Raw genomic sequence first — 144,179 nt, forward strand, 5'->3', positions numbered from 1 at the left:
CCATATGGTCTACATAGCCTAAAATATTTACTATTTGGTCCTTACAGAAAAAGTTTGCCAACTCTCACCACACACATTTCTCCTGCTTTTGAACCCCTTTCCACCTTGATTCATATATCACGTCTCTATCGCTTACCAGTTGGTCATCATGGGTATGTTTCTTAATTTTTCTCAGCTTTATTTAGCTTATCTGTATGTAACTTAAAAAAAAAAAGCTAGATCATTTTTCATGGACGCTCTTAGCACCATGAAAAGTGCAAAATAACTCAAATACAGTGCCTAAAAAAATTTGAAAGGAAATTTAAACCTCTAATGAACTCTCTCAAGGTTGTACCAGTGAATCATTTTGTTGTTTACCACACATCAAAAACATTTTTTCCATTCCTTCAATCATACACAAGAATGCTCACTTTAACTCCTCAAAAGTCTTAACTATCCTCTCTTTCCCCATATTTCTCTCAGAGGAACTTTTAGTAGTGACTTTGTGTTTCACTGACCCAATTCCTATTCTTCTTTTCCTTCCAGGCTCCCTATTCTATTCTCTGCACAATGAACAGTGCTGTGTTTATATGTGTAATAACAAATCAATATTTTCTTCCAATTTATTTTAGTTCCACAGTCTTATCAATTAAGCAAATCCAGACAACTCAGATGGGAGGAAGATTCTCCATATTTATATGAAAAATATTTTGTTCTTGTCATCCATTTCTCCTGGTAAAATCTTCTCATTTCTCCTATGATGGATATATTTAAATCCTAGCCAAAGCCTTTCTTCTTTTCCAACGAACTGATCCCTCTAAGATGTCCTGGATAGTATTTTTATTTTAGCCTGTGTGCATAGTGTCTAGCAATATTTCAAGTGTTTTGGAATTTGGTACTATTCTGGAAGCAAAATTAGAAATGATAGGATTCATTTCTCAAGACTCTGTAAGATAATAAAGCTAATGCTTTTACTAAATTCTTTTCCTCATGATGTCAAACCTCAATGAAACTGAAAGACAACATAAGATACCTCTATTGACTGAAGACCTCCCCAAAAGTTCATTAAAATAAACTGGTGATCAAGAAAAGCCAAATTTCATCATTCTCAATGGTGAAAAACTGAAAGCATTTCCTCTAAGATCTATTGACCAACACTATTTACAATAGCCAGGTCATGGAAGCAACCTAAATGCCCATCGACAGACGAATGCATAAAGAAGATGTGGTACATATATACAATGGAATATTACTCAGCCATACAAAGGAACAAAATCCGTTCATTTGTAGAGACGTGGATGGATCTAGAGACTGTCATACAGAGTGAAGTAACTCAGAAAGAGAAAAACAAATATCATATATTAACACATATATGTGGAATATAGAAAAATGGTACAGATGAACCAGTTTGTAGGGAAGAAATAGAGACACAGATGTAGAGAACAAACGTATGGACACTAAGGGGGGAAAGTGGTCATGGGGTGGTGGTGGTGGTGGGATGAATTGGGATATTGGAATTGACATATATACACTAATATGTATAAAAGAGATGACTAATAAGAACCTGCTGTATAAAAAATAAATAAAATAAAATTCAAAAATAAAAGAAAGAAAACCCAAATTTATTGATTACTGCAGCAAAGAAGACCACTACCTTAACAAAATATTAGTAGTCTCTGAATTTGTAGGTCAAGGTAAGTGGAATATTTATAAGATTCTGTGGGTCTGGGATTCAATGAGATGGCCTGATTGGAATGAGGCAAAGTTTGTTACACAATAGTATAGGTTTGGTGGACACACAAGGAGAGAGATTGAAGCAAATAGCATTTAATAAACCCAGCTGAGCAATCTATTGTGAGAAGGACAGTATTGTTTTGTGGGTTAATTGAGAAATCTGTTTTTCACATAAATAATATTCAGTAAGTTCCTGAGATAAATTTTTTTTAAGTTATTTGCAGCTTCATCTCCCTGGATTTGGTAGGCCAAATTGTAAAGAAGTTCCTCCAAGAATTTTGTTCCCTGATAGTCAATCAAACATTAATCTAAGTACTTTGTGAAGGCATTTTGCAGAATTTGAACAAGGTTATGAACATTAAAATGAGGGGTGGTGAAGATTATCTGGCTGGGCACAATATAACTACATGAGCCCTTAAAAACAGAAATTTCTCCAGCTTGAGTCAGAAGGATGTGGTGGGGTAAGATAGAGGAGAGATAAAACCGAAGGGAAGGCCAGATAAGTTTAACGCATGAGAAGGTCTTGCACCGTCATCGCTGGCTTTAAAGATGGAGGAAGGACGAGGCCTATAAACCATGGAATGTGAGCTTCCTCTGGATGCTGAGAAAGAACCAGCAAGAAAACAGTGGGGACCTCAGTCGTACAGCTGCATGGTGTTAAATTCTGACAACAACATAAATGAACCCAGAAATGCAATCTCCTCTAGAGTCTCCAGAAAGAAAAGCAACCCTCTTGGACACCTGGATTCAGCTTTGTCAGACTCTAAACAGAAAAACAAGTTAAGCCATAGCATACCTGGATTTTTGGTCTATAGCAGGAGAGCTAATGAATTGGTGCTGTGTTAAGCCACTAACTGTGTGGTAACTTGTTACAGCAGCAGTGGAAACTAATACCATGGGAAAAACTGTCTAAAATACTAAACTCATATTAATGCAGACTGCATACCATCAAATGATTAGGCCATATTAAGGTAAATAGATTTAGTTCTCAATCCTAGTAACTGTGTGTCTACAGGTAGTTTCATTTTGGTTCTTATCTCTAATGTAAAAATCCTTGCTTATCATCAATTTATACATCATATATATTCTAAGTCTGTCAGGCAATAGGAAACTTAATTCCACACTTATCTGTGAAAGCTAAATAAGGACAGAGTCTTCGATCAGAACTCTGAGGTTCTCATAATAGAATGTGAGGAATTCCCTGATTTGCACGTACAAGAATGTTGCTTGTCAAAGATCTGACTTCAAGACATGAAGACTTAATCTAGGTTACCTCCAGCTCCCCTAATCCACCCTGATATTTTGACTACATACTGTTTGGTCTTAGTTTCTTTCTATCAATTTCTGGACCCTAAGTGTTTTTCCTAATACTAGAGTTCAGAAATTTCTTGGATTTGAAATGACAGCTAAATTCTTCCCTCAGCTTTTGTCTGTAATTGCTACCATATTGATCGGATGATAGGATTCAGAAGTAACTAAGCCTCCACATTACTCATCACCATTCCCAAATAGCCATCCTCAGGAAGCCCCAAATCTACACCCACACATGGAAAATATTTTCCTTGTGGCATTTTGTTATGCACTCAACATATATTTACTCCAATAGCTAACTACTTATCAAATTACATATTCAATCTATGGTTGCTAGGCATTTTTTTAATAGAACAAAGATATTTGGTAACTGTAAGTATGCAAAATATATTTTCAATGGGAGCCTTCAAAGACTCCCTCAATTTCCAGCATTTTTGTGCCCCTAAAATTTGCTACCTCCTTTTTTTTTTTTTTTTTTTGGCGATACGCAGGCCTCTCACCGCTGTGGCCTCTCCCGTCCTAGAGCACAGGCCCCGGACGCGCAGGCTCAGCGACCACGGCTCACGGGCCCAGCCGCTCCGCGGCACGTGGGATCCTCCCGGACCGGGGCATGAACCCGCGTCCCCCGCATCGGCAGGCAGACTCTCAACCACTGCGCCACCAGGAAAGCCCCAAATTTGCTACCTCTTGCATTTCAGTAGAAAATTCTATTCACATCTCGAAGAGATTTTCCCCATCTCTGGTACAGCACTTTTTAAGAGCTTGCACTTTCGTAATGGAACATGTAGCTTCTACAAATTTCAAAGCAACAATTTTCAAAGCTGTTGGTTTTTGTCTCACTGAGGCATCCCAGTATCCAGTAGAGATTATCTCTCCTAGTAATCAAGGCAAAGTCCCTGAATAAACGCACTCCTGTCTTCCTTTGAGTTCTTTTCCCTTTCCAGAGATTACAAATTATCAGGAATTAGAAGGCAGGGAAAAAACATAAACTTGCATTTTAATGAAGAATTTTATTACTTCTTTAACTTTGTGAATTCATAGGTTTATATCTATTACATCCACTAGCCTCTAAGATGATAACTCTATGATGGAGCCGTGTAGACAATTTCTAATTTGCAATAATATTTTAAAGACAATCAAAAAAAAAATGGTCATGAAGAACCTAGAGGCAAGACGGGAATAAAGACGCAGAGCTACTAGAGAATGGACTTGAGGACACGGGGAGGGGGAAGGATAAGCTGGGACAAAGTGAGAGAGTGGCATGGACATATATACACTACCAAATGTAAAATAGATAGCTAGTGGGAAGCAGCCGCATAGCACAGGGAGATCAGCTCAGTGGTTTGTGACCAGCTAGAGGGGTGGGATAGGGAGGGTGGGAGGTAGGGAGATGCAAGAGGGAAGAGATATGGGAACATGTGTATATGTATAACGGATTCACTTTTTTACAAAGCAGAAACTAACACACCACTGTAAAGCAATTATACTCCAATTAAAACGTTAAAAAAAAAAGAACTCATGTTCTGTCAAATCCCACTTTCTCAAAACATAATTTAAGAATTATTTACAATGTTGCATTCTTAACTAATCATTTATTTTTGACAAGAGTGACGATTTAAAATAAAAGTTGCTCCCCCAATGTAACCAACATATGGAAGTTCATCTCAGCATTGTATTATATTTAAAAAAAAAATACCAAGCCCCTATTTACCTACCTTCCCACACCCAAATAGACATGGAAAGAAACAAATAAATGTTGAATTCCCTTAATTAAAAATACCCAAATTATATTCTTTACTCAACTAATATTATTTATTTAAAGCTTCAGGGTAGATACTCAAAATTTCTCTCACTCTTTTTCTTTCTGTCTGTCTGTCTCTCCCTCTCTTAGTCTCCATTCCTTAACTCTATGCCATGCTATTTTATAATCTCACTTACCCCTTCTTTTCATTCTTCCTGGAGGGGATACCATTCTGTTTCATATGAAATGTAAAAAATAATATCTACCTTAAAATAATGTTTTGAGGATTATATAAGATGATAATTATAAAACACCCAGCACTCTGCCTATTATTTAGAGTTACATAAATCTTATTTTTCATTAGAAATATGTATATATGTATATAATATCACTCATTTAAAAAACCATGTATAGCGTTCAAATTCAATTAAATTTATATTTTAATTAAATATTCTTACATCACAGAAAAACAAAATTGATTATATAATCAATAGGTTTATGGATAGAATAAATAATAATTGAATATATCTCAATATTTCAATTACAAAAGAGAAAATTCATTTCTCTTTCAATCTACAATACTTATGGTATACCTGTTATACACTAAGCACGATGTTGGATAGTGTACATAAATGAAAAAGTACCTGCCAACATGGGGCTTACAGTCCACTGCGTAAAATAAATGATAAAATTTAGATAATAAGTAACTGCAAGGTGATAGGAAGGAAATATAAGTTGTTCTGTGATAGGGAATATGAATTTAGAATGTTCCCAGAAGGCCCACTAAAGAGACAATGTTAAAGTTGAGAACCAAAAATGGGAAAGAGCAGGGCAAACCAAAAAAAAGTTAAAAATCACAATAGCATAATAGATCTTGTTAAATTATTGCATATTTTCCAAGGGTTAATGTGATACAATTTATTGTAGTAGAAATTATAGTGTAAACCAACACTACCATTAATCTAATGGCCTTAGACACTTTTTTTTTTTTTTTTTTTTTGCGGTGCGCAGACCTCTCACTGTTGTGACCTCTCCCATTGCGGAGCACAGGCTCCGGACGCGCAGGCTCAGTGGCCATGGCTCACGGGCCCAGCCGCTCCGCGGCATGTGGGATCTTCCCGTACCGGGGCACGAACCCGCGTCCCCTGCATCGGCAGGCAGACTCTCAACCACTGCGCCACCAGGGAAGCCCCTAGACACTTTTTAAAATGAAATTAAACTATTATTCATAACTTGCGTTCACATAATACCTTTAATCACCAAGCTCTAAATTTGATTCATAGCACTAATGTAACCTACATATCAATTTTACTATACTACATATGTGGTGTATAGAATTATACTATATACAATATGTGTTTATATAATATACATACCAACATTACCAAACCCTATGTAGTAGTAATTGGGGGGGTAAACATCTTCCTCAAAGTTATGGAGATTTTGAGGAAATTGTAATGATAAATAGTGAGATGGGGCAGGTGCTGTATTAAAATAAGATTTCTTAACACTTTAATATTTCATATATGTTTACTTTTCCTTAATAAATGAGCTGCCAAAAGTTGTTTTATTCCTGAACTCACAATTTTTCTGTTTTCCTAGATAGCTTAAGATCAGTGAATAGTGGTTCATAAAATGCACAACTTTTGGAAATCTCTGTTTGACACATTTCCAGCCATTTCTTCAAGAACCAGCAGCTTTGATTAGATTTAATCACAAGAAAATTTAAAGTTAATAAGTATAAACATGTCCTGAACAGAAACTGGTAAATATTTTAGGTATAGACAAATATTGTTTCTTTTCAACTTCAAATAAACTTTAAAAAATTGATTCATGTATATCTATCATTTTTTTCTAAGTGTTTTAGCTCAACAGTCAATAATAAAGCAGATTAAGACAACAATAACCCAGGAACTCTCTGGATACTTAAATAACAGCAGTTTTGTTTCTGTCATCCATTTCTCCTAATAAAAATCTGCTCTTTCTTCCATTAATAGATTCATCCAATTCCCAGCTAAACCCATCTTTCTTCTCCAACTAGTTTGATTAAAAAGTAACAGAGATTCTATGGCTGCCAGATATTAAGGGAATGAAACCAGATCTTTAAATTCCTATAACACATATTTGACTTGTTTGGGGATATCAGAAATATTTGTTACCCCAGTTTCCTTTCTTTGAAAAACCAGATAGGATAAACTACATGTGTAAGATACAAATTCTAATATTTCTGTAAAATGCAGCTGTAGATGTCATCATGAGTAGGGACTTTTATAGTGTCATAAAAATTCAGTATCACTATAAATTTATGCTGCTGAAAATGTCGACATTTATGGCAACTTCTACAAGGACATATTTTAAAATGATACTAAAACTTGATGCAGCAACTTTTATTTAGTTAAAAAGTAAGATTATAGAATAAAAACATTTACTCTAATTTTTGAAACTATCAATATGGATGATTAATTTTTTAAATTCTCAAATCATTTCATGGTTTGGTGGGTATTTAAAAATCAGATCACTCAAAATTAAAAAGCATGAAAGCATGTTCATGTATTATTCAAATTAACAGTTAATTGCTGCATATAATTAATATTCATTTACAATGCATTTTGTAAGACTTTTAATACCTGATAAAATTATTAATGATGCAAGCATGTGATGATACTTATTTAAGTATTAGAGATAATCACAGAATTATATAAGAAATCTATTTTCATTCATTTCATATTGGACGGCAAGCAAAATTACTATTTTAATTAATAAAAAAATTATTCATAATAGAATTATCCAAGTCCACATAACTGTTGATGGACATTTAGGTTGCTTCTGTGTCCTACCTACTGTAAATAGTGCTTCAGTGGACACTGGGGTGCATGTATCTTTTCAAATTATGGTTTTCTCCGGTTATATGCCCAGGAATGGGATTGCTGGATCATACGGTAACTCTGTTTTTACTTTTTTAAGGAACCTCCATACTATTCTCCATAGTGGCTCTACCAGTGTACATTCCCACCAACAGTGTAGGAGGGTTCCATTTTCTCCACACCCTCTCCAGCATTTATCATTTGTAGACTTTTTGATGATGGCCATTCTGACCAGTGTGAGGTGATACCTAATTGTATACGCCAATAAAAATTTTTTTTTAATGTAAAACATATTTTTGGACTCTCAGTTTTGTTCCATTGGTTTGTATGTATATTGTTATCCTAGTACAACATACAATTGTATGGATATACCATATGTTTCCATGTGTCTTTTGATGGACATTTAAATTGCTTCCACTTTTTGGTTATAACAAATAACGATGCTATGGACATTCATATGCAAGTCTTAGTGTGGATGTGTGTTTTTATTTCTCTTCTGTATATACCTAGGAGTGGAATTGCTGGATCAAATGGTTACACCATTTACTCTTTGAAGGAACTGGCAGACTATTTTCCAAAGTGGCTACATAATTTTATACCGCTACCAGCAATGTATGAGGGTTTCAATTTCCCCATATCCTTGCCAACTCTTGTTATTATTTGTGTTTTTCATAATAGCCAATACAGTGGGTATAAAGAGGCATCTCATAGTGGTGTTACTTTTCATTTCCCTAATGGACTAGTTGAGCATTTTTTCATATGCTTATTAGACATTCGTGTATCCATTTTTGTTAAATGCTTATTCAAATTTTCACTTAAAAAATATATACATTTCCAAATGTAAAATAGATAGCTAGTGGGAAATAGCGAATAGCACAGGGAGATCAGCTCGGTGCTTTGTGACCGCCTAGAGGGGTGGGATAGGGAGAGTGGGATGGAGACGCAAAAGGGAGGAGATATGGGGATATATGTATATGTACAGCTGATTCACTTTGTTATAAAGCAGAAACTATCACACCATTGTAAAACAATTGTACTCCGATAAAGATATTAAAAAATTTTTGATTTGGGGCTTCCCTGGTGGCGCAGTGGTTGTGAGTCCGCCTGCCGATGCAGGGGACGCCGGTTTGTGCCCCGGTCCGGGAAGATCTCACATGCGGCGGAGCCGCTGGGCCCGTGAGCCACGGACGCTAAGCCTGCGCGTCCGGAGCCTGTTCTCTGCAACGGGAGAGGCCACAACAGTGAGAGGCCCGCGTACCGCGAAAAAAAAAAAAAATTTTTGATTTGTTTGCCTTCTTGTTGTGGAGTTTTACGTGTTCTTTATAACTTCTACATAGAAGTCCTTTATTAGATATAATGATTTGCAAATATATTCTCCAAGATTACAGCTTGTCTTTTGCTTTTATATATTTTCTTCGAAGCATACAGGTTTTTAACTTTAAGTAGAGATGATCATTTTTTCTCTTTTATGTATAATAATTTTGGTGTTGTATCTAAGAAATCTGCCTCACCCAAGATCATGAAGATGTCCTAAGTTTTATTCTAAAAGTTGAAAAACTGTAGATTTTACATTTATGTCTATGACCCATTATAAGTTAATCTTTGTAGATATTCTAAATTGAGTCTAAATTTACATTTTTATGTCTACACATCCAATTATACCAGCATTATTTTTGGATAAATCTGTCTTTTCCCATGGAGTTACCTTGACATCTTTGTAAAATATCATCCAATCATCAGTGTAAAGGCTTATTTTAGGGGTCTCAATTCTGTTCCTTTGGTCTGAATGCCCATTGCTGTCTTAGTACAACATTATCTTGATACACCATTTTAAAACCAGGAAATGTAGTCCTCCATTTTTTTCTTCTTATTGGAAATTGTTTTTGCTATTTTAGGTACTTTGCAGGATTAGCTTTTCAATTTCTGTCAAAGGGCTTGCTGAGATTTTGATAGGGATTGCATTAAATCTATAAGTCAATTTGAAGCGAACTGTCATCTTATAAATACTGAGTCTTCTAATCCATAAAATATATTGTCTCTCCTTTTGCCTAAATCTTCTTTGATATCACTCAAAAATATACTGAAATTTTTGGTGTGCAATTGTTGAACTTACTTTGTTAAATTTATTCCTGAGTATTTCATTCTTTTTTCATTTTACTCTGAGAGACTTAACTGGTAAAGAACTTCAAAAATTTATGAAATGCCTTTGAAAATGACAAAGCTAAACTAATAATTAGAATTAAAATTCATAACGCTGGATTACTGTATTGGACCTACACCCATTTGTTCATAGTCTAAAATAATAGTTTGGAAAGAGTAGGAAAGTAGCCCAAACTTGTGTTTGAAATATTTTAAAGAGGTGACAAATGTCACTTTTATGTCATAGGATGGTAATAGTTTAACTTATCAAACCAGACTATATGACAGACTTACATATGCAGATAGAAAATACTCATTATTATAACGCTGGAAAGTGTAATATATCGAAAATGGCCAAGAGGCAAAAAGCCTCAATCCTCTTGGAAGCTGGCACAGAAATATCTTTCTAAATAGTGTAAATACACACACACACACACACACACACACACACACACACACATCTGTAAATAAAGTATAATAAAAAAAACTAAAGGCAAATTAGAATATAAAAGACCTGAAAATATGTGCAAAATTCAGACAGAAATATTGAAAGTAAGAAAGGAAAATATTGCATAAGCAAAATGGAAAAGAAGAAAAAGTATAAGCAGAAAAGCTACTACTTTCCACCTAAAAGACATGGTTCCCAGGTGACTTGGAAGGGGTGAGAAAGCCAAGATCTGTGCCTTGGATCATGTTTTCTTTATCCTGGCTCCAGCCATTTGTAGTATAATCTACACTTTGCATTTAACAGAGCAAGACTAAACAAGCAGGGGTTCCCCACGGCAGGGTTCAGAAGCAGGGATGGAGAGCCCAGGGAACTGGCATTAAAGACCCAAGCTTCCCTAAGCAGGGATATATCATGAACACTGCCTGGTCTTCAGCTAAACAAGTGCTTCCACCCAGTGATTAGATGTTCTGGGGAGATTTATTAAAGATGGACTCTCTGTTTTCCATTTAGCAACCACTGAGGCAGCAGGTACTGTTAGCTCAGATACAAGCTGTAGAACTGGACAGAACTGAGTACTAGTATTATACACTTAAACAGATATATGGCCTTAGATGAGTTACAGTCACTTGTTAAGTCTTTTTCTTGAAAAAAAATTTTTTATTGGAGTATATGATTTACAACGTTGTGTTAGTTTCAGGTGTACAGCAAATTGAATCAGTTATACATATACATATATCCACCCTTTTTTTAAAAAAAATATTCTTTTCCTATATAGGCCATTACAGAGTACTAAGTAGAGTTCCCTGTGCTATACTGCAGGTTCTTATTAGTTATCTATTTTATATACAGTACTGTGTATATGTCAATCCCAGTTTCTCAATTTATCCCTCCCCTGCTACCCCTGCTTATCCCCTGGTAACCAAAAGTTTGTTTTCTACATCCATGACTCTATTTTTGCTTTGTAAATAAGTTCATTTGTACCCTTTTTTTTTTTTTTTAGATTCCACATATAAGTGGTATCATATGATATTTGTCTTTCTGTGTCTTACCTCACTCAGTATGGCAATCTCTAGGCCAATCCATGCTGCTGCAAAAGACATTATTTTGTTCTTTTTTATGGCTAAGTAACATTTCATTGTATATATGCACCACATCTTTTTTCCTCTGTTGATGGACATTTAGATTACTTCTGTGTCCTGGCTGCAATGACATTGGGGTGCATGTGTCTTTTCAAATTATTGTTTTCACTGGGTATATGCCCAGGATTGGGATTGCTGGGTCATATAGTAGTTCTATTTTTAGTTTTTTAAGGAACCTCCATACTCTTCTCCATATTGGCTGTACCAATTTACATTCCCACCAATAGTGTAGAAGGGTTCCCTTTTCTCCACACTGTCTCCAGCATTTATTGTTTGTAGATTTTTTTTTTAAAGACCCTGAATAGCCAAAGCAATCTTGAGAAAGAAAAACAGAGCTGGAGGAATAAGGCTTCCTGACTTCAGACTATACTCCAAAGCTACAGTAATGAAAACAGTATGATACTGGAACAAAAACAGAACTATAGAACAATGGAAGAGGATAGAAACTCCAGAGATTAAACCCATGCATCTATGGTCACCTAATCTATGACAAAGGAGGCAAGAATATACAGTGTAGAAAAGACAGTCTCTTCAATAAGTCGTGCTGGGAAAACTGGACAGCTGCATGTAAAAGAATGAAATTAGAACACTCCTTAATACCATACACAAATATAAACTCAAAATGGATCAAAGACCTAAATGTAAGGCTGGACACTATAAAACTCTTAGAGGAAAACATAGGAAGAACACTCCTTGACATAAATCACAACAATATCTTTTTGGATCCACCTCGTAGAGTAATGAAAATTAAAACAAAAAGAAACAAATGGGATCTAATTCAACTTAAAAGATTTTTCACAACCAAGGAAACCATAAGCAAAACAAAAAGACAACCCTCAGAATGGGAGAAAGTATTTGCAAACAAAGCAACTGACAAGGGATTAATCTCCAAAAATACAAACAGCTCTTGCAGCAGTTTGTCAAGCCTTTTGCATTTTTATTATTTTTAAAATTAATTTTATTTATTTTTCGCTGCGTTGGGTCTTCATTGCTGCACAGGGGCTTTCTCTAGTTGAGGCGAGTGGGGGCTACTCTTCTTTGCAGTGCATGAGCTTTTCATTGAGGTGGCTTCTCTTGTTGAGGAGCACAGGATCTACGCACATGGCCTCAGTAGTTGTGGCACATGGGCTTAGTTGCTCCACGGCATGTGGGATCTTCCCATACCAGGCTCTAATCAGTGTCCCCTGCATTGGCAGGTGGATTCTTAACCACTGCACCACCAAGGGAGTCCCAAGCCTTTTGCATTTTAAAATACTTTCCCCATATCTTCAGTTTTCACATAATCACTACCACTCCCCCAAGTAACACTTATTTAATATATTTTAAGTATGTCATTGGATATGTATATAAACATGTGAAATAAATAGCCTTATGTCCTGTATGTGTATGTACTTATTTAATTTACAAAGATTATATTTGTTGTAAAGCACATGCTGCTTTTTTTTTTTTCACTCAACACTGAATTTTAAAGATAACTGCTGCTTCTAAATGTTTTCTAGTTTTTTTTCTTTCTCAGAAAATTTGAAACATGATTAAGGTCTTTGCACAAAGTCATATTCTCCACTTATCTCAGTTTAAAGTCAGTTTTACCTTAAAAAGTTCTAGAAGTAAAGTCAGACTTTTAACACTTTAGTAACATTGTCTCAATGCCAGTTAGCTAATTAACTAGGGATTGCCCTGCAAATTATGAATCTTAAAATGATTAAGTTTTGATAAATATTTGATCCAAATATTTGCCCATTTTACCCAGCCTGGTAATATGCAAATAAATTTCTCTAATGCATCAGTTTCTACATAATTTACCAGTAAAAATTATATGTCTTAATTAAACATGTTTGATGTCTATTTGGACTTTGGAGACTTCTGCTGAAATTGGAGAAACATTTATGAGTGTCTGTCTCCATGTAATATTGTTTTCTTTGAAGTCAATTAAGTTATAGAAACCACAGTGTCTTAACACATACTTTATTTGCTTTAAGGAGAAATATTAATGCACACAATTCAAAACAATGTTTTAAAACAACTAACGTGATAACATATAGACTAGTGTAGGCAGTAAACTTTAATTTTTTCTTAAAGGTAGTTTCCTTTCTTCATTTATATACACTATGTATTACTTATGTGAAAATTTAGCATAGAGAGCCTGTTTGCATTTTACAGTGTAACATAAACTGGATTTTTATTAGCATTACTAATAATGGAACATGGAATCATGTTCCATTATTATTACTAATTATTAATCCATTATTACTAATAATGGACATGGAATCATCCTACGTGTCCATCTACAGATAAATGGATAAAGAGGAGTTGGCACATGTATACAATAAAGAAGATGTGGCACTTAAAAAGAAATGAAATTGAGTTATTTGTAGTGAGATGGATGGACCTAGAGTCTGTCATACAGAGTGAAGTAAGTCAGAAAGAGAAAAACAAATACCTTATGCTAACACATATGTATATGGAATCGAAATTTAAAAAAATATATATGGTTCTGAAGAATCTAGAGGCAGGACAGGAATAAAGATGCAGACGTAGAGAATTCACTTGTGGACATGGAGAGGGGGAAGGGTAAGCTGGGACGAAGTGAGAGAGTAGCATTGACATATATACACTACCAATTGTAAGACAGATAGCTAGAGGGGAGCAGCTGCATCACACGAGGAGATCAACTCTGTGCTGTGACCACCTAAAGGGGTGGGATAGGGAGGATGGGAAGAAGACACAAGAGGCAGGAGATATGGGGATATATGTATACATATAGCTGATTCACTTTGTTATACAGCAGAAACTAACACAACATTTTAAAGCAATTATACTCCAAAAAAGATGTTAAAAATAAGTAAATAAATAAAAAATAGGAATGCACATAAATAAAAAAATGAAAAGAAAAATGTAAGACTGATGGCAAGTGTCTCAGGTTTGAATCTTCAAAGGAAAATAATCCTAATCCTGTATTTTGACCAAAAATCAGTAGATGGATTATTTAGATCCTTGGCTAGTTTGATTTGGTATTCTTTTATCTTGACTTCTAGTAAGAATATTTCAAGGATTTAATAAAGGATACAACTTATATTACTAGAACCAGAAAAGATACTAAAATAAAGCTATAAACAAAATTATGAATAAAAAATATATAATGAAGACACATACTTCCATGATGTTTATATGTAAATTATTCATTTTAAATCTTTTTGTATTGGTTTTGCAATATTTTTTTGTTATTTATGATGTTAGAAACGTTAAAAAATCATCCAGAATAAAAAAATTGTATTCAACTTAAAAAAAAAAAAAAGAAAATAGGTGAGAAAACAAAGTAGACCAATAATATGGTCCTAATAGGACTGCAGAGGTTATAACAATGTCAACACATAGTATAAGCAGAGCAAACTAATAATAAGTATTGTTAAAATTGTGAAGAATATATGGATATGCACTTTAAAATGTGCAAATACTGTGCTTATTATTTTCCTTTGTCTTTTTACACTGAATGAGAGAGATTATGGTCAATGTAAGACTAAAACCTTCCTCAGTTTTCCTTTTACCTCACTCACATATAAGAAACTGCATTCAACTAATTCCTAATTTCCTATTACAACTTTTGACCATTTAGGATTTTTAACTTTAAAGTACATATAAAGAAAACTCTTTCCAATATTTTGAAATTATAAGTTAATTGTCCAATCATTTTACAACCTAAAAGTTTATGTTAATCTGAGTCAAATGATGAGATTAAAGAAGAATCATAACTTGAAATTATCCCAGATAGAAAACTAATAATTTTCCAAATATTGTAATTACAATTAAGGCCTCATCTCTGTAACTCTTATTTTTATTAATATTTTATTTATAAAGTGGACATTACTCTGAAAAGAATATTATTCCAGATTTAACAGGGGATGAAATTTGTAAGAAGTAGGATATGCCAAAGATCAAATTACACTAATTTATGTCCACAGCATCATGTGAGTCAGACATAAAAACCCACAAATTCTGCTGTTTCTATTACACACAAGAAGCTGTGGCCACATGTGTAATTATGTAGGACTGGCAGAGAAATATTCCCTAACATCAATGAATGAGAGTCTGCAACACTTATCTCAGAGCTGTCATTACCTGAGAGAGGGTATTTTCCTCATCAGAACTTGGTAGTGACACATAATAGAAATTTCCAAGCAGAGAATTTTATATCTGTTAAAATTACTTAAAACATTTAAACAAACTTTCTAATAAAAGTACTTAATTAGCCACAGTACCTTACCTCTCATCTAGGACTCAAATGAGTCAAACATTTTTACCAGAATTGACCAGAAATTCAAAAAGCGTACATATTCTCTCTCTTTTTAATAATGGGTCATAGGCTCTACTTCTACCAATGGTGGGTTCCACATCAACCTTTCCACTGAGAATAATAAAATTTGCCAAATTTTATATATTTATGTAAGTGTATGTGCATATATATGTATATGTGTATGTATATGTATGTGCATATGTACATATATATATATATATATATATGTTGGAAACTTACATGTATATATTTGAAGGCATCAGAGAACTATCCGAGTGGCAATGATTTTCAGGCAAAGAAAATTCTAGAAATAAGGGAAGTCCAGTAAGGAGAGCCGGACATTAGCACCACTGTTTCTGTAATGTTTTTTGCTGATTTCAAAACTGTAGTTAAGCAATTGAAAATCTTTTGACAGTTTCATGGAGTTAGAGGTGCAAAAACTGAAGTCCAAGATTCACCAAGGAGTGGGGCCCTGGTAAATTCTGTGGACTTTAGAATGGGATTCTGAAGGGTTACTTTGGAAGAGAAGAGTAAACAGGATACAGACTTGTCCTCACAAGGACCGAAGTTACTTTTTAAATCAGTTTGATAGATAAAAGTGATGTGCTCCCAACTTGACTTCCTGCTAAAATCAAAAGTTGACCTTCTGTAAAAAAAGATAGCCTTATATGATTCCTAAAAACTTCATTTTCAATGGCCAGCATTCAATAAAAATACAACCAGGTATACATAAAACTAAGAGTAAAACCAACAATAGATTTAAAAGACTAAAATTATTAAGGACATATATAAAAATGTGATTACTATATTCAAGAGACTGCAGAAGTTTTGCAGATAATTCAAAACAATTAAAAATAGAAATTCTATGAAAAATACAGCTGAAATTCAGAACTCAGTAGATATAATAGCCATTATGGACAGCTGATAAGAGAATTAAATATTAAAACAAATTGTCCAGATTGAAGTATGAAGGAACAAGAGAAAGTACAATGCAGAAAAGCCTGCAAAAGACATATCATGCACTTTGGAGGGATAAAAAGTTGTATGTAACTGGTGTCTCAGAAGGAAAGTAGAGAAAAAAAATGGAAGAAATATTTAAAGAAAAAAGGACCAACATTTTGTAAATTGATGAAATATATTAAGCACAGATTCAAGAAACTCTAAGAAGATGAAGAGTACCACTTGAAGGTACATCACACAAAACTGATATTTAAAAGATGACACATAGTTTTGAAAGCAGCCAAAAAACAGGGAGTATATTGGCTCTGTATTTCCAACAATAATGTTCTCAAAAGAAAGATTTAAAGCCAAAGAACACCAGAATATTATCTGAAAAATGCTGGGGAAAAAATTGCCAATGTATAATTCTGTACCAAGCAAAAATGTTCTTCACAATGAAGGCAAAAAATAAACATACTTCCAGAGAAACGATGTGTTATTTGGGGCCTTTTTTCCCTAGTCTGGCTAAAATTTGCTGGATATTAATAATTACAGATCAATCCCAGGATACAAGTTTCTGCTGTTCAAAAAATATGAAAATATTTATTCACTGGAAAATTGAAATAACAAGTGCTCTAATTTCCATCTTTGAAGCACTGTCACAGAATGACACCAGAGAACATTGCTATGGAAAAGAAAATCTCCTTTCTTTTAAGTCTTTGATTCAGCATTAAACATTTTCCCTCTCTACTCAGCTAGAGCCTGTTTCAGATTAGTACTCCATTAGTAGAGGAGTATTCCTTGGTTTCTTCTCCAGTTTTCCACCTTGAACTTCTTTTTATAACCCTGCCCCTCCCCCATGCACTGCTTTACTAACCAGTTTGGAATACTTGAAGGATCAGAGAAAAAAAAAAAAGTAGAAATGATAAGGACAAAGGAAAAGCTTTTCAACTGGATTGTGCCCTGTGAGCTGTACCTGTTTCCCTGAACCTGGCTGAAGTTTAAATCCGACTCTTCCTTTCCAAGCTTTCTTTAATAAATTCTCTGAGGTTCTGTGATCCTCTCCCTTGAATAGCCCTTCTGTAAGCTGAGGACTCCTTTCTCATTTGCTAGAATATCTCGTCCATTTCTTCTAGGTCTTTCTGCCCTCTCGATAGCCCTTTTAGATAGAATCTAAGTCAACTCTCCCTCTTGTGTGGCTCACATTTGGTGCATGGGAATACTTGCATTCTCATTCAAACAAATTCAGAGTGCCGTCCTATACTACTGTAGTAGCAGTCTCCTGACTCTGACAGTGTAAGACTTAATCTCTTGTTTCTACATTTCTCAGGCAGGAGTCACACCCTAATCTTCAATGTGCACCAAATGTAGGCTGGGATACTTCCTGAAAACATCACATTCCAATAGCCTGGGTGAAGTTTTCTCACAGACCACCTTTCTTAAAAGATAAGCTCCTCACAAAAATATTCTATTTTCTCTGTACCCTGACCCTTTTTTCAGTCTTTTGTATGGCTGAGAATTTCAAGAGTTCTGAAATTTCCTGTGAAAGTTGGCATATTTATTTCTTTTTTACTCAGTTTGGAACTCAACTCTCAGGTTTTGGTGCCTTTCAATTTTGATATCCTATTTCCACTGGCTCTTTCAATATATTTTTGAATGGTTGGATGAATAATTATTTTAATTTTGATACAAGGATTTCTAAACACTTGCTTTCTATATTAAATACAGATAATTAGTAGTATATATAAAATCTGAAACCATGCAGTATGATCAATGTAATTACATTTAAGTATGGTAAGATGCTTACTTGAAGACTCAGAAAAGAAAGAGGTATGGCCTTTAATTTCACTTACATCTAAATTAAATATTATTCCTACTTCAAAATAAGAGTCAAGGAATAGTGAAAAAGCCTGGAAAGAAAAATAGAATTCCAGGTCCTGTCAGTATTAATGGAAATTGTGTCTAAGACACTATACTTGAGAGAAAAAGGAATTTGATGAAGTTACAAAGGCCAGACATGTCTCCCAAATTGTGATGCTTAGCCAAAGTAAGGCTATTTTGAGTTTTGTCTATTATTATAGTCAGGTAATTGTGACATAGTCTCTCCAGTAAAGAGCAGTTTTGAGTACAGTAAACCTATTTTACACATCAGTGCTTTAAAGTGCATATATCTATAAAATATGATTGTCATTGTATCAGTGGAAAAGAGTGGAGAAAGCCATAAAGGAAACTTTACTGAGCGTATCACAATAGGTGGGGAAGGGGAAAACCTTTCCTACAACTGAAGGTATATCCTATATCTACATGTTCAGACCTTACCTTGTGATCACTTTATCAACTTACCTCATACAATTCTGTTTAACCAACTAATCTGAAGCAAACAAATGAACCTCCCAAGAAGTCCCTGCAATTCTGTGGTGTATATACTGACATTGACAACTATTAGAGAGCTTTGTAACCTGGGGTTACCTGAGAGGCTGATAAAGCAATGCTTTATACATTTACTGACTCTCTTAAAAGCTAGAAATTGAATGTCCTTACAGTACATACTCACTGAAGTTTGTACTTTTAGAATTGAATTTCCTTTTCTTCTGAATCCCCTATCCCCAGCCCAACATTTCTCTGAAGGAATGAGACGTATATGAAACATTTGACATTAAAAAGATTCCCTTGTAATTTTCAGGTCATATGCTTTGACCTGAAAATGCATTATGCATTTTGATAAGGATATCAAAGGATATCAGTGTGCATTATGATAAGGATACTTTGCACAATGAGGCAAAGCTTTTAAACAAGATAGTTTTGTGTATAAGGCATTGTTCCATTTTTTGAAAGCTTAGCTCTACCTTAGTTACACAAAATACAAGATTTAGAAGCATGTAAACCAATAATAGTTATTCAATTCAAGCTGTAAGGGTAACTTACTATGGGCCCTGGAGGTTAAGATGGGATATTGTATTTGCGTACATACACTATATGGAAAACTATTCTACCATTTTATGGAACAGCAGTCATATTTAGTTTAATGTCTTCTGAGTCCCATAAAAATGATATTACGAAATTTTGCTATTTGTATGGTGAGCAATCAAAGCTGTAGTGTTAACTCAGCCTAACACTACTAGTTTGACTCTTCAGGCTTCATTAAACTGGGGATATAAATATACCAGATCAACCAGATGAAATTAGAATGCTTCAATTTCGGGGTTTAGAGTAAGCTGAATGAGCTTGGTACCTTTTTTATATTTGTGGTTAGGTACTATACTTGCCCACTTTGTGATGGCAAGGCCATTTCAACAAGAATCAAGATTGATGTGTATCAGTAATTCTCAACTTTGTACCATGACTCTCTTGAGTATCCTGTAAAATAGGCATCCCCCAAATCATTTCTTTCACCAATTTTCTCATCCTTTTTCTCTTGTGCACCTAACACAAGCCCAAAATCTGTTTTGTGGGTATTTCAAGTACTAACATTTTCCAGCTAAACTGTGGCAGCACTGTGGGGAACTCTGAAAAGGCTTCAGAAAAACAATATGTCAAATCATCCAATTCTTACCATCTATATTTTGTCAACTGAATATTTGGAGTTCATAAGTTCTATCTCTGCCAATTCTCTTAGACCTCACTAATTGGCCCTCAAAATAAAGAATAGAGGAGGAGCTTCAAGATGGCAGAAGAGTAAGACGTGGAGATCACCCTCCTCCCCACAAATACATCAGAAATAAATCTATATGTGGAACAACTCTTACAGAACATCTACTAAATGCTGGCAGAAGATCTCAGACTTCCCAGAAGGCAAGAAACTCCCCACGTACCTGGGTAGGGCAAAAAAAAAAAAAAAAACCAGAGCCAAAAGAATAGGGACGGGACCTGCACCAGTGGGAGGGAGCTGTGAAGGACGAGAGGTTTCCACAGACTAGGAAGCCCCTTCGCGGGCGGAGACAGGGGGTGGAGAGAGGGAAGCTTCAGAGCCACGGAGGAGAGCACAGCAACAGGGGTGCGGAGGGCAAAGCGGAGAGATTCCCGCACAGAGGACCGGTGCCGACCGGCACTCACCAGCCTGAGAGGCTTGTCTGCTTACCTGCCCGGGCAGGCGGGTCTGGGAGCTGAGACTTGGCTTCGGAGGTCGGATCCCAGGGAGAGGGCTGGTGTTGGCGGCGTGAACACAGCCTGCAGGGGGTTAATGCACCACGGCTAGCCAGGAGGGAGTCCGGGAAAGTCTGGAGATGCCGAAAAGGCAAGGGACTTTTTCTTGCCTCTTTGTTTCCTGGTGCAAGGAGAGGAGATTAAGAGCGCTGCTTAAAGGAGCTCCAGAGACGGGCGTGAGCCGTGGCTAAAAGCGCGGACCCCAGAGACGGGCATGAGACGCTAAGGCCGCTGCTGCCGCCACCAAGAAGCCTCTGTGCGAGCACAGGTCACTATGCACACCCCCCTTCCGGGGAGCCTGTGCAGCCCGCCACTGCCAGGGTCCCGGGATCCAGGGACAACTTCCCCGGGAGAACGCACGGCGCGCCTCAGGCTGGTGCAACGTCACGCCGGCGTCTGCCGCCGCAGGCTCGCCCCGCCCTCCGTGCCCCTCCCTCCCCCACGGCCTGAGTGAGCCAGAGGCCCCTAATCAGCTATTCCTTTAACCCCGTCCTGTCTGAGCGAAGAACAGAGGCCCTCAGGTGACTTACACGCAGAGGCGGGTCCTAATCCAAAGCTGAACCCCAGGAGTTGTGCAAACAAACAAGAGAAAGGGAAATCTCTCCCAGCAGCCTCTGGAGCAGCAGATTAAATCTACGCAATCAATTTGAAGTACCTGCATCTGTGGAATACCTGAATCGACAACGAAACATCCCCAATTGAGGTGGTGGATGTTGGGAGCAATGATATATATATTTTGTTCCCTTTTTCTTTTCTTGTGAGTCTATATATGTATGCTTCTGTGTGTGGTTTTGTCTTTATAGCTTTGCTATTACCATTTACCCTAGGGCTCTGCCTGTCTGGATTTTTTTTTTTTTCTTAGTATAGTTTTTTAGCAATTCTTATCATTGGTGGATTTGTTTTTTGGTTTGGTTGATCTCTTCTCTCTTTTTTTTTTTATTAATTCAAAAAATATTTTTTAATAATTATTTTTTATTTTAACTTTATTTTACTTTATTTTATTTTATCTTCTTTCTTTCTTTCTTCCTTTCTTTCTTTCTTTTCTCACTTTTATTCTGAGCCATGTGGATGACAGGCTCCTGTTGCTACAGCCAGGCATCAGGGCAGTGCCTCTGAGGTGGGAGAGCCAAGTTCAGGACACTGGTCCACAAGAGACCTCCCGGATTCAAGTAATATCAAATGGCGAAAATCTCCCGGAGATCTCCATCTCAATGCCAAGACCCAGGTCCACTAAACGACCAGCAAGCTACAGTGCAGGACACCCTATGCCAAACAACTGGCAAGACAGGAATACAACCCCATCCATAGCAGAGAGGCTGCCCAAAATCATAAGCCCACAGACACCCCAAAACACACCACCAGATGTGGACCTGTCCACCAGAGAGACAAGATCCAGCCTCATCCACAAGAACACAGGCACTAGTCCCCTCCACCAGGAAGCCTACACAACCCACTGAACCAACCATAGCCACTGGGGACAGACACCAAAAACAACGGAAACTATGAACCTGCAGCCTGTGAAAAGGAGACCCCAAACACAGTAAAGCTGAGCAAAATGAGAGACAGAGAAACACACAGCAGATGAGGGAGCAAGGCAAAAACCCACCAGACCAAACAAATGAAGAGGAAATAGGCAGTCTACCTGAAAAAGAATTCAGAATAATGATAGTAATGATGATCCAAAATCTTGGAAATAGAATGGAGAAAATACAAGGAATGTTTAACAAGGACCTAGAAGACCTAAAGAGCAAACAAACAGTGATGAACAACACAATAAATGAAATTAAAAATTCTCTAGAAGGCATCAATTGCAGAATACCTGAGGCAGAAGAACGGATAAGTGACCTGGAAGAAAAAATAGTGGAAATAACTACTGGAGAGCAGAAAAAAGAATGAAAAGAATTGAGGACAATCTCAGAGACCTCTGGGACAACATTAAATGAACCAACATTCGAATTATAGGGGTCCCAGAAGAAGAAGAGAAAAAGAAAGAGACTGAGAAAATATTTGAAGAGATTATAGTTGAAAACTTCCCTAATATGGGAAAGGAAATAGTTAATCAAGTCCAGGAAGCACAGAGAGTACCATACAGGATAAATTCAAGGGGAAGCATGCTAAGACACATATTAAAGTATCAAAAATTAAATGGAAAGAAAAAACATTAAAAGCAACAAGGGAAAAACAACAAATAACACACAAGAGAATCCCCATAAGGTTAACAGCTGATCTTTCAGCAGAAACTCTGCAAGCCAGAGGGAGTGGCAAGACATATTTACACTGATGAAGGAGAAAAATCTACAACCAAGATTACTCTACCCAGCAAGGATCTCATTCAGATTTGATGGAGAAATTAAAACTTTTACAGACAAGCAAAAGTAGAGAGAATTCAGCAACACCAAACCAGCTTTACAGCAAATGCTAAAGGAAATTCTCTAAGCAGGAAACACGAGAAGGAAAAGACCTACAATAACAAACCCAAAACAATTAAGAAAATGGTAAGAGGAACATACATATCAATAACTACCTTAAATGTAAATGGATTAAATGCTCCCACCAAAAGACATAGACCGGCTGAATGGATACAAAAACAAGACCTGTATATATACTGTCTACAAGAGACCCACTTCAGACCTAGGGACACATACACACTGAAAGTGAGGGGATGGAAAAAGATATTCCATGCAAATGGAAATCAAAAGAAAGCTGGAGTAGCAATTCTCATATCAGAAAAAATAGACTTTAAAACAAAGATGGTTACAAGAGACAAAGAAGGACACTACATAATGATCAAGGGATCAATCCAAGAAGGAGATATAACAATTGTAAACATTTATGCACCCAACACAGGAGCACCCCAATACATAAGGCAAATACTAACAGCCATAAAAGGGAAATCAACAGTAACACAATCATAGTAAGGAACTTTAACACAACACTTTCACCAATGGACATATCATCCAAAATGAAAATAAATAAGGAAACAAAAGCTTTAAATGATATTAAACAAGATGGACTTAATTGATATTGATAGGACATTCCATCAAAAAACAACAGAATACACATTCTTCTCAAGTGCTCAAGGAACATTTTCCAGGATGGATCATATCTTGGGTCACAAAACAAGCCTTGGTAAATTTAAGAAAATTGAAATTGTATTAAGTATCTTTTCCGACCACAATGCTATGAGACTATATATCAATTACAGGAAAAAATCTGTAAAAAATACAAACACATGGAGGCTAAACAATACACTGCTTAATAACCAAGAGATCACTGAAGAATCAAAGAGGAAATCAAAAAATACCCAGAGACAAATGACAATGAAAACACAATGACCCAAAACCTATGAGATGCAGCAAAAGCAGTTCTAAGAGGGAAGTTCATAGCAATACAATCCTACCTTAAGAATCAAGAAACATCTCAAACAACCTAACTTTACACCTAAAGCAATTAGAGAAAGAGGAAGAAAAAAATCCCAAAATTAGCAGAAGGAAAGAAATCGTAAATATCATATCACAAATAAATGAAAAAGAAAAGAAGGAAATGATAGCAAAGATCAATAAAACTAAAAGCTGGTTCTTTGAGAAGATAAACAAAATTGATAAACCATTAGCCAGATTCATCAAGAAAAAAAGGGAGAAGACTCAAATCAATAGAATTAGAAATGAAAAAGAAGAAGTAACAACTGACACTGTAGAAAAACAAAGGATCATGAGAGATTACTACAAGGAACTATATGCCAATAAAATGGACAACCTGGAAGAAATGGACAAATTTTTCGAAATGCACAACTTCTGAGACTGAACCAGGAAGAAATAGAAAATATGAACAGACAAATCACAAGCACTGAAATTGAAACTGTGATTAAAAATCTTCCAACAAGCAAAAGCCCAGGACCAGATGGCTTCACAGGCGAATTCTATCAAACATTTAGAGAAGAGCTAACACCTATCCTTCTCAAACTCTTCCAAAATATAGCAGAGGTAGGAACTCTCCCAAACGCATTCTACAAGGTCACCATCACCCTGATACCAAAACCAAAGATGTCACAAAAAAAGAAAATACAGGCCAATATCACTGGTGAACATAGATGCAAAAATTCTCAAATAAATACTAGCAAACAGAATCCAATAGCACATTAAAATGATTATACAAATGATCAAGTGGGGTTTATCCCAGGATTGCAAGGATTCTTCAGTATACACAAGTCAATCAATGTGATGCACCATATTAACAAATTGAAGGAGAAAAACCATATGATCATCTCAATAGAGGCAGAGATAGCTTTTGACAAAATTCAACAGCCATTTATGATAAAAAACCCTGTAGAAAGTAGGCACAGAGGGAACTTTCCTCAACATAATAAAGACCATATATGACAAACCCACAGCCAACATCGTCCTCAATGGTGAAAAACTGAAAGCATTTCCACTAAGAACAGGAAAAAGACAAGGCTGCGCACTCTCACTTATTCTCTTATTCAATATAGTTTTGGAAGTTTTAGCCACAGCAATCAGAGAAGAAAAAGAAATAAAAGGAATCCAAATCAGAAAAGAAGAAGTAAAGCTGTCACTGTTTGCAGGTGACATGATACTATACATAGAGAATCCTAAAGATGCTACCAGAAAATTACTAGAGCTGATCAATGAATTTGGTAAAGTAGCAGGATACAAAATTAATGCACAGAAATCTCTTGCATTCCTATACACTAATGATGAAAAATCTGAAAGTGAAAGTAAGAAAACACACCCCTTTACCATTGCAACAAAAAGAATGGAATACCTAGGAATAAACCTACCTAAGGAGGGAAAAGACCTGTATGCAGAAAACTATAAGGCACTGATGAAAGAAATTAAAGATGATACAAATAGATGGAGAGATATACCATGTTCTTTGATTGGAAGAATCAACATTGTGAAAATGACTCTAGTATCCAAAGCAATCTACAGATTTAATGCAATCCCTATCAAACTACCACTGGCATTTTTCACAGGAGTAAAACAAAAAATTTCACAATTTGTATGGAAACACAAAAGACCCCGAATAGCAAAAGTAATCTTGTGAAAGAAAAATGGAGCTGGAGGAATCAGGCTCCCTGACTTCAGACTATACTACAAAGCTACAGTAATCAAGACAGTATGGTACTGGCACAAAATCAAAAACATAGATCAATGGTACAGGATAGAAAGCCCAGAGATAAACCCATGCACATATGGTCACCTTATCTTTGATAAAGGAGGCAAGAATATACAGTGGAGAAAAGACAACCTCTTCAAATGTGGTGCTGGGAAAACTGGACATCTACTTGTAAAAGAGTGAAATTAGAACACTCCCTAACACCATACACAAAAATAAATTCAAAATGGATTAAAGACCTAAATGTAAGGCCAGACACTATCAAACTCTTAGAGGAAAACATAGGCAGAACACTCTATGAAATGAATCACGGCAAGATCCTTTTTGACCTACCTCCTAGAGAAATGGAAATAAAAACAAAAATAAACAAATGGGACCTAATGAAACTTCAAAGCTTTTGCACAACAAAGGAAGCCATAAACAAGATGAAAAGGCCACCCTCAGAATGGGAGAAAATATTTGCAAATGAAGCAACAGACAGAGGATTAATTTCCAAAATTTACAAGCAGCTCATGCAGCTCAATATGAAAAAGACAAACAACCCAATCCAAAAATGGGCAGAAGACCTAAATAGACATTTCTCCAAAGAAGATATACAGATTGCCAGCAAACACATGAAAGGATGCTCAACATCATTAATCATTAGAGAAATGCAAATCAAAACTACAATGAGATGTCATCTCACACCGTTCAGAATGGCCATGATCAAAAAATCTACAAACAATGAATGCTGGAGAGGGTGTGGAGAAAAGGGAACCCTCTTGCACTGTTTGTGGGAATGTAAATTTATACAGCCACTATGGGGAACCATATGGATCTTCCTTAAAAAACTAAAAATAGCGCTACCATATGATCCAGCAATCCCACCACTGGGCATATAACCTGAGGAAACCATAATTCAAAAACAGTCATGTACCAAAATGTTCATTGCAACCCTTTGTACAATAGCCAGGACATGGAAGCAACCTAAGTGTCCATCAACAGATGAATGGATAAAGAAGATGTGGCACGTGTATACAATGAAATATTATTCAGCCATAAAAGGAAATGAAATTGAGTTATTTGTGATGAGGTGGATGGACCCATAGTCTACCATACAGAGTGAAGTAAGTCAGAAAGAGAAAATCAAATACCATATGCTAACACATATATGTGGAACCAAAAAAAAAAAAAGAAGAGCCTAAGGGTAAGACGGGAATAAAGACACAGACCTACTAGAGAATGGACTTGGGGATACGGGGAGGGGGAATGGTAAGCTGGGACAAAGTGAGAGAGTGGCATGGACATATGTACACTACCAAACATAAAATAGATAGCTAGTGGGAAACAGCCGCATAGCACAGGGAGATCGGCTCAGTGCTTTGTGACTGATAGGGAGGTTGGGAGGGAAGGAGACACAAGAGGGAAGAGATATGGGGTCTTACATATATGTATAACTGATTCACTTTGTTATAAAGCAGAAACTAACACACTACTGTAAAGCAATTGTACTCCAATAAAGATATTTTAAAAATGTGTTAAAAAGAATAGAAAGCTACAATGAAGTTCAAAGTACTTAAACAATTTAAACACACAGACCAGAAGCAAAGCAAATTTTCTTTTGTAATTTTTAATTGGTTTAAAAAATACTTCTCAAATGTTATAAAAATGGTCAAAATTTCTACAGTATTATGGGGCTTATATATAATTTTTATTTTAATTTTCTTTCTTTCCTTTTTTTCTTTTTCTTTTTTCTTTCTTGTTTTAGGTAAGAATTGGATTTATTTAGAAAGAAACACACTCCACAGAGTGTAGACCATCTCAGAGGGCGAGAGGCCTTAATTTTCTATATTTACCTGTGACAGGGGAAAACAAAAGTGATTTGATATTATAATTCTTCCATTTTTTAAAATTATTTATATATATAGTGAATTGAAATTTTTGTCTTATTTTGTCCTAACAGAGAAATCCCTTAAAGGGAACTACATGACTTATACCTGACCCCTATATATTTAAAACTAAGGGCATTACGACTCTTCTTGCTTGTTTTAGGCATCTGTGAAATAATATGAAAAACATAAGTGACCATGAAATGTAAATCCTTATTCACTGCTACGAATGTTGAATGAAATTCATATGATCCTTGAATCCAAAAAGGAAACGTACACAACATTAAAAATAAACAAACAAATAAATACATAAGTAAAGGTCACTAATATTATAGTTGCAATACATACATTGTCTCATACTATACATACATTTTCTCACAGTAACATTTACTACTACATTTTTATTATAAATATATACTTGATCAATTTTATACTAAAAAAATAGGCAATCTAGCCTAGAAACCTAACCAATATTTGTAAAATTATTCAATGAAAAATTGTATTCTGAGTTCTAAGTAATACACTTATAAATGCCAATTTGAAACATAATCCATTTATAGATTGGTGATCCGCTCCATTCAACACATGGGCACAGTAATCCAGATTGATCTAAGTAAATTGTTTTTATGCTCTTAAAATATTTCCAAACATTTATTAATGTCAAGTTGCAGGCAAAGCATACTGACTCTACCATTGAATAATAGCTGTATGACAGAATTTTTTTTTTCTGGTTCTCTACAAATATTTTGAGTTATTTTCAAAGTAATATAATTAAGAAAAATAGACACCAGATGAGAAAATAAATGGCCAAATACTTTGTTTTGTAGAAAACCAACAATAATTAAAATTTATGAATAAAAATATATTAGCTTAATTCACTGAAAAATTTGAACAATTCCTGGATTATTTTAAATTATGACCTAAATTTCTCAGAATACAAAGTTTATTTTCAGCTTGCATGATTCAGATTAGGATTAGCTGTCAACTTGCTGCTTCACTTTTTAAATTAAAATTTATTTCAATATAAATGATTCAAAGTTATATGCAATTTCTGAGAAATAAAAATAAACTACCGTAATTTAATATCAGGTTAGACTTTTTATCAGATTATTTCTTTTATAGATAAGTATAAGACATACCACCTCTTCCTTCAATGTATAGGGAGTTCAAAACCATATATTGTTAGAAAATATATTTTACCCTTATTTGTTTACTGGGATCATTTTTAGAAGATGCTTTTCACAGTTCGGATCCATTGTGTCCTGCAGTGTCTACTGAAAGTTGTTTACTTGGTTTCCAGTAGAGAGTTAGTTATTGTGTATGTCTGCACTATTCTCATTGTGAGGGACAATCATAGACTATTCTGCTGAATACCACCCCTGTCATTGTTGGTGTTTGCTATTTGACAATTTTGTCTTTTTTCACCTTACTCTTTACAAGTGGATAGAAAAATCTAGTAAATCCTCAGAAGAAATACAGAGTTAACTCAGCTTTCAAAACCCTGCTTACTATCACTTTCTATAGTTAAGATTTTTACCTGAAGCATTGAATGTCTCACCCTGACATCAGACTGCACTAATTAATCATTAAACAGTGATTGAGGCAGTGGACCCCAGAAAATATCTCCATACACTACCATATGCTGGAGCCAGCTGCAAGCTAGTACTTAGAGAGAAGCAGCACAGAGGAGACAGTGCCTGACAGTTCCCTGCTGTGAAGTCCACATACAGTGCGCTTCTAACTAAGGGCCAAAAACAGAACGCTTGCTTGTGTTGACCTTCAGTACCTGACACTGTTTAAAAGACAAAATGTCAGTGTTAATGTCTTGGAAGTTTAAACATTTAATCACATTCTAATGAGTATACCAGCATTTTCACACTTTAACATTTATTATTTTTCTTCATTTTGTTTCCTAAACAACAATAACAAATCACTTTAGCAACACATACCTCTTCTCAAAAAAAGGAAATTTAAAACTGGCCACTCATTAGTAAACCAAATAAAACAAATCTAATATATTTAATTATTTTTAATTAAGGAATAACTAGAGGGTGACAAGGATGTTGGCTTCAAATATTTAAAGGGCTAGTTGTAGAAAGCAAAGTAAATCTGCTGTCTGTTTCTCCACAAGCAGTTAATAGAACTTGTGAATGCAAGTTATTAAAAGATATACTTGAATTCAATTTAAGGTTGAATTTATTAACAGTTAAAACTGTCTAATAATGTCACAGCCTCTGTCATGAATTAATGAGCTTCCTATCACATACAGGGACTCACATTTGATAAAAATGTAGTGAGGATGTAAAAAGAATCCCTTGAGTGTGTGGGTTGCTAGATCACACAATTATGTCAAAATTCAAGTTTATAAGCAATGTTGACCAACTACTATATATTTATCATTGCTCTAGATATTTTATGAATTTGTTCAATTTTAAAATATGTCCAAAATTTAAAAATCAACCTTTCTTGTTTATTGAGTATAGAGGAATACTCTTGTTTGCAATACAAATTTTATTTTACTTATTTTTTATTTGTTCTGAAATGAAAACAAAAAATTTACTGTTTGCATTAGGTAAGTTTTATATATTGTCTCTATTCTTATAACATTACTTAGATGAAACAATTCACATAGCAGAATGGTTAAATAATGGCTCCCAATGTAGTGGATAGAATGTCTCAGTATAGAGTTGAAATATTTGACCATAAGAAATTTCACAGACTTATGAAATTTTGCTGCCAGCTATTTTAGTTATTGTCATATAGAGGTCAAGCTTTGCTCTTCCCAGATAAGAACACATACATAGATCAGGGATAAGGAGTAAGTATATTTGCAAAAAGAAAGGAGTTTTAAAATGTTTTGGATCATCTTTACTGTCATTACTCTGAATTCTTTTTCAGGTAGACTGCTTATTTCCTCTTCATTTGTTTGATCTGGTGGGTTTTTACCTTGCTCCTTCATCTGTTGCATATTTGTCTGTCTTCTCATTTTGCTTAACTTACTGTGTTTGGAGTCTCCTTTTCGCAGGCTGCAGGTTCATAGTTCCCATTGTTTTTGGTGTCTGCCCCCAGTGGCTAAGTTTGGTTCAGTGGGTTGTGTAGGCTTCCTGGTGGAGGGGGTTAGTGCCTGTGTTCTGGTGGATGGGCCTGGATCTTGTTTTTCTGGTGGGCAGGTCCGAATTTGGTGGTGTGTTTTGCAGTGTCTGTGACCTTATTATTATTTTAGGCAGCCTCTCTCTTAATGGGTGAGGTTGTGTTCCTGTCTGCTAGTTGTTTGGCATAGGGTGTCCAGCACTGTAGCTTGCTGGTTGTTGAGTGGAGCTGCATCTTAGCGTTGAGATGGAGATCTCTGGGAGAGCATTCACTGTTTGATATTACATGGAGCCGGGAGGTCTCTGGTGGAGCAATGTCCTGAACTTGGCTCTCCCACCTCAGAGGCACAGGCCTGACACCAGCCGGAGCGCCAAGATCCTGTCAGCCACACGACTCAGAAGAAAAGGGAGAAAAAAAGAAAGAAAGAAAGAAAAAAAGTAAAATAAAAAGAAATTAAGTTACCAAAATAAAAATTTTAAAATATTATTAAAAATAAAAAAAATTAAAAAGTAATTTAAAAAAGGAAAGAAAGGAAGAGAGCAACCAAACCAAAAAACAAATCCACCAATGAAAATAAGTGCTAAAAACTATACTAAAAAAACAAACAGAAAAAACAGACAGACAGAACCCTAGGACAAATGGTAAAAGCAAAACTATACAGACAAAATCACACAAAGAAGCATACACATACACACTTACAAAAAGAAAAAAGGAAATATATATATATATATTTAAAAAAAAGAAAAGGAAGAGAGCAACCAAATCAATAAACAAATCTACCAATGATAATAAACTCTAAATACTAAACTAAGAGAAACCTAAAACCAGAAACCAGTCAGTCGCATACAGAAAACCCCAAGTCTACAGATGCTCCCAAAGTCCACCGCCTCATTTTTGGGATGATTCGTTGTCTATTCAGGTATTCCACAGATGCAGTGTACATCGAGTTGATTGTGGAGATTTAATCTGCTACTCCTGAGGCTGCTGGGAGAGATTTCCCTTTCTCTTCTTTGTTTGCACAACTCCTGGGGTTCAGCTTTGGATTTGGACCTGTCTCTGAGTGTAGGTCGCCTGAGGGCATCTTTTCTTCGCTCAGACAGGACGGGGTTAAAGGAGCAGCAGCTTCGGGGACTCTGGCTCACTCAGGCCGGGGGGAGGGAAGGGCATGGAGTGCGGGGTGAGCCAGCGGCCGCAGAGGCCAGCATGACGTTGCACCAGCCTGAGGCGCGCCGTGCGTTCTCCCGAGGAAGTTGTCCCTGGTTCACGGGACCCTGGCAGTGGCGGGCTGCACAGGCGACCTGAAGGAGAGGTGTGGATAGTGACCTGTGCTTGCACAGAGGCTTCTTGGTGGCGGCAGCAGCGGCCTTAGCGTCTCATGCCCGTCTCTGGGGTTCGCGCTGGTAGCCGCGGCTCGTGCCCATCTCTGGAGTTCGTTTAGGCGGTGCTCTGTATCCCCTCTCCTCGTGCACCCGGAAACAACAGTCTCTTGCTTCTTCAGCAGCTCCAGACTTTTTCCCGGACTCCCTCCCGGCTAGCTGTGGAGCACTAGCCCCCTTCAGGCTGTGTTCACGCAGCCAACTCCAGTCCTCTCCCCGGGATCCGACCTCCGAAGCCGGAACCTCAGCTCCCAACCCCCACCAGCCCCAGTGGGTGAGTAGACAAGTCTCTCGGGCTGGTGAGTGCTGGTCGACACTGATCCTCCGTGCGGGAATCTCTCCGCTTTGCCCTCCGCACCACTGTGGTTGCGCTCTCCTCCATGGCTCCGAAGCTTCCCCTCCCAACCCTCGTTTCCACCAGTTGAGGGGCTTCCTAGTGTGTGGAAACTTTTCCTCCTTCACAGCTCCCTCCCCGAGGTGCAGTCCCGTCCCTATTCTTTTGTCTCTGTTTTTTCTTTTTTCTTTTGCCCCACCCAGGTACGTGGGGAAGTTCTTGCCTTTTGGGAGGTCTGAGGTCTTTTGCCAGCGTTCCATAGGTGTTCTGTAGGAGTTGTTCCACATGTAGATGTATTTCTGATGTATTTTTGGGGAGGAAGGTGATCTCCTTGTCTTACTCCTCTGCCATCTTGAAGGTCTCCCCATATTTCAATTATTCCAGGTTCGTGTGTTTTTCCTACATTCTATGACACAACAGTTTTGGATCTCAACTTTTCAGGCCCATTGACAGAAAGAAAATCTCCCCCACCCATGAAAACAACAACAATATTAATAACAAACTTTGTTAAGATCACTTTAGTTATGCCTAATGTGATACTTGAATATGCAAAATTGAATCCTAGACTTTTTTGTCAAAGCTAAGGCTGGATTAATGCTGCCCAGCTGTCAACTGTTTTTCTACAGCATTAGATCCTCAGATAACTAGAGCAGGCTAATTTCACTCACCAATAACATCTCTTCATTAATTATAGTTTTAGAATATTTTCTTGTCCTTTATTGAGAGATGCTATAAGAACTAGTCATATGTAGAATGCTTTTGTTTTATAAATGTTTTTGAATAGAGAAGTTTATTGAGGTATCTCAGTTTATCAGAATAGATTCTAGAAGTTAACAGTGCATTATGGATCAAAGAAAAAACAAGCTAAAACATTTTCCTAGGTTTAGGTAAAAACAAGATTTAAAAAAAAGGATGTAAACCAGTCTCAGAATTAGACCTAGAATCTAAGCATTATTGTAAGAATTTTTGAAAAACCTTTATTAGTAAACTAATGAAAAAGGATTTGGACTTAATATCATAATACTTAACATATCACATTTTTAATTAAATTACTTAAATCACACAAAAAATTATATCTAATGTTGTTTGACTCTCAAGAGATCGTTTTTTTGTCTTTTTAAATGCTCATGTTATAAAATGAGTTCGAGTATCTTTAAAATAGATCCATAAACTTCAGTGGACTTTAGTAATATAAGTCACTGTACTGATGCTCTAGAAAGAACAAGCCCAGATTAGGCATAAGACTTACTTAATCAATGGTCTAACATAGATCAAGCTATTTCAGTCAACTTTACATAAATATGACATTGATTTGCAGATTTACTAATTACAGTTTCTCATTTGGAACATGTCTGAGGCCCTTTTTACAAATTAAATTTGCTCCATTTGATACTATAATTCGATTATTTTGTTATCAATATAAATAGGAATAAAGTAATAAAGTAATAAAATAATGATTTTTGTGAAGGAGCAATTTGCTTAATGCCTGTAGAGAAGGAAAGATGATGAGGGCAATGCAAAACAACTCACCAATTCATTTTATTGACTATAAGTAGTTGTGGTCATGGAAAAGTAGAAAATAAAAAAGGAAATAAAGATAATATTATACTGAGGAAAGAATTAAATTTAAAAAGTAGAGAGACAGAATATGGTGCATATTGGGGATATTACATCACTTTCCCTAAAACAAGCCTTGCTGATTTCAAAGATGTCATTTTCTTCCTTGCCTTTTCTTAGACATCATAAAGAGTGACAAACTGTCTGAAAGATTTTGTTTGCAACTAAATGTGTATAAAATTCTTCCTTTTGATCGATCAGGTGGCAATATACAAACTCACCAATGACCAACTCAGCCAATTACAGGATTACCCCTTGTCTCTGAAACATTTTCTCAATCAAGTTTTATTTTAATTAATAAAGAATAATCTTTCTTCTTTTGTACTGTCTTATTCTTTGGAATCAATAAAAATCATGTTTCTTTTCTTTCTTGCTCACTTTTAAAATTTTCTGTTCCTTATTTTCTTGGTAGAGGATATAGCTGAACCCTTTAATATCTTTCATGATTTCTATGTGGAAGCTACTACTTGTTAAGCTTTAATTACCTTTGCCAGCTATTTCCCTCTTCAATGCTATGTTTATTTATTTTCAAATTATTGTGGTCTTTTATTATTTAGTGTCTGTCATTTTCCCATTATTATGTCATATATCTGAGGTAAGACGTGTTGTCCCAAAGTTTACCACAGTACCAATCTCACAGTAGATGCTCAATAAATATTTGTTGAGTAAGTTAATTAAGTAATAGTGAAGATAAAAACCAACTTAAAGATTTGGTAGTACAATGATTACTGTTAGAATATGGGCAATATTAATAATTTTTAGAATGTCTGACATTGGTGCAAACAGTCTTTGACATGTATATTCTTGCCAAACTGTTGACCAGAAACTCAACTCATATCAAAATTACAAAAGCGACTTTCAGACACTCAGCCTGGAGGTATTTCCTGTTGGTCCTTTTATCTACTTAGCTCCTCCTATTAGAAAAAGAAGTAGAAGTAGCACATCAACAGTGGATGTAACTGATTGGGCTGTCCCTGTTTTATTTTATTTATTTATTTATTTATTGGGCTGTCCCTGTTTTATTTATTTTCCATTTTTAGGGTTGAAAATTATCCAAACGATCACCTGACCTTATTTTTTTACATGGAGAACTGAGGCCTCTGAGGTCCTTAAGAAAATAAGAGGCAGTGCTGGGCTTAAACAAGCTTCTGTGTAAAAAAATGAGATCATCTGACCTCATTTTTTTACTGGAGAGCTGAGGCCTCTGAGGTCCTTAAGAAAATAGGAGGCAGTGCTGGGCTTAAACAAGCTTCTGTGTAATTCCAATGCTACTACATTGTTGAACAATGGTTTTCCATTTGAGCATAAAAGATATTAAAATATCTGGAAACAATGGAAATTGAGAAGTTTACATCTTTATTTTCATATAAATCATATATCTTTGAAAAGAGTATCTACCAAAGAATTATGGAATGTAAAGACTTGTTTAAAAACACAAAGCATTTTGACACATTTGAGAGAGGAAAGAAGGAAGCAGAAGATATTCATCACATAATAAAATGCAGCATATTTTTGTAACATAATGAAACAAAAATTATAATATTTTAAATAATATAAATAAAAGTGCAAACATAAGCAGTAATCAAAAACCTCCCAACAAAGAAAAGCTTAGGCTTCACTGGTGAAATCTACCAAACATTTAAAGAAGAATTAATTCAAATCCTTCTTAAACTCTTCCAAAATTATAGGAAAGGGAACACTTCCAAACTCATTTTATGAGACCATCATTACACTGACACCAAAGTCACACAAGGACACTACAAGGAAGAAAAACTACAGCCAATAATTCTGATGATCATAGATGCAAAAATTCTCAACAAAATGCTAGCAAAGTGAATTCAACAGCACATTAAAAAATCATAAACTATGATTAAGTGAGCTCCATCCTAGGGATGCAAAGATGGTTCAACACACAGAAATGATACACCAAATTAACGGGATGCAGGGCAAAACCCACATGATCATCTCAAAATATGCAGAAACAGCATTAGACAAAATTCAACATCCTTTCACAATAGAAAATCTCAACAAACTATTTATAGGAGAAATTTATCTCAATGTAATAAAAGCCAGCTATAAAAATCCCACAACTAGCATTATACTCAATGGTGAAAAACTGACAGTTTTCCTCTAAGATCCAGTATAAGATAAGGATCCCCATTCTTGCTACTTTATTCAACATAGTACTGGAAGTCCTTGCCAAAGAAATTAAACAAGAAAAAGAAATAAATGCTGTCCAAATCAGAAGGAGGAAGTAAAATTTATCTCTATTTGCCTATGACATGATCGTATATATAGGAAATCATAAAGCCTCCATAGAAAACTGCTAATTATCAACAAGTTCAGTAAAGCCACATGATACAAAATCAACATACAAAAATCAGTTGCCTTTCTATACAGGGATAATGAACTAATGTAAAAGGAAATTAAAAAACAACAACAACAACAATCCCATCTACAAGGATATCAAAATGAATGACAAACTTAGGAACAAACTTAACCAAAGTTGTGAAATACTTGTATACTGAAAGCAACAAATCATTGATAAAGGAAATTAGAGAAGGCACACACACACACAAAATAACATTTTATGTTCATGAATTGGAAGAATTAATATTGTTAAAACATCCATATTATTCAAAATGATATACAGATTCAATGTAATCCCTAACAAAATCACATGGCAATTTTAACAAAAATAGAAAAAAAAAAATCCTAAAATTCATATTGAACCACAAGAGATCCCAAATAACCAAAGCAATCCTGGGAAAGAAGAAAAAAGCTGGAGGCATCAAACTTTCTGATTTCAAAACATACTGCAAAGCTATAGCAATTAAATCAGTATGGTACTGGCATAAAACTAGACATACATCAATGAAACAGAATAGAGAGCCCAAAACTAAACTCAAGACTATAGAGTAAACTGGTCTTCAATAAGGGTGACAAGAATACACAAGGGGAAAGGGCAATCTCTTCAACAAATAATGCTGTGATGCTGGGAAAACTGGATATCCACATGCAATAGAATGAAATTGGACCCCAATCTTAAACCATACACAAATAGCAACTCGAAATGGATTAAACATTTAAATGTAAGATTTTTAGAAGAAAACATAGGGGAAAAGCTTCATGTTATAGGGCTTGGCAATGATTTCTTGGATATGACACCAAAAGTCCAAACAACAAAATCAAAATTTTACAAGTGGATTTGCATCAAATTTAAAAGCTTCTGCACAGCAAAGAAAACCATCACCAGGGTGAAGAAAAGCAACTTATGAAAGGGAGAAAATGTTTGCAAGCCATATATCTGATAAAAAATTAATATCTGAAATATATTAGGAAGTCCTACAACTCAATAACAAAAAACTAACAAACAAAAAAACCTATAACCCAAATTAAAAATGAGACAAAGGAATTTAATATATATTTCTCCAAACAAGACATATAAATGGCCAACAAGTATATAAAAAGATGCTCTACATCACTAAACATCTAGGAAATGCAACTCAAAACCACAATAATATAGCACTTCATACCTGTTAGAATAGCTATTGTTATTAAAAAGTAAGAGACAACGTGTTGACAAGGACGTGATGAAATTAGAACCCTTATGCACTGTTGGTGAGAATGCAAAATGGTGTAGCCACTATGGAAAACAATATTGTGGTTCATCAAAATATTTAAAATAAAGCTTATCATATGATCTGGCCATCTTGCTTCTTACTTTATATCTAAAAGAACTGAAATCAGGATCTCCAAGAGGTATAGGAACTGCCATGTTCATTGCAGCACTATTCACAATAGACAAAATATGGAAAAAATCTAAATGTCTATTGACAGATGAATGGATAAAGAAAATGTGTGTATATATATATATATATACACACACATATATGTACATAGACACATGCACACACTGTGGGATATTATTCAAACAACAAAAAAAAGAAAATCATACCATATGTGACAGCATGATTAAACCTGGAAGACATAAAGAAAATGTGTGTGTATATATATATATATATATATATATATATACACACACATATATGTACATAGACACATGCACACACTGTGGGATATTATTCAAACAACAAAAAAAAGAAAATCATACCATATGTGACAGCATGACTAAACCTGGAAGACATAAGAGAAATAAGCCAGCCAACAGAAGGACTGATGCTGCCTGATTCCACCTATAAGAGGTATCTAATGTAGTCAAATTCTGAGAAGCAGATAACGTTGGTTGTCAGGGGCTGCGGGGAGAGGGACATGGGGAGTTGCTGTTCAAAGGGTATCAGGTTTCAGTTTTTCAAGAGTTCTAGAGATCTGCTGTACAGCATTGTACCTATGGTTTACAATACTGTATGGTGTACTTAAAATTTTAAGAGGGTAGACTTCATGTTATGTGTTCTTACCACAATAAAATGTAAAAATAAATTAATAAAAAGGATGAAAAGGCAATCTAGATAGAAGGGAGAGGCTTAGAAAGGCACAAAGAAGTGAAAATGTGTGGCATGTGGAGGACCCCAGAAATAGTTGCTTATGATGAAAGCCTGGGTTGTAAGGCACAAATACAGCACCAGGGTGGCAAAGAAAGACAACAAAAGTTGCCATTCGAGCAATTAAAATATTCTTTCACTAACATCAAATGTAATTTTCTAACCTTTAAGCTCTGGGAGGAAGATTTTGTTTGAAAGATTCTCAGTGCTTGGAATACTGAGAAGCAGGTAATTGTTATTCAGTAAGCCTTCTTGAATTCATATATGAATACATGGATTAATTGATGAATACACACACACACAAATATATAAAGAGAGACAGAAGTTAAACTCCTTCACTCTTGCTGTAGGTTACTTTAAAAACTCTTAGAGTGTAAGAAGGGTCCATGTTTGAAAGAGCAGGGTAAAAGAGAAATCCTATGAGTGAGAGTATGTGAAAACCATATAAGCAGTGTATTATCTTTAATAGGACAAATGTTTAAATATATTTTAGTAGTTAATAACTCACTATTGATTTTAAGGTGTACTAAAAGCTATAAGGAAACTATAAGTACTGACAATGCTGAAGGAGCCGTTGAATAAAACCCATCTTCTAGAATGGCTGATACTGATTTGTGAATTGAGCTGCTGTGTTCAAGCAGGATTTGAGATTTTCTTACTGTGTCTGAACTCTGCTGAAGACATAGGGTGCCAATGGAGAATTAATCATATGCTCTGATACATAACATTGAAACTTTTATTTTTTTAATTAAAATTCAAGTTGCTAAAAGTGGATACAGTAGACAGTTGGACAGCCTATTTGGCAGAGCTATGTTTGAATGAAAAAAAAAAGAGAATCAATTTCTTTACATGACTGCTTTGGAGCTCTCTTCTCTCAGCCCTTCTTGGTGCATGAAGTAAAACTTTACCCCAAAGACATACTATTTGGAAACAGAAAAAGCTTTTTTGGTTGAAGGGTACAATGGAAAACGCATAAATCAACCTTCCGGATTCGGATGACTTTGGTAATTTGCATTCATCTGTTTAAAGAGAGATGTCTTTGGAGACTTCCTATTTTTACATAAAAATTATGCTCAGCATCTCCCAGCCTCTTTTGTTCACTAAAATTAGATTTGCTCACTTATACAATTCAGAGGGACTAATTTGTTAAGAGGGAAGTTACAAGCTATTTACAGCATGCATGTAAATATATACATATTTATATATTTATATCTTCTCACCTACCTCTTTCCAAAAAATATATATATATATAGATATAGATATATATATATAGACCGCAGCCCCTCTTCCACAGAAGTGTACATGCTCTAGTGACACATGGAGTGCACTCCCGTGGGTGAAAGGTCACCTCTCTATACAAACCGGAAAGAAAAATTGGCAAAAAGTAAGATTTGCAAGTATCATGGGATTTTGCAAACGTAATTACCCTGGCCTTCAGTATTAACGAGCAGTTAGAGGACCATCCATGAAGCAGTCCACTGAACCTGTAGCTTCAACAGTTCTAGTCCTGCGGCTTTGCCAATAATGGAGTCCTAACTCTATGCTGATCCTAGGAAGCTCTGAGATTGCTGTGGTTATTATGGCTGTATTGCAGTCTTCTTCCCATTGGATGTGTAATCCCACTCTAATTGGGAAACCTATTAGCAGGACAGTTGCAGAGAGAAGCGAACTATATAGTAACAGGAAGGGGATATTTTATGAGATGATGAAAAATAAAGAGCACATAAACATCTAAATATAAATTTTAAATGGTGTGTATAATATTGCCCTTGTGCTCTGTAAGACTAAACAAATCACAAAGAGCTAGGGAGAAACTGTCATACAGAGTGAAGTAAGTCAGAAAGAGAAAAATATTGTATATTAATGCATGTATGTGGAATCTAGAAAAATGGTACAGATGAACCTGTTTGCAAGGCAGAAATAGAGACAGATGTAGAGAATAAATGAATGGACACCAATGGTGGAAAGTGGAGGTGGGATGAATTGGGAGATTGGGATTGACATATATATACTAATATGTATAAAATAGATAACTATGAGAGTCTGCTGTATAGCACAGGGAACTTTACTCAGTGCTCTGTGGTGATCTAAATGGTAGGGAAATCCAAAAGTGAGGGGATGTGTGTGTACATATAGCCGATTCACTTCGCTGTACAGTAGAAACTAACATAACATTGTAAAAAAACTATACCCCAATAAAAAAAAATAAAATTCAAAAATATAAAGCCATATATATGTATAATCCATCTTTGTCTTTTGCAAGGTATGTACCCTTGGGCAAACCAGTTAAACCTTTCTAAGCCTCCGTTTTCTAATTGTGGAATAGGGATTATAGTATGTAGCATTTCTGAGAGCACCAATGTCCAATTAGCAAGGCCAACTTCACGGACACATAGGCATTTACAAAGGACCCTGTGTTCAGAAACGCCCACAGTTGGTTTAATGCTCTGCCATTGCCATCGTGAATTTCTTAATTTTTAACTAGGCGCCCCTTATTTTCCTTTTGTACTAGATCCCACTAATTACGCAGTTTGTACTGCAAATTAATGAATCATCCAGCCCAATGATTGCCGTATGTTAGGTGCTCACTATGTATTTGTCTCCTCTTGTCCTCCTCCTTCTCCTAAAAATGCAGAGTAAAGGGCTGTCAGAGTATCTACGGCTTCCCACTGGCTTCCCACATAACACTCTCAGGCACTAGAGACCAGCACATTTCATTTCAGTGGCTGCCTTTCAGTGGTCGCATTCCAGTACTGGTTACACATTAACTAACAGTTCCCTAGTTCCATGTGCCACCTCTCCCTTGCATGTCATATATAGCCTTAGGAAATAATTACTTGATCCCTTTTCATGGTAAGGAATTGGCCCCAATTACTAGATTAAAACAGAAGGATGAGGAAATGGTTAACAGTGCATTGAAATAAAGTTTGCTTTTGGTGTTCAGCTCAAAGCTGTGGCTTTGGCTTTGGGTGTCAGGTCCAGGCCTTGGAGGACCAAATCACAGAATGTCTACTTAATGTCAGTTCTAGCCTCTATGAACTGCGTTTCATCTCTGACCTTGTAATTTCATGGGTTCCTTCATACCCAATCAGTGTAATGGTGTCAGTAACACTACAAGCTTAGCATTTGAATATATAGTTAATATCTGAATATGCATGCTGAAATACAGGCAAGCAATCCAGATGCAATTTGGGGTAAAACTATCTCTGAGGTGCTTTATATGTTGAAATTCTAACTCTTAGTGACTTTAAATATTTATTATTTATCCTAAGGGGAAAAATGCTGCAACAATTCAACATTGTGAAAGTTCTTAACTGTATGTTCATAATGAAGTTTTGAATAGATAATAAATAGTGAAATGGATCTGGAGTTAATATGAATTTTAAGAAAGTGAATTATACTAAAATCATTGGAAATCTATATCCTTTTGAGTCAAATGTTTATATAATTTAAATAATAATTCAAAAATAATAAAGATTAGATTATCTCATAATTTTTATTATTATATAGCTAGTTGGTGTGATAAAATTCTTAACTTTAAACAAAATGTGAACTCTATATACATTTTAGTTATTTATACTTAGAGCATGAGTCTAAGAAAACATAATTGACATTTTTTTTCCTGCAAATTGTTATGATAAAAAGCATAGATGATTCTTCCAAGCTTAAAATTTCTCATTAGGAAGAAAATCATGCCAAGTTATCTTTGAATAAGATATAATAAAGAATATATAGAATATGAAGAAAAAAGAAAGTGATATAGAACAATTAGATACCCCAAATAGATATTTCTCTCCCTGTCAATCCTTGAAACAACAGATTTCATAAGAATGCATTATCATCAACATTTTAGAAGTAGAATAAAACTGCTTAATTCAGTGGGAGTCTGAAAAAGTCTAGCAGTTCTCCTGGTTTACTTATTTAACTTATTATTTTTTAATAATGTGATTGCAAAAACCATTACACAATACTTTGAAGTCTGCTCTGTCTGAAATTAATATAGCTACTCCTGCTGTCTTTTATTAATGTTCGCAAAGTATCTTTTTCGCCTTCCATTTATATTTTTCCCACCATGTTAACCATTTTAAAGTGTACAATTTATTAGTTTTTAGTATATTCATAATGTTGTACAGTGGTCACCACTACCTAATTTCAGAGCACTTCCATCACCCCAAAAATAAACATTCATCTCCGAGTTCTCCCTTCCTGCTTTGCCCTGGCAACCACTAATCTACTTCCTATTTCTATGGATTTGCCTGTTCTGGACATTTCACATAAATGGAATCACATAATGCATGGACTTTTGTGTTTGGCTTCTTTTACTTCTTGCCGTGTTTTCAAGGTTCATTCATATTGTAGCATGGATCACTACTTCACTGTTTTTTATGACTAAATAATTGTCCATTGTATGGGTATTGTGAATTGTGCTACTTGAACGATTTGTGTAGAAGTGTGTGATCATATGTTTTCAGTTCTCTTGGGTATATAACTAGAAGTGGAACTGATGGGTCATAAAATAAACTCTATGTTTAACTTTTTGAGGAACTGACAAACTGTTTTCCAACAAATTTAACTTCTGATTTGAATTATTTTCTTGATAATAAGAATAATTTTTCAGTATGCCTTTACGGTATGTTTGTTAACCAATACCAAATAAATAAGATTCTGAAAGCAGTTCTCTATATGTAATTAATGTAAAGGTCTAACTTATTCTTAGATATTGTAAATATGTCCTTTCTCCTGAAATTAATGTAAAGTGCATGTAACTTTTATCACATTCTAATGTTGTTTGATAATTTTAGATTTATTTTTATTGAGGTAACATTGCTTTATAACATTATATAAGTTTCATGTGTACATTTTATTTCTACTTCTATATACCCTACAGAGTGCTCACCACCAAAAATTTAGTTTCCATTTGTCAATATACAGTTGATCCCCTTTACCCATTTTGCAACCAATCTCTTCCCCTCTGGTAACCGCTATTCTGTTCCCTGTATCTACATATTATTTTTGGTTTGGTTTGGTTTGTACGTTTATTTAACTTTGTTTGTTTTTTATATTCTACATATGAATGAAATCATACGGTAATTGTCTTTCCCCATCTGACTTATTTTACTTACCATAATGCCCTCAAGGTTCATCCATGTTATTGCAAATGACAAGATTTCATCTTTTTTATGGCTAAGTATTCCATTGTGTGTATATATATATATATATATATATATATATATATATATATATATACACACATCTTCCTTATCTATTCAACCACAGATGGGCACTTAGATTGTTTCTATATTCAGGCTATCTTAAATAATACTGAAATGAACACAGGGGTATGTATATCTTTTCAAATTAGTGCTTTCATTTTCTTTGGATAAATACCAAAAGTGAAATATCTGGATCATATGGTAGTTCTATTCTTAACTGTTTGAAGGATTTCCATACTGTTTTCCATAGTGCCTACACCAATTTATATTCCCATCAACAGTGTATAGGGTTCCTTTTCTCTACTTCCTCACCAACATGTTTCTTTTGCCAGTTTGATAATAGCCATTCTAAAAGGCATGAGATGATATCTCATTGTGGTTTTGACTTGCATTTCCCTAGTAATTAGTGATGTTGAACATCTTTCCATGTGCTTTTTGGCCATCTGTATAACTTCTCTGGAAAAATGTCTGTTCAGTTCCTCCACCTATTTTTTAATTGAGTTGTTTCTTTTTTGTTGTTGAGTTGTATAAGTTCTTTATATATTTTGGATAGTAAACCTTTATCAAATATACCATTTGAAAATATCTGCTCCCATTTTATAGGTTGTCTTTTATTTTTGTTGATGGTTTATTTTGCTGTGTAGAAGCACTTTAGTTTGGTGTAGTCCTGATTTAAAAATGGAAATTTTTGCATCTATAGTCATCAGAGACATTAGCCTGTAATTTTCTTTTGTCGTAGTGTCTTTGGTTTTTGTATCAGGGTAATGGTAGCCTCATAGAATGAACTATGGAGTGTTCCCTCCTCTTCAATTTTTTGGTATAGTTTGAGAAGGATGGGTATTAGCTCTTCTTTATACATTTTGTAGAACTCCCCTGTGAAGCTATCTGGTCCTGGACTTTGTTTGCAGGGAGTTGTTTTGTTTTTTTTTTTTCATTGCAAATTCAATTTTACTACTAGTGATTAGTCTGCTCAGATTGTCTTGTTATTCCTGATTCATTCTTGGTAGGTTGTGTATTTCTAGAAATTAGTCCATTTCTTGTAGGTTCTCCAATTAGTTGGCATATAACTGTTGGTAGTATTTTCTTTTGATCTTTTGTATCTCTGATATTGGTTGTTATTTCTCCTCTTTCATTTATTATTTTGTTAATTTGGGTCCTCTCTCTTTTCTTCTTGATGAGCCTGGCTAAAAGCTACCTATTTTGTTTATCTTTTCAAAAAAAGCTTTGCTTTCATTGATTTTTCTATTGTTTTTTTGGTCTCTATTTATTTCCTCTCTGATCTTTATTATTTCCTTCCTTTTTCTGACTTTGGGCTTTGTTTGTTCTTTTTCTGATTCCTTTAGACAGTAGTGTAGGTTTTTTATTTGAGATTTTTCTTATTTCTTGAAGATGGCCTTTATTGCTGTAAACTTTCCTCTTAGAAACACACTGCTAACAACCCACTGGTGAAAGAAGAAATCAAATGAGAAATCAAAAAGTATCTTGAAATATATATTAAAAAAAGAAACACAGCATACCCAAACCTATAGGATACAGCTAAAGTAGTTGTAAGAGGGATGTTCATAGCAATAATTGCCTACATTAAGAAAAAAAATAAAGATTCAAATGAATAACCTACCATAGAAACTACCAAGACTGCATCATGAATTAAACACTTCAATAATGAACAAGGAGATTGAAACAGTAATCAAAAAGTTAAAAAAAAAAAAACCCAGAAAACAAACCTGGACATTTATGGCTTTCCTGGTGAATTCCACCATATATTTAAAGAAGAATTAATACCAATCCTTCTTAAGTTCTTCCAAAATATTGAAGAGAAAGGAATACTCCCAAATTTGTCTTATAAGACCAGCATTATCCTGATACCAAAGCCAGAAAAGGACACTACAAGAAAAGAAAATTATAGGCCAATAATTCAGATGAACACATATGCAAAAGTTTTCAAAAAATACTACCAAACCTAATTCAACATTTCATTAAAATGGTCATACACCGTAATCAAGTGAGATTTATCCCTGGAATGCAGGATGTTTCAATATACACAAATCAATAAGTGTGACACACCACATTAACAGAATGAAAGGTACAAATTATACGATCATCTAAATTGATGCAGGAAAAGCATTAGACAAAACTCAACATCTTTTCATTATAAAATCTTTCAATAAGTTGGGCATAGAAGGAATGTGCCTCAACATAATAAAGGCCATATATGACAAGCACACAGCTAACATCATACTTAACAGTGAAAGGTTAAAAGCTTTTCCCCTAAGATCAGGAATAAAACAAAAGTGCACACTCTCATCACTCCTATTCAACATAGTACTGATGCCTTGCTGGAGAAATTAGTCAAGAAAAATAAATAAAAGGCATCAAAATCATAAAAGAAGAAGTAAAATTGTCTCTGTTTTCAGATGACATGATCTTGTATATAGAAAACCCTAAAGACTCCATGAAAAAAGTTAAAACTAATTGAGTTCAGTAAAGTTGTAGGATACAAGATAAATGTACAAAAATCAGAGGTGTTTCTATACACTAACAAAAAACTATAGAAAAGAGAGATTAAGAAAACAATCACATTTATAATAGCTCAAAAATAATAAAATACTTAGGAATAAAATTAACTGAGGTGATGAAAACCCTATAGACTGAAAAGTGTAAGGCACTGATGAAAGAAATTGAGGAGAACACAATTAAATTGAAAGATATTCCATGTTCACAAATTGGAAGAATTAATATTGTTTAAATATCCGTATTACTCAAAGTGATGTACACGTTCAATGCAATCCCTATAAAAATTCCATTAGTATATTTTACAGGTAGAAAAAAACAATCCTAAAATTCATATGGAACCACAAAATATCCCAAATAGGGAAAGCAAATTTGAGCAATAAGAACAGTTGTAGGCATCAACTTCCTGATTTCAAACTGTATTACAAAGCTATAGTAATCAAAACATTATGGTACTGTCATAAAAACAGGCACATTGACCAAAAATAAACCCATGCGTATACTGTCAACTAATTTTGACAAGGGCATCAAGAACACACAATTGGGAAAGGATAGTGTCTTCAATAAATGGTACTTAGAAAACTGGATGTCCACATGCAAAAGAATGAAAATGGACTCCTATCTTACATCATTTCCAAAAATTAACTCAAACTGGATTACAGACTTAAATGTAAAACCTAAAACTGTAAAGCTCCTAGAAGAAAATGTAGGATGTAAGATCTTTGACATTGATTTTGAATCTTGGCAATATTATTTTTGGATACGACACCAAAAAATGCAGGCAACAAAAGGAAATTTTATAAGTGGGACTATGTTGAGCTAAAAAGCTTCTTCACAGCAAAGAAAATAGAAAAAATGAGAAAAACAATCATCAGAGTGGGAGAAAATATTTGCAAACTATTTATCTCATAGGGGTTTAATGTTAAAAAAATATAAGAAACTTATACAGCTTAGTACAATAAAAATCCAAGTAAACCAATTTGAAAAATCAGCAAATAACTTGAATAGATATATTTTCAAAGGAGACATACAAATGGCCAACATATACATCAAAAGATGCTCAACAGCAGTAATTATCTTGGAACAACAAATCAAAATCACAATGAGACATAACCTCACACCCGTTAGATTCACTTTAATTTAAAAGACAAAAGATAACAAGTGTTGGTGAAGATGTAGAGACAGGCATCTTTGTACACTGATGGTGGGAGTGTAAATTGGTACAATTATGGAAAACATTATGGAATTTTCTGAAAAATCAAAAAATAGAATTACTATATGATCCAGAATTTCCTCTTATGAGTATATACCCAAAAAGAAAATAAATCAGTATTTTGAAGAGATATCTGCACTCACATGTTTATTGCAACATTATTCACAATAGCCAAGGTATGGAAACAACTTAGGTATCCATTGATGAAGAAGGGGATAAAGAAGATATGACACATTCATATATATATATATATAATATATATATATTATATATATATGAATATTATTTAGTCATGAGAAAGAAGGAAATCCTGTATTTGGAACAACATGGATGAACCCAGAGGACACTATTATGAGTGAAATAAGCCTGATAGAGAATGAAATACTGTATGATCTCACTTATATGTGGAATCTGAAAAAGAAAAGTCAAATTCATAGAAACAGTGAGTAGAATGGTGGTTACCAGGAGTGGGGCAGGGAGGGGAATGGAAGATATCGGTCAATGAGTACAAGCCTTCAGTTATAAGATGAAGAAGTTCTGAGGTTTTAATGTACAGCATGGTGACTATAGTTAATCATACTGTATTGTATACTTGAAGCCCCCATTGATGTGACCTTCCCCATACTGTGTTTCAAACAAAGTAAGCTTCTTTGGGGATATCTTTGAAAGTCTCTATTCATGTGGACCACTTCTCCTTCTGGGCAAAATCTCTGAACCATTGCTCCAGAACTGGGAACTTGTCAAATGATGTGCCTCTGTTGGATGGATAGCTCTGGTAATGAGCAAAGTTCAGAGTGAGGACAACAACCTCTGCTTTTCTAAACTTACTTCTCTCAGAGTGAAACCTGTGTGTCATGAGTGAGCTGGTACAAGGGCAATGCAGGCCATGCCTAGAGTTGAGCATCTGTTCTATGAGCGGAATTTGGGTGTATGAAGTAAGCACCCAATTTCTTGGCTGCATTTGCAGGAATTTATTTTTTTGAACTTGGAACTGGTGGGAACAAGAAACGCTTCTGGCTTGCCTTTCTCAGTAGGAAACATATCCCATGACTAGAAGGAGGCCCGTTTTTGAGGCCATATCCAACCAGATTTGAGCATCTAAGCACTGAGATGGAGAAAAACAAAGGAGGGAGCAAACTGCAGCTGAAATGCCACAGATTTTCTATTCTTACCCAGATTTGGTAGATTATCTTGCATATGTGTTTCTTCATTTGCAGTATGACCTTAGGACAATTTCTACAGGTTTTAAATGGTTGAGGTTTTGTTGTGGTGGTTGTTTATAAAATTTTCTCTTATTATTTTATTTTTAAACTTCTTTTACTGTCATGATTTTTAATTGAGGCATAATTGACAATAACATTACATAATTTTCAGTTGTACAACATACTGATTCAACATTTGTATACATTGCAAAATGATCGCAGTAAGTCTAGTTACCATCTGTCACTACAACGTTACAATTTTTTCCCTTATGATGAGAACTGTTCAGATTTAACTTCTTAGCAACTTCCAAATTTGCAGTATGACATTATTGACTATAGTCACCATACACAATAGCTGTGCATCGCATCCCCATGTCTTATTTATTTTATGTCTGGAAGTTTGTTCCTCTTGATCACCTTCAACTTAAATGGTTGAATTTTTAAAAATAATTTTCAAGATTTATAGCAGTTTTCTGGGGAGCAGGTTCATGAGACTCCTCATAATGCCATTATATGTCTCTTAATGTTTTTTAATATGGATTTGGGCAAGTTTGGGAAAGAATTTGAAATGGCTTTTTTGAATTGCAAGATTGCTACCAAAACTAAGGTTCCAGATTTTCAATCATAGAATATATACTTCAGAGTGTCTAAGACCATTAGAAAATCAACTAATAGACAGGAAACATCATATCTATTACTCTAAATGTATCTACGTAGGTTGAGACTATTCAAATTGTGTCTGTTTTTAGTTGCTGATATTGAATAATTATAATAATGATGTGAAAAACAAATTTTTTCAGAGATCACTTTGGATTAGACAAGAAAAAATATGGGAATGGAATTTAGAGATGAAAGAGGAAATAAATATGTTATACCAATAAGTATTATTATTGGATAAATTTTAGCATTGCATAGTAAAGAAATACACACTCTTAATACTAAATTCAAATTATGTAAGTTATAACCTAACTTTCTACTGTTTCAAGCTATACAATTGTAAATGATCGTGTTACAGCATAGAGTATTTTGCAGATGATATACTATTGTTAATGACCCATGTGACACCACACTACAGAATCATTTTTATCTTCACTTGCTAGAAAGTTGACCTTTACTATCATAAAGAATGCTAACTGAATTTATTTTCTTTTATTTAAACATGTGATACTTTTGTCTTTTGATTTTGTCAAACTCTTTTACCTCTCAAGCAGAGACATCAATACTTCTTAATTTATAAACCTACTCATTAACTAGAATTTTCCTATACTCTACACTGCCAAACAGTTAAACTAGATAATAAACCATAAATAATGCCTTTATGTCACCCCATCTATTTAACTCAACTATCTTTGAACTGAAAAAGAATCAATTATGTTCTAAATGCTGGAAAAGCTGAACTAACTAATGGTTAAAAACACTGTTTTTGTAACATGATGCTCAAACTGATTATTTTTCAAATGAGGCATGAAATGCCCTATGTCAGATTAAATTTTAAAAATGAATGACATCATTTGCTTGATAATGACTTATCATTTGCCAAAGTTTATATGTAAAATTAAGCACAGCTAGCTGCTATTCTAGGATATGTAAGAGTTGGAATGAGGAAGGTATGTCAAAATACAAATCCTACAGCAAAAGTACATCTATTTCTGTCTACAGGCTGTGATTCTTTTTCAATAAAGAATGTTTGAACAACTTTCACTGGTGGCGTGCTGTTGCTCTCTGTTCGAGGATTAATTAAAACATGTTCCAATAAAAACCTCCAGCATGAATACATGGAACCAGAGCATGTTCTGTGTGCTGCACCTTCTTGTGTGATAAGCCATACTTTCCTTCAATGGATGCACATTGCTTACGTTTTTAGAGCTATTAAACTGGGATAATTATGGAACAATCTAGGCAATGTTCAATAGCCCATGCAGATGCCTGACAGGGCATGTTGTCTCTTAATTAGGAATTTGAATGCCTAACGCTTGTATATTAACTGAAATAATTGAATAGATGTTTTACATTTCTTTCATTTTCACTGACATCAAAGCCAGACTAGCTAGAGTCATGTGTTTTAAAAAGAAAAAAATATTTTTCTATGTTATATAAGAACTAAAGATATTGTTCAATATTCTATTTAGCAGATATTGTTTTAATAATTTTGTTTGCATATTTTAGCTCAATATTCAATATGGTATTTTATAGATTCTGTTACAGTCTGTATCACCGTCTATTACTACTGGAATTGAAGTTAAATGTTTCCCTTTTTTTCCTACATATCTGTTCTAATTAGGTTGTGTAAACTCTCTGCATTTGTACAAGAAGTGTGTCACTAATATAGTATAAACATATGTATTGCTTATATTTAAAATGCTTGATAACAGTGTTTATTCACAACTACTCATACAAAAGCTGTTTTTAAACATAATGAATTGCTCTCTATTAGGAATACACATAAAGACTTATTTCCATAAACATTTTTAGTAAGAAATATCTTGATGTGCAAAACCCTGCAGACATTTCATGGAAATTAGACAACATTGTGCAGAAGTACATCAGAGCCATATTGTTTTTGCTTAATATTCTGAGAGGTGGATTATTTTTGCTTGATATATAATGCAAATAAAGGACCCTATATAGAGGTGAAACAAGCCTTTGTATGTTTCAATATATTTCTCCCTTTGTTTTGCTCATGCACCTGGTTTATCTGAAAGATTTTATGCATAAAACAAAAAAGATATTATTTGGGAACTATGTGCTCTGTGTGCTCTCAGATGCACAATCATACTAATGTTGATAATATACAGCAAGAAGAATTGCCTTCATGCGCTCAAAGACTCTTAAGAGGTATGTTTTGGTAAAAAAGAAATATTTAGCAATCAAAATGGCCTATATTATTTAACTCAATTTGTTGAAGAAAAAATATGAAGTTTGTCTTACACTAGAGAGTTGTGGGATTTAGAAATGTTTAATGTCAAACAAAGGTATGCATATCAGCTTTTCTCCTAAACAATACGAATTATTTCACATTAGATAAATGAGATAGTCATGTAAAAGCATAGGGAGTAGAGCTGTGTGGAAAAACAAAGCTATAATTCAGAAGAAGATGAACTCTCCTCGCAAGAAAAGAGTTGAAAATCATAAACTATCCTAATTTTGTGTTATAATTCAGAAATGCAGACACTCTCCATTTTTAAGCAGCCATTCAGCATCTCCTATTTTCGCATTTTATTTTGACATTTTAAAATCAGAGAACCCATATTAATGTATTAGGTTGACTTAAATAATATATCAACTCTTCTCTTGTCATTTCTGTTAGAATATATATAATAAATAATAAACGTATCAGCCCATATTTGATAGGAAAAGATATATACCATAAGAAAAAATAACAGCAAAATTATTAATAGAGCAGGAAATGCTCAATACCCAACAGTCATTCCCTCTAAATAACAACAACAAACTGGGTCACATTAATGTATTCAACACCATGGTGACATATCAGATGCCGTCTGTCATTACATGACGTTATTATGTTGCTGGAATAAAATTATGAGGTTTTGCTGACAATTACTGCAGAACATAGTATGTCACATTCTTCTTTTTTTGGGAGGGGGCGGTTGTATTTCATTTCTACTTAGTCTACAGCCTAAAGAAAAAAATATATATGAATCAAATCAAGATTGAACTAAGAAATCACATTCTGTGACTTGTTAGGTACATAACTAGAAATAGAAACAGTCTCTTCTTTGATCCTTTTCTCTTCTTTTCACTATTGTCTTTTTGTTGGATATGATTTTATTTATACAAATTTAGGAAAATATATTTTTAATTCAAAATGTCCTTTGTTTCCAAGCAATAGATCCTTTGGAGTGGAAATTTACAGAAAGAATTATTTACAGGAATCAACTATAATTACATATAATTCATGCTGCAGCTGTTTATAATTGTAGTTTTCCCCAGGACCTTTCCCTACTTATAATTACCTGAGAATTGCTTCTTTCTAAATGGTTAATCGGAATAATAATTTTTCTATAGCTAGATGCAATGGTATTAAACGATTAGTGAGAAACTTTTTTTTCCCTATAATCAGATGAAAGAAAATTTGGTTTGACAGAAAAAAATTTGATTAATGCCTACTATGTGTAGAAAATTGACCAAGGTGATGCAAGTTAAGATGCAGGATAAACAGAAATTATAGTCTCTACCTGAGAAGAATTTAAAATCTTGTCTGAGAATTACAAACATAATCATACATAAAAACAATGTGAAAATATTTGTAATGGATAACATTGAGGAAGTGCAAAATATAGAATTACCTTGTTCTTGTTTTCCTATGTACAAGACCCATTTCTTTCATTGAAAAGTAAAGTGAAAAACATCTTCAAAGAAACTTACTTAAGAGTCAAATGTAATGCTGGATCTTTGCTGTGTATACTTATGCTGTTGGAGTTCCAAAGATCACGTAACCCAGTGAAAATATATGAAGTTTGGAATGAATCAGAATGAAATTCACTATCCTGCACTAACACTTTGTGATTAGACAAAGTAAACTTATTTGAGGCAAGTTATTTAAACTTTCTGAGGTTTACCCTAACTAAAAAGGATAAATATCTACCTCTAATTCTTAGAAAGATTGATTCAGATACTGTTCATGAAAGCCCAACTTGTAGCATATCCAGGAAAACATAGGCTACCACAATGGCAGAATCCCATAAGAGCACTGTGGATAGTGCTTTGTTGCCTTTTAAGCACCAGAAACTTTTATTGTAACAATAATCATGGAATTAATATTCTCTATTTATATGCAATACCTAGAGGTGCACTTGATTCAGGAATTCATGAAGAAAACAAAAGTATTTCTCAAGAGAGATTGAACCCACATTATACATTAAAATCTATGTATATTCTAACATATACATGTATATAGTATATATTTGTTTTTATATAACAAATATGAAAGGTTATTCAAAGAAATCTGAAAAAGATGTAAGTTCCTGTCTTTAGAAAAACAGTAATACCTTTAGAATCTATTCAGACTGTCCATCTTCTGTGTGTCTGTTAGAGAATTCTTAAGGTTTCTGAATGTATTCAAAGTACACACTATATGTTTGGAGTCTCTCAATAAACTATGCCTCTTGGTGTTCACATCCTATGTAGTTCCCATCTCTTTGAATATGGCCGAGCCCTATGACTCATTTTGAACAACAGAATGCAATGAAGTGACTCCATGAGACTTCCAAGGATAGGTTATAAAAAAAAAAAAAAAATCTTTATAGTTTCCTCTTGGGTCTCAAGAAAATCTTGCTCTGGGAGTGGCTGGACAACCATGTAAGGGATCCAACTACCTTGGGACAAATAAAGATATCCCAGATGTGACACTGATTGTCAAGGAGAGACTTCCATGCCTGCTTCGTTACTGGATTGGATTCATGAAATTTCTCGCTTTTCCAGCAGTTGCCTAGAAGGTTCTGACATCCATTTCTTATGGGCAGCAAAGTTAAGATCCCATGAGTCTTATATTGACAAATAAGAGACAGGAAACAGTAAGAACAGCAGATAAACTGTTAGCTCTTCTTTCCTCTTGATGGGATGTTCCAAGATGCTGCAATTTCACACTGCCTCCAGGAATATATCCCAAGAAACTCAGAAACTAGCTATATTTATGGAGAAAGTATGGCTCACTCAGTAATTAACCGTGTGTTACTCTTCCTGCCTACTACGATTTTCTCACTTCTCTTTTTCAATCACTTTTATTTCTCATGTGCAAGCTTTTGCCACCGCCCCTATTTCCTAGAGAATCCAGGTATGACAACCAGGGAAGGAAAATTATAAAATACTCAAACTGACCTGTGTAAGGATATATTAGAGTAGAACCGACTGAAATCTCAGGTATTAGGTGACTTTAAAAATTCCTTTTGGAAATTTTATGTTTCCCCAAATATTTTGGAAGTCTAAGATTTGCTAAGTTTAAATGTTTTAGCTTTGTTATTTAGTAGCCACCAGGCCCCTGTTCTGCCACGTGAATATAACTGTTGTCTACTCTTGGTTTGAGTTAAAGTACAAGAGGCAAAATAGTTTTTATTGTAAGTATGCTCCATTTCAATCCTGCTTTCATTTTAAGATGAATTCAAATTTAAATGTTAGTAGTATTAAACCAATGTAAAAAAAAAAGTGGATATATGTAATGTATAACTGATTCACTTTTGCTGTACAGCAGAAACTAACACAACATAGTAAATTAGCTACACTCCAATAAAAATTACTAAACAATAAAGCAATGCAAGTTTTCATATGAAAACGACTGTGGACCTTATAATGAGTTTTACGACCTATACTAAAGGGAATGTGATATTGCATAAGAGAGGTCACTCTCCTCTGTAAAAGTAAACATTTTAAGAGGCAGGAAAAGTGCTGCTACAGTCTGTTACCTCAGCATATCCAAGACCAGGGCTGAAAGTCAGGAGAATTAGCTGTAGGTGCTTAGGGTTTAGAAAGTGCTGAAGGGACGAAAGGCCGGTGTGTTGGCTCCAGGTTAGTTCTTATGATCAACTATTCTTTTTATCTTCCCCTAAGACCACCTCTCTCGTTTGCTGCAGAGGATGGGAGGGATAAGAGGAGGGGGCCAAGGAGTTAGAATGTTTAATTTCAAATAGGAAATAGAATTCCTCAGATGATGGCCCTGTAGCAATGAGAAAAGGCACGTTAGCTTAAGTAGACTGGGGACTGCAGCAGCGGGGAGGGGCACTAGAATTATTCACATAATTTAAAGCATTAAAAGTAAATCAAGACAATGGCCTATTCAGTGGTTAGACCTGTGCGATTTCTGGCCCCCTTTCCGCACATTTTTCTTTTGTTTATCTCCTGAGAGATGCCCACATGTGTACGATACAAAGAACTGAGTCATAAAAGCAGAGGCCTGTTAGCCTCCCTGAGGACCAATTAATGATCCTCCAAATCTTGTGGGCAGGCAGATAAAAAGGATAGAGAGAGCGAAGGGGAAGAGGATGAATACTCAACTAGAGTAGGCCAGGATTTCTTTTTTCAGATGTTGGAAGGGACTTCTTTAGCTATTCTTATCTAACTTCTTTGGGGTTTATGGGTGTTTTTTTCTTATTTTTTTCTCTCTCCACTGCTTCTGTAGTCCTGCTACTTGTAATGTGAACAGAGAGAAGAGTAGTACTTCAAAATACCAATTAGGCTTTCATCCGAACTGATGACAGCACGAGCCTGGTTGGCAAAAAAAAAAAAAAAAAAAATTAAAAAGGCCATTTAGAATGTTTCTGTTCCCCCTTTCATATATTGGCAGTTTTATTGATAGGTGCTTGAGTTTGTATTACCATTTGTATCTCCAAGCTGGATATTACTGTGAATGCAAGGTGCTTTGTAGTTCAACCTTTAACTCCGATCTCACCCCCTACGAGTCCACAGGCCTTTGAACAGCCACGTAGTGATACTTTGAAATCAGGAGTTGAAAGTGTTTGACATGGAAAGGGGAGCTTGAAAGTCTTGCTCTTTGAACCTTTTCTTTTCAAAGTCCCACAGAAAGTACAGGCAGGACAATAATAGACAGTCTGGGGGCTCTCTGGTTGGAGAGGGGATGTGTGGTAATGAGGTTTTAAGTGTTTCCCTAGCTCCATCCTGCTCTGTTTCCTCCGTGTGAAGGAATGAAAGCTGTCTTAAGATAACACAGTCGCCTTTTGGTGGCAGTGGTTGGAATTGTTTAAAAACATGTTAATTTATTGCTTAATGACATTGTGAGAAAAATCCAGCCAGCCAGTGAAGGCTAGAAAGTAGACATCAGAATTCTGTCTAGCCCAGGGAAGTTGGAAGAAGGTAGCATGATGTTCTAAAACTTTCCACTGATCAGGAAGAGATTGTAATAGGGAAGAACAAATCTGACACCATATTGGATCTGTTTCTTTTACTTTAACCTTTGTATTCTATTGCTTTTGCTACAAGTTAAGAATGTTGCCTCTAGCCTGAAATATACAGGATAGCCCATTTTCAAGGTTCTGTCCTTGAAAGGTATAACACATTTCCATTCACATAAGCTATAAAAAGTTGCAGAACAGAGAATAACATTTGTCCTGTTGGAGGTTTATAGGAACATTGTGATCTGACCTATCTGGACAGCTGCAAGAACAAAGGATTCTGACACCAAGAAGTCTGCAACAACCAACCACACCTCCTCCCCTTTTAGTGTAAAAGAAGCCTGAATTCTAACTCAGGTAAGATGGGCTTGAAAACAAGGTGATTTCTGAAGCTAATCTACTGAGGGGAAAATGTGTCACTTAGCTTTACTTGGAAAGGGACTTGGTCATTACTGTGGCATTTCCTCTGCTTGACCAAGAACTGGATTAAATTCTAAATCCACCATTTATTTTAAAACCAAATTCAGATCATTGATGAGTATGGTGAGGTAAGATTATACCTTAACTTTTGGACAATTTAACTCAATGTCAACAGAATGAAAAGGCGAAGTTGCAAGGAAAACAGCTCTACATGTATTTTCTATTTTGTTAGCCATCCTTTGGGGATGAAGATGCTTCCCACTCACTGCCAGCATAGCCAGCACAGAAGTCTTTAAAATGTTTTCAGTACAGATACATCCGATCTCTCATGAAGTCCTTTTTTTGACCAGTGCATACTCTCTCTGTACCAAATCCATTACGGTGATGGAATGCAGGAAGCAAAACAGATTGCAAAGCAAGGAAATGGATGACATTAAATTTGATGCTTTAAAAATATTAATTTATAAGTGCTTTTGGTGTGGTGGCTAAGATAATTAACAGTCATATCATATGGAAATTTAAAAATGTGATCATTACCTTTTTGGGGGTATATCAATGTTAAATTGATAAAGGAAAAATCAACCAGAATATTTATTAAGCACCTATTATGTGACAGACACAGTATGTTACAATATGCTTTACAGATGTTTTCCTATTAATCTTCTTTATAACCCAGAGATAGATATGGTTATCCCTATTTTATAGATGACCTTGAGAGTTAAAGAAGTTAAGTAACTAAAACATGACCACAATGCTAAAAATAGTGAAATTATTCAGATTTCAAAATCCATGATTTTTGAACTGTATGGTAAATGGGTATCAGGAGTTAATTCATAATAAAGACATATTTAGAGTAAATTAAGTCATCAGTATGTATCTAGATCATTTCCTATACCAATGACTACTAATACCATTGTGATATCAGCAGATTGCATTCTTAAATAAGGAGAAATTTAACTCATCTAGTGTAGTTTTAAGGATCCAGGGGATTAAGAGTATATCCCAATTCCTAAGTGCAAACCCTTTCCAAACATTCTGATTAATCAACAATAACAAATAATTTAGTTGTTGAGAATGATTGAAATGCACAGGATCTGGAAATAGCTACCTAAATCCTTTATATAGATAACTTTTAACCATAAATGATCGCTGCAAAAACAAGTATTCATTAGATCATGACATTCTGTTGTGCTCCAAAACCAAAGTAATTTGTCCCATTTTTGTGGCCATTTCCTGAAGGATGAAAAAAATTTGGACTGAAAGAGCAGAACTCTCTGGGTTGCTACGGCTTATTAATTGGATTAAGAGTACTTTTTTCCTTGAGCTTTGAAATTCAAAAACACACATTTATTTCCTATCATGAAATGGTGTTTTGTTTGCATAACTAACATTCACTATACTGTGACTACATAACAGTGGGTTAAAAATAATGATAGTTACTCTAATAAGCATAGATCCTTGTGAAATCCCTTCTGGCAGTAGAATGTTTTATTCCCTCCACAGGTTTCTTGGATAACTAATTTGTGGCTCAGTGTTGTCTATGTTCTGAACTATTTGAAATAAAAATGCTTGTTATGGTAAAAATATTTTTATTATTTAGTTTAAGCACAAATATTTACAAACATATATACATAAATAGATTGCACAATACTTCTTAATATATATACATACATATGCAGCATATTAAAATAGGAAGGGTCTTGCAGACAGACTGGCTGGACACTGGGTCTTGGCTCAGATATTTCTTAACTATGCAACTTTGGGCAAGTTACTTACATTCTCTGTGTCTCTCTTTACTTGATTACAAAATGATGGTAATTAGTATAACAAATTCATAGGAAAGTTGTGAGGATAAATGAGAAAACAAACATAGTGCCAGTGAAACTTAGTTACTATTGTTATTAAAGGTACCATGTCTTTATTAAGTGTTCTAGTGACCTAGTAACCATAGATACCAAAAGTTTAAATATAGCTATAAATGACATGAATGTCTTACATTTCAATTTCTTTTCTCCTGGAAGCACTGAATAATTGTAATTATGCTATTTTTAACCCATTATTATCATTATCATTGTTACTACTGGTAAACTAAGTAACTAAGACAAAAAGTTTAAATAGCACAAGGGCAATTATACAAGCTTAATATTATTAGAACATATATTTTCTAACTAAATTTTATTTTACTACAATACTGATGAAAAGAAAAACAAGCAATAATAATTGGACCAATTCTGGGATGGGTAGGCAACATCTCAAGAAGCCTCTTGATTAGGATTCTGCTTTGCAATATAACTTTAAAAGTTGTGTGTGTGCGTGTGTGTGTGTGTGCGCGCGCGCGTGAGTTTATTCAATATAATCAAGTCTAGATTAGAAATATACAGCGTATTTACCAAAAAAAAAAAAAATCAAGTGTTTTTTCTTCCCAAATGGTGACATTTGCATAATAATGTGTTAAAGCAGAGTTGCAAGTTTGTAAAACAGAGCAAGGAAAACTGTAATAAGAAGTCCATGTGGGTGAATATGTCAAAATAACTCCTAGGGAAATTTTTTTTTAATTAACTAAAAATCAGTATGTGTCTCTTTATAACAAGGTTATTTCAGTTTATTCGAAGTCCTAGAAGACTAATAATAGTCCATTAATTTCTTTATTTGCCATTAAGTCATAACAACTATATGTGCTGACAGTGGCAATTCTTTACACATAATTCCCTTGTCTAAATTCTAGACACAAAATGCTTTACACAGTCACTACTCAATCAAAATTTCTTCTTAAGATCTTTTTGCCATTTTTATGTGGCATTAAATCACTTATTTTATAAGATAGCCAATTCTGATAGAGGTTGGAAAGTTTATGACATTTTAAAATATTTAATTCAAAAATTCAAAATCTTCATCACTGTTTTTACCATTTTTCTATTACTGAAGGGTTTCATACTTTTCCTAAATTCAAAAGCTAATTATATAACCTAGTATATTTTGCACATATAAAATAGATATAGATACAAATGTTAATATAGGTATTGGTATGCATTTTGATTCTGGGATGTTTCTTTTCCTGATAGACCTTCTGGACTACTTAATTGATAACTATGTTTCTTCCTGATGTTTTATTTTAACATTGTAGTTTCAAGATAAACAATAATTTTTCTTACAAGCCAATCAGCCACCTTTATAACAAAAACTGAGGCATACTTCTTATAAACAAAAAGGATTAAAAGTTATTTAGAAAACAGCACACAAAATTCACATCATATGCAAATTTCCTTCCCCATATTTAATTATTTTTAAGACCACCTAATAAGAAAAATCTAAGTAACTAAATGGATTGATTGAACTCCATCTGCCAGACTTAATTGTTTCAGAGGGAGCCGGTAAGTCTGAGTTTGACTTTCACAGGGTCTCAATTTTTACATAGGTAAGATGAGTCTTCCTAAAATTTTTATGTTTTAAAAAGTGCTTTTGAAATTTATGAAGCAAAGTAAGCATGGGTGTTTAACATGATTCCTAGATTTTCAAAATGTGTTATTGTTGTTGCTGTCATACAGATTAGCACTTCACAACAGCCATCATTACCATGCTCAGCAGCAATTGCAAGGCATCATAACCCAAAAGATTAATAGCAACTGTTCTGAAGGTAGGCTTCTTAGTTTCAAATCCTGGCTCTACTTCAGAATTGCTCTGTGACTTTGGGTAAGTTGAATCACTGATTTCTAGTTTGAAAATATCAGTATAATAATATTATCTACCTCATAGAATTGTGGCAAGGATCACATGGAATAACACATATGAAGTTCATATTTTATTGTTTGGCACAAAAAATATTCAATAAATATTAGCAATGATGATTACTATTATATTTATGAAATGAGTCACATTAAAGAAACCTCAAAACAAAACTGAAATACATTCTATGACACAACTGAATACCAAATATATTTGTTCTTTCACTGAAAAAGTATTGCTACAGAAAAGCCTATCTTCTCTGTTGTCCCAAGAGTACCTTACATTAGCATTTCATTATAATTATTAAAAATAGTTTTGTGTATTTTTTCTCATTTAGACTTTGTTATCAAAAGTATGCATACTACTAATTTGAAGAATCACTTGTTACAAAAACAGCAGTTCCATACCCCTTTTGCTGGCTAATAGTACAATTCCTAGAGGGAATAATTTTCAACTATAGGCTGTCCACATAGAGCATGGCAGTGCTGGGCAATAAAAAAGACTGTGCAAGGTGGAATTATTCAAAGTTATCTTCATGAGCAGTGGGAAAATGATGATTCTTCTGTGGTCTTTAAAACTACTGGTTCAAACACTGAAGACTTACTGTCAGTTATAACTATATAGGAAAATGGAAAAAAGTAAAATTAATATTTAATTACATTGTAATTTAAAACATTAGATACATTGAAAACAGAATTTTGTTTAAACTCATCAACAGTTTTTTGAACAGTGCTTGCTGTCTCCTTGTAAAACATATGATACAGAGCAAGCATCTTTTCAATGCCTTTCTGAATTGTCATTCTAGTTTCTAAACTTGGTCAGCTTTGAACAGTTCACTCTTTGTACTTTGTATATTGTGAAATATCTCCAAGAGTTCCTTTACTGTGAAATTTTTACCAGCATCACTTCCTCTGAGTGATCCTTTCTATCACTACCACATTCCTGTTTATGTCAATAAATTGTCTTTGGCTAAGTTTCTATGGCTGCAAATCTTGAGTCTCTTAAACAACAGCACTCTCAGCATTCACACTGTCCGCTATTTTTTCTTTAATTCATTTATGTTGATTCAAAGTTCACTTCCAGCCTCATCACCTTCTGTTCATTTGTGCACTTTCATCTTGGTTAGCCAATTACCTGTTTGCTTATTTATTCTTGTAAAATGTCACATGGGTTTGTCATTGGAAGACAAGGAGGTAAAGCAACTCCACTCTTTTGTGTGTATAACAGGTGTGCAGTGACCAATCACCACCAGAGTTTGAAAATTGTGATATGATTGGTCACTGATCATGGCGCACATCTAATATTTACATTATTGCTTGTGTACTGAAGAGCAAGCAGTGGAGTTTTTATATCATGCAGTTACAATTAGTATACCATGATAACAAATTTGAACCACATCTCAGAGAACCAGTGTCATTAAACTGTGCTTACTGAAATTTGTGTGTTAGAAACCTGCAAAGTGAGAACACATATTCAATATTTTGACTAGATCTTTTGGAACTTACTTCCATGCATCTAAATAACATGGTTATATTTGTACTTTTTTGTTTTGTTTTCAACCATTTTCTTTTGATTTTCCACTATGGAAGAGGATATATAACTTTCTGTTACCACCATTTCAATGTTGTTCCCATGCATACCCATGCATACATGTGTGTACATATACACAAACACACACATATTCTGTCCCCACATTTTCCTGTTACATATACATCATATTTTGGGTTTGTCAGTTACATTAGGCTAGAGTATGCAACAATAATAAACAACCCCAATATCTTCATGGCTTAAAAGATTTCATTTTTTTGTTCTAGCAAACCTAATGCTGGTCCAGGACACTCTGCAGGACCATTGTCATGAAGGCAATATCTCAACAATTAAGCCTGAAGGAGGCTCCATAATTCAATGTTGTATCCTTTGGAAAGTGTGTCCTCTTCAGCCAATTCAGCAGGGAAAGAGTGTGCTAAAGGGACTCACATAGGAAATTAAAGTCTTCAGACCAGAAGTGACATTGGTTACTTGTTTCCACAGCCCACTAGCTAGAACTTATGATAAGGCTTTGCTTAACTACAAGGAGACAAGGTAATGTAATTCCCCTTTATACCCAGAGGAAGAGGAAAACTGGTTACAGCTGAACAACAGAAGCCTCTACTAGTTAGGCAGCAGTGTTCATTTTATTTGAACTCTGTAAACACTATTCTTACCAGAGAAAAGCACTATGCTATAATACATTTTCTCTCCCAAAGAGTTTTTCCCCGCACTTCAGAGTTAAATTGTCTTTTCCCCCCTTATTTTTCTAGGTATTTTCATTAATTCAATGCTTCATACATTTTAATTGTCTAAATCTCAGTACATTAATACTCAGCAGCTATTCTTTTTTTTTTTTTCCCTCCCACCCTCCCTATCCCACGCCTCTAGGTGATCACAAAGCACTGAGCTGATCTCCCTGTACTATGCAGCTATTCTTGAAACATCATCCCATTTGTGAAATTTCTCCCAGATGTGTCTGAACTGCTCTTATCTGTACCGATCCTGTTTTACATGTGTTGCACCATTCCCCGTTATGGAATCTTCCTACTTCATCTTCCATATTATTATTTTAATTTCTCTCTTGAGTTGTGCATCTGTTTTCTGTATCCTATGTTTTTTTTTTTTTTTTTTTTGTTTTGTTTTGTTTGTTTTTTTTTTTTTTTTTCGGTACGCGGGCCTCTCACTGTTGTGGCCTCTCCCATTGCGGAGCACAGGCTCCGGACGCGCAGGCTCAGCGGCCATGGCTCACGGGCCCAGCCGCTCCGCGGCATGTGGGATCTTCCCGGACCGGGGCACGAACCCGTGTCCCCTGCATCGGCAGGTGGACTCTCAACCACTGCGCCACCAGGGAAGCCCTGTATCCTATGTTTTTACTCTTTGTTTATACTGTCTTACTTAGGTAAAGCACATTCTTTGCTTGCTTGCAGAGAAAGGAAATCTGGAAAAGTTGGGTTAGTTTTTGGTTTTTGAGAACTGGAATGTTTGAAAAATCTTAATTTTACCTCATATTTGATTGAGGTTTTTACTTTAAAAATTCAGAAGTAGAAGCCATTTTTTCCTCACAGTTGTGAAGACATTGTCCTACTATCATTTTCATTGCTGCTGTTGAGTAGCCATTATGGGATTTTTTTTTAATATTATAGTTGCTTTACAATGTTGTGTTAATTTCTGCTGTCCAGCAAAGTGATTCAGTTTATATATATATATATATATATATATATATATATATATATATATATATATATATTCTTTTTCATATTATTTTCCATTATGGTTTATCACAGGATATTGAATATAGTTCCCTGTGCTATACAGTAGGACTTTTTGTTTATCCATCCTATATATACTAGTTTTCATCTGCTAATCCCAAAATCCCAATCCTTCCCTTCCCCAGCCCCCATCCCCCTTGGCAACAACCAGTCTGTCCTTTATGTCTGTGAGTCTGTCTCTGTTTTGTAGATATGTTTGTGTTGTATTTTAGATTCCACATATAAGTGATATCTTATGGTATTTGTCTTTCTCTTTCTGACTTACTTCACTTAGTATGATAATCTCTAGGTCCAGTCATGTTGCTGCAAATGGCATTATTTCATTCTCTTTTATGGCTGAGTAATATTCCATCATATGTATATATACCACATCTTCTTTATCCATTCATCTATCAATGAACATTTAGGTTGTTTTCATGTCTTGGCTATTGTGAATAGTGCTGCTATAAACATAGGGGTGCATGTATCTTTTCAAATTATAGTTTTGTCTGGATATATGTCCAGAAGTGGGATTGCTGGATCATATGGTAACTCTATTTTTAGTCTTTTTGAGGAATCTCCATACTGTTTTCCAATTTACATTTACATTCCCACCAACAGTTTAAGTGGGTTCCTTTTTCTCCACACCTTCCCCAACATTTATTATTTGTAGACTTTTTAACAACAGCCATTTTGACTGGTATGAAGTGGTACCTCATTGTAGTTTTGATTTGCATTTCTCTAATAATTAGTGATGTTGAGCATCTTTTCATGTGCTTATTGGTCATCTGTATGTCTTCTTTGGAGAAATATCTATTTAGGTCTTTTACCCATTTTTTGATTGGGTTGTTTGTTTTTTGTTATCGAGTTGTAGGAACTGTTTTTATATTTTGGAAATTAAGCCCTTGTCAGTTGCAACATCTGCAAATATTTTCTCCCAGTCTGTAAGTTGTCTTTTCAATGTCTGTTTTGTTTATGGTTTCCTTGTTATGCAAAACTTATAAGTTTGATGTTTTCCCTGTGTTCTCTTCTAGGAGTTTTATGGTGTCATGTCTTATATTTAAGTCTTTAAGCCATTTTGAGTTTATTTTTGTGCGTGGTGTGAAGGTGTGTTCTAACTTCATTGTTTTACATAGGGCTGTCCAGCTTACCCAACACCACTTGCTGTAGAGACTCTGTTTTCTCCACTGTATATTCTTGCCTCCTTCGTCAAAGATTAATTTTCCATGGGTGTGTGAGTTAATGCTTTGATGTGAGATTTTTTTGTAATCATAGCATCTTATCTTTCCTCCCAGTGTTATGAAATTCTGCAATAATATTTTCCTTGGAATTGGCCAATTTTCAACCATTGTTCTGGGCCTCTAGTAGGCCCTTTTAATTTAGAAACTTAAGTTTCTGATTCTACTGAAATTTTTTAAAGTCTCATTAATTTCCTCCCCTCCAATATTTTTCTTTTTTTTCCCCTTGAATTGCAATTATTGAAATATTGGATGCTTTTAACAGTTCTCTTAATGTTTCTTTCTCTGATTTAACTCTAAATTATGAGACATTTACTCAAAGTCTTCTACCAAATTTCCTATTGCATTTTTCACAGCTGCTACTATGTTTTTAATTTCAAAAAGAGGGAAGAGATATGGGAACATATGTATATGTATAACTGATTCACTTTGTTATAAAGCAGAAACTAACACACCATTGTAAAGCAATTATACTCCAATAAAGATGTTAAAAAATCCTTTATCTCCTAAATCATTGTAAATACATATAATATTAACTGAGTTATATGATAATATTAATGTTATTTTTAAGAATTTTATTATTGTGTAGTAACTATTCTCTAAATGGTAATTCATTCTGTTTCTCAGGGGCTTCCTCAGGTGTTTTGTGATCCTTGGTCTCTATAAAGATGACTGGAAGCTCTGAGAATGTAAGATAATGTTTTGGTTGTGGGCTTTTTGTTCGATACCCAGCTGCACATTTCTCTGGTGGAAACCATCAGTCTTAATACCTTCTGGTTTTTCTTGTAGCTGGATATATTCAACAAGGGAAAAATCCTCAAATGTCCTGCCTGGAGAATAAAATTCTGGTGGCCAGCTTTGGGGGAACAAAGTAGGGTAAGAGTAAGGTCTAAAATTTAGTATATAAATATGAATTTACTCATTTGATTTCTGCTTGGGACTCTTGCCCTTGTGTCTCCTGTGCTCCACTGATGATCCTTCTGTTTCACCCTATTAAGTAATTGAGACTCTGGCCTTCTAAGAGAAGGAAGTGACTAGAAAATCTAACTTCTTCAACAGATTCTAAGAAATCTTCTTCATTCAGCTTAGTTTTCACCTCTCTTTCCAGTGGTGGCTAATGTTACCAGTATTTAAGCCTCTGTGCATTCTGTGGTATAATCAGATCCGTGCTCAGTTTTCTGCTCTGCCTGCTTATAATTTAGCTTTCATGGGTCTGTTAAAGTTGTTTCCTTCAAACACTTGCTTTTAATAACCAAAATTTTATTTTTTCTCACATTCCTCACATTGTCCTTATTAGTTAATGTCTTTGAAACTGGCCCTTACTGTCATTTTAATGACATTTTAATAGACTTTTAGTAGACAAAAAATACATGTGTATTATTTCAATGTCTATTTTCAATTTGTCACCTTCATCTAGAAGCTTCTTTATGATTTTTTAAATCAAAATAAACTAAAAATCAGCAATTTTCTAAGATATTTTAACCCCCTTGGTCTAAATTCCTGAAAATCCTTTTGGTGGATGTGTGTAACAACCCTGAACTTTAACCTTCCAGTCAGGTAAAAGTGGCCCTCAACCACTTTTTAGAAGAGAATATCCTTCTATCACCTGGAGACCATCCACTCGAGTTGGATGCATCAAAGAAATGATGATTTTTCTTCCTCATGATCTATCCCACCTATCCTCATTAACTGTAGACAAGTGGCTCTTAGGAAAGTAGACCTGTATCAGCAGCAGCAGCATTATCTGGGAACTGGTTAGAAATAAAGACTTAGACCTACAGAATCAGAAATTCTGTAAGGAGCCACCAATCTGTTTTATCAAGTCCTGCAGGTGATTCTGATTCAGGCTAAAGTCCCAGAAACATTACTAGGGTCAGATCTTAGCATAACACCAGTGCAAAATTACAGTTCCAAGCTATAGAAAACAATAGCTTATTCATCACAAGGACTGCAAAATATTTCGATATATATTGGTGGCAAGATGGGATGGGTCTTAAGAGTATTAGAAGGAAGGCAGAATTTAAGGTTGGAGAAGGAAGAGTTCATTGAAATAGGGGCACTCAGGATCTAACAACTGGCAAGAGCACCTAGAGTGAGTCCTAATAAGCTAGGTCTTTGAAGGATGGGCATGGCAATGAAGTGGGGATGCTATATTGCCTTGACAAAGTATTGAGGAAGAGTTCACAAGGGCATTACAAGTGGGCATGTTAGAATGGATTTATGATGTGAGAACACTCTATCTGACACTATTACCCAAGAGGGCTTAAAAGGCCCTCTATTCATGCAAGTAAAATAATTGACTTATGAGATGAGGAACAGCATCATTAAATAAACAAACAAATAAATAAATAACCCTCAATTGTGGCTATCTTTTCAAGCAAATATTCATGGAAGAAGTTGCTGCCTTGCAATTAGACTCTCTAGTGTCAATGCAGATCATAGGATTCCAGGGTAACAGAGGTCATATGGTGGCAATTAACTATTAGAGTCAAAGTGAAAATAATTACTGTATTAACTTCTAAGCTTGAATGATAACCAGAGAACATTTTTCCACAGACATTTCTGATGATGGAACTAACAGATCGAAGTATTTGTAGGGGCAAGAAAACTGAGCAGCCAAGTGTGGTATTGTTTGCCTTACATAACCAGAAAGATCAAGAGGTGTGAGATGAAGGTTGATGTCAGCTACCACTATGTAAAATTGTGATACTTTCTTCAGTTTCCAGATCTAAGGTAATTCTTAATTTTAGATCCTATTAACTGAATGGGAGGATAGATCCATTTGAAGAAGAATTCCACAAAACCTTTACCCAAATTTTATATAATACATGTATATGTATGTGTGTGTGTACCTATAATATTCTCCCCAATCATCTCCCAAAGGGATCCTTAACCATTTCCCAGAGTTTATTGACACTGAGGAAAGGAAAATTGATCTTTTGAGAGCTGTTAGTAAAGGGTCTGAGATACAGTATTATTATAATGAGGTTCACAAAGCCATGTGGCTGCTGTGTTACAGGTATATAAATGGAGTACTGGACAAAGTCTGTTTCACAGTGGTTCCAATTACTCTGCAGAAAGATTCTTTGGTCCTTGTTCTTATGTACTTATTTTTTCCTTGATCTTTTGCGTGATCAACATTATTTGAGGAAAGGCCAAGTAGAAGTACTTGATCTTCTCTATTCTGGCAATATAGTAAATTAATAACAAAATTGTATACATCCTGGGTGATTAGAAGAGATTAACACCATACTTAAAGACTTAAATATGGAGGGTGGTGAATCTCATCACATTCCCATTCAAATTACTGGTAGGGTCCCTACCAAAAAAAAAATTCCAAAATATAGATGAATCATAGGAAATAACTGTTCACTACCATAGACATAATTAAGTCATAATCCCAATTTCAACTGTTGTGTTGAATATGTTAAATTTACTAGCACAATTCAGCACAGCCTCTGCCAATTGTGTTAATATTGATCTGGTGAATATTTTCAGTCTTCATTAAGAAAGAAGATTAATATTATTTTGTATTTACATGGAAAGGGTAGCAGTACATTCATTTTTATTTTTCTTTTCCCAGAGCTACATAAAATATCCTGATAATTGAATGTTTGTGTTCCTGTAATGATCCTTTAGTTTTCTACTTTATTTTATCCAATTTTCAACTCTATATTTTTATCTTTCTTTGTGAGAATTTTCTCAACTTTCTAATAAAAATTATTTATTTCATTGATTATTTTGATAATTATGTTCAGTATGCTAGGCTCTTCCTCCTACTCCATTTTTCTCTTTAAATTGTATTTTATAATACTTTATGTATTTTGGAATTTTTATTTTGCTCATGACATATTTATTTCCCTTAAGTTGCTATGTTTTGCTTATTTGCTTGTGAATCATCCTAGCTACTTATTCATATTTAAGGGACACACATTAAGCAGTATTAGAGTTGTGTTGTGACTTTTTATGGTGTTGTGTATCATTGGCGAATTCCAAAATTTTAATACCTGTATTTTTTTTTTCTCTTTGTTAATCTTCTGAAGAGAAGAAACCTTCTGGAAGCTAAGATAGGAAAGGGCAACAAGGGTCTTACTTTCACTGATTTCCTTTTTTTTTTCAGAGGTCCCCTATCTTTATTTGTAGAGTTGTGCCTCATCTTCTGAAGTGCTTGTTGTCCCCAAAGTCAAGGTCTGCTTTTCTTCAACTTCTTTAGTGAATAAATGTACACCTCCAACATGGGTATTAGAATATTAGTAGTCACCTGAAACTGAATGTGAAGTTGGGGATATGAAGGTCTATCTTTCATTATATAGTCTTTCATCTAGTCCACCTGTTTTCATTCTTCTGAGGTATTTGATACTCCAATCAGCATTAGTTAAAACAATCAAAACAATGGTGTACCAAGTAGAAAAATTAAAAGAAAGAAAAAGTAAGCAAGCAATATTTTCTTTGTGGAATTAACTTTAGTGAGTTTTTTTTTCTATTTAGGAGTGATATAGAAAATTAGATTAGATAGATAGATAATATACAGAGATAGAAAAGTAGATAGGTATAGATAGATGACATAGGTAATTATAAATATAATCACTCATGAATAATGGTTGAGTGACTCTACAGTTAGGTTCCTATAGAGAATATGCTATAGCACTCAGCAGCAAACAAAAAGAAGTTTAAAATACATAAATATAGCAGCAAAAAAAATAAAAACTTAAAAGCCAAATTTTGAAAATACAGTTACAATTTTATGGAATATATGAAAAGAGTGTGAGTATCAAATCAGTATGTTTGGCCTTATCTTCATGGTATATATATTTTTTTCATTCATACTTCATCTAATTTGATCTTTTGGACTTAATAGATTTAAATATCTGTCTTCAGCAAATATACAAAATTTTTCTTCCCCCAGGCATAAATTTTAACAAAGAAAAGGAATAGGTAATCCTAAAATCACAGACTGTTTAAATAAATAAAATATTCATAATAATATGACTTCTTATTATATGAAAACTCATTTTTACATGTTACAAAACTGAGGCCTAGAGAAGTTCTATATGACAAAAAGTCATACATCAATTACTAGACACAAACAGATGGAAAGATATACCATGTTCTTGGATTGGAAGAATCAATGTTGTGAAAATGACTATACTACCCAAAGCAATCCACAGATTCAATGCAATCCCTATCAAATTACCAATGGCATTTTTTACAGAACTAGAACAAAAAAGTTCACAATTTGTATGGAAGCACAAAGACCCCGAATAGCCAAAGCAATCTTAAGAAAGAAAAACGGAGCTGGAGGAATCAAGCTCCCTGACTTCAGACTATATTACAAAGCTACAGTAATCAAGACAGTATGGTACTGGCCTAAAAACAGAAATATAGATCAATGGAACAGGATAGAAAGCCCAGAGATAAACCCACACACCTATGGTCAACTAATCTATGACAAAGAAGACAAGAATATACAATGGAGGAAAGACAGTCTCTTCAATAAGTGGTGCTGGGAAAACTGGAGAGCTACATGTAAAAGAATGAAATTAAAACACTCCCTAATGCCATACACAAAAATAAACTCAAAATGGATTAAAGACCTAAATGTAAGACCGGACACTATAAAACTCTTAGAGGAAAACATACGAAGAACACTCTTTGACATAAATCACAGCAAGATCTTTTTTGACCCACCTCCTAGAGTAATTGAAATAAAAACAAAAATAAACAAATGGGACCTAATGAAACTTAAAAGATTTGCACAGCAAAGGAAACTATAAACAAGATGAAAAGACAAACCTCAGAATGGGAGAAAATATTTGTAAATGAATCAATGGACAAAGAATTAATCACCAAAATATATAAACAGCTCATGCAGCTCAATATTAAAAAAACAGACAACCCAATCCAAAAATGGGCAGAGGATCTAAATAGACATTTCTCCCAAGAAGACATGCAAATAGCCAAGAAGCACATGAAAAGCTGCTCAATATCACTAATTATTAGAGAAATGCAAATCAAAACTACAATGAGGTATCACCTCACACCGGTTAGAATGGGCATCATCAGAAATATACAAACAACAAATGCTGGAGAGGGTGTGGAGAAAAGGGAACCCTCATACACTGTTGGTGGGAATGTAAATTGACACAACGACTATGGAGAACAGTATGGAGGTTCCTTAAAAAACTAAAAATAGAATTACCATATGACCCAGCAATCCCACTACTGGGCATATACCCAGAGCAAACCATAATTCAAAAAGACACATGCACCCCAATGTTCACTGCAGCACTGTTTACAATAGCCAGGTCATGGAAGCAACCTAAATGCCCATCAACAGACGAATGGATAAAGAAGATGTGGTACATATATACAGTAGAATATTACTCAGCCATAAAAAGGAACGACATTGGGTCATTTGTAGACACGTAGATGGATCTAGAGACTGTCATACAGAGTGAAATAAGTCAGAAAGAGAAAAACAAATATCATATATTAATGCACATATATGGAATCTAGAAAAATGGTACAGATGAATCCGTTTGCACAGCAGAAATAGAGACACAGGTGTAGAGAACAAACGTATGGACACCAAGGGGGGAATGCGGGGTGGGGTGGGGTGGGGGTGGGATTAATTGGGAGATTAAGATTGACATGTATACACTGATGTGTATAAAATTGATGACTAATAAGAACCTACTGTATAAATAAATAAATAAAATCCAAAAGTCAAAAACACAAAAGAAATTACTAGAGCTTCTGTTCTATCAATATAAACAGTGTGCTATAGTGTCTCTGAAATGTTATTTTTACAACCAATTATTGCTGTTCATTATGTAAATCAACACATTTCCTAGATATGTGATTATCTCTAAAGGCTTCACACAAATTTCTCAAAGCTTATTGCAATTCATTCTTTGTCCTTCAACAGATATTTCCTAAGCATTATGTGTGTTTGCACTATGTTAGCAATATCATTAATAGGCAAAAAATATCAATTGGATACTCTGCACTAATATTTGATTTATTTTAATAAGAAACAGGGAGATGTACCGCTAAGAATCTTTCAAAATTTAATGTCTGCCTCTATCTTTTTGTTCTGCCTAAGAATATCCAAGAGCTCCAGCTTCCTCCGCTCATGGGAAATTTATCATCACGCAGCCTAGACAGAGTAATGTAAATGCTATAATCAACAACATGTCCCATAAGGAATGCAGTATTCACTATAGGTTCAATAGCGAAAGTTTTAATATTTAATACTTCCTAGAACAATGGAAATTTTCAACACCAAGATAAGATTCTAGGTGATATAAGGGAACCACAGCAGCATCCTATGTCCCCTGGGAAGAACCCTGCAGCAGACCATCCCTTTGTTTATCACAAGCACCACCTAGAATAACAATATCACATATCAAATATCAAATACAGGTAGAGTTTTCAAGGGCCACAAAAATGTTAGTGCAGCACATTTTCAGATGATCTGTATAGAAAGGGCATACTTAAAACAACTCCAGTACAAATTATGCTTAAAATATTCATCATTACATAGCGAGATTATATAGGGAAGTAAGAAGAAAAAGCCTCAACTAACAACTAAATTGTAACTTTGAAGAGACACTCAAGTGTTGGATGAAAATTGCTCTAAATAGATTTTTATGTAAACATCATCAGTTTATTGGAATTTATGCTCAGAACACATAAAAATATGAAAAATGGGTTAATGTTTGAGGTTCAAACTTCATTTTGGATTCACTTCACAAATGCAATTTTAAAATAAGAATACATTTGTTCAGTTCAAAAACAAAAACTGTCATTTCATTGATCCCCTATCTTGTGTCAACATCTTACTAGATACTGTGTGGAAGAGATAAATGAGAAACAATGTGAAAACTAAAAATAGAACTACCATATGATCCAGCAATCCCATTCCTGGGCATATAGCTGGAGAAAGCCATAGTAAAAAAAAGAAACATGCACCCCAATGTTCATTGCAGCACTGTTTACAACAGCCAGGTCATGGAAGCAACCTAAATGTCCATTGACAGATGAATGAATATAGAAGATGTGGTACAATGGAATATTATATAATGGAATATTACAATATACAATGGAATATTACTCAGCAATAAACAAGAACAAAATAATGCCATTTATAGCAACATGGATGGACTTAGAGATTGTTGTACTGAGTGAAGTAAGTCAGACACGGAAAGATAAATATCACATGATATTGCTTATATGTGGAATCCAAAAAGAGGGGGTACAAACGGACTTATTTACAAAACAGAAGTAGAGTTACGGATGTAGAAAACAAGCTTATGGTTACGAGGGGTTAAGTGGGGGAGGGATAAATTGGGAGACTGGGGCTGACATATACACACTACTATATATAAAATAAGTAACTAATAAGAACCTGCTGAATAGCACAGGGAACTCTACTCAATACTCTGTAACGGCCTGTATGGGAAAAGAATCTAAAAAAAAAGAGTGGATATATGTATATGTATAACTAATTCACTTTGCTGTACACCTGAAACTGACACATTGTAAATCTACTGTACTCCAATAAAAATTTTCAAAAAAGAAAGAAACGATGTGGACATTAAAGGTGTTTGTATTCCAATAGAGGTACAAACACATATATAATTTTAATATAATCTGGTAAATAGAATATAAATTAAAATGTCAGGTTAAAACAGATAAAGAAGACCTAAATCAATCTATGTATCTAGGAAAAGACCTTCTGGAGGAAGTGCCCGCTAAGTTGAGTGGTGAAGAATGAAATTCAAGTTAAGAAAGGTAGGTAGTTAGAACAATTGAAGTAGAGGTGAAAATACAGTGTGTCATAAAAGAAGAAAACTTGCCAGTATATTGACAATTCAAATCTAAAGTAGGAAGCAGTTTTATTCTAACTAATAAAAGCCCAGTAAATAAAAACTGCATCTCTGTCATGTCATGTAGGACTTGGCCAAATGAAATTAAATCTCACCAAAGGAACTAAGCTGAAGATAATTTTTAGTTATTCTTAAAGTTGTTTTGTATCTTTCAGATCATAATGTCAGATTAGATTGCTTACATAGACGTGAAAAAATATTAAGTGTTTAGCAGGTTCTTTGAAAGTGGCACATATTTTAATAACTAAAGACCTTTCCTTTTATACTCTCTCCTATATTTTTCTACATTTCAAAATGAAGTACATTTTAATGAGCTTTAATGTATTTTTTAACATTTACTTCAGATTCTTAGATCCTACTGTTAACTTAGCATAGAGAGTGTATCTCCATATCTAAAATATAAACATTTTAGTCACTTTTTCACTAAGATAACTTTAGTAGGAATTAGGTGGATTAATAAATCTTCTTTAACCCTACCATTATATTCATTCTCACAATGCCCAGCAAAGAGTCTCTCTTTAGCAATATTAAATACAACTTCACCTATATTGAGGCCCTCTTCTAACTACTTGTAATAATTCATGCAATACTCACCACAACTCCAATAAACATATGTTAGTATTGTCTTCATTTAAAAAAAAAGAGAATCAGAATCATAAGTTAAACAGTTTGCCCAAGTTCACATCAGTAGTAAGTAACTCTAAACCCTTGGATTTTAAACACTGAGTTTTGCTGCCTCTGAGCATCCAATATAATTTTATAAAGAGAAAAAATTAATGCAGAATAAAAAAAGAGTTTTATAAGTATTTCCTAATTTTTTTCAGGACCATTCTCGGACTAAGCTTAATAGATTTGTTATATATTTGAACCTCATTACATTATCTAGAAGGTTTCTGAGGACTAATTACTGTTTATCAAGGAAATAACACCAGCTCATTGCATTCAATGACCAAACAACAGGATACTTTTCTAGATGTTTTTCACATGTTCAGAAGAGTTGAAGGCAAGCAGAATTACCACATTGGGTTGTGTGCGAAGGATGTGTTTTTATTTCACTTATACTCCCCTAAATATGTGACTTTCATTCAGAGGACTCTAGTCAGCACATGAATTTACCCAAGGGTATAACAGTGGCTCATTTTTATAACAGAGGAGAAATCATAAGTCAATTCAGCCCAAAAGACCATCATTTAAAAATGAATGATGATAGCCGATGAATCAATCCTGCCTATTATCATGTTATAGTAATAAGAGAGGAAAAGCATACTCAGAGTTGAAGGGCAGTAAATATAGAGCAAATAAACTAAAATGGTATAACAAAGTGCACAATCATCTATGGAATATACTACTACAGAATGTAATATCATTGAATAATGTGATTCTTCAAACATTCAGGCAATTTTATGACCACAGACCACATTTACCTCCATATAAATTAAAAAGATGGTAATCAAGTCTCATGCTTTTGGAAAGAAAGTGATTGCTTATTAGACATTATTTTGGATAATGTTTTTACTTGTTTTTTTCTGAATTATTGGCTGATGTAGGGAGGATATTAACTTTCTTTTTATTCTTTTGTATTTCTTGTTTGTCCCACTTTGGGAAATTTATCTCATATTGCTGTATTGCAATTATTATTTGTGCACATATCTAAGTCATTTAAATCCTTAAATTGTAACTCCTTAATGGGAATAACTACATTTATTCAACTGCTATTTTCCAACTAGCTAATGAAGCAAATCATATATGATAAGGAATTAAGCAGTATATGCTATGCGTTCTTTCTTAGGGAAAGAGTGAGCTATTGGAAAGGTTCAAAAGATCGTTTTAACATTCTTCTGAAATGTTACTTAGTAAAAGAGAATATGTCCTCCATAGATATTAGTTTTACGTAATATCCTATTGCCCACATAACACCTCACCTAAAACATTTTATTGATATTTCAAACTTAATATGACCCAAACTCCTGATATGTCATCCCAGACCTCCTTTACCCAATTCTCATAGTTTTATTAAATAGCAATTCCATATTGTCTTTTGCTCAGACCTAAAAACTTGGATTAACCATCATTTTCTTATTCTCTCACACACTACATGAAATTCATTAGCAAATTCTTGCAGTATCTCTTTCAAAATTAGTCTGGAATCTGACCTCACCTACACTTGGACAAATCACCAGCCCAGAACAATCCCCATCATCCATCACCTGAATCACTACAGTAACCTGCTAACTGGTATCCCTGTCTCCCCACTTCTCACGTGTCTCATTTTAGCATCCAGAGTTATCATTTTATAATTAAACAGACTCCAGCCTTTCACTTCTTATATCATTTACAGTGAAATCCAAAACTATATTTTTCAGGACCCTACATGATCTGATGTCTGATTACATTTCAGCTTTAGGCCTATCACACATTTCCTCTCTTTCTTGGACCCAGCTATGTTGCTCTCCCTGCTACCCTGCAAAACCACCTAGGATGCTCGCTTTTAACGTTCTTGTCTGCGATATTCACAAGGCTGCATATTTCATTCTCTTCAAAATGTCACCTCCTCAAAGAAGTCTTGCATGATTATCCCTCTGTAACAGAGGAACCCCAGTCACAGTGATTCCATTTATTACTACTGACATTATATTTTATATAGATTTTTTCCTTTTTTAGTATTAATACTTTCATTTAATTCAGGAAAATCTGAGTATGTTTACAATGTTTAAGGAAATCTGTCAGTTAGTCCTAATTTTTTGAAAGATGTAGAAGAATTTGACTCAATGTGGAAACTACATTGAATGTTATAAGATTTTGAGAGCAATTTTGATTTGTTCTTTGAGCTCCTCGCCAGAATGTAATATCCTTGAGCACAGAAACTCAGTCCACTGTAATATCCCTAAATACTAAGAATAATAACTGTCATATAGTGGGTACTCTGTAAGTATTGGATGAATTAATGGTTATTACATTTGTTTATATTTATGTAAAATATGTTGAAACAATAAATATATTGCTTGCTTAACTCAGTTCAATTTGAATGCATGCACATACATACAGGTGCTCCTAATTTGCTAGAAGTTTAATTAGATAAGTGGCAGTTTAATTGGGAGGAAAAAGCAATATAACAGGGTAATGATAAGATGGAGATGTAAATGCCTGAGAGAAGAGAACTTCAAGGAAAACATGGAAGGAAAGAAAGCAAATGACAATAAGGCATAACAGAAAATAAGGAGTAACAGAAAAGGTAGTGTATGTGGGATCCATGAGTAAAACAGGAGAAATTTGTGAAGAAAGTAAGTTTTTGTATTAACAGAGTGTATATATGTTATATCAATGTGCAAAATGGAACTGGTAGTCAGCCTAGACTGCGTGATGCTAGTTAAGATGTATTCTTTAAAGTGGCTTTCTTCTGGGCCGCCTGCTTCATCAAGACATCCTTCCTGAAACAAATGAGAGCAGGATTACTAGCGATGTTAAATGACTCTGGCTCCTTTTCTCCCCCCAGATTCTTAACAACGATAGTTTTTCAGCTCTGGAAGTCGAATCATGACATCTCTTTAAACTCATACATAGTATTTCCCTGGTGCCAGAAGTTGATGTGTCATGGAAAGATGGCCTACAGCTATGCCTTATAAAGCTGAAAAAAATAAAGCACGCCGTGTTCCTCCTGTTGCCAAGCTTTCTCCTTATAACGAAACCGGGTTGTCCCCCTTCATTCTGTTTGTTCTGACAAGTTTGCGTGTCAGGCCATTTATTCCCTTTCAGAGTGTTCTGTTGATAAAGTGCTTGGTCATAGTAAAAGTCCTGGAGAGCTCATCAGTGCAAGATTTTCACTGAACCAGCTGCTTATACAGTTTTTCATGGCAAGTCAGCAAAGCTTAAGTGCACAGCCATTGCCAGAGAGCAGCTGAAAGGACTGACCCAGGCAGTTGTTTTGTGGGCTGTTTGTAACATATATTATATCAAATATGCTCAGCGTTTTGACATAATTATAAAAGGACCACTTGAATCCTAGGAAAAACTCTGAAATCACTTTTTTTTGCTATTTAGAAAAAGATCATCATGACAATTAATTCCAATTTTTGAAATTCATTAGAAGCTTGATGTTATCAAGACAATTCTCTGGGAAAGTCCTTTCCATGCAGTCTCAGTAGAAGAGTTGAAAAAAGTACAACTGGCTAATGACGCTGTGCTCCTGAATATCAGCCTGAATGTTCGTGATTCACCCACCCCAGCAAAATTACTATGTATTTTAGGCTATGGACCTCTGATCTCCTGGAAATACTCAAATCTGAGAATGGTACCCCTTGAAGATAAAGGTTCTACAATACAGCCACCTTATGTATAACTCAGTCCTTCTTGTTTCCTCGAACCGTATGCAATGTCCTAAGCTAAACTAAGAGAAGTGGAAACCAGTTATCAATTTAAAAAAATGGTGAAAAGTAAAGTATTCTATTTTAGGTAAATATAGCACAAAATCAAATAAAGACTTGGAAATTATTCAACACGGGAATTATTTGATGAATTTCACTATTGTAGGTGACATAAGAAATTGATTTGGTTAACCATATCAATTTGTATTCAATTCTCTGAGTTATAAATGGTTCATAATTAAAGTTTTGTTCCAAAATTATTTAAATAATTTGGTTTCAGAAAACTGGACTAAAATGTATTTATGTGTACACTAAATGAAACCTCAAGATGATTTTTAGATTAAAATTCATTGAGTTATGTGGTCATATGTTTTAAAGACCTAAGGTTATGCAGATTAATAATTGAAACTTTTGATAATTTCCAGGGAATTTTGAGAAGATAATTAGATTAGCCATTGGTTCTATCTTCTAGTAAGAAAGATAAATAATCTGGAAATTTTTATCTTGCAAAAAAGTTATTTTAAAACACTGAAAATATAAAATATTGGTTGTTCATATAATCCAAAACTACCAATTAGAAACCATCTATCACTCTAATTTTGCTTATTTATAACCAACTGTTGGGAGAATGGAAAAATACATATCTCTTAAAACTGCTTAAATAAATACAAAATAGTTGAGTTTAAGACTCTAAATAAAAATATCCCCTCAATGTTTCCTCTCCTGACTAATGTAACTTTATGGGAATCAGAGGGGTTGTTGAGAGATTCATTAGCTGTACAATCAGCAATACACAGTTCATAGATCTCAGAGATTATGTAAGGTTGGCATTCCAATATTAGAAGTTTTTTATCATTTCTTTTTATAAGACAGATCACTATGTATGTCTAAAATTAGATGGTAATTAGATAACAGTAATACATAAACCAATATTATACTTGTAGGGAAAATATTAAATTTAATAGCATTCATTGCAACTGAAGAAAAGTATCAGATCCAATTTCCTATGAGATGTAGACCCACTTAATCTTTGGCAGTGGGGAGAAAATGTCATACATCTTATTCATTCAGCTTTTCAGTAAATACTTCTATGGTCAGATGACCTAGATGTCAAACATGACATGACCCCTATAGCAATGACATGACTTTGAACAAGTCATTTTATGTCTATGATCCTCTATTTTCTTATAAGTAAAAAAAAAAGAAAAAAATGGGCAAAGTAATAGTAATGATTTTATAGGATTTTTTTTAGGGTTAAATGAGTTAATTCATGTAAAGCACTTCGCAGGGCTCCTGACACTCAGAAAACATTTAATAGTTCTTACTAATGTTTCTAAAATTATTTTGTCATGTGCCATAACTGGTAAGAAACTGATGTTATAAAAATATGTGATAAAGACATAATTTCTACCATTACGTAGATTAAAAGCTTGTGGTTAAGATAGACAATAGCTAAATAAACACGCACACCATGTAAAATTGTGATTGTTCTGAGTGATATAAAGAGGTGCTAGCTTCTACGAGAGCTTTAATAGACACATTTGTCATAGTGAGAATGAATAGAGTTGTTTTATTTTTTGTTTTTTTAATGACGAAGGGAGGAGAATGGGCCATGTGCATTTAACAGGAGAAGCGTATTTAGTATAAGAAGGATACTTATTACGCAAAAGACAGCAACTACAAGTGCAGAAATTTTCCATTTTTCTGTTCGAGGGAGATATTTGAACTAAAGCTAGTAGGAGAATGTTAAAACACTTTCTGCCTTCATGAAGAAATTATCATCCTACCAGATGAATGTAGTCCCAGCACACAGCACTTAAATAAAAGACTCTGGGAGCTGCAGTGTATGCAGCATTTCCCAATATTAAGGAAAAGTTTAGCCTTCTACGGAAGCCAGTTTAACCATTCTAAAGACATTGGAATTGTGCAGTGAACTTGGGTGAATGTGAGGGGCATCCATTTGTGCAGGCTGAAACCCACAGGGTCAGCAGATATATGACTTCTGGTAAGAGTCACGGTGCTCCTCGTATTCCTCCAACGTAGGAGCAGGACATAGCATCTCACCAATTTTACATACAATGTTGCTATTGCCAAACTAGAAAGAAGGATTGGATAGGGCATTTAGCTACTGGGTATGATAAAAACAAAACTGCATGAAGGAAAAGGCCTCAGACTCTACAAACTGTTCCCTTAGCCGGTATTTTTCAAACTTTTTAAAGATAAATATTGCCTGATGCACTTGATAAATATATAGTTTTCCAGATGCCTACCCTGAAGATTCTAATTCACTGAATCTGTAGTGGGACAATTTTAAAAAGTACCCCTACTAAATCTTATCATAAGGGGAAAACTGCATTGAATCACACTATGTTTAGTGGAAAGAAAAGTGAGATTGATATCTAAACTCAGGCACTATCATAGTTTGTTTAATAAATACACGTGAGTGAAATGTAGAAAATTCTCATTACACAATGATTCATAAAGTTGCAAGTTCAAGAACTCTAGGATACTCATAGAGAGACCACAATAGGGAAGACATATCTTCAAAGTGGTAGTACCTAGAATGAACATCACTGTTTATAAATATGAAGTGTTTTTCCTCTATTTTTAATTCAATAAGGCTATCCATTGAGCAGATACAATTTTTTTCTTATTTATGTCAAACATACATGTATGTCATAGATTTTTATTCATTGTCTTCATGCTTCTTATTTTTGCTCCATTATAGCAATGTTTACTACAGTTATTCTGGCCTAAAACTTTGAGTTACTTCAGCCATCTTTTATCTTTCCTTCCCCGACACCTATATCTGAGAATCCTAGAGACTGGTCAGTATGACTAAGCATAAATGAACCATGCACTTGTCCCTGAAGTAATCTCCTATGTCTTTCAGTCCCTTGGTTCATTAATATTCTTTTTCTTAAAACTGAAAATCCTGAAAATCTATTGGAGACTATTTCTAGAGTTTTACAAGATTTAGAATGTATGCCTGTCTCTCAATATAGTGATTTATGTTATCAAATTCTCCCAGATACCTTCAAACTCATGTCTGTTGCAACCTTTACAACAACGTATGTGTATACTGTGTGTTCCCATTTCTCTCTTCCATTTCAGTCTGTAAACTCAGTACATACATACAGTAGGTGTTTCTATGTCCATTACAGCAAACCACACACTGCAATGTTTTGTTATTAAGATGCTTTTATTTGTTTAATCTTTGTTATTTTTAAAAATTTATGTAGACCAAGTAGATATGAATGAAGCAAGTAAATAAAACCCTCCTTTCTCACAATGTTTTAGCATTTTCATTCCATATCTCTTCAAAGAATTTGGCCTAATTTGAGTTAGGTTTCCATCTCTGTAGGTTGGTCCACCTATACTAATTCAAGTTTGCCTTAAGTAGCATAGATATCAAAAGTATTTCCTGCTGCTTAAGTATATTGCACTCTTCATTAAGGACTGAGGGATATAGGTGCAAGGTAATGAGTACCCATGTGAGTTTCACACGGATCATGAAAATGACTTGTTTTTCCATGTCTGTTCATTGTATGCCAATTTCAAAGCCTCTGCCTCAGATTTTTAGTAAAATTTTCACTCTTCAGGTGAGGGCAATGTATTTAAATGTTAGATACCTCAAAGAGGAATTTTATATTAATTACATGTAACGTAATAAATTTAGTTTGGAAAAACTTTTCTAAGGAGTTTTATTCCATGGATTCCTGCAAGTATGTAGGAACTTCAGTTATCTCAACTACCCTTATGTAGCAAAAAGATTTTGAAATTTACAAAAATAAGTGAAATGACAGTTTGGGCCATGTTTTTTCTTTAGATGATACAATATAAACCTATGGAGAAAAATTTTCAAGTTTAGCCTTCTTGAATCACTACATCAGGCAACATTTGTGTGTGTGTGTTCCCAACATTCAATCATATTTACAGCAAAATGATTTTAACAAATTCCAAGCCACTTTTCTATGGAAAAATAAAGCAAAATATGTATCACATAAAATAAACTATGTGTTCCATTATTTACTGATTACATTTCTATACAGTAAAAAGTCAATAGGTATTTATAGCACAACTTGGTTTATCTAAATTTGTTGTTCATGATTATTATCCTTTAGAATCTTTTTATGTTAATGTATATCCTGTAGATTTATTTATAAAGTATATGCAGTCACATAGTAAAAAAAATAAATTACTGTATATGCAAAAACCTTTTGTCTTTTTAAATTCTATTTTGCATATATGTTTCATGTATCCTATTTCATTAAAATAAATTTCTTTAGTATTAGTATGCCATCTAGCTTTTTAATTAGTCCCTAAACACGTTAGGACTATTTTGAATATTATGCGAGAGATGCTGTAATCTATGTAGTGGCTGTAACATCGCAGAACTTTCTGTACAAAAAAATAAATAAATTGGAGGGGTTTGCTTGCCAATTTCCTTGCATATAAGAGCTAGAGTATTAAATCCTAAGCCAAAGTTGGTCTGAATGAGAAATAGTAGGGTGATATTTGCTTTTTTCTAGCTCCTTTAGTGTCTGGTAGCATCAAGACAGTGAGATCCCCTAATTCAAGCTCTGCTCACTTGCATCCTTGTTCACAAAGGCAGAATGTACCCATCAAAAGTTTTTCTAATTGTTCCTTTTATAAGTAATTCAAGTTTTTATTTTGTACTCGTTTCTAAAGAAGCAAAACAAAATAAGCAAAAACAAAACAAAACCCCACAAAATAACAAAGAAACCTCTACAACTTTGTAACTTACCAGTTACAAGCAGCCTTGCAGTTACATTGCTGCTGCCACCTAGTGGCTACTCAGTGGAACTCTATCAGCTAGTTCTGGAGAATAAACAGAAGCTTCTCAAACCACTGCGTGGTCAAGTTGGTTTCTCTTATTGTGTTAGTCTTCATTTCACCAGAATCATGCCCTAGTAAACAGAAGAAAACTATGTCCCATTAAAAATAATTCTAAGTCCTTCCCTAAGAAAGAACAGAGAAGCTGTTATATTTCAATTAATGCATTGGGGAAATACAACTTATCTAAATTGCATACACAAATCTATGAAAGCCTCCTTTTTGTGTGACTTAAGACATGTTATCGCTATTTCAGGTGGTAGATGCACTGGCCTCCACAGAGTAAAAAAAAAAAAGGGTGGGGGAGGGAGAAATGAGTTAAAAGAGAGATGAAAAGCCTGAAATAAGCTGTGTTTTGTCTTGTAATTAGTTGCTTACCAGGTTCTAAAAGTGATGCTTATGGTTACTGTTTTTGCTGCGAGCTTTCCCTCTACTCTTCTGTTTATACTCTCTGTATTATTCAGAAAAAAATTAATCTTCTAGAGAGATTAATGCCAGTTGTTCATCAAGTCGAGCAAATGAGCCAACATCCTTGGAAATGACTAGACAAAATGAGAGCATCCCTTATGGTCTTCTAGGTAATTTGATGTGAGAATTAATTTATTAACTAATTTTCTGAAGGAATAAGTGACCACTAACTTGAAATAGGGTAGGTGTTTCGACACAGAAGGGAAGATCAGAAGTGTGTAGGTTACATGCAATGTAAAAACACAGGACCAGGTGCACATTATATAACAAGGCAAAATGATTGAAAAACTTTTCAGAATTGCTAAAATATTTTCACCACTTTCAGCCTCACATTGAAAAATTTGGTTATAATTTTCAGCTATTCAAGTTGCAAATATCCCAAAACATCACCCTACACACTGAATTTGTATTATATATATATATTTTTGTCATGGGCAATACGATGTTGAAAGCCTATGATAAGGAGAAACAAATGATGTATATTTTTTAAATAATGGAAAAGTAAAACATAATAATAATTGAATGTAATTCACTCAATGCTTGATGATACATCAATCTGGGCACAATAGTGAAAATAGAAATCACTCCAAGTCTTTAAACAGAGGGAATTTTATGCTGGGGATTATGACGCAAGTAATGGAACACATGAGAAACCTCAACCCTAAAATTCTCAATTCTGAAAAGCTCTTACTAATCCTATATTTCATCAAGGGAAAGAGTCAGTGTTACCCAAAGGAAGAGGCCAAAGCCAACCAAAAGAAGCAGATTCACCGTGGGCCTGCCCTTCCCCCCTTCCCCTCCAGTCTTATAACAGGGCCTTTAACTGGTTGAAAAAAGTCCATAGAATAGAGCCAAGAAAAAGAGAGAAATGAATTCAAGATCAAAACAAGTCAAGGACTGGCACAGGTAAGGACAATCAGAAGGGGACAAATCAAGAGGTCTGACAGAAGAGCATAACCTGAACCATGAAGAAAGACTAGAATGTAAAGAGGAAAAAGGAAAGGAAGAGCATATTGTGACAACAAACAGCTTGAGGCAGGATGCAGAGGAAAGTCTGTGAAGGGTGCAGTCAGGCAGGATTGAGGAGGAGACTAAACAGCTGTAAAAGAGCACTGGGCACCAAGAGGACTTGGGAGAGTTGGGAAGCCTTGAGTGCTAGAATAAAGAGCAGGAAATCAATCTTAAAGACCAGCACTTCCCAAAGACTGTTATCTAGGATAATAATTCTAGAAGATATTGAAAAGATCTTTCTTGTGAAAAGGGTGTCATCCTCAAAACAGTTTGGGAAAATTAAGGTTTGCAGAGTCTTTTATATGCAAGTGTGTTCTTTGAATCCATGAAGTATATATCATAAGTTAAGGTTTACAGATTTACTTGATACCAACGTACTTCTTTTATGTACTTGTTTGTTTAGGAGGCATCACATGGGCCCAATATTTTGCCACAAGATACTCAGGAAAACTACTAAAGAATCTGGAAAATCTGCCACTTAGCTCACTGAATGAGATGTTCATAAAGCAACAAAACCCCAAAGATCGAAGTAAGTAAAAATACTATTATAATACGCTATAACTGATTCAGATTTCAACTAAATCAGAGTTCATGATCTATTAGCTGAAACTACACTATTAGTTGAAAAAGTGTTTGTTTAGTACAATCAAGTGTTTTAATGGATTTTAACGTAATAGATTTGATCTGAAAAAAGAAAGGTGATCATTACAGTCTCATTTATTCACTGAGGAATAAATGGCAGGGCCTCTTATTAAATCAGGAGTTTTAGCTGCTCAAATATTTGTGAAAAATGTTTAAGATTATTCTAAATGAAATTACTAGCTAATTCAGAAATTATCCAATAATGGGGATCACTGTTTAGAAAGTCACAGTGATTCTTGATAAAAAATTTTAAAACTACTGAAACAAGCCCCATTGTCTGCTGGTATCCAGTAATAATCCAGGAAGGAAATTCTAGGAAAGGAAATAGGAAATCCAGGTAAGAAAGAGTTAACCTCAGGCTTGTCACCCATTCCTTCTCTTTTTGGGCACTGGGAAAGTGGAGGTACCATGACTTTGGCCAGACTTCTTTGTAAAATAAACATTGTTAATAGCACCAGTGGAAAAACACCAGGAATCTTTATCTATAAAATGTTTTAGGATGATCTACCTGGTCAGTCTAGATTCCCTATTGTAGATCAACCTGGAATGTATGGTTTATGGAATAGGGATGGCTAGAGATTGGGGTAGTCACGTAACTATGTAATTATTGGACCACAAAACAGAAATGCCCTAAAACTGAAATGGCTAGCTTTTATGATTAATACTTTTGCATCTTCTGCCTACATTACTCATAAACCTCATATTTAATCCCAAATCAAAATGTGAACCAATATGGGAGAACGTAGATATTTTGAGGACCTGCATTTTTGAGATTTTGAGCTCCATAGGAAAGAATGTCTTGATGTTCAGCTAGATCCTTTGAGTCATTAGCAGATCTTGTTGCTGGTTAAGAGCCATGGTCTTTCCTCAGTCAAATTTGACAATTCAGGGGCTTCCCTGGTGGCGCAGTGGTTGTGAGTTCGCCTGCCGATGCAGGGGACACTGGTTCATGCCCCGGTCTGGGAAGATCCCACATGCCGCGGAGCGGCTGGGCCCGTGAGCCATGGCCGCTGAGCCTGCGCGTCCAGAGCCTGTGCTCCGCAACGGGAGAGGCCACAGCAGTGAGAGGCCCGCGTACCGCAAAAAAAAAAAAAAAGAAAAAAAAGAAAATTGACAATTCAACCCTTTGTGGTAATGCCGATCGGCAGATACAGCAAGATGAACGTTTAGACCTGTAAGTTATAATGACTTACGCACTTTTAAAAAGAGAATTGAGGGGTTACGAAAACATGATAAGGATTTGTAACTTGTGTATTCTTGGTATGAAGTGGCAAAAACTACCGCCACTTAAACTATGGGGGAAAGTCTTAACAATGGAATTTGAGGGTAATAGACTTAGAACTGGGGAAATTGACTAAGTGAGTCGACAAAGAATGCAAGTAGAAAGCAAGTTAATAAAGGCATACTATCCCTGGCTGCTAATAATAGTCCTGGTAAAATCTAGACATCTATAGGAAGACACTAGAATAGAGGAAGGAGAAGTAAGTCTTTTTTTTTCTTGATTTAGTAAAGACATTGTAGTGAGAGGTTATTCTCTTAAGAGTTGGGACACTTTAGGAGAAATACAAGCACAAGCCTGACAAATTCCTGCCAGCATGAATTCTCAGAATAAATGGTCCAAGAGCAAGTGACTAATTTTAGATATAGCTGAATGAAAGAAGTTATTTGGGTTATCACTGATCCCTGAGTGGCTGAAAACTTTTGTCAAAAGATGCTCTCAGATGCTTTAATAACTAACTCATCGAAACCGGTGAAAGTCCGTCTTCTGTAGGCTTACGCTAGGAGAGGTAGTTTCCCTACAATCTCTTTGACCAACAGATGGAATATTACTTTCAAAACAATAAACGGGGGCAAGCAATCCAAGACTGACTGTAGGACAATCAGAGAGATACACATAATTTAGTGCCATTTACACAGACTCTGATGGTTGCCAAAGTGTGTAAGTGACCATGCTCTTGGAGTGGGGGACAGAGAGGAGAGAGTAAGAATATTCAGAAGACAACAGATCTCCTAGCTCAGTGACCATGCACGGGGCTAAATCATGGGGAGAAAGATTCATGCTACCCAAAAAGGAGGTGGTGCTCTGGGAAAAAAAAAAGAAAAAGAAGGAAGAGCAGGGAGACAGACTGGTATCTGGCTTAGCTGGGTGACATTGTCCACATGGCTATTGAAAAATAGGATAAAAAAGGGAAAACTGATGTGGCTGACATCACTGAACTGATAAGACATTATAGATTCTTGGGGGATAAGAAAGCGGCTTTGGGTCCTCCTCTATCTTTATTAAAGGGTCCTCAAATATATCAATATATCCCAGCTTAGAAGAATTCAAATCCAATCATGAGGATCATGATTTAGAATGGAAAATACTGAAACAAAAGGCTAAATTTGGGCTTCCCTGGTGGCGCAGTGGTTGAGAGTCCGCCTGTCGATGCAGGCGACACGGGTTCGTGCCCCGGTCCAGGAAGATCCCACATGCCGCGGAGCGGCTGGGCCTGTGAGCCATGGCCGCTCAGCCTGCGCGTCCGGAGCCTGTGCTCCGCAACGAGAGAGGCCACAACAGTGAGAGGCCAGCGTACTGCTAAAAAAAAAAAAAAAAAAAAAGTCTGAATTTATCTCATCAGTTAAAGCCAGAGATTTGAAAAATACTAACGATAGGTGAGATCTATTTACCCCATCCCAGGTAGAAGATCAAAGGCCTTTTGCTTTAAAATGGTCTGGGAATTGTAGGCAAAACTTTTTGAATTACTAAATACTCTCCCTCATTGTATAGAGATTGCCACAGAGTATAGAAAGAAAACATCTGAAAGGTCAAAGGTAAATAAACCTGGATGGTATAGAGATGCTGTGGTGGTAGGTAATGACCATGGTCATTATACTGCAAATTAGAAAATGGGATTAAAGAAAATGTTAGATATTCTGTGGCTATATCACTATTATCAGAATGCAAAGTTGGAATGGATAGCATGTGTGAATGATGGATTCTGCCTTTATCACACTCACATGGGATATTGACTGAGTCACTTCTTTCTGTCAGTAATAATTGGATGTGATAAAATGGCACTTTGGAATTGCCCAAGCTTTTTTGGAATGAAAAGTTAAGCGATATAGAATTCTGGGATGTCATAAAAAGAAAGCATTGCTCTGATAAAAGAAATGGTAGTAGATGGAGTAGAATGAGTATTCTTAATTCCTACTTAAAATAGCCCTGTCTGACCAACACATAAAGCAGACAGTTCATGGAGACCAACAGTGTATTATCAGGGATTAAATTAAGTGCTTCCCCTTATTTCTTTAGCCATGATCAATATGGGAAAGACTATACAAGAAGTACCAGAAATCCAACAGGATACAAGGGACTGGAACACCACAATGGACTTGGCTAAAGGCTTCTTTTCTATATTCATTCTTGGGTCCAGCCTGACGCAATCTGAGTTTTAAAGAATGACAGTCAATATACATGAGTAATTTTTTTCACATGGTTATTTTAATTTACAGTTACACTATCATAATTTAATGTGACAAGCTTTGAACTTGATGACCATTAAGAATAATTTATTGCACGACATTCATCATATCATGATAACTGCCCCTCAGAGGAAGCAGTGCATGCGGAGTTAAAGACTATTGTCCCATACGATGTATGTAGACTGACTGATAATCCCAGAGAAAAAGACCTGGTCCATTCTGTGAAATTTTAGCAAATGATGTGGGACTGAGCAACCAGATACATCTCTCAAACTTTGAGAAATAAATTATTATGTTTTACCCTGTGACTAAAGAATAAGTCCTGGTAGAATCATTTGTAGAAATCATATTACCCAACTAGGAATACTCCCAAACCCCACAAAGGTCTCAAAAGTCCTGGATTGTACTTAGAAAATTCAGACTAATTGCTTGAATATGTTTATAAGTGATATTTTCACTGAGAGAGAAAATAGATTCTTTGTGCACAGGGAGATATTGAAAAATTATATATATATACATATATATGTGTGTATATATATGTGTATATATATATATATATAAAATTCAGAGGAAATACTAACTGCTTTTCATTTACTGCAGTTCATGAATTGACCCTGTCGCCAAGCAAGTACAGGGGCAATTTAGGGTAATCAGGTAAACTTGAGCTACTGAATGACAGAAGAGCCACTGATGTACCCCTCTGGCTCCATTTACCTGTGCTAATCAGACGACCTTCCATGACCAATTCCAGGTAGCTAAATTAGACCCTTTGGTAAGAGAGCTTCTCAACTGTTAAGCATGTAATATCTGTTAGAACATCCTGTCTACCTGCCCAGAGTTGTTTTCTGCAGTGTTCCTTGTTAGAATTGGGTTCAATCAGTGCAGGGGATGTTTAACCTATGCCATTAGCTCAGAGGATGATGGCATGGGAGTTCACATTCAGAATCTTACAGTAAGTTTATAGGGGTTGTGGTCCAAAACAAAAAGCTGGGATGCATTGGCCATGCTTTTGACACACTGTGACCTTTCTTAAGCAAAAAGTTAAATGTTCTGGATATAGTATGTTAAGGAAAAGCTATCAATTCCTGATTTTAAAAGTACATAGAGTGGCAAGAAACATAAAATATATAAAGGTCAAAGGCCATTGTTACTTAAATGTGAGACTGAAGAGAACAGCAGTATATAGAGATTGCAGGCCCAATGTGTGATCACACTCCCCGCGCATTTTAAGGGCTGTGAACGAATATCTGATTTCTCCTCCTTTCTTTTTCCACAAGTCATATAGTAAATAGATAGCACTAACAAAGTCAAATATTAATAACTAAGAACTACAGATCCTCAAATCCCCTTTCCCCCAACCAGCAAAACCCATAGAAATTTACACTGACCAAAGCAAATAGAAAATAAAAGTCAAACCACTTAAACGGTTGACATTTAGGAATGGAGCCAGGCACTTGCTTTCATCCTTCTGAATCACCAGTGTTATAACATTAATGGAAAATAAGTGATATTATAGACATGGTGTAAAAGTTAGTGGTCAGGTTCAATGAACAATAATTTAATTAATACCTGCTGGTGATTAACGTAATTTTAAATTTCACATGGGCAGAAGAGAACGATTTTACTTTGCACATCATAGCTCCCTCATCTTTTGTTTTTTTGTTTTTTTCCAATAGGAAAGAACTATTTTAAAGAAAAATAACTCATAGCCATGGCCACACGGACCATGATCAAAATTAATTTTGAGCTGCACTTATTAGTTGTAATAAGCATGACTGACTTAGAATGCAGAACGTCTAATTTATCTAAGTTGCTTTCCTCTGTTTTTCTGATATTCTGTCCTTTGAAAATATAAATTTAAAAAACATCCTTTGGGAAATTATTTCACTGATCCAGGAGAAGGATAAATTTTAGCTTACTAAATTGTTATAGTGTGTACTAAAGCCAGCTTTTTTTGTAAGTGCTGATGGTAGACAATTATGGCCAGGAACACAATGGTTATTGCCTTTCAATGTCTGGCTTTCACCTTGTAATATTCTTGGTGAGAGCACTGAATTAAAGAGAGAAAGGAAAACCAGGACTTTTTTCTCTAGCCAGACAACAGTAGGCACAATGATGGTTGGGGTAGTATGGGTACTGAAGAATGTCAGATAAAGGCAACATGAATGAACACTGAAGCTAACTAGGCACAATTGTGTTCTATAAAAAAGAAATCCTTCACCAATTGAAACTCTCCCAGTACCAGGTAACCACAAATCCAAATGGGATAGGCAAATCCTTTGTTTTGGACACAACTTGCTATTCTACCCTCTTTCTTTTCCTAAGGCACCTTTGATGTACTTTTAGTTGCCCTAAGAAGAGTGGACTTTTCATAGGACATCTACAGAAAGCGGATCACCTAACCATAGGAGACTCATGGAATCCCACATGGCCATAAACTCTCAATGAGAAATGGAAAATATGTAGGAAACCATGAGTTGTAGATTCACTGGCTACAGGTTTTAAGAACCCTGCCATATAAAAGACATCTCAAATGTGGAAAGAACTAACTTTTTATATGTTGTTTATTAGAATTGAAAAATAATTGTTGGAATTTATTATCATGTTATGCTAAAATCTGTAGACAATGAACAAGGCTTTGTGTGTGTGATATCTACATCAAAATGCATAAAGAATTATGTGTTTTATAATCTGCAGATCCAAGATAAGCATCATTATATTATCATCACTATTAGAGAAAAAGGAGGAAGAGGGGAAAGAGAACAAGAAGAAACCAGAAGAATAAAAATAAGTAAAAGCTTATCACACGCTCAATACTAGTCTAGCCTCTTTCATACATTTTCCTCTTGATTTTCTTCCAGTTAATACAGTAATTATAAGAATATGTGTTATCTCCATTTTATAGATGATGAAAGTGAGATTTAAAGAAGTAAGGAAACTTGCTTATGTCCATCCATAATAATTTTTATTTGGCTTTCAAGATTTGTCCAAAAGTTCATATCCTTCCCAGAGCAACTCTTATAGAGAGCAGCAGTTGACTCAAGTAGAGACAAGAATCCTACAAGGAGCTAAAGAATTTCTCTGAGAAAGGAAATAAGAAGATTCAAACATAGACACTTCCCAAATCATATATAGACACAGTTTAAAGTACTTTTTTTCCCCTTTATGACACCAAATACTAAAGCAAATTAAAATCCATAGAGAACAAAAGAAAAGAACATTCCGTAAGTATTGGGAGCAACTTTGCTAAGAGGTGGTTTCCCAGAGAATCTTTGCTGAATCTGAATGCCCTCCTTATCTCCCTCTCACACAATATTTTTCCATCACCCAAAGCCTAAACTGAGACAATCTTGGAAATACTAACAATTTGAAAAGTGAAACCTCTCATGGAGAAGATAATGTATCCCTTCTGCGTCTCCCCTCTTCAGGATAATAGTAAAAACTTGAAGGTGATAAGGAATATTTGTCTTTCGATGAATATGGAAAATATTAGAAAATAGCTATAGTTTTATCAACAATATATCTAAATCAAAATGAAAAGGTTTAAAACTAAGTAAATGTTATTAAATAAAGGTGCCATATTTCTTTAGAAACATTTTCTCCCTTGATCTTTCAATAAATGTTTGGCCAAATTCTGCCCTTGAAAACACCCAGACAACTCCCACTAAAGTCACAAATTATGCATAAACATTTCTAGGACCAAATTTGGCCCGATGCTTAATTAGTGTCTGACTGTGATTACATCTGTGGTGTTGAAATTTCAAATCTAAATTTTCAGTGTTGCAACAAAACTTTGTAAATTCTCTTTAATTTCTGTAGGGGAAAACAATATCGAGAGTAGTTTAGTATTTCAGTCAGACTGAGAAAATATTTTTCCTTAGTCTGAAAGCAAGTCCTCTCAAATGCAAAAAGGAACACAAAGTGACTTAAATAAATACTGAAATATTGTGAATAAATAAGCGTTGGCCTCTTGAGTTTGACTTTTGAATGTCAAGAAATTTTTAAGTAACATTGTTCTGGGTAGTGGGTACTGCTTTTTCTCTCTGTTATCTGAGAAATAAAAAACATCTTCCCTTTTCTTCTTTTTTTTTCTCTTTCTATGTTTCATTCCCTTACTTCATTAATCATTCACAAGTAGCTGGCTAGTAAGTACAATTCAACTCTTGCGAGCCAAATAAACACATCTTTCCCTGTGCCCTTACGGCCCCTTTCTCCATTGTGTATCTCGCACATTGATTACAAAGCTGGCTTGGAAATTGTCTCTTTTTGGAAGGGAGTAGATTACTGTTAAAGAGCATTTATTTATATATATTTTACCTTGGTTTGTCATTTGTTCTTGTATCTTCAGTTACATTGTCTTACTTCTTACTGAGCTTGAACATGAGGAAAAGTAAGAAACCCAGGTTAAGATTTTCTATTTGTATTCTCCACAGTTCAACTGAGTCACCATTCGCAATATCAAATGGCTTGATTATAATGTAGAGTTAAAGTCTGAAAAACTGTATGTGAAGTGACTGAACTTGTGAATTCTGGGGCTTTCATACACATGGCCTCTGAAAATAGAAATTTAGAACTACGTGTATTTTAATTGTCTAATCTTCAATTTATTTTTGAGTGAGCAGCAGCTGGGCACAACTTAATTTGATCACAATTAGCTATTCCATATTTCATAATATTAAATATCAACTCTTATGACTTGGTGCTCCAAGTGTTTCAATGGTATTTGATGTTCAAAAAGTGTTTTTAAGGATTCTCATCACCTCAGGGTTTCCTTCACAGCCCAAGAAGTTGTACTTATAATGTCACAGACACTGACAGGAAAGAGAAAAATTCTTTCATCTGGTTGATACTAATTTTAAAGGATATTTTCTTTGGCTTTATCATATATAATCCTTGCTTGATAACATTTTATTTCTTGGCATGTCATGTATTTCTTAGGATCTGGAGTTAACCTCCTTTCTATACAAATATCTCTGGGATCTGAGTATCTTGATGTCAATTATGGGTAGTTGGGAGACTGGTTGTTTGTTAAGTGAATTTTAGACTTTGCTAAGACCCAAACTAAAAAGTATCCCCAATGAGTTAAAGACTTTGTATTCAGTTACCTGCTCTGGATAATCCAAGGTCATAAGACATTTCTAATGCTCTGTGGTCCTAGATCATATTACGTGGAAATTAAAACGTTATTATTTGTTGCAAATATTATAACACTTTCAATAAAAGCAAAATATATTTTTCCTGTAATTTGGTATTGAATTTCACAGCAGCAGGCAAATCTTTCCAACATTTCTGTAATTTATGGTGTAGACTTCGTGTGACATGATCAAGAGCTATAACTTAACTGAACATATATTATTTCTAAGTTAGTATGACTGAAAATCAGTATGTCTGAATTCTGTTACACAGGAGAACCAGGAAAAAATAATTACTTCCATTAGAACACTCCAAAATCTTTTTATAGCCTGTAATCAGTGATATGATTTACTTTTGAAGTGCCACTCTGGGACAAGGCACATTGATCATAATCTTATTCTTCATTGCAATGGATGACGCTACTGGACCATTGCCAATGCGTGCTTTCTGTCATCTTATTCACTGAATTATCCACGCTCTTTCTGCAGCTTTTCTTTATAACCAAAGCACTTGTTTTTGCAAATACAGAAAGTGGCAGCATATATGTGTACACGTTTGCGTGTGTGTGCACACTTCAAATATCTCGTGCAATTAATACTGTTTAAGTTTTCAGAATCAAGAAAAGCAAGAAAATATATTGATTCTCAATGAGATGAGAATAGAAATGTAAACTGTTACAGTGGATAAAAATTCTATTGGTAGCTGAACTCAATTTGGAAGTTTATTTAGAGCCATTTAGAAATATTAGGATTGCTGTTAAATGATACCTGACAAGTCAAAGCCCGTCTTTTCTTAATCTTCTTAACTCTTCAAAAGCAAAGTTAGATTCTTAATATCTCATTAGGAATAAGCTTCATTGTTTAATTTATTTCTTTAAGATGTAGGGAACTTCACATATGTAACTTTCAAAGGTGTTAATGTTTCCTTTGTCATTCGAATCAATCTTAATTTCATTTGGGGTTTTTCTGTGTGTGTGCATTCAGATAGCGCACATTGAGATTAGTTTCAGTTGGACTGTCCACTTTGTGGAGGTGTTAATTTCTTCTTCAAGGTCTTGAAAATTCATGCAACATTAGTAAGAATTTACCACGTACATATTATTTATCATACACTCTGTTAGGCACTGAGTTTCAAAACTAAAACATACTTTCTTTTAGGAGCTCATAATATAATTAAGAAAATGTATGATAATTAAATGGTTACCACATAATGTGAAAAGTAGAATTATCACAGAATCACAGGTTTCAGTGGAAGCATATTGGTGACACTACTTGTGTATATATGGATGAAACCATAAAGAATGTGTGTTTGAAAATGTCTCTTTGTTTTACAACCTGCCTCAAGGTTGAACTTCAAGAAAGGCAAACTATACCTACTTGACTGTAAAATTGCCTACTGGCTCGTAATTCCCCGGAAATCCATATACAACTACATTGTCTGAAGGTAGACTTAACAGTATCTTTAAACATTTATTCTTCCCACCCTATTCTGATGTTTCTATTAATCTTACATATTGATGTTATCAGGCTATCCTACTATTATTTCTTATCCAAACATGTCCAGTCTAATAGATTTGTACAGGAATGAATGCAAGTTTGTATTTCTCTCTAGTGTAACAGGTAAGAAATCCAAGCTGCTAGGGGAGTTCTGCTGTCTTTGAGTTTTCATCTTTCATCTCTGAGTTCAAGGACAAATATCCATTTCCTTCCTTTATTCAGTCAAAGGAGAAGAAGGAGGGATGAGCCAGAAAGTTACACGTGGATCTCTTATTGGACAAAACCTGAAAATTACACACATCATTTCCATTAAAGCAATGTGGGAGAAGTGGTTTATGTGTCCAACTAAACTTCTGTTATTAGAGATGGGAGAATAAGATGCATAACTAGTGATTTTTTTTCCATACCTCCTAGTGTATTTAACCATAAATTTTTAAATGCAAAGACTATTTTTTAAAAATGTGTCTTTGCCTCTTCCACAGTGTACCTCTCAGGTACTTAAGAAAAAAATTTTTAATTAATTTTAAAAGCAAAACCAGACTAAAAAAGATGTTTATGTACATATTATTTTTTCAATATATGAATAAAAGCATATCTCAACTGGGTTTAATTTAACTCAGAATAGTAAAAACTTAGAAACTTGACAAAGTCAATCCATTAAGAGTCAAAAAAGAGGTAAAAGAGAAGGGAAATTGGAGCTCCTCAGAAACTCCATACCAACTATCAGATAGGAATATCTGTTCAGGAAGTTGGACATTTTAACAAGTGGCTTTGAGAGGAGCAAAGATGATGAGAATTAAAAGTGTATACTCACAATTTACATATGCAACATTGCTGCAAATCAGTTTTATAATTTGTTATAATCATTGCCTATGCTGGTAAAGATGGTGAGTTCCAAGCACTTTGGGAAAAAAAATAATTTTACTCTAATTTTCAGAAGAAATTTGAAAAATAGAAATAATGTTATAAATCATATAGCTCAAACTCTTCATTTAAAAAAGCAATCTTGAGCTCATCTACCAGAGGGCAGACAGCAGAAGCAAAAAGAACTACAATCCTGCAGCCTGTGGAACAAAAACCACGTTCCCAGAAGGATAGAAAAAATGAAAAGGCAGAGAACTGTGTACCAGATGAAGGAATAAGATAAAATCCCAGAAAAAAAACTAAATGAAGTGGAGATAGGCAACATTCCAGAAAAAGAATTTAGAATAATGATAGTGAAGATGATCCAGGACCTTGGAAAAAGAATGTAGGCAAAGATCTAGAAGATGCAAGAAACGTTTAACAAAGACCTAGAAGAATTAAAGAACAAACAAACAGAGATGAACAATACAATAACTGAAATGAAAACTACACTAGAAGAAATCAATAGCAGAATAACTGAGGCAGAAAAAAGGATAAGTGACCTGGAAGACAGAAAGGTGGAAATCACTGCCATGGCACAGAATAAAGAAAAAAGAATGAAAAGAAATGAAGACAACTTAAGAGACCTCTGGGATGACATTAAAATCACCAACATTCACATTATATGGGCCCCAGAAGGAGAAGAGAAAGAGAAAGGACCCAAGAAAATATTTGAAGAGATTATAGTCGAAAACTTCCCTAACATGGGAAAGGGAATAGTCACTCAAGTCCAGGAAGTGCAGAAAGTCCCAGGAAGGATAAACCCAAGAAGAAATATGCTGAGACTCATAGTAATCAAATTAACAAAAATTAAAGATAGAAAAGCAATCTTGGAACTTCCCTGGCAGTCCAGTGGTTAAGAATCTGCCCTCCAGTGCAGGGAACATGGGTTTGATCACTGGTTGAAGAACTAAGATCCCACATGCCACGGGGTAACTAAGCCTTCACATCTCAACTATTGAGCCTGTGTGAGGCCACATACCACAACTAGAGAGAAACCTACACATCACAACAAAGAACCCCCACACCTCATCGAAAGAGCCTGCATGCCACAACAAAGATCCCGCGTGCTGCAACTAAGACCCAACACAGCCAAATAAATAAATATTTTTTTAAAATAAAAATAAAAAAACAATCTTTTCTAAAAGAGAAAGTATGACATATTCCAAAGATACATTGTCAGCTCTATCATTCCACTAGTATTTATTGAACATTTATTAGGGAATGGACTCTATTCTAGATTCTAGAAATTGAATAGAGCAGAAAGAACCTCTATTCTTAAGGTATTAATACATATATTTAAAAGGGACTAGGGAGAAAACAAGCAAATAATTCACAAGAGAGTAATAAAAATATATTAAGTATATTACATATTTACAGTTATGCAGAGAATTAAGGTACAGTGAAATGATAGCTACTTTAGATTAGGTGGTCAAAGGAGGAGATATTTAACCTAAGATTCCATTATGTGATATTCATGCAGAAGGAAGCACTAATACAAAGGTCCTGTGGTCAAACAAGCCTGGTATACTCAAGGAAGAAAAAGATGTTTACTGTGGGTGAAGTGGAGTTTTAGGGAAAAGACTAGATAAAATGATATAAGAAAGGCCAGGTCTGATAGAGTTTTGTAAGGCAATGAAATTGTTTATATTTTATTCTACAAGCAGAAGATAGCCATTGGATGGTATTAGCAAGGCAAAGAGATGAGATGAGATTTATTTTGTGTAAGGTCATTTCTCCTACTATGGTGATTAATTGGGTATTAGGGTGGCAAAGGGAATCGGGGTTAATTGTGCAGAGTTCTGGATGAGAAACTGCAATCCAAACTACATTATCTTGGATAAATGTAGTAGTTTTGGAGGAGGAAAAGATATAGCCAGGTATGGAATATATTTTGGAGAGTACACTGAACAAAAGATCAGTTGGAGATTTTGGAAGAGTAGGCAGATGAAAAAGAGGAATCAAAAATAATGTTTTAAAGTTTTTGGTATGGCCATTATAAAGCAGAGAAAGACTGGAGGAACAAATTTTCAAGTGGAGAATTAAAAGTTAGTGTGAGCCAAGTAAATTTGAGATGTATTTTAGATGTCTACATACCAGTATCAGAGTAGGGCTTTGTGTTTGAGTCCAGGGGTATGAAGGGCAATCAGGTCCAAAGGTACAGATTTAGAAGTCACTGGTATGAAGATGTCATCAAAGCCACGGGACTTGATAAGGTTCTTTGGTAGTATGAATACAGAGAGAAGAGACAGGGGTCCAATTCAGTCAAAGCTTTGGGGTTTCAAAATTCAGAAAACAACTAGAAGAAGAGTATCCTACAAAGAAAACTACATAAAAGGTTCCAGTGCAGGTAAAAGGAAAATTAATATCTCAAAGATGACTAAATTTTGTCCAAAATTTTTTGAGTAGAAATATTAACAAAAATTAGATGATAGTTCCTGGGCAATTAATTAGCTTGATGGTGATATTTAGAACCTTTTAGTGTTTTGCTGTTTCTTGTTCTTAGGTCACACATTATGTTAAGTCTATCAGCCATGGTACAAACGTTGAAAAGTCCATTCTCATGACACACTGTGACAGAGTACAATTCATTGTTAAGGGAACTCACTTTTGTTGTTATCAGTTGCTACTTTATGTAATTATTTTTGCTCAGTTTCTCTTTTTCTAAAGGGAGAATAATGATTATGTGACAGAATTTCCAAAACAATGACCATTAAAATTTCCTTTAAAAATTACATTTAAGCTTTATCAGTCATTGGGAAATCCCTTGATAGGAAGTCATAATTTCGTATTGAGCGCTTAAGTAATCCTTCCCTCTAGGACCATGTATAACAAACATACAGTAAAGAATCTTTTTCAAATACCATTAGCACATACATGTTTTAACAGTTATTGTAGCCACAAAATGGTTCTTTAATAAAAAAAATATATGTATACATATTGTATATGATATATATAAACATGTACACAGAGTAATTGAAATTGTACATTATTTATATGATATATGTAATCTCAGAAAGCAGATTTCTTGTCTTCTACCTTCACTTTGTGATAGTCTTAGTGCCACTTACAAACATTTTTTTTTTCCTTCCTAAGACACATGATAGAAAAATTATCCTCCAACTCTGAAATTAGAAGTGTTAGGTTATTGGCTTTGACCAACAAAGTCTGAGGGATACTGTGTAACTTCAAGCAGAACCCTTAAGCAGCAAAGTGTGGTTTGTTAAAATACTCTCCTCTGCTACACTGAAAAAGGATGAACATAAATAAGCATAATACTCAACAATAAAAAACAAAGTTTTTTTTTCCCTAAGATCAATATCAAGGTCAAGATGCCCACTCTCATCAGTTCCATTCCACATAGTAGTAGTAGAAGTCCTAGCCAGAGCAAATAGGCAAGACAAATAAATAAATCAGAAAGACATAAAATTGTCCCTGTTTGCAAATGACATGATCCAATATATAGAAAATCCTAAAGACTCCATGAAAAAATTGTTACAGCAGGGCTTCCCTGGTGGCGCAGTGGTTGAGAGTCCTCCTGCCGATGCAGCGGACATGGGTTCGTGCCCCGGTCCGGGAGGATCCCACATGCCGCGGAGTGGCTGGGCCCGTGAGCCGTGGCCGCTGAGCCTGCGCGTCCGGAGCCTGTGCACTGCAATGGGAGACCCCACAACAGTGAGAGGCCCGCATACCCCCCAAAAAAAAAAAAAAATTGTTACAGCAAATAAACAAATTCAGTAAAATTTCAGGGTACAAAATCAGCATACAAAAATCAGTTGTGTTTCTATACACTAAAAATAAACTAATTGAAAGGGAAATTAGGAAAACAATCCCATTTATAATAGCACCAAAAAAATAAAGAACTTAGGAATAAGCTAAACTAAGGAAGTGAAACACTTGTATACTGAAAACTACAAAATATTGATGAAAGAATTAAAGAAGAAACAAATAATTGGAAACATATCTTGTGTTCATGAACTAGAAGACTTAATATTGCTAAAATGTTCATATTACACAAAACAGTTGACAGATCCAGTGCAATCCCTGTCAAATCTCATTGGCATTTTTTTTTTTACAGAGATAGAAGAAAACAATTCATATGGAACCACAGATGAGCACAAATTGCCAAATTAATCCTGAGAAAGAAGAACAAAGCTGGAGGCATCGCAATTCCTGATTTCAAAACATATTACAAAGCTACAGTTAACAAAACAGTCATAAAGATAGTCATATAGACCAATGAAACAGAATAGGTAGCCCAGAAATAAATCCACACATATACAGGCAATTGATCTTTGTCAAGGGTGCCAAGAATACACAATGGGAAAAAGCTCACCTCTTCAACAATTGGTATTGGGTAAACTGAATATCGATATGCAAAAGAATGAAATTTGACCCTTGTTTCACACCTTGCACAAACATCAACTCAAAATGGCCTATATGCTGTAAGGCCGGAAACTATACAACTCCAAAAAGAAAATATAGGAGAAAAGTTTCATGATATATGTCTTGGCAGTGATTTGCAGATTTGACACCAAATGCACAGGGGACAAAAACAAAAATAAATAAGTGGGACTACACCAAACTAAAATGCTTCTCCACAATAAAGGGAACTATCAACAGAGTGAAAAGGTGATCTCAGAAAGAGAGAAAATATTTTCAAAGCATATATCTGATAAGGAACTAATCTCCAAAATATATAAGGAACTCCTTTAACTCAATAACTAAAAAATGAATAAAGATTTTTTTAAAAGTGTGCTAAAGATTTAAGTGGACATTTCTCAAAAGAAGACATACAAAAGGCCAATAGGTATATGAAAATAAATACTTAACATCACTAGTCATCAGAGAAATTCAAATCAAAACAATGAGATATCATCTTACACCCATTAGAATAATTATTATTGGGAAAACAAAGGATAACAAGTGTTGGTGAGGATGTGGAAAAATTGGAACTCCTGCACGCTTTTGGTGGAGATGCAGGCACTGTGGAAAAGAGTATGAAGTTTCCTCAAAAAATTGAAATAGAACCTCCCATATGATCCAGCAATCCCACTTCTGGGTATTTATCTAAGAAAACTGAAATCAGGATCTTAGAGGGATACTAGTACTCCTATGTTCATTGCAGCGCTATTCACTGAGATCTCCACCATAGTTGAGGATAATTCACTGTTGGTTCCCTTTATGAGGTTAAATACTCCAGTTTATGCTTTATAATCTCTTTTTTAGACCCTAGGAAATCTAGTATTTTACTCCACACACTTGAATCCCCCTCCCTGGGAACGTCTGACTCCTACAGTTCATCCCCTCCAACAGCATCAAAGACTGCTTCAGGCCCAATATTTTCTCTTGCCTGACCACATCTGGTCCTTGAGAAACACTCAAACAGCTTCTGCCTTAATACTTTGGGAAAGCACAGATTAATCTGTCTGCTGTCAGAGTTACTAAACAGCCAGTTTCTCATGCTTCAGATTTCTTAAGTTTGAGTCAGACACCGTGCACTGTGTCTACCAAACTGCAGGAGACACATTAAGATCAGTCATCTCTTTAAAGTTTCAATTCAAGCAGAATGAGACGTACCACCTTCCTTCTTGCAGAGACAGCCTTTTCCAAAGAAATCTCTATCTAATCAAAATGTGGCCAGTTACATTCCCTCATTGTGAGTGAGGAAGCTACACCTCCTTTTGTGCGATTGTCTCTCATCTCACTTTGGAATGTTGACATCACTCACTTTGTGGCCCCAGCAGAAACTCAGGCTAAAATAAATTTATTTTAACATAAGGTTACACATATTTCATTCTTCTTCATTATTTGTTACTCTTTTGTTGTTGTTGTTCAGCTGAATTCAGATGACTACTTTGATCAAGTTCTGTTTGAAAATCTAAAATATTTCATGAACTCTGTGTTTTAAAAAAATATTGATATGTTTTAAAAAATTGATTTGTGCTTCCTAACATGATAAATTGAAAAATTTAAGTTGCATCTCATTCTTTGGGCCTGCAGGCCTCAAAACAATATGGAATTTACTAGGGTTTTATTATGCCTAATCTTGTAGATAAATGGCATAATCAGCTCTTCTTTTAAATGCAAATCAGATAATCACAGATTAAGTATTTAATAGCCAGAAAAGATTATGAAGAGAGTCTACACTAACCACTTCACTTTATCTTTGACTTTAAGGAAAAGAACCACAATCTTCAAATTACTTGTTTGACATTATAAAACTTATTAATATTAGAATCTATTTACTAACAAAACTTTCTCCATTATACCGTGGTGTTCAGTATTTGTACAAAACTCCAAATGACCCCGGTAATCATTAAAAAGTGTTGAATGTTTTAATTTAATGGCAGCTTTCTTAAGAGGGCCCTTAAAAAGTAAAGAGTATTCAAGTGCATCAAAAATATCAGTAACATACTTACTGGAAAACAATTGCAATCTTAATTTAAAGATGTTTTATCGGGTAGCTTTTCCTTTCCTTCATACCCTTCATATGTTTGGATAGATATCACATTATTTGTCCTGGATAAAATTCCTCCTCATTTCCCCATATTATGTTTCTTTCCCCTTAGCATAGTGAATAGATGTCATTATTAGTGTTGGTGAATTTTGGAAGGTGTCTAGATGGGAATTTCCATCATGATGCTCCTGGCCTCTCTGACTGTCTTAGACCTATACATTCACTCCAGGGCCAGAGAGGAGAAATGAGAAAATGCAGTTATCAGGTCTTCCTCTGTGTTTCCATTAACCTGAGTGGTCTCTTCACAACCTCGGAAGTGCAGAGAGTGAATGATGGCCCAGGTGAGGCAGGTCAGATAGATTCCGTAATTTTTACTCACTGTTCTTCCTCAGCCCTATCTGGCTATTGATTGGATGAGCTGAAGATGGGTAATGTCTCTGGGATCTTAGAACGACTAAGAGGAAATTCCCTCCCTCCACATAGTAACACCTTCAGGCTCCTGTAGTCATTCACTTTACAGAGGAAAGTAAAACAAACCTTAACAATGAAGTCATCTGAAGAAAAATAAATTTCATCCCCCAATAGGAAAGTGAACTCTCATGCTTATTCAGTTTTCAGATTCCAATTACATATTTATGCTAAAGAAAACAAATATTTCACATAGGTTCATAAAGATGCAAAGTGAGTAGGAGTTTTTAAGATCATTTGATCTAATCTCTTTACATAACACACATGAAGATGGAAGTGCAGAGCTAATAATCCACATAACTCCAATATTTGGGGTAACTGGAGTAACTTTGGTTTTCTAATCTCCAGTCCAGCAGCCTCTTTTTGGCAAGGTTTTCTAACTCCTAATAGAGCCAGCTTCTATTGTCGCTTTGGATCTTGTTATGTTAGAACACCTAAAACTAATGTAGCCACTTATTCCCAGCGTGAAAATGTATCCAACTTCATGAATGTCAGGCTGGAGAAGTGAAAAGGACTTAGGACTTTTGACCTTGCTAGACCAGTTCTTAAGCTTGACATAGCTCTGGAATCTCTGCTTTCTGAGATCAGAGATTTCCATAAGTTTAAGACAGCTTAAGTCTTATTTCAGCTTAAATAGTACTAACTAAAAAATTCTCCTTCTCAACCTTATTTTTTCCTTTTTTTTTTCCCCAGTGGAGGAGCCATCTGGTCCCCTTCAAGGAATGGAGAGCTCCATGTGATTCATTTAGCTTGAGGGACAGAAAAGATATTGGCTATCCTTGTTCAAGAAATTCAAACTAGTTGTAAGTGTAGCCTGGTCAACTAACATCTACCACTGGCATGGAGAGCATCTCCCATCTAGATGCAAACGCACAAGAAATTTTTCAGGGATGACATTCTTCAAAGATGGAAAGGCTGGAGGGATTCATTCAATGTCATTCTTTGCAGCAGAAAATAATGCGAGGATCGCTAGGGTTTTAATAAGTTCTTCTGTACTAGTGGTTCTAAACCAGAGGTGTTTTTTGTTGCCTGGGAATTTGTCCTACAGGAGACAGCTGTCAATATTTGGATTCATTTTTAGTTGGCACAATTTGAGGGAGGGGCTATTGGCATCTAGTGAGTAGAGAGCAGGGGTGATGCTAATCATCTTACCATGCACAGGACTGCTCTGTGCAAAGAATCACACAGTCAAAAATGTTAATAGTTCTCAGATTGAGAAACCCGGTTTGTTTTGGATTATCTGCTATTCATATGGATTTCAGAAATCCTATAATTTTCATAGAGTTCTTGTATTTCACTCAACAAATTATTAATTCAGAGAGAATGGCTTCGACAAAGGAGTTGTTTTTTGTTATTTTGCAGGAAAATGCCAGATCTTTTAATGTTTGATTTTACTACATCATAGAGTAGATCATAAAACTGTCAGAAGCCTGGAGGAGAGGTTACGGAGAGACTGATGGCCATGATTCAGACTTGGGGATGGTGTTTTGCCTCATGGAAATTTAATTCGGCATTTAACAATGTATTTGTTCTTCGTGTTTTATGGTAAATGGGAATATTGCCTTCCTTGCTCTCTTTGAAAATTTATGAACCATGGTACTAGTTCTACTCAACTGACCATGCGCAAACAGGGTGTAGCATTTAATTGCTGGTTGGTGACTTCCCAGCTCTTTTTAACCCTGGTGCCCTGATGGGCAACAATCTAGGTAGTAGACTTTCTATCCCAATGGTTAATGCGACTTGAGCAAGAGATAACTGTTCATTATTTCAAGGCTGAGACTTTGGGTTGTATGTTGTTTCAGCCTAATTTAGGTTTATTTTGAAAAAGACAATTAGTAAAAATTGTAAATGGGTCATTTTGAGTTGAAAATGAAACTCAATTAAGTATAAAGTTGGAAAGTGAATTTAAATTAAGACCTTAAAAATTCCATCAACAGGAATAGGGAAAAATATATCTGTTTAACCCCACTGTACATCATGTAATTTGCTTGCTTTCATTTCACAGACAGTTGTTGATCATCAACTATACAACTGACAAAATGCTAGGTACTGGCAGTTGAAAGGTGACACAACAGAATGCTCTTAGGTACCAAAGTTTTTCTCAGCTTTGCCTGCTAAGGTTCAAAACTTTAAGCTCCACTAAATGAGACATGTTATCTGCTTTATTCACTGTGGTCAACTTAGCATCTACTACATCAGTCAGCATATAGTAGGCGTCAATGAATAAATTAATAAATATGGATTTTAACAACTTAAGTTCAGGGAATTTTGAGTTGTTGAGACTGAGAGGATGATTTCAGCCCAATAATTATCATCACCAGAAACTGGATGGGAAATGAGAACATGTAGTCAAGTTTTGAAGTTGAGCACTGTTAATAAATAAAGACAATTTCTTCAATGCATTGCCATTTCAGACAGTGAGAGAAGCCCTAAGAAAGTCACTTCCCAAATTGGGAATGATTTTCTATTAAGTTGAAGATATTCACCATCTCACATCTGAAAGTTTCTGAACTGCTGAATAAATGATTGCCCAAGACTTCTGGGGCTGGAGAAAGACATAGGAACGAAAGGGTAGATTTAAGAGAGTACGCCAGGGCTGCAGCCCACCTTTGGAGCTACTATGGCAAGAAGATACCTCAAAATGCGGTCGTCCTCTCCATGCTAACCATCCCCAAAACATCATTTACTAAATTTGGAAAAACTAGTATCAATAGCAGTGCATCTTTGCATTTATGCGTTTGCGTGTGTATCTGTATGTATGTGCATGCACCTAGGAGCATAGATTAAAACCCACCTGATGTCTCTTGACAGGGAATGAGACGGATGCATCCTATCTCACTTAAGACTCTCTTAAATACCATCAAATGTGCCCCATGTGGATACTCACCCCACAGAGGGTAGCAGTGAGTCAATGTTACAAAGAGAAGCAGTGACTCAGTAGGGAGAGAAGAGGCAGTTTTATTTTAAAAGGTCATTAATAAAAAATTTTAAAACAGATATATCTGAGTCTTAGAAACTAGAAGTCTGCTCTTCTAATAGGTAAGATTATTGACAATGTACAGAGGTGAACAGAGCTGTCATTAGAATATGCTCATAACGAAGCAAGAAAGAGGGAGGTGTTGACTTAGTTGGCAACAGTTATTGGAAAAATAAATCGGTTTTATGCCTCACTCCAGTAAGCTGAGAATCCTAAATGAATCAGTTTCAAAGAAAAAGATAGTCCTTGCTGATGAGATGCTTACAACTAGTAGGGTGAAAAAGACAAAATTTTCAACATGATATGAAAGTAGGGCTATGGGGATACACTAGCTTCAGGGATGTTCTGAGTATTTACACTTAGACTAGGGAGATACAGGAAGATTTCCTGAGAAAACAGCATGGTGAGAACTAAAGTTTTAAGGATGAATAATAGTTATCCAGGCAAAGAATTTGGGGAAGTGCATTCAGGGCAGTTAAGCAGCATGAGTTAAAGCATAGAGCTGTGAAACAGCATGGTGTGTGAAACAGCAAGTCGTTTGATTCCAAGTGCATAAAATAAGAGGCAGGACAAGGCAGGAGAGAAGGTAAGAGTTAGGTCATGAAGGGCTACAGTATATAATAGTAAAGAGTGTCGATTTTATAGTGTGAGGATTTTATGGGCAACAGGGTTCCACTGAAGGGTTCTGAAGCAGGCAAGTGGCATGATCAGATCTCATTTCAGATGGAATATTAACGGTAATGCTAATTCCATGGAGGATGGATTGGAAGAAAGAGATGCTGCAGGCAAAGAGAGCAGTTAGGCACTCATTATGAGGGTTATACCCAAGGAGGCTCTGAATTAAAGGAACGATGTCCTGGTTTGAGGAAAGATTATAGATATATAAACAATTTAGTAGATATGTTTAGTAGGAGATTTCCTGGAAGTTGGAGTAAGGAAAAGACTTTAATATTGCATCTCAAATATTGTATTTAAAAAAATTGCATTTGGGCAATTGTTTTATCAGAGATAGGTCATACAGGAACAGGACCAATTTAATGGAGAAAGACAAGTTCATGCCAAGTTTGAGATAGTTTTGAAAATATCCAGCAAGAGGTTGTATATATAAATCTGAACTTCAATGTAGACATTGGCCTTAGAAATACACAAATGGGACTCATAAACATTGGTTGGAAATTAAAACTAAGAAAGTGGAAAATAATCTTCCAGCAGCATGTGTGGAGTAAGAATGACCATAGGTGAATGTTGAGAGACATTTAAGGAGTGAGCAGGAAAAGAGGAAACCCATTGAGGATTGAGAAAGACAAGTCAAAGAGAGAGAGAATGGTTTCCCAATTACAAGTAAAAGAGTGGTAATATTGCTACTCTTCTAGTAGGCCAAGAAAGATGGAAAACCCACTGGATTTATAATTATGGGCGGTCACTTGTTACTCTGACAAAACAGTTTCAGTGAAATGATAGAGACAGTGTATAAATTATAGGATATAAAAAAATGGATGGGAAAAGAGGAAAAATAATCTTATTTCAAGAAACATGCTGGTAAAGGAAAAAAAGAGCAATCAGATGATAACAAAGGTGTTAAGTTTCAAATAAGTGTCTTTCTAATTACTTTTTTACTTGGTTGCAGGGGTTGGTACTTAGAGACATTATACATGTTTGAAAGCTAAGGATAAAGCCAAGAAAAAGAGAGAAGGAAAGGATGCAACTGATGGACTAAAATCTTGGAGGACATTTGGAAAATAAAGAACAGATATCTAGGTCATGATTGGCCATGAAGAGGAGAATCATGTAATCCTCTAGGAGGGTAAGGTAGCTATTGAAATTCTACAGGTGAGAGGGACAAAAGAGCAAATGATCCAAGTTTTATGGATTAAAATGTCCTAATAATATAGATATTCACCCATAAAGAATAAGGGTAGGGGTGTAGGGGGCCCTTGAAGATAAATGTGGAATAGTTGTTGAAGAAATGGAAAAGGGAATTGATAAAGGAGGTAAAAGATGTCAAAAGATTTAGGAACTAACTGGGTTTGAATATAAATCTGTGGCTACAGGAACGTTTACATGTGGCACTTCTATAGTAATTCTGAGCACCAGCATTATAGTAAAGAAAGTGGACAGTAAAATTAATTCAGCCTTGAAATTTTACCAGATAGGTGTCTGTAAAGATAAGAGTGCAAGACAGAGGGTAGTGGTAAAATGACAGTTGAAGTGATCAGTAATGGAATTCCTGCTAAAGAGAGAAGATAGCAAATCCTGGAAAATCTAGCTCAGCTGAGAGGAGGTGAAGTGGGATCAAGGAACAAGTTGTTTCTGTAAAGCTGTTTCTGTAAAGTTTAGCAGAGGTAGTAGGAATGAAACTGAGAGCTACAAGAATAGGAGTTTGTAGTCGAAGTATGAGATATCAGTGCTTAAGGTTCAGATGTGGACAAATTTGGGTTTAACTTCAATGTGTGGCATTTAATGTGGTAAATTAGATATTTTGTGCCCAATTTATGACAAAGAAACTGATTTGGAGAAGTTGGATGATTTGTCTAAATTGAGACAACTAGTAGGTATTAGAGATGTAATTTGATCCCAGTCGTTTTTTCTCCAAAGCTTCTGTGCTTTTATCACATTGTTCTCCACAATTTGGCTTTTCAGATACTGAAATAAAAGTATGCACCTTTGCTTACATATGTTTGTACTGTTTTAATCTGCAAACGGATCAAGATAATTCTGATAATCAATTGTCTTAATAACTTTGCTTTATTTTGCTTGTAAGTGTCGCTGTTCATGCTTGGTTCCTTTTTGTCTGAGGCTTTGATTTGGTAACGTCTTCAAAGATGTTAGAGTTGTTTATATTCTGGAGATATTCAGCCCCAAAACATTTTGTTCATGACACTGTGTTATCAATGGAGTTTGTACTGGTTTCAGAATTACATATAATTAGGTAAGAGAGTAAGATATTACAAGTAAGGCATTTTAATTCAAATTTTGTGATTGTACAGATATTTTACTTATATTTTGCTAAAAATACTGTTTAATCGAATTACCCAAATACTTTTCTTGTAGAAAACACACAGACTCTACAAAATCACAGACATCCACTAATGAGTCCATCCAAATTTCCAGATAATTAGAATCCCTTCAGTTTAATAATGCAGGGCTAGATCAAAATATTTTACTCATGAAGGTATGGAAACTAGATTTCTTTAATATCACAATATAAAGTTCTTAATATCCATGTTAAAATTCACATTCTGTTTAACTGAATTTTTTAAAGTCATTTATTTTGCCTGATCTCCAATTACTTGGATCATAGTCCTCCAAATGTGTAAGTGTTCTTGCATTTTTGTAACTGAGTTAATTTCAGAATTAGCTTCTGTAGCAGCATCCTTAACAAACAGGAGTATTAAATATATTTTCTTTTTATTATAAGGTTAAGTTTGGTCTTGTTTGTGGCATTTTATGATGTCCTGATTATTTTTATAACGTTTATTTCATACTGAAATGTCTGTTTTTAGTTGATTTTGGTGATGTGACCCTGGTAAAAGTAACACATTAGAAAAATGTTCTGAAACCGAGTTGTTGTTATTTCTTTTTTGCAGACAGTTTTCAGCCAAAATATATCCTCTGATTTCAACAAGCTCCTTTATTTTATAAATTAAATTGTTTATAAAAAGAAAATGCAGAAACATGGTTAAACCTTTAAGTATTAGGTCATTAAAAATCCATTCTTGCCTTCCTGCCCATAACTACATCTTTTTTCAGACCTGTCACCCATTTCATTTAAGCACTTAGCTCTCTTCTAATGAATGAATTGGCATTTCATATTACCTTATTATCCTATAAAACAAAATGCATACTCAATAACATTAACGGTAATTTCTCATAAAGACACATTATCGATCCGGTGCTACCTGTAAGCATTGAAAATTGCAGCCTGCACACAGAGCCTTTCACATCTGGGCCTGAAGAATTAAAGAAAAATTAAATTTGACAGCAGTAAATTCACAGGCACAATCTAGGCCCCAATTTATATGCAAAATGAAATGCTTTATGAAAATTTCTTCTATTTTCTCACGGAGATTTGGGAAAAATATTTCACTAGATGCTTCTTCCTTTAATATCCCTCTACTTAAATATTATACTGCAGTCACTGCAGACTCTCTTTGATGTATAAATAATCAAGTTAAATTATGTGCAGCAAGGAGACTAGTGCTCTGCCATTCTTATTTTACAAAGTAATTTCTACCCTAGAGGGTCAAATTTCCCTGACAAATTCTTAATTACTATGTTGCAACAGAAGCAGAATCTATTTGTGCATAAATCCTGGGCATTCCCATGTGGCAAGTAACTAATATTACCAACCATTTCACTTGGCCTGTTCACTGAACTCCATAATTAGATAATACTTTTGATGATGGTACATTTGAAGTCTTAATCCATTTAATTTTTTATGAGATTTTTTTTATTTTAATAGGGATATGTTAGTGACCACTGCCTATTTAAAAATCATTAAAATTCTGTCCACAGCAGTAATAAAGATTAAAGATTACTAATATGGCATTCATAACCTTGCTGGTTTTCCAGAAATCCAGGGCTTAAGGTAAATGTTAAAGGTCATTTAATATGTTAGTCACTAATTATAATCCTGGGTAATAGGTTCCTTTTCTAATTATCATGGTATAAGAGTTCTATTGTTTGAGTCTCTGCTTCTGATTTTCATATTTAGCTTTTTGGGGGATGAGTAATCCTGGAATTAAGCTCCTGAACATTGATGAAAGTAGGTAATGCTTGATGCTTAACAGGATAAAAGCTTATATTTGAATGCTGTATGATATCTTGCCTTGAAGTTACCTGCAAAAGATGCAGAATCCCTTTTCTAGCACTGGGTTCAGGGAAAAGGTCACTGTAAGATTAATGCACCCATATTTTAATATCAAACTACAACAAATTTGATAACAGCCTTTTAGTACGCCTGCCAAAACATTAAGAAGAGAGCTTGAACAACCTGAAACATGAAGAAGATGTTTTTAAAAAGTGAACTAGATTTTGTCTGTCCTTTAACCTAATAATAAAAGTGCAGAACTGTGTAATTCACATGACAATAAATTGTTCACTCCTTGTTTAAACACACACACACACACACACACACACACACACATGCACACACATATACCCCACAAGCTAGAGTAACTGCTTAAAAAAAGAAATCACCAGCTGCCTTCTAGACGAGTATTCTAGGATCATGATAAACAAAACTATTATGGACTAATTAAAGCCCATCAAATTTTTGGTCATTACTTTTTACAAAACTCAGATTGTCTTGACATTTTCCATTTATTTATACATTTGTTTTAGAATTATTACATATTCTATTTATATAATGTTCACATTTTGAATTATTTCATTAACATGTATTTTCCCCCTTTTTGAAAATAATTTGCATTTTTCTGCCCCTTCAGTTTTATTCATTTGTGCCCAGTCTTTGCACTCATCCTTGCAGGAAATATTTAGACAAACCACTAATAGAATACTGAATGTTTCTTAGGTTGTTAGAGCCTTAAGAATATTGCATTAGAGTTTGATTTGATTAATTCATAATTGTTTATTGACATTTGCTTTGTTCCAGACACATAAAGATCCCTGTTATCATGAAACTTTTATTCTACTGGCATGAGATGTACAATAAAGAGAATACCTATATACAGTATTCAATAATATGTCAACAGTTTAAAAGTACTACAGAAAAAGAAGTAAAACACAAGCAGAAGATAGGGATTGATGATTTGGAAGAAGGTCGCTACTTTAATTTCGTTTGATCTTAGAACGATTCATTGAGAAAATGACATTTACCAAAGACTGGTAAAGGTGACTCAGGTGTATCAGGTATTAAGGAAGAGCAAACAACAGGTACAAGGGCTCTGAGGCAGGAGCACACCTGGCTTATTTGAGAACAGCATGGAAATGAGTGTGGTTAGTAGGAAGTGAGTAAAAGTAAGAGTAATAGGAGATTTTTTTTAAAAAGTATTAGGGTCCAGGTCATGAAGGGTCTTTAGGCTCTTGTAGAAATTTTGATTTTTTTCTGTGTGAGATGGAGGCCACCTGAGTATTTAAAGAAGTGTCATAATTCTACTTGTGTTTAGAAATGACAACTCTGCCTTCTGGATTGAAAATCTGCTCATGAAAATACAGAGGTAAAGCAGGAAGACTAGTTAAGGAGCCTTACAAATCATTCAATCAAAAGATGGTAGTGGGGCTTCCCTGGTGGCGCAGTGGTTGAGAGTCCGCCTGCCGATGCGGGAAACACGGGTTCGTGCCCCGGTCCGGGAGGATCCCACATGCCACGGAGCAGCTGGGCCGGTGAGCCATGGCCGCTGAGCCTGCGCGTCCGGAGCCTGTGCTCCGCAACGGAAGAGGCCACAACAATGAGAGGCCCGCATACCGCAGAAAAAGAAAAAAAGATGGTAGTGGTTTGGATCAGAGGATCATTCTGAATATTGGAAGTCAAATTCTATATACTTCGAATTTAGAGCAAAAGAACTTGATAACACACGAGAGGTAGGTTGTGAAAAAAGGAAAATAGTCAATAATGACACTAGAATTTTGGCCTTTACCAACACAGCTTTCATTTGTAACCTTGATAAAGGCATTTCCAGTGTACTGTGGCGTCAAATGCCTAAATGAAATGAATTCAAGGGAAGATGAGAGAAAAGGAATTGAAGATAGAAAATATAAACAACTCATCCTAAGAGTTTTGCTGTTCAAGGTGAGAACATTAGGGTGGCAGCTAGAAGGAAATAAAGGTTTATGATGTTTTCTTTTGAAGATGGAAGAAAGATGTGCTTATCAGAATGATCCAGTAGAGAAGGAAAAACAAGGAAGTTGATAGTGTTTGCACACAGAAGACATAATGTGGGCATGCAGAATTTAGATTGGGTTAGGAGAGTAGGAGGGTGCATGTACACAGTGTCCTAATTATCTATGGGAGATGTTCCCTTATACATAGAGGGAATGGAACATATGAATGTATAAAACAACAATCCTTTTCAGCAGGATAGTTTTCCTAGAAAAGGGCAAATAATAGGACTGGGGAAGCTATGAAAACTCATCAAACTGAGGTGTGGAAGGACAGTGGAAAAAACCAAGAGGAGGGAAAAATAAAGAAGCAACTGTAAACATAAGAGTGTTAGTACAGACTTTTCAGAAAGATGAGAACTATTGATGGTGCTTTTCCACATAAGTTACAAAATGAACACAAACGCAAGCTATAGCTGATGGCACAGGCGGGGATTTATACAAGACTGTGAAGTTCACGGGACCCCATCCTTAGAATGGTCTAGCACTTTGTGCCATGTTCTGCTGTCACAGCCTTGAGACTTTTAACAATTTTTGAACAAGGACGTGTTGTGGTTTCCTGCAGAGGGCAGCATCAAACTCCCACCCAAGAGGGATCCAGATGTTGAAACTGATGATGCCTCACACGTACACCAAGAAGTTATGAAAATGTTTATTACTCACATAATAAGAGTTTGGGGGAGAGCAGGATAGGTTCCCAAGCAGATCCCAAATGGCTTGAGTGAATGAGGTGCAAATAAATGGCTTTAGTTTTGAAAGTGGTTAAGAGACAGGCTGAGATAAGAGTTTCTGCAGGGAGGCTGGGTTTGTCTGGCTTGAAATTCTCCATCTGGTGCCAGAGAAGGGAGTGAGAGCTTTCAGATTCTTTTTTAAAAGAGGTCTCCAGGACTCCATCTTGCACTGCCTCCACAAATTATATAGCCAATGCTGGTTTTACAGAAGCAGATACAAAGATGTTTATTAGGGATTAACTACTGTGGAGGGAAGAAGGAAAGCAAGATTGGGCAGAAGGAGAAATTGGACTGTCACAGAAGCCCAATAAAACTCAATATCCCCTGAGTGGAGCGAAATGGCCATGATTTTATTTCCTCCTGTGCTTATTCAAAGAAGGGAAGCTGCACACCCCTCAGAGCTAGGGGGCAAATCTTTCTCTGAAGGGAAATCTGGGTGGGTTCATTTCTACATTTACCAGGGTTAAGCAACTATTCAATATCTTGATATTTGTTGTAGGTCTTTGAATACAAATTAAAATATTTGATTTTTTTCTGTAAATTAAACATAAGTCAGAAGTAAAGGCCTTAGAGACACCCATATTAATAGGTCACCAAGAGAACATAGAATTTATTGTAAAAGAAGTGGCATTCAGAGTTCATCATTTATTAGATCCATGACTTCTTAGTAGATATGGAAAGCTCAGCTTCTATGAGGGTTAGTTTTTCTTTGATGTAGATGGTAATGATACAAATAAATATTTGTTGTGAGCAATAAAAGTATGAAATAACTGTTGACGAGTAAAGGTTTTATATAAATGTTAGTTATCTTCAAGAGCTTCAAAGTGTTAGTTATCTTCAAGAGCTTCAAACATTGTGACCTGTGCTTAGGCCACTTGAAATTCTGTTCTTTTGCAGTGGAAGAAAGTCTTAAACTTAGAGTTGATTCAGTATATTATATTCTATATTGCCCCTTCTGGTAATAACCTATTTTCAAGAGCAAACTTTTAGTCATAATAAAATTTTCATGCCCATCAATGATTACTGTCTATTATATCTACTTTATTTACCAAACTCAGCTGAATTACCTGAAGATCATCAATAGAAAATAAAGTTTTAAATTGATCAGAGCATATTTCTTACTCATTTCAGTGTCTTAACAAGGGATTACTGGTATATTCTACAAGACATCAACATTTTATTTGTTTTCTCAAATTATATTAAAAGGATGCTTCTGTTTAACCATTTCTTGTTCTATCATGACATTTATGGGCTTTTGCAGGGCTTTTTGAGGATAAATCTATGCATATCTAACATTCTCCACAGCTTTGAATTTCTTATACTCCAATTACAAATAGTGAATCCTCACCCAAGTCACCAAGAGTAAAATAGAGTGCCAATTTAGTTAGGGCTCTGCCTCAAGTACATAGAGACAAGTCTTCAGTTCATGGTTAAAACACATATTTCAAAGTGAGTAGAAAATGAAATAAACAGGTCCCATATTTGAATGATAAAAGTCTGAAACTTGCTCAAATTCCCTTGTAAATCAGGCTGTGTAATCTCACGATCTCTCTGGAGGTTTAAAAAAAAGAAAGAGCCATTGCATCATAATATGGTCTATGTTTCTTTCAGGTTCTAATTTTGTTTCTTTCAGGTTCTAATTTCTTTAATTGAAGTCTTAAGACAGGTTTGGATGTTTAAAATTAAAGTGTTTGCATCACTTAAAATTCTATGGTTCTTCCTTTTCTTATAGTGTTTAATGTCATGTAGGCAAACCCTGTCCCAATTACACAGGAACAGATTTGTCATTCCTGGTCTCTGAAATAGCTCGGAATAAAATTGGAGAGAGAAGGTGTATGTACTTGTATTTATGTGAGACTGGAAATGCCAAATAGAACTGTACTCATACACTTCATAGGAATCTTAATAGATTCCTATTCTATATTTAGAATATTCCTACTCTAAAATAGATCATTTTAGAAACTCATCCTGAGTTTATTTCTCCATTTACATATTTGTTTATTTTAAAACTCAATTAAAGAAAGCTAAGGAAATATTTAACTCACTGATATTTTGAAATAAGCTAACATCTTATTTGGGTATCCAATACCACAGTGCAGGGATATTTGAAAATGTCAAGAAAAAAATAAAATATTACTGTTTTTCTCAATCCCTTCCTCTTTTTATTCTCCCCTCTGCTACACTGTGCTAGGTATAGATGTCCTATTTAATCCCTGACTGAGAAATGTAAAATGTCATACTATTAAGTTAAAATGGTAAAAAATGTGCCCTTTTGAGTACCATTCTATTGACCAAACCCTGCATCAGACATGAATGTGAAAATAAGGGTGGAAAGATGCTACATTTCTATATTATAATTGTTAGACCTAAAAATCTATACCTTGATAAGAGAGAATGAGAGAGAGAGAGAGAGAAAGAAAAACAATGAGAATTGGAATCATTAAGCATGCAGGCTATACTCCTATATATAAAATAGATAACTAATAAGGATCTACAGTATAGCACAGGGAACTCTACTCAACACTCTGTAATGACCTATATGGGAACAGAATCTAGAAAAGAGTGGATATATGTGTATGTATAACTGATTCACTTTGCTATGCAGCAGAAACTAGCAAAACATTGTAAATCAACTATACTCCAATAAAAATTAATCAAAAACAGAAGGTAGGCAGAAAGGTAACCTAAAAGTAGAGTTGTATTTAATTCTCTTGATACTCAAAGAAAAGTTGGCCCAATTATCAGTGATCTCAACTTGATACTTTCTTCAGAACATATGCTCTACCCCTCCATAGCTATTAAAAAGATTAACAGTCACGATCACAGCACTTGAATAGAACAATGTAAGTTCATTTAGGCTAATCTGATATCTTAAAATAGACCATCATAAAAATCACTCCAGAAAGATGAGAATCTATTTTTAAATGCTTCCAGAAAAAAAAAAGCAGTTTTATCTTCCTCAGTTTATCAGTCCTGACCACAAAAAAAAAGCCTGCCTAATTCTAAATCTAATTTTAAATTCTGTTATTTAATCATACACTTTTATGCTGAATATTAGTGAAAATGTGAACTTACTCCTCTCAAACTTTAGAAGTTTTCTTTCAGCTTCTCTTTTTCTAGTGCACTTACTCAAAGCATGGTTCTTGGACAATTTGTATCAGAATCACCTCATACATTCTTTAAAATGCAGATACCTACCTGCAGATCAGAATATTTGGACATGATAACAGAAAATCTACTTTTGTAATTTAATTTTACTTTTTAACAAATTTTTAATGATCTAACAGTAACTAATGTCGAGAACCCTTTTGACCTAACACTTTCATTATAATTATAATTCTACCTTAAATTCTCATCTGATTACTCACCTCCATAAACAATTCATCATATTCTTATGATATCAACATAGTCTTAGAATTTTGTCACAATTGATCAAAATAGTCATTCCCCCTAAGAATCTCTAAAGTCTTTCAAAAAATCCAACACATATCTATTGAGCACTTTTTCTACTGTTCTATATTTTAGGGTAACAGAGCAGTAAAACAAATAAAACAATAATAATCAATGTCATTGTGGAGCTTACTTTCTACTAAGGAAGGGCACAGACAATAAATAAAACAAATAACCCAAATATATGAAGAAGATAATACACACTAAGGAGAGTGGAAGTGCCAGAAGGGGACTGTGATTTTAAATAGTGAGTAAATATGTTCAGATTTTTGAGTAAAAATTTAAATGAGATGGGGTGAAGGAGGAAATCAAGCAGATGTCTGGAAAGACCACTCATAACAGAGAAAAAAGCAATTACAATGGCTCTCGGTCCGAAGTACAGTTGATGCACTTGAGAAATCACAGAGAAGGAACTGAGATTGGATGGAACTGAACAAGAGAGAAGTCGGGGGCTTCCCTGGTGGTGCAGTGGTTGAGAGTCCGCCTGCCGATTCAGGGGACACGGGTTTGTGCCCCAGTCCGGGAAGATCCCACATGTCGTGGAGCGGCTGGGCCCGTGAGCCATGGCCGCTGGGCCTGCGCGTCCGCAGCCTGTTCTCCGCAATGGGAGAGGCCACAACGGTGAGAGGCCCGCGTACCGCAAAAAGAAAAAGAAAAAGAAAAAAAGAAACACTACAGGTGGAGAAAGTTTGGAGGGATCAAAAGATTGATTTTCAGCATTGTAAGTCTGGGAGATAATCAAGTGGAAATATCAAGTATCCAAGTAAATTCAGGGGTCTTTTGTGCAAGGGAGAAAGTCAGGCTGGATCATATGATGGGATTTAAAGGCACCAGATTGAATGAAGTCACGTAGGGAGAGAAGTAACCTAAGGAAAGTCTCTGCGGGACTCCATTTAAGAGATCTGGTGCTGGGACTTCCCTCATGGCACAGTGGATAAGAATCCGCCTGCCAATGCAGGGGACACGGTTTTGAACCCTGGTACGGGAAGATCCCACATGCCATGGAGCAACTAAGCCCGTGCGCCACAACTACTGAGCCTGCGCTCTAGAGCCCGCGAACCACAACCACTGAAGCCCACGCGCCTAGAGCCCGTGCTCCGCAACAAGAGAAGCCACCACAATGAGAAGCCCGCAGCCCCCGCTCACCGCAGCTAGAGAAAGCCTGCTCACAGCAACAAAGACTCAACGCAGCCAAAAAGAAGAAAAAAAAAAAAAAACACAAAGAGATCTGGTGCCAAAGCAGGGAGTGGGGCTCTCATCCATGATTTCAAATGTTATCTGCAAGTCAAGTTAAGAGATGGAGTGAGAATTCACCATTAGATGTATCAACATAGAAGAATTGTTGACACTGGTGCAAGCAGTTTTAGTAAAGTGGAGGATGAGAAGCAATAACCAGATTAGAGTGAATTCAGGATACAATGGAAAGAGAAATTTATATCTCTCAAATATATACACTTGCCATGCTCAGTTTTGCCCTTTCCATGTCATTTAATGAACAGCTTATATATTTTCCATTTTTTCTCCAACCAATTAGATCACTTTTAATTGATGGATTAAATATAAATATACACTTTTAAATGTTTCTTTTTTATTGTTGATTCACAGTCTGCATTACTAACAACATTGTCATTATTGGGAACTCTGATAAAATCTATCCTACCTCTCATAACAAGAAAGGATTTTTCTGAATTCTATCCAGGTAGTTGGATGAATTCCTATCTGCAAACAATATGTGTTTTTTAACTAGGATGACGTGTCAACAGATTTATGGCAACAAATCTTACCTATTTCCCTTTAACTCAGTTGAATTTTTCAGTTCTTATAACAACCAAATGCAAAACGTACAAAACTAAGCACAACATTTTCTACTACAAACCATCTTTTCTCAGCTCGCCTGATGCTATTAACAGCAATATTGTCACACTTAAAAAAGCTTAAGTATCTGAGGACTGTTTAAGTTGGATAAAACAAAACAAACTGCTTTAGTGGATCCTCAAACTATATATGAATAACAACATATAGCAATAACATGTCATTGTATCAATACCATATATTAATTCTACTTTTAAAAAAGCAGTAACTAACCATCTTAGAATTATTCACATCCTAAATGGTTAAACTATATTTAAAGGAGCAAAGACACAAACTCTTAGCAATCCAGAATTCTCTGCTCTACAGAAGAAAATACTTTCAAGTATCATCTTCCACCAAACTACAGATTAAAATTTGCTAGTTACTTAAATAATAAAATACAATTCAAATATTCAGAGACACGTCCACATTTATTATTTCAACTGTTTAATTTTCCTCCGGGTGCATGTATTAATTAATTAATGTGCTGGCCTTCCTATGTGATGACTTGCTTAGAAAGGTAGAATTATTAATAAAGAATATTTTTCTTGCTTTAGCATATTTAGGGCAAAGACCAAATGCTCGAGATATTTAAACTTATTTTAGCTTATGACAAGCTTAAAAAGAGCAGGAAATGTGTCCCAGATACACTCTATAAGATAAAAATTGAGAAAGCAGTGACATAAAAGCTGGGCAAGAAAGAAAAAATGCACACACACAAAAGTAATTCTTACAATTCCAGTTCTTTTAAACCCTAAGAAAACTAAAGAGAAAAGCACCATAATAATGATAATGATAAGTTGAGTAGAGTCAAAATTTCAGAATAAATATAAAGGACACAAAGTCATCTAAAAAAAGGAAAAGTTGTTTTAATCCAAAAACTGTTACTGGAATCCAAAAGAATCTCATTCCTCATTAAGAAAAAAAATACATTAGCAAAAATTTTGGAAGTGGGGAGCATGCTTTAGTAATTTATAATTAACTACTAATTTTTACATGCAGTCCTCATGCATTGAAATAAGCCTTATTTGGAAAAGTCTGGAACATATGGTTCAGGGTAACCCATATCTTCTGTTGTTCAACATCTCAACTCTGTAAAAACATTCTTCTCCATACAGATATAAACAGGGTCAGTTTATCCATTAGGCACTGTAAGCATTGTAGGTCAAAGAAAACATTATAAAACAATATTAATATATTATTACATCAATCCTTTTGTAAAATATAATTTTGAATTGTGTTTAATAGAAGAAGGGACCCACAAATGTAAAAGTGTCTAGGGCCTACAAAAATCATAATGTGACCCTGGATTGTGAACCAAATCAGTCAAATCAAGTCCCATATATATTCTATTACCAGATGGTGAGAAATTTCCTCCTTCCTTTTGCTGAAAGTGAGGTTAAGCTCCTTTGCCTTTGAGTTCCTAAGGAAAACAAAAGGTAAGAAAAGACTTTGAAATCATATTACCTATATTTAGTCTCATTCAGAATGCTTTTGTATCTACTTTTGAAAGTCTCTTTGGTCTTCAGACATAGGTACTTTACCTGGAAAGTTATGAGCAGAAAAATTGATCCCCTCTGTGGTAGAGAGCATATTGCTCAGAAGCAATGTGGAATAGGCAATGATCACATGCTTTGGACTCATATGAGATGTCTCAGCTCTGGTGATTTTAGGTTTGTATGTTTGGGCAATTTTCTTTCCTTTTTTTAAATTTTTATTGAAACATAGTTGACATACAATATTATGTTAGTTTTAGGTACATTTCAATTTGACATTTATATACATAATGAAATGATCACCACAATAAGCCAATAACCATCTGTCCCCATACAAAGTTATTATATCATTGACCATATTCCTTATGTTGTATATTACATCCCTGTGACTTATTTATTATATAACTGGAGGTTTGCACCTCTTAATCCTCTATACCTATTTTGCCCACCCTACCCTCCCTTTTGGCAACCACCTATTTGTTCTCTGTATCTGAGTCTGTTTTTCTTTTTGTTTATTTGTTTTGTTTTTTAGATTCCACACATAAATGAGATCATGTGGTATTTGACAATTTTCATAACATTTCTATACTACCTTTCCTCTGTATGTAAAAAATGAGTATCATGACATATAGCAGGATGGTTATGATATTTCATTGGCAACCCCCAAACTCAAACAGTCTTTCTTCAATGCCCACATAGCAGAAAATGCCACTAATATTCACCAACATGCTCAGAACAGAAACACTTGGCCTGAACCATGAACCCTATCTTTCACATCCTGGTTTGATCAACCACCATTTTCATCAGCTCAACTTGTCTATACCACCGATATCTCTCTTCTAGACCATATCATTAGCCTTCAAATTGTTCACCTTCTGTGACTCTTTTTATCTGCTAATCTGTATACCACATAGAGGCTAGAGTTGTCTTTTTAAATTAGAAATCAATTTATTACATCACCAATGCTTCCAACAGACTATGCAACATCTCTATTAAACTATGACCTTCAAGCACTCTTTCATATGGGCCCTTTCTATCTCTCTGATTTCATTTCCTATTTTTCTAGCTACAATGGGTTTTTAATCTTTTATTTAAAATAAACTTTAATTTTAAAATAGTTTTAGATTTTCAGAAAAGGTGTGAAAATTTTCCATATATCTCATAACTAGTTCCTCTATTACTGACATTTTACATTAGCATGAAATACTTGTCACAATCAATGAACCAATATTGGTATATTACTATTAAGTAAAGTCAATAATTTATTAAGATAGCTTAAGTTTTTACTTAATTTCTTTCTTCTACCCCAGAATATCATCTATATTACATTTAGTTGTTACAACTCCTTCAGCATCTCATGGTGTGACAGTTCTCAGACTTAAATGACCTTAATGGTTGTGAGAATGATTGGTAAGGTATACTACAGAATGTCCCTCAATTGGAAATTTTCTGATATTTTTCTCATGACCACACTGGAGTTAATGGATTTTGAGAGAAAGACCGCAGAGGTAGTATGTCTTTCTCATCACAACATGACACGTCAATGGGACGTAATATCAACACAGTTTACCACTGTTGATGGTAACTTTAATCACCTTGCTAAGCTTGTGTTTGTCAGTTTTCTCTGCTGTAATATTACATTCCCCCCACTTTTCCATACTGTGTTCTTAGGCAGCAAGTCATAAGGTGCATTCCACACTTAAGGAATTCAGGGACTTATGTTCTACTTTGAGAGTGGAGTATCTCCGTAAATTACTTGGAATTCTTTTCAATGGGATATTTGTCTTTTCTCCCCCCATTTCTTTATTCATTCACTCATTTATAATAGTGTGGATTCATAAAACTTTAATTTATATTTGGGGTTATAATTCAGTACTATTTCATTGCTCAGTAGTTCCACATTTACCTGTTGGAGGCTCTTCAGGGGAGTCCTGTGTCCCTTTGACATACCCCCATCATTTTTTTGTATTGTTTCGTATTTTTTTGTTAGCACTTCTTTACTTTCTGGCATATAAGATGCTCTAGGTTCATTTTGTGTACTGCCAGCTCCAATCCTAGAGTTGGTCATTTTACTAAGGAGTTCTTGTTACTCTTACTGGAGAATGGTATTGGAAACCAAGATCTGGGCACTAAGCATGCTCATTGCTACAAGGGTGTCATTACTACCACGTTTGCTCAACCTACAGAACAATGCCATCCATATATGTTAATACGCTAACTCATGTTTGTACATGCAGCTATATATTTCTCTATGTATCTACATATAGAGGGAAATGAGTATCATGATAAAATAAATATAAGTCCATTCTGATGTCTCCAATTCTAGAGCACTTGGATTCTAGCCTTCTCCCCTTGCATGTCCGTGACCTGCCACTACAACAGTGAGAAACTGGGTTCCATGATCCACCATTCATTAATTTAATTGTTTAATTCCAGTGTACAATTTCAGTGGTTCCAGAATTGTTACCTGATATCCCCTTGGGTAGCAACTTTATCAACTAAAGTGCTACGTCCAATTCCTTTTGCCTTCAGTTTTACAGACTACTCATTTCCAAAGTTACCTAGGTTAGCACCCTTTTCTCCCAATACTTACAGGGAGGTTATTTCACATGTTCGTTACGTATTTTATCACAGTCTTTATGCCCCCTGGCATTCCTGACTTCCTAAATAATTTGTTTTAATTTGCACACATTAAGGTTGACTGTGTTATAAATTTCCTGGTGTTTAACTAGTTTTGTATCTATATCATTATAGTCACATATAGAGTAGTTTCACCACCCTAAAAATTTCCCCTACTTTAACTACTTAAACTTTTCTTCTCCCCCAAATTCCTGGCAACTACTCATCTGTTATATTTTTGCCTCTGTCAAAATTTCATCCTTGTTTTTTGCTTAGCTTGATAGTCCATTTGTTTTTATGACTAAATAGTATGCTATTGTATGGATGTACCACAGTTTATCCATTCACATATTTATCAATTTACCTATGGAAAAACATTTTGATTGCTTCCAGTTTCGGGCCATTATGAATAAAGGTGCTATAAACATTCATGTGCAGGTTTTGAATGAACATAAGTTTTAAATTCAAATGGTTAAAAACTGTAGAACATTAGCACTGCATCATATGATAAGACTTGATTTAGTATTATAATAAATTGCCCTTTGTCTTCTAAAATGGATATACCATTTTTCATTTCCACCAGCAATGAAATTCCCACCAGAAATGAAAGTTCCTATTGTTCTACATATCATCAGCATTTGGTTTTGTCAGTATTTTGGATTTTAGCCATTCTAACCTGTGTGTTGTAATATCTCATTTTGTTTTAATTTACATTAAAGTATTTTGAGCATCTTGTCACATACTTATTTGCTGTCTGTATATCATTTTTGGCAAGGTGTCTGTTCAGATCTTTTGCCAATTTTTAAAATTTTGTTGTTTTTTTCTTATTGTTGAATTTTGACAATTCTTTGTATATTTGTATTCAAGTTTGTTATCAGATATGTGTTTTAAAAAGATTTCCTCCCAGTCTCTTCATTCTTTTGACAGTGTTCTTCACAGAAGAGAAATTTATAATTTTAAAATCCAACTTATCTATTTTTAAAAACTTCATGAACAATACTTTCAGTATTGTATAAAAAAAAGTCAACATTTAACCCACAGTTACCAAAATGTTCTCCTGTGTCTCCTTCTAGAAGTTTTATAATTTTGCATTTTACATTTCTGTCTATGATATATTTTGTGTTAAATTTGTAAAGGTGTAAGGTCTATGCCTAAGTTCATAGTTATTTTGTTGCTGTCGTTGTTGTTGTATGTTGATATCCAAATGTTCCAGCACCATTTTTGTAAAGACTAGATTTTCTTCACTGAATTGCCTTAGCAAGTGTATTTTAAAAAGTTATTATATTTGTCTTCCATCATCTAGGCTCTCTATTCTGTTCCATTGATCTACATCTTTATTCCTTTGCTCATGCATTGCCAATGCACAATCTCTTATTTTCTGTAGCTTTGTACTAAGTCTTAAAAACTCATAATGGGGGCTTCCCTGGTGGCGCAGTGATTGACAGTCTGCCTGCCGATGCAGGGGACACGGGTTCGTGCCCCGGTCTGGGAAGATCCCACATGCCGCGGAGCGGCTGGGCCCGTGAGCCATGGCCGCTGAGCCTGCGCGTCTGGAGCCTGTGCTCTGCAACGGGAGAGGCCACAACAGTGAGAGGCCCGGCAAAAACTCATAATGGGAGCCCTCCAGTTTGGTTCATCATCTTCAGTACTGTGATGCCTATTCTCGATTCTTTGCCTTTCCATATACAATTTAAAATCAGTATTTTGAAACCACAAAATAACTTGCTAGGATTTTGATTGGGGTTGCATTGAATTAATAAAGTTGAGCAGGATTGACATCTTAATTATATTGACACTACCAATATATAATAATGGAATCTCTCTCCATTTATTTAGATCTTGGATTTCTTTCATCATTGTTCTTTAGTTTAGGCATAGAATTCCTCTTCCTATTTGGTTATTTACATCCAAATAATTTTTTTACAAGGCCAGGGGAGAGGCTATTGTAAATGGTGGGGTTTTTAAAATTTCAAATTCCAGTTACTTATTGATGTATATATGAAAGCAATTGACTTTAATATATTGCTCTTGCATTATATATTAACCTTGCTAAATAATTGCTTATCTTTTGCAGAAGTTTAATTTTAGATTCTTTCTGCTTTTCTAGTACATAATTTGATGCTATAAATTCCCATGAAGAACTGTTTTAAGCAATTTTTCTTTATCCAAAATATTTTGAAAAATAGTGTTTTCATTTTAAATTAGTTCAGAATTATTTTTTAATTTTCTCTTCATACTTCTTCACCTCGTGAATTATTTAGAAGTGTATTGTTAATTTACAAATATTTGGGGATTATCCTGACTTTTTTCAGCTAATTGATTTGTAGTTATTTCCATTGTGGTCCAAGAACATATATTGTATATGTATTTTTTAAGTTATAAAAGTGTATTCTACGTCCCAAAATGAGATCTATCTTGGTTAATATTCCATGTTAGCCTGAGAAGATTGTGTGCTCTGCTGTTGTTAAATGCAGTATTCTATAAATGTTAATTAGATTGATAGAGCTGTTAAGGACATCTATATTCTTACTGATTTCTCCCTGTCTGATCTATCAATTACTGACAGAAAGGCATTGAATTTCCCGACAATGATAGTGGATTTGATAGTTTCTCCTTTCAGTTCTATCAGTTTTGCCTCATAATTTTGACACTCTTGTTTAGGTACGTACACATTTAGGATTGTTATGTCCTCTTGGAAAATGATCTCTTCATCATTAGGTAATGACTGTCTGTATGCCCAATAATCTTGCCTGTTCTGAAGTATGATGTTAGTATAGCTATCTTGGCTTTCTTTTGTTTAGTGTTAATGTGGTATATCTTTCATTCCTCTACTTTTAACCTATCTGGGTATATATAAGTGGGTTTCTGCAGACAACACGTAGGATCTAACATACTGTTTTATCCAATTTGACAACCTTTCTTTTCATTGGTGTATTTAGACCATTCAAAATACTAGTTATTGACATATCTGGATATATATCTAACATGCTTTTTAAATTTTTCTATTCATTGTGTATGTTCTTTCATCCTCTTTTTCCATTCATTTTCTTCTTTCATTGGTTACAATTGTCCTTTGATATTATTATTTTTTTATTTTTTATTTTTTTATTTTTCGGTACGCGGGCCTCTCACTGTTGTGGCTTCTCCCGTTGCGGAGCACAGGCTCCAGACGCGCAGGCTCAGCGGCCATGGCTCACAGGCCCAGCCGCTCCGCGGCATGTGGGATCTTCCTGGACCGGGGCACGAACCCGTGTCCCCTGCATCGGCAGGCGGACTCTCAACCACTGCGCCACCAGGGAAGCCCCCTTTGATATTATTTAATTTTATCTCTGCTACTAGAAGAGATATAATGTATTATAATGTATTACTTTGTTATACTTATTTGTAAAACGTTTTTACTTCTATATAAAAAGCTGTTATCTTATGCTTGAATAGTATACAGATTAAAAACATTAAGACAACCCTTCATTAGCTTTTAAAATTGAGTTTTCTTTGTGTTAAAATTTAACCTTGATTTAAGGTCATAGATTTCAAAGACATAATTTTGCAAGACTGACCAAATTAAGTTAGGAATGTGGGGACCTAGAAATAGACTATGAACTCATGATTTGATGCCAAGTTATGTGGTAAATTTAGTTTGGGCAGCCCGGGAAGTATTTTTCCCTCGTGCCTCCACCTACACGTGCCTTCTCCCATCCCTCAATATCAATTATCTTGACCTAAACTGAACACCTACAGTTTTTAAGACAAATCTTTACAAGGTAATTTTGATGAAGAAATGATGTATATTTGTTACATGAGTAGACTGGTCAAACCATATGTGCAGCATCTTTATTTTCTAAGAACTCAGTATTTTAATTGATAAAACATAATCAGTCATGAGAGGACACAGGACATCCCCTTTTATGTCTTAGGATTGCTTTGATGACCTACCTTTGTTGAACTTGTGCTCTCAGGAGAATTTAAATAATGTTCTGTTTTAGACTTATGCTTATATTTGGAGTTAGAGCGTGTGCGTGCACACACACACACACACACACACACACACACAAACCCCTTAAATCTGTGTGGTTAATGCTCACTCTGTATCTGTGTGTATGTTTGTACAGATGTGTATATCTGTGTGTTGGGCAGTGAGAGATGTGTGTAAAGGGATAGGGTTGGTACTAATAAGAGAGAAATTGGAAATATAGGAGTCAAAAATCAAGATTATGTCAATCACATTTCCCTCCTCCATAATCATCCCTCCAACCCATGTCTCACAAACTCACATGACCTTCACTTTGGATTCTAAATGTACTTACAAGTATAATCCCAATGAAACAGGATTGCCTCTCTGGCCTCAGCTTTCAAATAGATAAAATGGAACAGGGGCAGTTATCTATATGGTTCATTTCAATTATGAAATTTACTTTTCTATGATTTTTTGAGTGATTTATTTGAGTCTATAATACAGAAAATAATTCATCTAAATATAGTATACTGATTCACAAGTAAATTTTGGGTTTAAATATACATGCATTTCTAGATACTTTTTATGTGAAAATATTACTAAATAAAAGTGTGGGGAAAAAAGAGGTGAAATAATTTACAAACTTCTGAAAATACATTGCAGATTTTTAATTACACATCTTCTGATTTTTATATTATATTGAATAGTTTCAAGAATGAAATATCTTTTTTTCTCTTGATCAAAACAATATATATATATTAGAGGGCTTCCCTGGTGGTGCAGTGGTTGGGAGTCCACCTGCAGATGCAGGGGACGCGGGTTTGCGCCCCGGTCTGGGAGGATCCCACATGCCGCGGAGCGGCTGGGCCCGTGAGCCATGGCTGCTGAGCCAGCGCGTCCGGAGCCTGTGCTCCGCAACGGGAGAGGCCACAGCAGTGAGAGGCCCGCGTACCGCAAAAAAAAAAAAAAAAAAAAAAAAAAAAAAAAAAACATTAGAAAAAGTCAGAAAATATTGAAAGTATTCATAAATCTAGAATATATATTTATACATATTGATATTTATGTATATATGTACCTTGTGCATATTTATGTGTATACGTACCTATACATGTATATTGACATACACATTCACGCATGTATATATGCATGAATATATTCATATGCATATATATTTATGTCCATACAATATATGATAAAATAAATATTATAAAAACAATTATTTTTTCCACTGGTCTTTTCACTAAAATTATGAACACTTTTCTTTAAATATACACTTTGCATCATCATTTCTAAGGGCTGCATAGTATTTTGCTAAGTGGATATACTGGTATTTTTATATGTGGTCCCCTATATTAGGGCACTTAATTTTTATACAGTTGTTTCCTACTAAAATAATATATTTTAGTAATTACATATGCTATAGCCATATAATTATTTCCTAATAATAAACTATAAGAGAATTTTTGGTCTCGTGGTATGTTCATTTTTAATACTTAAAGATTGTACCAATGCTACTCAAAGGTACGGATTGTTCAATTTTAATTACACTTGATATTTGTTTGTGAATATACATTTATTAAAAATGTTGAACTTAATTTTTTTCAATTTGAATAGAGTTTCAACCTAATTTGAACATAAATTTCCTTTTTGTGGAAAATAACAAATTGTAAAACTGATTATTTGAAAATATATACATCTCCAAAATCTCAAGTAACACTCATAATGTATATTTTACCTTATTTAAAGTACAAATAGTGAGATCCTACAGGGCTTCTAAATACTGCATATACAACAACAGTGTTACTTGAGGTTGTGGCTGCTGAGTGGTCAGCTGTGTTCAATCCGTAGCTCAGTTGGTTTTCCATCTCGCAGCCTGTCAACAAAGCATTTCAATCTTGGGTCTCAATAAAATGATAGATTACTAACTCTCACAGGTCCATTGGATTACTCTAAAAACCAAAAATATTAAGTCTAGAAAAGGCAGGTTACAGTGTTTAGAAATATTTTGTTTTCCTTTAACTTATTACTATCAAAATAGGCAAATAATAGAAAAATATTATTTAAATATTAGAAAAATGGACTGGTTTTTATTTCTGAATAATTACTTTCTGACAGAAATAAATGTGAGGATTCTCAAATCACTAAGAATAAAAGCCATGTTTGAGATGTAGAATTGATGAATATTGCAGTTATTTGAAAATCTAGAGTATTTTTTAAAATTTAATTATTAAAAAAAACATTTTTCTGACATCAGGAAGCTTTAATAAGGAATATCATCTTTTCTAATTGAATTCCTTTTCTAAAACCTCAGCATCTTGAATCATAAAATACAGCACTACATTTCATAAAGGTTACATTTGTTTTCACATCTGGAAAAGAATTAAATCAATAGGTATATTTGGAAGAACAAAAGTTGGACAGTATATTCCACTGGGTGAAGAAAAAGAAGATACTGCAAGGTAAAAGTAGATGTTAACAGACTAATGATCATTTTTTAATAACAGAGGGACCTTTCTTGAAAAACATACCAATATATATTTTTCATTGCTGTCTTCTCTTTCAGCTAACCTTTGAATGAGAGAAACTTCTGCTGATGTCAAATGACCACAAGGATATTAACAACTGGACTTGGAGCCTGTCAGCTTCTGTTGGGTATAACTCCTTTACCAAGCTGGCTCTCTTCACTACTGCCACTGACCTTGCAAACAGCTCTGACAAAGGTCGGAATGGATTCATTGATCAGCTAGACCAAGCATATGACAGTCTGTGCCTTAATTGAATCCCAAAAGGAGGCAGACTGGGTTTTTATTACAGAGGCCAGCCGATAGCACTCATTAAAAGCTCCACAGACTGTGTGGTTTACTAATTAGTTTATTATACAGACACCTTGACGATGGGCAAAGTTGTCATTTTGCCCTTTATCGCACAGGGGATGTTGTTAAAAGTTTAATCAGCTAACACTGACCAACTTAGCTTGGCAGACTGTGGATGGTCATTACTGAGGTCACCCCTGCTGTAGCAATTCTGACAGGGTCACAGCATGAACTTACAATAAAGAGAGTGTTACATAAGGTAAGAGAGCACCTGAAAGGGACCCCAGAAAAGAGATGTGCTCTGCAGGGAGTACGAAACAGATGGGCTGTTAGGACAAGTGAATCCTTTTAAAGTTTATCTTTGCCTGCCCTGTTTAACATATGCTTTCTGAAAAGATGGGGGCATATAACAATCACTTTGATATGTTCATCAAAAATAAGATTGGTAACAGGTTTGGGGGGGCAAATATAGGGGCACCTGATTAAGAATTATTTCTCTGTGTTTTATTTAAGTTTTCCATAGTTCCAGGGAAGAAAGCAAGATATTTCATATTGTTTAAACTTGCCCTAGATAGACCAAAGGAAAAGTCTTATTATAATCTAGTACTATTTTTCTTTTACTCAGAAGATCATTTTGAGCGCTGCCCAGTTGTATAAGAAAATTCTCTAATTTACCAACTTTGTCTCATTTATTTCAGAAGTTCTTATTTTTCTAATGGGCTGATTCCTAAAATGTATATCTAAGGAAAATTTACTTTGTGTGACTAAGCAAGATTACACAGTGAATGAAGTATAAGTGAAGCCACCTTATGAATTTGGTGAAGACTTATTAGAGGAATATAATACAATTTCAAGTTAAAAAGTATTGAGGAATTCAAACTATAGGAAATGTATAAATAAATATATAAAATATTATTTTTATGTCCACTTTTTGACTCCCATAATGATCCTGTTCTGTTCTCAGTAGAATTGGCCATGCAGTCAATCTAATGCAATTATTAAAGTAGCCTCCATAACATTTTTCAACCCATAGTTTTGATTTTTGGTTCATAATCATAATAAAACTGTACCATACAAAGTAACTGTTTATGCATTTTAATAGTAAATTTCAGCTCTCTGGATGATCTACTAAGATGCAGACAAACCAGTTTAGAAACTAGTATCTACATGTTCTCTATGTCTTGTCCTGGGATATTCAAATCTCTAAAGATCTGCATGAACCTGAACTTCAGACCCAGATTACACAATATACGAATTATTCTGATCCGGACATGATCCTTTGAAATTGAAGCTTTTCCTAGTATATAATCTTAAGTTTTTTAGCAACAGTTATCATATCTGTAATATTATCTGAAGGTTTTGTGATAGTAAATCCATATGGGTTAAATGAGATAAGAATGTGTTCAGACTGCACATTTATTTTTGATACAACAAATTTTAGTTTGATTCTGTCATGAAAAATATATGCAACACTGAAAGCATCTACCCTGGAGATTAAAATATAATTTAATAGACACATGATTACATTGAAGGAGGCTTTATGAAGAGAACTAAGAAATATTCTGTATTGTGTTCAATCCGCAGAAGGAATTTTAGTAAACACTGTGTATTATCCAAATTGGAATTGATCCAGGACTCCAGGCCTAATATTTAGGCTAACTATAGGGTTTGTATGAAGGAAGCATCTTCAGGAGTTCACACTTTATGGTAGTCCTGAGGAGGCTTCCCACGGAGACAGATTGTTCTGTCAAGCCCACACAAGCAAATGTTTCATCATTAACTCACTTTGGAACAAAAAATAAACTGTTCTAACAGTGGAATTTAAAAAGTATTGCTATCGTGCATGTTTTCCCCCACAAGCCATGAAGGAAATTATGAAAAACTTTTAGTAAGAAATCTGAAACTTCATCTTTTCAAAATATTTCATCATTAGCATGCTAGTTTCAAATACTTCCAAGGCTTTATTCTATATAAAATTTTGGCAAATTTAACTATTGAAGATAAAAATCTTTAATTTTGTACATCAAAAGACAGCTTAAGGTAACTGAAAAGTCAGATTATAGGCCATGAAAAGATATTTGCAATACACAAAACTTACAAAGGCTCAATATCAATACTGTATAAGAAATACATAAAAATCATTAGAGTAAGGGAAAATACAAATGGAAGAATGAAGAGAGACAATGATAGAAATACTTTTAAGGGAAGCAGGAAGACATGGGACTAAATATATATGTATATAATATATATAACTATATAATAAACACAAGCATATATATATAATACATTACATATATAAAATAAGTCAAGACTTATTTGTGATCAGGGGAGTGCAAATGAAGATAACAATGATATATCATTTTATATATATTTTGTTTAGCACAATTTTTAAATTTTGATAATACCAAAGGTAAAAGATGATGTGGATACATATAATTTCATGTATTAGTTATACTTTGAAAATGGCTTGACATTACATATAATGGAATATTCACATACCCCTCAACCCAATAATCATTCTCCTAGGTATATATCCCTTAGAACTTTTGTTATATGTGTTTCAGGAGACCTGCACAAGATTGTTCACATCCTGGATGCTACATTCATGACTGTCTATTTATTAAACTATAAATATATAAACCAACCAACACACAGATATACAAATAAAGTAGACTGTATATATAGCCAATGATGGGAGTGTTAAAGGAAATAAGATTTTTGTCTAATTAAATTTGTATATCTGTAGAATGAGGAAAAACAGAGAAAATCAAAAATAAATAAAATGCACATGCCCACAGTGAAGAAGAAACTAAAAATGAAATCATGAGGCAGTAGATGCTGGAGCTTCCTGGGTGGGGATAAGAATTTTTGATCTTGGTAACCTAGGCAGTTGGCTTTTATTTCCACTCAGGGACAGGAGATAAATCCTTGGGGCCAGGTGAGGCAGGGAGTTAGAATGAATACTACTGTATAAATCTATTACTTTCAAAGTATTATATGCTCTCTGTGAAAGAATGAACCGAAAACTCAGGTAGATATTTAAGAGAAGTCTAAGCCTGAATTCTGGAAGAAAAGAAAATTCCTGAGAAGCTTAACCAATGCCTTGATTCTCAAGACAGTTTGGAGTCTTCATTATCTGTATATCCTGGGAGTACTCATGTCAAAAATTAACATAAAAAAGGAATACATATGTCACTATGATTAACGATATTTGACAACACCCAGAATAGGAAACGATTTAAACCACAACTTGATCCTGTTATAATATAAAGATAATTTTAAAAATATATTATTATGATTAATACAAATAAAATATCTAAAACTATACACAAGATATAAGTAAAAGATAAGATACTATGAAATTGTTAAAGAGAGAAAAAGACTAGTTAAAACTATGGAAATAAAGAATATCCAGAACATGGTTACTTAAATTTTTAAAATATTAATATAAATTAAAGTGCAATTAAACAAATGGACTGATATAGCTAAGGAAGGAATTAGTGAACTGGAATATAAGAATGAGTAAATTAAATAGAATGCAACTCAGAGACTAATGAAATAAAGAATATAGGAATGACATCAATAGATATAAGCAGTAGAAAAAAGAAGTCCAGCAGTTCTCTTTTTGTAGTTCCAAAAATAGAAAATAAGGGCTTCCCTGGTGGCGCAGTGGTTGAGAGTCCGCCTGCCGATGCAGGGAACACGGGTTCGTGCCCCGGTCTGGGAAGATCCCACATGCTGCGGAGCAGCCAGGCCCATGAGCCACGGCCACTGAGCCTGCGCGTCTGGAGCCTGTGCTCCGCAACGGGAGAGGCCACAACAGTGAGAGGCCTGCTTACCGCAAAAAAAAAAAGAAAATAAGATCATGCATTATTTGAAGTATTAATGGATGTCAAAGCATCAACCATAAAACTGAAAATGAAAACAGATTTCCCAGAAAGAAAAAAAGAGACTAATTATTTTGTCCATTCAGACATTTTAAGTTGGTTTTTTTTTTTGATGTTTATGACAATGAAACACACTTTAGAAAGCAAAAAAATTTGAGGTCCTAGATGCATGCAAGCAAACTTAACATGTAACATATTTTATTTATTTGTTTATTGTTTATCTCCCACACAGAATGCAAACAGTGTGAGAGCAGACCCTTCTGTCTCTTGTCCTCTTTTGTTCATTGTTTACTTAAAAGAATGCAACACAGATTGGCAATAAACATTTAAATAATGAATGAAAGAAAGCAAACAATAATATTGTTTTGTCATGAGCTAATATTCATTCAAAATGTAAACCAAATCTGTTTTTCCTTTCCTTAACCTATCATAGATTCTCAGTTATTTATATATATATATATATATATATATATATATATATGAACTATAAAGCACTTGGAAGAAAATATATGAGGTATCTTCTGTGATATTAGAGTATGAAGGATTTCATGAACATGACCAAAAATTCATTAACCAATTCTTAAGTGATCAGAATGATCCCCCCTTATTAACCAGCCTAGGCAGCTTCATGCTAGTACTGAACACTGTGCACAGTGGTCTCCAGAATCCCAAGTGGAGATCACAGCCTCAGACTTTTCTTCTGAATTTTCTGAAATATCCCTGAACTTTTCCTGGAGTGGAGATTGTAAAGATATGCCTTTCACCATTTCACTTTTTATCTCTTTCCCTCTCCCTGTTGTTTCTCAACTAAATATAATATGGCTATTAATAACTTTGTAGGAAAGGTCTTTCCCCAAGGTAAAACAGCAGTGACTCTTAGGATCGCCTGCCTTTCACTTGTTTAAAGCTTTCTAATGTTTTTATCTCTGGGTAGGTGATTCATGGGAAAAAATGGAAAGCTCTCAGCTCCTGTTAAACAAAGTGAAAGTTGGTGTTCAAAATACAGTAAATAAATTTTTAATTCTTTCAGTTATGTGGATAATATCATAGAAACAAAAAAGAAGTGAAACAGGAGGAAACAATGTAAAGCACATGGACAGAAAATAGATATTTATAGAGAATAATAGGCTGAAAACAAAATGGTGTGGAATTTTTGCAGTTTAAGTATAAATTTAATTTGTTTGATAAAGTAGATTAAATTCAACAAAATGTTACCCCTGAAGTTTTATTTCTTATAAAGTTGCTGTGTAACATTATTTTAACTGATATTCAGAATATTATGAACCTAAAGATTCAATTACTTACAGTATTGAAATAATCTTTCTGTATAATTTACAAAGTGCTTTCACCAGCCTCTCACTTGATCCTCCTAACAACCTCAGATAGGTAAAAATTTTAATTACCAGTCCAAGATACAAAAATTGAAGTTTAGCAAGTCAACTTGGATTATCATTCTGTTAATTTAAGCTTTTGGCAATTTTCTTTCTCTTATATGACCTCATGGTATTTGTAAAGAAAATGTTGTAATACAAAAACTGTCATGTCTCCAATGGATAAGATCAATTTAGTCTAGTATATCTCGATCATAAAAAGAGCTCATCTTGTGATGACATAGTTGTCCTTCCTGGTATTAAATTTCAAGTCTAAGTACATATACCTTAAAGCACTGGAGGCCATTGATTCTGGATGAATTGTCTGACAAAAAGATTTAGAGAAAGATTAGAATGAAGAAACAGTAATTTGGAGTCACAATTAAATGTGAGTGAAAAGAACACATCCTAATATCTTACTGGAAATTTAAAAGAAAATTATAAAACATGAATAAAGAGAAAAGAGGTCATTAAGAAAGAGGAAATGTTCAACAGTGTAAAATACAGTTGGTCCTTTGTATCCATGGGTTCCACATCAGTGGATTCAACAGACCTCAAATTGAAAATATTAAAAAATAATAATAAATTCCAGAAAGTTCCATAAAGTAACACTTGAATTTGCTGCATGCTGGCAAGTCTTTACATAGCATTTATATTTTATTAGCTATTATAAGTAATCCAGAAATAAAGTATTCAAGAGGATGTGCATACATGATATGCAAATACTACACCATTTTATATAAGGGACTTGAGCATCTGTGAATTATGGTATCTGTAGGGATAGTGTAGGGAGTGAGGGCTCTGAGACCAATCCCCAGTGGATACTGAAGGATGACTGTACTCCTCCAAAAAATTCAGTGGGAGAGAAAACTGGATTATAATGTGCATATGATTTAAGATAATGCAAAGAAGATAGGCAAATATCATATAGCAAAGGTCCATATAGGGCATATAAAAGATTTTGGTTTGTTTCCACTTGATTGAGACATAATTTATATTCAGTTACCTGTGCCCATCTGAAGAATATATTTCAAAGTGTTTTGACAAGAGTATATAACACCTGCACATCAAGGATTTCTAAATTAATTCTAAAGAGCAACCGGAACCCATTAGGTTTAGCAATCAAACGTTATTGGAGGTCTCCGAGAAATTAATCAGTAAAGTTTGAGAATAAGTAGGCTATAACCCCCAGGAGTGTCTGCTATAACTCTTCTTACTTAGTAGTTCTTAGTTGTGATATATAGCCTAATAGAACAAATCCTTGATATGATAGCTGGCATATTATTACCAAAGTTTCTTAATTTCAACCCTGCATGAATTCAGAATTATGTGGTACATGTCAGTGATCAAACTCACATTATTTAGTCAATTTGTTTTGGAATACATGAATATTGATTATTTGGTCTACTAAAATTTGGGAGTACAATTCTCCTTTACATTGTAAATATTATCTTAAAGATAAGTCTGTACAACAATCAGTTATTGACATAGAAGGAATACTGAATTAAGTCAGGGAAGCTATGTGTTGGCCTGTAAAGGAAAAACACTCCTGTTTCTTCTGTCTACTGTAGGGGAAGAAAAACTTTCCCTTGACCCCCTTAGGGTCCCTGGCTGGTCTGGAAATTAAACAAGACATTAACAGAAGAAAAGCATGCACATTTTATTGAATATTTACATATACATGGAACACTTCAAAGAGAATGAAGACCTTAAGAAGTGATCAGAGCAGGAAGCTTTTATACCTTTTAGACAAAGAAACAATAAATTTTTGAATAATTGACAAAACAAAGGTGTTTAGGCTACACAAGTAAACCGTGAAGAAATAAGAAGATAAGGGTTAGATTAACAAGGTTTGTTTGTACAGATTTCTTGGTCCCAAATTCCCCATCTCTGGTGATAAGAATGTCTTCCTCCTCCTGGTACAGGGAGGCTACCTTTCACATAAGAGTTTTATGACTTGTTCCGGAAAAGAAGGGGAAGGGGAAGAGGTCAGAGAGTCCTTCCTGTGGCTTCCCTGGTGGCGCAGTGGTTGAGAGTCCGTCTGCCGATGCAGGGGACATGGGTTCGTGTTCCGGTCCAGGAAGATCTCACATGCCGCAGAATTTTTTTTTTTTTTGCGGTACGCTGGCCTCTCACTGTTGTGGCCTCTCCCGTTGCGGATCACAGGCTCCGGAAGCGCAGGCTCAGCGACCATGGCTTACGGGCCCAGCCGCTCCGCGGCATGTGGGATCTTCCCAGACCGGGGCACGAACCCATGTCCCTGCATCAACAGGCGGACTCTCAATCACTGCGCCACCAGGGAAGCCCAGATATCTTTTTTGATATCTGATGTTCAGAGAAAAAAAATCTGAGTTTCCAGCTGTGCCTTTAAAATTGCTTTATTTTTTTCCAAGACAGATAATTTATTTCATTCAGTTGACAATAACAAGGGATTTTAATTTTTTGATGTGTTATTAGTGTTCAGGTTGGCATTCATCAATGTACTATAATGTATTCATAATAAGTGTTTTCATTGTATGGCATAAATATTTTCACGACTTAGATAATAAAGAATCTCGGAGGAGAGTAGAAATGGGGCAAAAGCCAATGAAAGAAATCTGTGACAAGAAACAGTAAGAAGCTTCTAGGAAATTTGAAAGAGATATAGATGTAATATATTATGTTGAAAAGTACAAGCAAAGATAGAAGTTGAGAATCACAAAACAGGGAAAAAATTGGGGAAGAATAAATGGGAGAAACATAACACATGAGTTCAAAGGTAAATATTGAAACTTCTTCTGAATTGAAAATATTATACAAAATATTTGCTTTAAACATTTATCTTCTCTCCAAATTCTAAGAAAGTCATCTAACATCCTATTGATGGTAAGAAGGCAGATGGATGCTGAAAATAAAGCAAAATTCTGTAGTTTTTCAACATCCAAAAAATAACTAATAAGAAAATGTAGTTGAAGCAGCATAATGCTTAATAATAATCTGAACAAAAAGCAAAAAGTATACATATTAAATACATTTCTGTGTCCTTTAGGACACCAGATATTGTAAATCTACAAATATTCCTTCAATTGATCTATAATTTAGGTGCATTTTTATCAAAATCTTAAAGGGACTTCTTTCAAATGTGATAAGAGGATCAATTCAGAAAAATATACCCAAGGGATGTCACACACACACACACACACACACACACACAGAATTTAGAAGAGGAAAGAAATATGAATTGTCACACGTTGGCAATGCATTATAGTGCTATATAACTAAATGCTGTGATGCTGTCAAATTAAAAGGCAAACAAATCAGTGAAACTGAATAAAAAGACCGGAAATGGAGCATATCTTGTACGAGAACTTACTATGAGCAAAAGGTAGTATTTTTATGTTGGTTGGAAAACAATGGGATTTCCCACCCCCCAAAATATTATTTTGGAGTATTAATTTTTAATTTGGTGAAAAAGAATACTACATGACTTCGTAGCTCAAGATCCTCAAATTAATTTAAGATATGTTAACTACCTAATTATAAAGAAAATAAACCTTAAGATTAGTAGAAAAATATAGGTGAGGCTTTATATTACCCTGTTTTTGGAAAATCGTTCACCAACCATGACCTATATTCTGAAGAAAAGTATTGCTAAATTTGAGAAAAATGACTTGCACATGCACACACACGAGCACACACACACACACACACACACACACACACACACTTTTATACCAGGCAGAAGAAAATTAGCACAAACAGCAAAGGGTGAAATAGCCTGCCACACCTTTCATTAGTAGAATGGGTCAATTCCTGGTTTTAATAACGTACTATGTTTTACAAGATGTTAACCTTTGGGAGAAGCTAGGTGACGTTTACTCAGGAACTCACTGTACTATTATTGCAACTTCTTGTGAGTCAAACCATTTCAAGATAAAAAGTTTTAAAAATTACAACAGAAATTTAAAATTTTAAAACATGCAACCATGAATTCATTATAGTATGTAAAATATATAGAAATGATTTCTGAATATTATCAAATATGCAAGTCAATGTTCAACTTTTCCCAAATGGCTCATATTATTTTTATGGTTGGTTTACCATAACTAGGAACAAAATACTGTCTGTGCACTGTATTTGGTTGCTATTTCTCTTAATTACATTTTAATCTGTACTCTCTTTCTTTTTTTATCTTACGATTTGTTAGTTGAACAAACCAGGCTGTTGGTCCTATAGTATCTCCTACTGACCCGCATGTTGATGGTATTCCTGTGGTGTCATTTAATATATTCTTCTGTCTTCCGTATTTCCTGTCTTCCTGTTAGAACTACAGGTTTGATCAGTTTCAGGTTCCGTTTTTGACAAGAATATTTCACAGGTGTTTATGTATTAGGATTCACATACATACATTTTCTTTGGGGGATGTGAGCAACTATTGATAATCATTGCCTGGACCCATTATTTCTTTAATGATTTCAACACAGTAATATTTAAATACTCTCATTTCTTCTGTATGTATTAGCTAGAGTGTCTTTATAGAGAGAAATTTCCTGTCATCCACTATTTGATTGCTTTGAAATAGGGTTCAATAAGAAAATTTAAAAATGTATATTTGTTATGTTCATCCTGCTAACTCTGGGCTTAGTTTGTTCTTTTTTTCTAGTTCCTTGAGGTGTAAAGATGGGTTGTTTATTTGAGATCCTTCTTGTTCCTTAATGTAGGCATTTATCACTATAAACTTCCCTCTTAGAACTGCTTTCATGGCATCCCTTTAAATTTTGGCATGCTGTGTTCTTATTTTCATTTATTTCAAGACATTTTTTATTTCACTTTTGATTTCTTCTTTGACTCATTTGTTGTTCAGTAGTGTATCACTTAATTTCCACATATTTGTGAATTTTCCAGTTTTCCTCCCATTATTGATTTCTAGTTTCATACCTTTGTGGTCAGAAAAGATACTTGGTATGATTTCAATCATCTGAAGTTTTCAGACTTGTGACCTAACATATGATCTATCCTGGAGAATGTTCCATGTTCACTTGTGAAGAATGTATATTCTGCTGCTGTTGGATGGAATGTGTCTGTTACAAAAACTCGAGAAGGAAAATCACTGTGATTGATAAGAGAAATTCTAGACTAGACCTGCACTTCTATGGGTTATCCAACCAGTTTTTTGTACTTTGTATTTTTAGTGTAAAAGTGAAAGTCTTATATTACATTTTCCTTTTCAGCTCTAATGGTAAATATTTCCTAGGAAGATTTAATAACTCTTCTCTATATTACTAGTCAGTCCTTTTTAGAGTAAGAAAACTGGTTACATGACCTCTCCAGGTTATTTGTATCTATGCATTATTATTGATGTGCTTGTTGTTTTATTGTGTTTCATTAATTTACTGTTTTTTTAAAAAATGGCTTACATTTATGAGGTCAAAAATAAGTTAATATAACTATAAAGTAGTGATATTCTGAATTTTTATCTTTTAGATTTTTAAAAAAAATCTAATGTGCATTATAAGAAGAAAAACACAAAAATAAATGCAATTTATAGGAGTTATTCTTTCCTCATCATTCCTGGAAAGTCTCATCCAATGACAAATATTTAGGACCACTTATTTTGATCATGGAGATGCTGACTCAACTCCATGCTAGTTCTGCTGGTAGAATGGAACAACTAAAGAGGTTATCAAGGCCACAGAAAATTTTGTGATCTACCAATCTTGTAAGTCCACTGAGACTCATTTGGTTCAGCTGCTCCTCGACACTATAAGAAAGAAAGAACTCATTTGAGGATCTCACAGATGAAGAAACCTTTTGTGGAATTTTCTGCCATTCTTTATTTGATACCAGACCATGGTGAGTGGAGCTGGTTGGACTGTATAATAAGGCACATGGCTCTCTGACAGAAACTTTCACAGAGAAGGAAAGCTACTGATGAAAGTCAGTGGATCGTGTGTGTGCACTAGTGAGCAGTTATGGGTTCATCGCGTTAGCAGTGACTGTAGGAGGAAGGACAACAGGCGAGCAGGCCACAAACCTGAACCACCTCTGTTCCTCTCCTGAAAGTGAAGAAAAGCATCAAAGGGAATGATTTGAAAATGACTGAATACCCAACAGAAAAGTACTGTATATTCTTTCTTTGGGTTACAGCCATGGTTTGCATTATAAAGTAAAAGCTTCTTAATATAACATTTATGAACGTCTTAGTCCTTGGTTATACATTGAAAAGTTGTGAAAAATATGTTTGTGTATTGGAAGTATTATAAGTTATGGATCAATTTATACCTTTTGTGATCTGAGATGGAATGATCAAATCTTTAATTGCTACTTCTTGGCATTATTAATTTTTCCCCTTCACTACATTGGAAAGCTTTTTCCTCTCATAATCATACATAGCAAATGCCTAATAGCTCTATAACTCAAAGCAGTTATAATACTTGTATTACCTGAAGAATGTACTTTCAGGGAAATTTTTATTTAAAGAACATTATATTATTTTTTTTAATTAGCAATTCTAATCCTCTCATGGTATATGTTAAGTAAACATATTCCAAATAATAAGTAGCATTAATTAAATCATGGAATTTGCATAAACTAGCTAAGAATTTCTAATTTCCTAGTTGATAAAATGTGATGAAATATTTCTTTTTGAATTTCTCAAGATATAGCTTCTTAGATTCACTGAGGCTATGTTTGTGACACCACAAGTTTGAGTTCTCATTCAAAATTATTTTTCTAGCTTCAATTCACACAGTACAAATAAAAAGCTTCCAAACTGTTTCAACAGTTTTAACAAAGTAAATGTTTCTATTTTTCATGAAAATGGAACTAGAAACAATCTTCAGTACTTTGGACATCTTACTACCTAAGTGCTTCATCCCACCTCCTCCACATCTCTGCCTCCTCAGTTTTTTCACTTCTAAAATATTTTGCATCTGTCATTTAAACATAGCTATAAGCTGCATAGGTCAGTTGTTTTTGGCTCAGCGTTCCAAATTCAGGTTTTGATCTTTACGTTTTCCTGGGGCAAATATCAGTACATATTTTCAGACAGAGTCCCCCATGACTTTGTTATAGGTAGTTGAGATTTATTTTAATTTCTTTTCTTAGCATAATCACAAGTGAAAAGACAGCATGTAGTAATTTGCCAAAATGCCAGTGCTATGCCTTTGCTTCTGAACATGTTTTTTTTAGGTCACATGTGAGTTAAGATTGATAGAGATTTAATGGTCTAATTAATAAAAAGTTTTAGCATAGCTCTCCAATTATGTTAGCCTATGTAAATGTTTCAACCAGAAAATATGTACATAGCAACAAAATCTTTGTTGGGTAAACAGTAAGAAAAATTAGAGGAAAATAATATCTTTGGATTAGGTATAAGGTTAAACTGGAGTATTCTGACAGGGTTGGCATTTCAGATTTTATTCAGATGATCCAGTACAAGCACAGCAGAAAAATTCAGTACTTTAAATTCTGCATCCATGTTGCTCCTGACTAGCTAGTTGGAGCCAGAATAATTTAACCAAGAAGTATAATCTCCCCATACTCTTCCAACTGCGCTACATACACCAATGTTTAATCCAGTTTTTCAGAATAGGGAGTACAAATGAACTTGCTTTTGTAATTGCATTCTCTCAGTGATCATTAAACGTGTTTTATCTTTAACATGCTAAAATGCTGCGATACCACAAAAGAGTACTAACTCTCGAACTAACCTGTTACATCTGAGAAATCCTACAGATTTGTACTTTAAGGCTTCTTGCAAGAATGTGTTTTCAATATTATTTTCCAAGGTATATTGCAAAGTTTTATCAGGAGAAATCCAGAAACATTACTTAAGCTTTTATATATGCTGTGAACCAGTATTCTGTATTTAGAAATTTTGATTGTCATTATCAAATAATATATAAGCAAGATTTCCCTACATTTAATTTTAAGTTCCAAAACCCAGGTTAGACATGAAGAATACTGAGATGATCCAGAAAAAAAAGAGACAAATTAAGAATGGAAAATATGCCTGATGATGAATACTATTGGGAGAAATGTAAACACTCCCCTGTATTGAATGAACATGAATCTGGATGGTAAAGATCAACTGTTTGATTTCCACAGAGTATATGAATTCATTAAACTAAACTACAAAGAATAAGTCAGAGTTTAGGACTGTGAAAGACACAAACCATTTAACAGATGGTTAAAACTAACCCAGATACCTAAGTTAATCAACAATACATTTCATGGAAACAGTAGCTATCTTTATATTTTCAGAGCAGCACAATGACTATAGTGCCATAGTTGTGTAAATAATATTTGTTGACTAGATGAATGAAAGAAAAACTGAACTAGATTATTACTGCTACTCTGATTGCTTCCCAGGTAAAGAAATTCCTCTCCCTACAGCACATGTCTGCACTTACCTTACTCCAGAAGCAGCCTGTGCTGTGAATTCATTTTATCAACAACAGGACTACTTTAAAGCAGAGCAAGAAAGCAATCATGCTAGCTGGGCTGATTACAGGAACCACTTGACTTCTTGGGATACTGAAATTCTGTGCCTGGTTTTCTACTCTGTTTTTTGTTTCCTACTATTGCCTCTGTGTGTGTGTGTGTGTGTGTGTGTGTGTGTGTGTGTGTGTGTGTGTGGCTTCCTCTGAATAAATAAGTCTGGACTTGTGTATCTCTGCTCCAGTTCTCCCTGTGTCCTCTAGCTTAGACTTTTACAACCTGCCTTTGGTTTGTATACTCTGAGCT

Source organism: Leucopleurus acutus, assembly GCF_964270905.1.
Source record: "Leucopleurus acutus genome assembly, chromosome: 11".
Taxonomy (NCBI): domain Eukaryota; kingdom Metazoa; phylum Chordata; class Mammalia; order Artiodactyla; family Delphinidae; genus Leucopleurus; species Leucopleurus acutus.